The sequence below is a fragment of the Mesocricetus auratus genome, unplaced genomic scaffold (assembly GCF_017639785.1).
Source record: "Mesocricetus auratus isolate SY011 unplaced genomic scaffold, BCM_Maur_2.0 Super-Scaffold_100013, whole genome shotgun sequence".
Lineage (NCBI taxonomy): Eukaryota > Metazoa > Chordata > Mammalia > Rodentia > Cricetidae > Mesocricetus > Mesocricetus auratus.
The window spans coordinates 74,253,826-74,398,004 of NW_024429196.1; the positions used below are offsets into that span (position 1 = coordinate 74,253,826).

General features: G+C 50.1%; 1 protein-coding gene and 2 long non-coding RNA genes across 3 annotated transcripts in view; 1 reads left to right on the plus strand and 2 right to left on the minus strand.

Moving 5' to 3' along the window:
• Positions 1-41,073: 41,073 nt before the first annotated feature.
• On the plus strand, positions 41,074-112,155 carry Cplx2 (complexin 2). Its single transcript, XM_040755993.1, is given in 5 exon segments — positions 41,074-41,571; positions 106,713-106,831; positions 106,953-106,981; positions 106,983-107,129; positions 107,945-112,155. Coding segments are annotated over 4 exon segments (405 nt in total). The 5' UTR covers positions 41,074-41,571; positions 106,713-106,800; the 3' UTR covers positions 108,143-112,155.
• Positions 112,156-131,019: 18,864 nt separating this feature from the next.
• Positions 131,020-131,816, minus strand: LOC121143664. Its single transcript, XR_005880965.1, has 2 exons — positions 131,761-131,816; positions 131,020-131,659 (listed from the first exon to the last, which is right to left on the minus strand). It is a non-coding gene; the product is annotated as an uncharacterized LOC121143664 (long non-coding RNA).
• A 3,980-nt stretch (positions 131,817-135,796) lies between these two features.
• Positions 135,797-144,179, minus strand: part of LOC121143784 — a 10,827-nt gene continuing 2,444 nt past the window's right edge. Inside the window, exon 2 of the long non-coding RNA XR_005881108.1 lies at positions 135,797-136,212. This is a non-coding gene — a long non-coding RNA (uncharacterized LOC121143784). The remainder of the gene's footprint in view (positions 136,213-144,179) is intronic.

The window sequence follows — 144,179 nt, forward strand, 5'->3', positions numbered from 1 at the left end:
AATTGTTTATTTGTTTAGCATATGTACACATGTGCAGATGTTGAGGTCAGAGGACAATGTTCAGGACCTTGTTTTCTCCTTCTACCCTGAGAATCCCAGGGATCTAACATAGCTTGCCAGGTTTAGTGGCAGGACCCTTTACCTGCTGACTGCAGTCAGATTTTTTTTTCTGTCCCACCAGTCAACTCCCAAATTACCACATGGAGACTTCTTGATAATTATGAAAGCTCAGCTGATAGCTGAGGCTTGTTTCCAACTAGCTCTTATAACTTAAATTAACCCATTTTTTATTAATCTATGTGCTGTCCTAAGGCTCATTTATCTCATCTACAGACTGCCCATCCTGTTCACCCTGCATCGTACGGTGTCTCTCCCCTTCTTCTTCCCAGCGTCTTCTGTGCCTGGAAATCCTGCCTAGCAGTTGACCACTCCGATTTTTATTAAACCAAGCACAGTGACACATCTTCACACAGTGTAAAAGGAATATTCCACGACAGCTGAGCCATCTTGCTAGCCCTGAAACAAATTAAATTAATTTTAATAATAATATTGACCTGCAAGACAATTGTGAGAGAAAAAACTCACAGCAATGGTGGGCAAGATGCTGGCATCTGGCAAACCCTGAAAGATGGCGTCCAAGCCCTCCCTTCTGGGACTGCAGCACACAACACTAAGCACGTTTACTGTGAGACGGTGAGATTCTAGTTCTTCCTCTGCCAGTCACTAGCTGTGTGACCCCAGACGAGCTGCTTGTCCTCTCTGGGCCTCAACCCCTTTGCTGTCAAAGGGAGATGGCATTTGAACCCACAGCTACAGTGTGCAATGAGGTCAGGCTGTCACCACTCTCTCTCTCTCTCTCTCTCTCTCTCTCTCTCTCTCTCTCTCTCCCCCCCATCTTCACCGTCCCACTTTTGCTCATGTCTGCCTCTCCACGGGTAGCCACCAGCTTCCCAGGATGCTGAGCTACAAGTTGTTTAGCTGCCCTTGGCTTTTGCCAGTACCTTGTCCAGGAGTGGGGGTGTAGTCTCATACTACCCACAGGCAGGAGAGAACTGGAGAAAATCGGTTAACCCAGGGAAGTAACGTCCTCCTCTCTCTGCCGGGGTACGGGAAGTCTCATACTGGGTCTCTGTGTGGATCCTAAGACCAATCTAACTGTTTACCTCCAGTCTGAGGGTCACACCCTCACTGAGTTGGAGAGACCAGTGGTTGTGCAGCCTGGGCTGGGCGAGGCTATGGAGAAGTTCACTTAGCCAGCCTGACTCACCTTCCTCCAGACACCGAGTCTGCGGTGTTCATGTTTCGGGTTCAGCATCCCTTATCCAGAATGCTCCAAATCATGAACATTTGGATTTTGAAGTTTTGGGGTTTTTTTTTCAAATTTGTGTATATGTTAATTTACATAATGAGAAAACTTGGGGTAAGACCCATGTCTAAGCATGAAATTCACTCCTATTTCATGTGTAAATTTCACCCAACCTGAACCGTCACAGAGAGTTTTTAGCAACTCGTTTATAAAATTTCATGCCGTGGAATTTTCCTCTTGTTGGAGACTCTAGAATTTTGAAACATTTTGTATTTGGGATTTCCAGAGCAAGGGAGCTTGGCCAACACTCACAGCTGAAAGAATCCTGACACAGATTTGTGCAGTGGCTATGTCCCTCCCCCTCCATGTGTTACTGCCCTCTGCCATTCGCTGTGAGATGATACAGCACAAGGCAACCCCACCAAATGTGAATCCCCGACTTTGATACCCCAGAACTGTAAGAAATAAACCTCGGTTCTTTATAAGCTACCCACTCACGAGCATTCTGCTACAGCAGCACCAAGCAGTGTAAGACCGTGTGTGTGACTCACTTCCTTCTTTCTCTGGGTTCTCTGTTTGTCTGTCTTCCATTCCCCTGCCTCTTGCAGGGGAGCTGGGGACCACAAGATATCAGGGTGACTGGCATAACCCCGGAAGGGTGTTTTAAGGTGTGCCCTCTGAGGACCTAAATGGGAGGCCGATTGGAAGTCTCCAGGTGTCCAGTGCTCTTTCCTCTGGAGACGTGGACCACACGTAGAGCTTCATTGGTTTCTGGCACTGGCGTGGAGGCAGCCAACTTCCCTGCAGCTGATGAATTTTAAAAGAGCATAAAATAATTTTTAATAACCTTGAAGCTGAGAGAGTAATAAATGTTTCAAAGCTTGGCTCGTCTGGAACCTCTCTCGGCAGTGGATTAGCTCATTCACTGATGACAGATTTGGTGGCGAGGAAAAGGGGATGAAAAGATTAACAGATTCCAAAAGCCGTGCTGTTGTACGTGAAATTGTCTCTGGTCATTTAATGCTTAGAGACCCCCACAAAACAGGAACTGTTTTCATACTCCCCAAATCAGCCATAGCTAGGGACCCAGCCTCTAGCCCAACTCATCCTTTGGGCATGACCTAGTCCTCCTGGTGCATCCCTGAGACTCAATCCAATCCAACTTACCCTGGCTTAAATTCCCCCATGTGCTTGTCATCAGCCCCCACCTACAGCCTAGACAAGGGCACGGGTCTCCAAGCCAGGCCAGTTCTCAGGGGATTCGAGGAAGAACAAAGCTGTCACACCCCTAGAACACACAAGGGAATATGGCTGTGGGGACCCCAAGACAGAGCAAGAGACTCCAGAGAAGCCACAGGGAGACAAGCTTGAAATCTGTAGAAGACCAGTGTCTTGTACAGCTGCCCACCTAGGCAGGAGTGGGCTTTCTTTCCCTAGGGGTATGTAACCAGAGGCCAAACTGTCACCTCCTGGAATATGGTGTGGGGACTCTTTGCCTTGGTTGATAATAGGATGATGGGATTGAAGTGACCTTAGTTCTTGGAGAGTCTCCCTGAGCCAGCGGGCAGTGTATTACTTTCCAAGCACTCGCTTTGCCCAGCCTGGCCTTTCCCCACCACTCTGAAACATGGAATTATCACCCTGATGTTATAGGTGCTCAAAGAAAGCAAGACGCTTCTGCAAGGTTACAAAGCTTGCTTCTGTGTCTACACGCCCTGTGTCTACATGCCCCCGTGTCTACACACCCCTGTGTCTGCACACCCCTGTGTCTACAGGCCCCTGTGTCTACACGCCCCCCGTGTCTACACGCCCCCGTGTCCACACACCCCTGTGTCTACACACCCCCGTGTCCACACACCCCTGTGTCTACACATCCCCGTGCCTACACACCCCTGTGTCTACACATCCCCGTGTCTACAGACCGCTGTGTCTACACGCCCCCGTGTCTACACACCCCCGTGTCTACACACCCCTGTGTCTACACACCCCTGTGTCTACACGCCCCCATCTCTACACGTCCCCCGTGTCTACACGCCCCTGTGCCAGTGCACTTGTCCTTTGGCATGCTCCTTGCAGTCAGTCCACTTGTGGAAAGCAAGCTGGTGTCGTCTGGTTCAGAATGGTGGTAGTCGCTTCCACGTATAGAGTGTGCACCAGTTCCTCCCAGCATATCACGGTGTTATCTTCTCTAGTCCATCCAAGTCATTTTTCTCACTGATGATGGAACTGATCCCCAAAGCCAATGCAGCTTGTCCAACACCACAGCCAGTCTGGCAGAGCTAGCCTGCCACAGAAAGCCAGCTAGGATATTGCCCCTATTTCTGCAAGGGCAAACTTCACCACAAGGCAATGAGACAATACAAAGACATTGAGTGGAATAGGGGTGCTTGAGACAGTGAAAATGGGGTTCACAGGAATGATGCGAGGCTGAGGAAGACCTCCAGGCCATGACTACAGAAAGCAGGAGGTCAGCCATGACACAGTGGTGTGTGTGGTTTGAGTAAAGGCTCTGCCCTCCCTGAGCTTGGGATAAGCATGGTTTAAAGAAGAATGCAAGCCTCGCAGGACAAGAGGACAATTTGGGAAACTGAGGCAAGCAGAGTCACTAAATACTCACAACTCCATAAACCCAGAGCCCCCCAGGCTGCTCACTAGTTCCTAGCTGGGAACACGGCCATTTACCCTCTCTGTCCCAATGAGGATTGCAGCAGGACACTCCCAACATTTGCCAAAAGTGAGGTCCCAACTCCTCAGAGAAAAACCTGAGGTGGCAGGAAATGAGGGGCCCCTTCCCTTCCTGCGTCCCCATAACTTTTGTCCTGTCTCTCTCTCCTGCCTCAACAGGCAGCTGATGTCCCAGGCCCTCCTGATCCAAGTGCTCGCTGACCCCCACATGTAGTGAGTGTTCTGTGGAGCACGTGTGCCCGACCCTCTCAGATCTTATTTCTGTATTTTGCCTTTTCCCAGACAGATGCTTTGTGGGGCCAAGTTTCCAAACATGAGCAGTGTCAGGAAGAAAGAGCATCCCGCTCCTGCCTGCCCTAACCTGAGGCACCCCCTTAGCTTTTAAGAGCCTCCACTCAGGCAAAGCCAGAGGCTTCTGCATGGGAAAGAACTTCAAGGCAAGCCACTATGAATCAGAGCTGGAGCTCTTTGTTGTATTTTAATTTGACATAGATCTTAAGCACTGGGAGATGCTCAGGGAGTAAGAGGCAAACCCACCTGTGGATATGAACTTCCCAAGGGAGAAGCACGTTGAAGTGTACGGGTGATTAGTGTACATAGGATTTTGGCAGCTCTTGAAACCTCATCATTTAATGGGTTTCTAAAGGTCTCTTCCCCCAGGCTCTGTGTCCCCCTCTTCAGTGACTGAGAATGCAGGGAGACTCCGGAGGTTCCTTAGATAGGATTACAACCACACTTAGCATAAATCCAGGAGCCTCTAAGGTTGTACAGGGGTCAGAACATGTCCTATTACTGCAAAGGAACTTCTGGTGAGACTCCGGGGAAACTTCAGGCTTAGATGAATCAAGTTGGAATTCTTGATTGGCAAGAGGTTTCAACCAGACTCCAAAATGGGGGTTCTCTTTCCTTCCCCTGTCCCCATAACTTTCTCTATCTTGCCTCATGACCACCTTCCAGGAAGTTGGTGCTCCAGTCCCCTAGATCACGTGGTCACTCACCCCACCCATAGTTTTGTGGAACTCCATGTGCCCATCCCCACATAAGGCACTCTCAAGACCATAACTCTGGCTGCTCTGGATCCGAGTCCGTAGGTCCCTCAAACCCAAAGCAAGGAAGCAATTCAGTCACGTTCACGCAGCTCGGAAGAGGCAGGGACAGTCCTCAAGTCCTGTGTCCTTGATGGCGCGCTGTGCTTGAGCCATGTGGGCCTGCACGTCTGCAGGCCCTGCTTTCCAACCGTCCTGGCACCTGTCAAGGTTTAGCAGGTTACCATGGTACCGCTCCCCAGCACCAGGGCAGCAGGGACCACCATCTGTTTACACTGCTGTCAGAGGAATTGATGTCATGGGAAACTGTCAGCTCAGCAGGGAGGGAGGAGGAAGAGTGGGCGGCTACAAAGCTTCCAAGCCATCTAAACTCATCTCCATCAAGAGCCACTGCTCCCCCGAGGGAAACGGAGGCGGGGGGAGCTGTGAGAGCACTCCCCAAGGGGGATGAAGTGAGCGGCCATTGGACTGTTCTTTCTATTGGCTGCAGCCACCATTCACAAGTTCAAGTCACCCTCATAGCCCCCGGGTGGCCATCACTAGCTGCTCCTCTTTGCAGATGTTCTAAGGGATAAAGCAAAGGCTGGAGACAAGAGGAGCCTTTTCAAGGTCAGAGGACGTTGGTTCCAGTAGGGATAACGCCCCAATTCTCCAACAGTAAGGGAAGGGGCTTGCTCTGGGCCAAGAGGCAGGCAGGTAGAAAGAGGGAGAGGAAGGCTGGCTATGAGCCGTGATGCTCAAGTCCATGGTTCAGCCATGACCGGTATTTCAATAGGAAGAGAGCAGTTGCCCAGAACACCGTTTCCAAGGGACATCTAACTGTTCTAGAAGTGTTACCAGAGGCACAGTGTGATTTGTCACTTCCTTGCTCAGCATTCACCCACTCCTCCTCAGTTACAGCCCCTCGTCCTCCTGTGGGAAACTGCTGGTCTCAACCATCGGGCCTTCACAGGGCTGATAACCCAGATCTAACCCAAATGGTCTATCTCAGCCCCCGTCCATGATGGCTGGCTCAGGTAGAGTTGTGGGATCTGAAACAAAGCAATGAAAGTCAGGAAAGGACCCTCTCCTCTGCTGGACAACTAGCATGGGAGCATGCAGGCTAGACGTGTGCAGCCATCTTGACTCTGCACAGGAAAAGCTAGCCCAGGAAGGCAGCCAGCAGTGTCGTGAAAGCAAGGCCAGGAAGCAGAGAACAGCAGGTTTTTCTCTCTGGACCAATCAACTCCGAAGCACGATCTTTTCCTAAAGCAGAAGAATCTGGGTTCTCAGGGGCTTCTTCCTGGGATCGTCGTGGTAGGTTGACACCTTTCCTTTCAGGGTCAGAGCCCTGTGGAATTGGGAAGAATTAGTAAAAAACAAAACTCTGGGTGAGGCCAGGCTGAGATCCCCAATAGCAAGTCCAGCAACAAGAGTGGCTGCTTCCCTCAAAGAGAGTGAAGAGTAAGTGGTTTCAACAAGGGGAGGCCAGAAGTGAGCTGCTGGAGGGGAAGGGGACTCCAGCTGCCCCAGAACCCTCTCTTCGCCTCAGCTCTGCAGCGCCGGCCACACTTCCAGGCTGTCTCAAGTTTGCTTCAGAGTGATATGGAAGGGGAGAGTGGGGAGGGGCAGACACAGAAGCTAAGGAAGCTGTAATAAAGGCCAAGGAGGCTCACTGCTCTTTTTTCTAATAGTGTATCATTTGCAATTCCTAAAATAAAATGTTGAAAAACAAGTAAGTCAAATCGCTGTCTGATACCAGGGAGGGCTGCTCTAATGTATGCCAGTGTAACAGCCAGCACCCAGTATGGCAAAGGGAAACAAAAAGAAGTAACTGGAATAACCACTGGAGAGACCAAACTTTCTGTCATTTCCCTCTTCCTGTCTCAAGCAAGATTTCTAGTTTATGCTTTCTGACTTCCAGGGAGGCTAAGGAGAAGCAGAAACCAGTAGTAACTTGAGTCTTCATTGAAGAGAAGGAAGAATGTCTTAGAAGCTGTCAGGGACAAGTGGAGAAGTTTCCCCACTGGTGGAAGGGATCCCACCTTGAAAAAGTTCTTCAGTTCCCAAGAGCAGCATAGAAGCCACAGCATCCCAGAGATGTTGGATGAGACAGGGAACATCACCATGGAAACCAATGGGTACCAATGTACAGAGACAAGGTGACCCTCAGGGAAGATTCTGCAAGGTCTAAGAATGCAAAATCCCATGCCTTCCTTGAACCAGGCGTGAGATGTTCCCACAAGGACTGACACCGACCGTCTGGTCTATCAGAGGTGATTTAGTTTTAAATTGCTCTAAAGAATGTAAGAACCGTGGGCCGATGAGCACATGGCAGGGTGACATGGCAGAGTTAGCCGTTGTGGGGTCCGAAGAGGAGGCTTCTGATCTTGTAAGACCATGGGTACATCCTTTGTCTCCACTGCTTCTATAAAAATAAGAGCAGCAGGGCCTGGGAGGGAGGGACCTGTTGGAGAAATGCCAGGATCAGGGGCCCTGCCTAGAACAAGGCACAGGGCAATCCTGGCTCTTCCCTCCTTCACACAGGGCAATCCTGGCTTCCTCCTCCTCTCTACTCCCTGCATCTAGGAAGAAGCCGTGGAAATGGAACTGTAATTAATATGCAGTCAGCAAAGGCTAATTAAGAATTTATTTTTGCTCCTTGACTAATGACAGTTTGAAGTCTGTTTTCTCATTTTCTTGGTCGGTGACACAGAATTCCCAAAGCTCTCTGCAGCGAGTCAGGAGGCCCTGGTTAGATCTGCAAACAGGAATTGTCATCACAAGAGCCAACTTGATATCCCCAGGTCATCCGTGTCCACCTGCAGCGAAGACAAGCTTACACGGGCAACTCTCAGCTTCCTCTGAGCTCACTCCTTTCCTGGTCTACTCCACCTCAAGCACTAAAACGCCGTCTTCCAGAATGATCTTAGATCGCCTCCCCTGCCCACGCCTCCCCACCCCACCCTGAGCCAAGGCTTCGGGCTGCATCCCATCCTTGCCATCTGCCCACTTCAAGCCTCATCCCCGTCCTCTCCCAGTTTCAAGCTGCTGTCTCCTCTTAGCCAGGGACACCACACTGATCTCCTTGCTCCATCCTCCCTACACAAGGCAGTGAGTTTTCCCCAAATATAAAGTGGAACACTTAAAATATTAATCAAGACTCTCACATGAGGCTAGGAACAGAGGCCCACTCGATCCAGCAGCAGCTAATCTGGTCCTCCCACCTCCGTCTTCCCTCGTGCGGAGTCACAACTTCTGGAACTTTCTGTTTCTCTGCCAAGCTTTTCCTTACTATTCAAGCCTTTAAATCTTGCCACAGCTCCTATCTCAGGTATGAGCTCTGGTGTGTCTTTCCTCGGGAGACACACACCCTGTAAAGCAAGCTTCTCTGTCCCATAGCTCTTTGATGTACAAATGTGCCAAAGATAGCCCTGTGTGTTGGTCCCAAGGTTATTTCTTCACAGCAGGCTGAGTCTAGTTAACTCAAAAGCCCACAGTGGAAAAATCAGACAGTTACACATCTACTTGTTTTTAGAATAGCTCGACAAAGCCAAGTTGTTGTTTACTCTGGACCTGAAGCTTTGCACATTATGTAAAACTATACCTTCTTCCTCTGCTGGATACTGACAAAAATAACTTGTAAGTCTCCGGGCTCTACTGCCTTTGGGGAAAACCGACTCCAAGTCCCTGATGTCATCCTGAGCAACATCACTTGGCTATGTCAACGCAGCCTCCAGCACTCAGCTCTAGGGTTCCCTGTCCTCCGCCACTCTTGGATGGCTCCGTGAAAAGAACATCTTTAAAAGGCCCCTGGGCCCTCCCACTCCCCATACCCTTTATCAGCCGTGCTGAGCCCTTTTCTTCATACTATTGCTTTCTGAGACTGTGTGCTTAATTTGGTTTTCATCTCTTTTTATCTCTCTCCCTCGTTAAAATATAAAGTCCATATAAGCAGCCAGGAAGTCTATTGAAAATTACATTTGCACACTGTTCCAATTACTTTCCCATTGCTGTAGAAGAGTTCATTTGGGCTTGCAGTTCCAGAGGGAGAGTCCATCCTGGAGAGCAGATGCAGGCACCTATGATCAAGCAGTTGTAGTTTTCAGTCTGTACTCCAGAGAAGCATCCCCACACGCTTCCAAGGAAGAAGGTTTAAAATGTTTTGGGTTTGGTGGCATATGCCTTTAATCCCGGCACTCAGGGGGTAGAGCCAGGTGTGTTTCTGTGAGTTCAAGGTCAGCCTGATCTACAAAGTGAGTGCCAGGACAGCCAGGGCTATATAGAGAGATCTTGTCTCAAAAAGAAAAAAAACAGATGTTTTAAAAATGTAAAATAAGGATTTGAACCACCGGGAAGAGCTGACAGCTTTCCCTATTTGTTGTGTAGGTACAACTGAAAACCCTGGGGCTTATACACACAATAAAGAGCTGGAAGGCAGAAGAAAGAAGGCAGACCGAATAGGGACCTTCGGACACAAGGAACACACCGTTTTAAGGTGTGGCTTTCTTGTCTTCAGTGTCGTGAATTAAAGCTAAAAAGACTGCAGCTGGGAAACCCTACATACACCAACCAAAGCTATAACGCCCCCAAAAGGGCTTCCTTTGGGCTAGTTAAGGCTTTCGTTGCTATGACAAAACATCTGAGAGAAACAGCATTCACTTATTTTGACTGGTGGCTTTAGTGTATGGTCATCTGGCTCCCGCTGCTGGGGCGTGGTGAGCAGAGCGTCGTGGCAGAAGGACAAGAATGAGCAAGGCAGTTCACTGAGGCAGCCGGGGAGAAGAGAGACGGCAGACGGGACGAAAGGGGGTCGGGGAAAGGGTGCCTTGTGAAGGTATGGTAACCCTGCCTCCTGGGTCTCTCTTCAGTAGAGCTGTCAAATCATGAGTCTACCAACAGATTAGTCCATTTAAAAAGCCAAAGCCCTCTCATTCCAATAACTTCCAAAAGCCTTAGGGACACATTTTACATGCAAAGGACCAGTAAATGTACGGCCCAGAAAGACAGAAAGCCTATTTGTCAGCAACTGATAAATTGAGAGAAAGACTATTGACTAACTCCTTGCCACCAATCTGTGGCCAAGCGGGGAGACTTGACCTCCATCTCACCCACCCGCCTGTAAGCCTCCCACACCCAGCCTTAGATACTATCAACAACAGCCAGGAGGGGAGTCCCTCTCTCCTGAGATGGCAGGAAAGTCTACCTGAGGGAAGAGTATCCCTTCCAACCAGGAGATATAAACGGAGGTGTTGTACAGAACTGGAAAAAATGGACCAGTTCCCTGAGAAGTACAACTACTTTCAACTTCCCAAATAAGAAGCAGATCATTTGGGTAGCCCCATTAAGAACATCCAATTCATAATTTTAAACCTTCCAAAAACAATCTCCAGACCCAGATGGCCTCCCTGAAGAATTCTACCAAATGTTTAAAGTCACACCAGTTCTTTACAGTCTCTCCCAGAAAACAGTAAAGGAGAAACACATTTAAGTTCATTCTATGAAGCTAGTACTACACGATACTAAAATCAAAGATAAACACAAAATCCAAAAGAGGGGAGAACCATGACCACAGTCCAGTATCCTTCATGAAAATAGACACAGTTTCCTCAACAAAATATTAGCAAGCAGAATCTGTAACGTTTCACCATGAAATGCATCAATGTCTAAAAACCAATCAACACAACCCTCTATATTAACAAGCCAAAGAAAGAAAAATAATATAATACAGAATTGAAAAAAATTCAACAACCCATTCATGATCAAAACTTAAAAGAAAAAGAGAACTAGGGAAGACTTCTTAAACTTGATCAAAATTGTCTACCCAAAATCTACAACCAACATTATAGTTTATGTGCACACGGGATAGTTTCTCCATAAAATCAGAAAAGTCAAGCATGTCTAATCTTTATACTCTTGTTCCTTGTGGGTACTAGAAGCTATAGCCAGTGTCATAGTACAAAAATAAAATAAGTTTAAGGGTAAAAGAATTGGGCTTGGAGAGATGACTCAGCTGTTAAGAGCTCAGTGTGCTCTTCCAGAGGACCCAGGTTCAATTCCCAGCACCCACATGGCAGCTCACAACCATCTACAACTCCAGTTCCAGGGGATCTTTTGCCCTTTTTGGCCTCCACAGGTACCAGGCACACACATGGCACACAGACATACATGCAGGCAAAGATTCATACACATAAAATAATAAACGCTTAAAAATTAAATACAACAAAGGGAATTAAAAGTATGCAGACTACAGCTGGGGAGACTGCTCAGTGAGCAAGTGTTTCTCGTGCAAGAATGAGGCCCTGTGTGTAGATCCCACCTCTCCCTCGGCACTCGGGTATGGAAACGGGATGTCTTTAGAGCAAGCTGGCTAGCCAACCAAGCCAGAGCTGAGCTTTGGATTCAGCGAGAGCCCCTGCCTCAGTACGTCATGTGGAGAACTCAGTGGCAATCTCAGACCTTCACATGTGTATGCACACACACACGTGCATACGCACATACACACACATGGGCACCTACACACACATAGGAACATACATACATGTATGTACATACACTATACTCCCATCATACACGCATACATATGCCCCTTAGAAGTATGCATACCATACAAGAATAAATGAAAGTATCAATTTTTTCAGGTGTCACAGTTATATATGTATAACAATCTAAGGAACATAAAAATTAGACCAAAATCTGGAACTATAAGTGAACTTGGAAAGACTAGGAAATAAGATAAACATGTAAAAATCAAGCATGCTTCTATATGTTAGTGCCAAGATGCTGCAAGCTCCAATTCAATGCCACTTGCAATCATTCAATAGAGAAGAAGTGACATACCTAAAAGACATGTGCAGGACTTGTGTGCTGAAAATATACAATGTTGATGAAAGAAATCAAACCTAAATAAATTATGTAAAGTCTGGTATGCTCACGGAGCAGACAACTTGACATAGAAAGGTACAATTGTCCCCAAAATTAATGTGCAGGTTAAACACAATATCCAAACAGCTACAGGAAAGACTATTCTAAAATTCACATAGAACAGAAAAGCAGATAGAATCACTAATGTAATTTAAAAATCAATTATAATGTGCGAGAAATCAGTCTGCTTGATTTACAAACTTAGGCTATCCTCACTGTATAGAAGCTCACTGAGATATATGGACTTTGGGTCTGGTTAATATTAGTGCAAAATGTTCTGTGAGTTCGAGGCCGGGCTGGACCGATAGCCTCCAAAACAATACAGAGAAACCCTGTCTCATAAAAAAAAAACCAAAAAAATATATTAGCGCAAAATGTTTATTTTATTGGCATAATGTTTATGAAATTAAAAATTAGTATTTCAAAATCAAAGAGTTACAAGACTCAAGGCAGCGATGTTGATGCAAGGGTAGATGCCAAGATCAACAGAACAGGGTAGAAAGCCTGGAAAGAGACCATCAAAGATGCCCAAGAGATTTCTGGCAGTGGAGCCCAGGCTGAGCTGATTCAGACAATTGGCGCTGAAAGCACTTGGATGTTCACAGCCCCCAAAAAAAAACCCCTTCAAACCAAAGCTCACATCTTATACAAAATTTAAAATGGATCATAGACTTACATAGAAAGTGTTAAGCTATGAAACACTTTTTAAAAATAGAAGATCTTCTGGGTCTAGAGCTAGGCAAAGAATCTCTAGGCTCAACATCAAAACTCTAATTTGCAAAAGGGAGAATTGAAATGGACCTCATTAAAGTTTTAGTCTCTCCTCTGTGAACGATATTGTTATTGGGATGAAAAGGTGATCCACTCACAAGGCTCAGGAAGCACTCACCCAGCAAAGGACCGGTGTAGCAGCCACAAGCAGCAAGTCCAGGTCTGAGCTCCGCTATTTAATTATACTGAATAGTGAGTAGTATGCAGAATTGGTCAAATTCATCATATCAAGTCTGCCTGGTAGCACCTTCCTGTAATCCCAGCTACTCAGGAGGCTGAGGTGGAAGGATGACAAGATCAGGGTCAGCCTGAGCTACAAAGTGAGTTCAAAGCGAGACTCTGTCTCAAAAGTAAAAAGAAGAGAGGTTCCAGGGATCTGGTTCTGTGTCAGGGTACTTTCCCAGTGCGGATGGCTCATGGTTCAGTTCCTAGAACCCCCCTCCCCCAAAGCTGCAAATTGTGTAATTCCAGTTAAATTGCGGCTAGTTTTATGTCGACTTGATGCATGCTAGTCATCTTGCCAGAAGGAACCTCAGCTGAGAAGAGGCCTCCATCAGAGTGGCCTGTGGGCAAGCCTGTGGTACATTTTCTTGATTGATGATGAACGTGGGAGGGCCCCGCCCACTGTGGATGACATCACTCCTGGGCAGGTGGTCCAGAACTATATAAGACAGGCTGAGCAAGCCCATGGGGAACAAGCTAATAATCTCTGTTCCTCCACGGTCTCTGCTTCAGTTCCTTCCCCGACTTCCCTCAGTGATGGACTGCCACCGTGGAGTGTGACCTGAGAGTTGCAGGACAAAATAAACCCTTTCCTGTCTGAGTTGCTTTTAGCCATGGTGTTTTATTGCTGCAATAGAAACCCTAACTAAGACATATTGCTTTCTACGAAAGGCAAAGCTATCAACTCTTAAGGACAGAGAGCATATCTGCACTGCTTGGATGGGGTTGACTATAAAGAGGCATGAGGGAATTTGGGGGAAGTGATAGAAATGTTTTATATATTGTTTGGGGTAATAGCTACATGATTGTATACATTTATCAAACTTAATAGAACTATGTGCCTAAAATATACCCAGCCGTGTATAAACGTCACAGTAACACACCTAATTGCAAAATGACTCTAAGAACTTAGCAATAAAACAACAAACAGCCCACTGGAAAATGAGCAAAAGCTGTGAAGAGACGCTTCGGTTAAGAAGGAACGGAACGATAAGGGAGCACAGCAAACCGTGGTCAGCAACATTAGCCATCAAGACGCAGGAAGCAAGGCCGCAGGGCCACAACCTCTGGGATGGCTACAGCAGAAAACAGCGGCGGCACCGGACACAGAGAGACAGCACCATCCCTCTGCAGCTGCTGCAAGTGTGAAATGGCAGGCACTGCTGTAATCAGTTTGGTGCGTTCTTACAAGAACACGCCACATGCCCACCACACAACCGATCATCAACCCCACTCCTGGAACTTCCCACGGAGGAGTCAAGCCTAAGCTTACACAAACAACGAATGCAGGGCTGTTTAAGATGCTCACTGACAAACTAACCCAACCGTGGCAATGCTTAGGAAAACATCACCAAGGCACGGCAGCCTCGATGACTCTCTGCTTTAGACGGGGGGGGGGCACAGAGCAGCTTAGTGAGTCTAAGGTGAGTGGAGAGTGGGGTAGAAATGGGCACAACTCTGACAGGGCAACCCGAGAGACCCTGGGCTGTGACTTGACTGTACCCATGTCAGCATCCCTGTTCTTGTATTTTCCTACAGCTTTGCAGGGAACTGGGTAAAGAGATGTAAGACTTCTCTGTGTTGTGCGAGTATCTCAAATTAAAAAGTTCAATTAACAACAATAATACTTGGGGCTAGAGAGACACCCCAGTGGCTAAGAGTGCTCACCTCCCTTGCAGAGTTCAGTTTACAGCACCCATGGCAGGCAGCTCACAATCTCCTGTAATTCCTGTTACAGGGACTCCTACGCCCTCTCCTGGCCTCCATGAGCACCTGCACTCATGTGCACATACCCCACATGGGCACACGCTTATATACACAAAATTAAAAATAATAAAATGAATCTTTTAAAAGTAATAATACTATAATTGTTAGCAGCATTGCTTGTATTCAAGAAAGAAAAATGGGGAAGCCATCTAACTGTTCATAAGTAGAGAAATGGTAATCATAATGGAATGTTGAATAGAGTAAGTATCTGAAGTTGTCATATTTCTACACACATGAGTGTGTGTGTGTGCACGCGCGTGTGCAGACCCGAGTTTCAATTCCTTGGTAGCAAATGCCCAGGAGTGTACTTGCTAGATTGTAAGACAGATAAATAGATTAGTAGATAGACAGACAAACAGACAGACAGACAGATAGATAGATACATAGAGAACAGAACTCTTCATACAGCATGGTATCATTTATAAGAAAATGTGCACACACACACACACAGTGCGGCTTCTGTGCGAATACCTATGCCTTGATTCTTGGTAATTTGTTGTCTGCTAAGGTTCAATAATTGATTGTTGGGAGCCTAAAGACTCTTTCCCTCCTTATGTCTAATGCAGAGCTTAGCCAAAGCACTAAATGCTTCATGGGAGGAGGTGGGAAATGACTTGGGGAAATGTCCAGAGGGCCTCTTCGGAGAACAAGATCACAAAGAAAGGTGAACTGCCCCTCGCCCGGATCAGAGTCCTAGCTGCAGCACTGGCGTTTAAAAACCCACCAGGCTGCTGTGTTCTTCACGTCAGCAGCTTCTGCTCACTAAATGCCGGGACATCACATCCCCAGAGGTAAAGGCCAAAATGTCCTCCTGACAGTGTCACGACTCCCCGGCTGGGATGAGAAGGGGGTGACACAGGTAAGGATCAGGAGCCAGAGCAAACCCCAGCCGTGGGGCAGAGCTTGCCTGGGGGTGGGCAAACCCCAAAGGGTGATGGGCACCTGTGCTTTCAGTTTTGACAGGGAAAATGTATGAGGTCTGACTAAGGTCATTAAAAATTAATTTTCAGAAGCAGCTATCACTGGGAAATCTTGTTCTGGAGTGGGGAAGAGGCCTAGCAGCCCTGAGACTGGTAGCTTTGCCAGCCCTTCCCCCGCTGCTAAGGGAAGGGGACATGAACAAGACCCCTGGGCCTGCTCTCCGACTCTTGCGCACAGCCCCATCCTGGCCATCTTCACATGGGCCTGTCTATGAGGAATGCTGTCGGCCCTCCTGAACCATAGCCCATACCTCGACTTCCGTGTGCTACCCCTCAGAAAGTTCCCCGTCACCTTCCAAGGGTTAAACAGTGTGGGGCTGTGATGCCTCAGGATCTCAGTGCCCAGCACAGACCAGGCCACACTTCCACAATGTCCACCAAGCTTGGAGGATGCCATCATCTACTGCCCCTCCTCCAAACCCGCCTTCTGTATCCTGGTCCCTGTTTTCTGGCTCTGAAGATGTTGACACCAGGGAAACGCAGCAGAGAGGCCGGCAATTAGTTTCCACATCCTTCCTGCCAGACCACCCTGCGGTAGCCCCGTGCTCTCTCTGGGGGCTTTCTCCCCTCCCACTGAGCTCCCGGGGTTCAGTAGCCATGCTTCCTTCTTGCCCTTTGAAGCTAGCTTCCCTGTGGACATTATGTTCTGAGTCCTTTAACCTGGTCCACAGCGTGGAAATTAATACTTCCTTCTCGGAACTGTTTGTTTCTCTCCCCTTGGTCAGCTACACACGTCCCCATCAGCAAGTGTGCATTCCAGAGCGGTGTTCTGCCATGTTCTCAGAAACCCCAGGGGCTGGGGCTGGAGAGATGCCTCAGCAGTAAGAGAACCAGGTTTGGTTCCCAGCACTCACATGGGGCAGATCACAGCCATCTCTAACTGTAGTTCCAGAGCATCAGATGCCCTCTGCTGTCCTCCACAGACACCAGGAACACATGTAGAACACATACATGCATGCATGCATACATACATACATACATACATACATGCATGCATGCATACATGCAAAACACTTGTATACATAAGATTAAATATTTTAACAAACAAACAAAAAGAGTCTGGGATAGTGCATGCCTTTAATCCCATCACTCAAGAGGCAGAGGCAGGGGATCTCTCTGAGTTCGAGGCCAAGATCTACATAGAACAGTACAATACCAGTCAGAGCTACATAGTGAGACCCTGTCAAGCAAGAACATAAAGAATGAAAGGAAAGAATGAAGAAACAAGTAAGCAAAATGCCATGAGCTGATCTGGTAGGACTAGGTAATGGGCAGTGACAGCTAGCTCCCTCAATAAATAAGTGAATAAATGACACATGATGGCCAGTCGTATGGATGGACAAAATGGCAGGGGGACATGGTCCTGGATAGACAGATGGGTGGGTGGGTACCCAAACCTCACTTTTACAGGCATTAGGCACACCTGAGATGCCTTAAGTGTTCACCACTCACCAGGGACAGTGTGGAGCCCTGTATTCTTTGCAATGGAAAAGATATCTTTCCATCCACCCACTCATGCCCAGAGCAGTAATACCCACCCCTACCTGTGGTCTTACTTTCCAAAGTCTCTATACCTATGAGCAACTGGAGTCTTTAATATTAAATGGAAAATTCCAGACTTTTACATTGTGCACCATTCTGGCTTGCTCAATCCCTTGATCTTCCAGGGGTGTGAATCATCCTTTGACCAGCATTCCAGACTGCGTATGCTACCAGCTGTGTGGTCACTTAGTCACAGTAGGGCTGTCAGATCTACCATCCCAGAAATTCACTGTTTGTGTTCAAGTAATCCCCATTTTACTTATTTATAGCCCAAAGTGCAAAAGCGGTGATGCTACTAACTCGGATGTGCCCAAGGGAAGCCAAGAAGTGTTTGAAGTGAAAAATGTGTATCATAGATGCATACTGCAAATATAGGAATCTTCCAGTTAGCTTCAGCTGTCAACTTAACAAGCCCAGAGTTATCTGAGGGAATCCCAGTTAAGGGATTGCCTCCATCAGATTGGCCCAGGGGTGTATCTGTGGGCATTTTCTTGTTCTTGATTACTGATTGATATGGGAGGGCCCAGCCTGCTGTGGGCGGTACCACCTGGGCAGGTGGTCCTGGGTTGTATAAGGAAGCTGGCTGGGCAAGAGCCAGGTGAGCAAACCAACGAGCAGTATTTCTCTGTGGCCTCTGCTTCAAGATCCTCTGTGAGTTCCTGCCTTGTCTTCCCAAGACGGTGGACTAAGTCATATGAAGCTGTACGCTAGATAAACCCTTTCCTCCCAGAAGCTTCAAGCTCACCATGGTCACAGGAAAGCAGATAGGACAGTGCACGTGGCCCACGACTGTCTACGCCTTCTGGAATGCTCAGGATATTGGATCACGTTCCCTGAGCACCTGATGAGGTGGACACCTCATCATATGTACCACACCTAGGAGCATGCTATCTCTGGTCACTTGAAATGCATGTGTGTCTCCACACTAACAGGCAGCTCTCCAGCCAACACCAGCCAGGTGTCCTGTGATTTAACTCCATCCTGGCTTGGTCTACCTGGAGTTACAGATCCCATAGGGCAAGGCCTTCCACTCGAAAGACCTCCCAATCCAAGATGTTCATCAAAATCAGAACTTGTCCCCTACTTCTGGCTTACCACCTGTGAATCATGGTCCCCATGTCCCCTCCTTCAGGTCCATTGTCTGCTATAGCAACTCACAGGACTTAGGGGCACCTACCCATTTGTTATTAGAGACATGGTAAAGGTTTCAGACAAAGAGATGCATGGAAAAGCTGCATGGAATGAGGTAGGCAAGAAAAAGAGGAGGCTTCAAGGCTTCCCTGCCACTTATACAGGAAGTAGCAGCTCCCTGAAGCCTGCCCTTTGGGGACCTTTACAGAAGCTTCCTTATATAGGCCCACTGATAAAAAAAAACATCACTGCCCAGTGATGAGCAACCCTCAGTGCTCCTGCCCCCACTGGAGATCAAGCAGCTATGTTAGAAGTTTATCCTCTAATCAATTGACTGGTCTCCCTGGCAACTGGCTCCCACCAGGAGATTGCCGGAGCCCCCTAAGAATGAGAACAAAAGGTATTTCCATCACTTAGGAAATCAGGGAGGTCTTAGGTACTCTGTGCCAGGAACTAGAGCCAAAGACCAAATATCAGAAGCCTCCTAGTACCCTCCCTGCCCCCATCTACAGTGGTCTCAGGAGCACTGTCAGAAATGCAGGGACCCAGAGACCAATGTCTCAGTTTCCCATTACATCACAAGATCATAACCATCCAATGCCCACAGCAGACTAAGACAGGAATATTACAGAGAAGGGACACCCAGGACAGCAGCATTTGCTCAAGGTCACAGGTGTAGCAAGGTAACCACTCAATACACTTTCAGTGTCCTGGACTTGCAATCCTAGTGACATGGAGATGACGCCAGGACCCTAAGGTTGAGGACAGGGACTTACCTGGGCCCTCTCCTGCCTCCCAGAAGCCCCCACCCCCAGCCCCTGCCTGACTCCTAGTCTTTTGGCTCCTGCGTGGCTTCCACACACTTGCATTCAGGTTTCTGAGGATGTCTGGTCCGTGTGAGAGGACCAAGGTATCAGGGAGCCCACCCACGCCTGGCTGAGAACACTGTCTACCTCTCCAGCCTTTGTAAACCTGAAGATTTCTGTTCAAAGAAAAACTGCCCGGCTTGTGAGGAACAGCCTCAGGCAACATCTCTCCCTGGCTTGTCTCCACTGGCTTAGGAGACCTGGAGCGTGGCTGTCCCAGCTCTACAAGCTGCACTGGGCATTATTCCTTGAGCCTCAGAGACAACTGGTATCTTAGGGCTTCCCTGACACGTGACAGTGACAAGTCAATAGACTATCACAGGAGGATAGATACCCAGCTTACCTGGGCCCTCTCCCCCAACCTTCCATGGCTTCTCCTGCTCTGATTTGGCCATGGTTATGAAGACTGATGAGCAGGTTTTCCTCCTGTTTGGCTACCAGGAAACTAAGGTGTGCAAGTTTACGGGGCCTGTGAGAAGCCACGCCCCCACCCCAGGACAGGCAAAGCCAGGTTCCACTGCAAGGGGCAAGTTTTGGGGCAGCTCATTTGGGGCAGCTCAGCTCAGTCGTGCAGCGAGCGTCCTCATGGAAGAGCGGGCATCATTCATTTCCTTCATTATTTATGCGCAACACATTGGAACAGGGCCCTTGGTGATTAAGCGCCTCGGGACAGAAATGCCTGCTAAAACATTAGTGACAATACAAAAACAACAGCATCGACGGGAACAGCTAAGGACATGACCTCATCACTTTGCACTTGGGAGATGACCCTTCATCAGGGACTCTGCCATCTGGATTCCAGCCACCCCAGGACCGGGATGATCACCATTATCATTAACTAGGAGCATCGTCCCTGGCTGGCATCCCAGCTCTGACAGTTCTGGCTGTGTGACCTGGAATCGCTAGTTAACCTCTCTGAGTGTGGGGGACCATTTACTTCTTGGGGAGTATATGGAATAATGCACATGAAACTGTGAGCTGAAGCCCTGGCATGTTACAGACTTCTGTTGTGGGTGGAGGCTCAAGCAGAAGCAGGCTTCTAAAGAAGCCTTGTTGGCACTGCAGCCTGGCTCCAGCTCTGACTCTGCTTGTAGAAAAATGTCTGTGACTCTTAAAGCCCTGTCCTACACACTTCTTGATGAGTCAACAATAACCCACCCTACCCTGCTGTGTAGCAATCCCCTCATTCTGTCCTGAAGGGGAGCTCCTTAAGACTCAGAAGTTCTAAAGGAAGGCTTGTAAAGACTCCAGAAGGAAACAACTCACAAGTCTCAGAAATCCCTGAAACCAACCAGATTCGCAAGGGCCCTCCTTCCAAGGGGTTACATAAGCAGTGATGACTGTTGAGGAGACTCAGTGCAGCCGACCTGCTTAGAGGAGGCTCTCTCACCTACGAGTTGAGCTGCCTACGAGTCATGCAGAGGGCTGTGGGGTCCCAGCTTTTGAGAGTCCTCACCCACACTGGGTTGGGCTTTCAGTTGTCCCTTCTCCTGTAAGTAATCACACATCCAAACCACTCCTGAAAGGAACTACCATAAGCTCATTGGGTCAACCATGTTGAACTTAAATGTTGTGATCACTTTGGACTGTGAATAGTCCCCATCTGGGGTCAGTACATGTGTGTCATATACTCCCAGGGAAGGTGTCATAAAGCACCCCTGCCTCCTACAGTTGTGTGCATCTTGCATGGGCTCCACCCATGTACCCGGCCCAAAACAAGAGCTCCATCAGATGGGTTGAATGTGTCCCTTCTGATGGCCAGGACTTGGTAATGGATCCGAGGTAGACAGGGAACGGGTAGCTTCTTTCCTCAAGAACAGGGCCTGCTGCCCTCAGGAAGGAAGGCCACTGAGGCATTGGGGTGGATAGCTTTGTGGGGCTTACCCTACACACCATGACGGAAGGAGGACACAGCCTCCTCAAACAACCCAATCTGCCAACACGTTAGCCCTCAACCCCTCAGATTCTGAAAGCGTAAGAGATGCAAAGCATTTCTGTTTTTTGTACATCACTCAGTCCTGGATGGGACATCACAGTCCTGCAAAAGGTCTCTGGCAGCCCTTGAGCCTCAAGCCAGGGCTTATTCGGGGACTCCTAAAGTGTCCGTCCAACACAGTAACAGGCTGGGAAAGGTCAGGTCACAGCTTCAGACTGGGCAGGTTCAAAGACTGCTCTTAGCTGTGTGGCATCAGTTGGAACGCTCAACCTCTCTGGTTGATTTCTCATCTCTGATTCATTGGTGGTAACTGGCCTTGCCCCTCCAGGTCAGTGTGAGCAAGAATTGGGATGGGCATTAAATTGCCCGGCTTCCTGTCCCGAACAGCAAAGACTTGGGGAGCATTACCCGTCTTCCCATCTGTCTATCTGTCATCACCTCCCCCGAGGCTTCTGGAAACAGTTACGTTCCCACCCAGGGACTTGAGTGACATATGCAGTTGATAAGGCAGCTTGGCCTCTCTCAGAGACCTGCAGCCTCCCAGGCTCCAGCCCCAGTGCTCCAGTCCTGCATTCTTCTCTGGTCCCCTCTTCTCTACCCCACTCCCCTCTCAACCATGATGCCCCCTCTGTCCTCCCATACCTGCCAATTCCATCTCCAAGGCTTCTTCTAACATAACCCAGACATACTAACATGTCAAAAAGGAACAAGATGACTGATTTCTTCCACAGACTCAGAGCGTCCTGGTCAAGGAGTTCTATGAGGACATGAGAGAACAGAAGGATAGGACATGGACCTACCTCAGGGAACCTCCAGCAGAACAATCATACAGCCACAGGAAGATGCAGACAATAGGGAGCTCACATGAACAATCCTCGGAGCTGCCCACTCGGCAGCACTCCACGAGTACCCCGTTTATGAACACAGTCAAGGTTCAGGGGGTCCTATGCCTTACCCGAGTGTACCCCGTTTATGAGCACAGTCAAGGTTCAGGGGGTCCTATGCCTTACCCGAGTGTACCCCGTTTATGAACACAGTCATGGTTCAGGGGGTCCTATGCCTTACCCGAGTGTACCCCGTTTATGAACACAGTCATGGTTCAGGGGGTCCTATGCCTTACCCAAGTGTACCCCGTTTATGAACACAGAGAAGAGAAGAGAAGAGAGGAGAAGAGAAGAGAAGAGAAGAGAAGAGAAGAGAAGAGAAGAGAAGAGAAGAGAAGAGAAGAGAAGAGAAGAGAAGAGAAGAGAAGAGAAGAGAAGGAAACAACCAATACGCAGCATGGGACAGGAAGAGCTCCGACTGGAGGGACTCACTTTGGAGGCATTCCACGACGACGGCTGTGTCTGGATGCAGCTCCCCAGCACCTGTATTTCTGCGTCTGCTCCTGTGAGTGTGTGTCTGTCCACACCTGCATTTGTGTCTACCTACAACAGATCTCCCACCAGCTAGATGCCCAGAACAGATCACTCTGCACTCTGTGTGGTTCACTTACCCTTCCATCACCCCAGGAACCGCCACACACACAAAGTACACCAAACTCTGCAGATGTCCCAGTCCATTGTATGAGGGGGCATAGAACCTGTGAACACCCTCCCATCTGTTAGGTCATCTTCAGATGACGTGGTTGCTATACACATGTGTGCTATACAAATGGTGGCTTACTGTATCCTAGGAAACCATGAAAAGAGGGTGGTCTGTGGCTTTCCTGGTCCAGCGAAAGTTTTAAAATTATATTTGAGCCATAGTTAGTTGAATCCATGTCTGCAGAGCCCAAGGACACAAAGGGCCAGCAACATGTGTAATTGAGTTCACGGAGTTGGGTCTCCAGTTGACTAGTCAATCAGAGAGACGACAAAACAGGAAATGTTACAAGCAACAAGCTGTACATAAGGATTTCATTCTAACTTAAAGCAAATTTTGGTTGTGTTTTGAGTCAGGACTTCTTGTATAGCCCTGGCTGTCCTAGACTAGCTCTGTAGACCAGGCTAACCTCAAACTCAAAGACCTGTCTGCCTCTGCCTCCCAAGTGCTGGAATCTGAAGAGTGTGCTACTATGCCTGACTTTCTAACCTAAAACATTTAAATGAGCATGCATCGAACAATTTTAAAAGAAACTCAAGGAAGAGATTTGCAGCTGGAGAGATGGTTCAGCAGTTAACAGGTCTGGGTGCCTCCAGAGGACCAGAGTTCAAATCCCAGCAACCACATGGTGGCTCACAAACATCTGTAACTCCAGTTCTAGGCGATCTCATGCCCTCTTCTGACTTCCACTGTGCACACATAGTCCATATATCCATACGTGCAAGCAAAACACTCATATACATAAAATAAAAATAAACACATCTTTCCAAAAGTAGGTCTGTACCTATTGTGGGTATGTATGGAACTCTCTAATGAAACTCATATTCTGTGTGATGAATATATGATAATGATCTTGAAACAGTCCTGTTGAAAGCCTGGATGCTGGTGTGATTCTGCTCCCCCTCTACACTGCGCTCCAGCTGCCCTCAGTGAACAGGAGAAAGCAACCTGCCTGCAGAGTCCTTTGGAACTTTAACTTTTATTTATTTGGGGGGGGGACGGTAATGTCTGCGCACCATGTGTACAGCACCCTTAAGGGCCAGAGGAGGATGTTAGATTCCCTGGTACTGGAGATACAGACATTTGTGGACACCTTGTGGATTCTGCGAATTAAACCCAGGTCCTATGGAAGACCAGCCGGTGCTCTTACGTCTGAGCAATCTCTTCAGACTCATCTTTTAGAATAATTATGGTTTTCCCCTAACATTTTATAGCTCTCTCTCACACTCTCTCCCTCTCTCTATTTTTCTCACATGCACACATGCACGTACACACACACACACACACACATACGTGCATGCGCGCACGCTTTGATGCAACTGACTTTTGTGAAGTCTTCCCAAAGCATTGGACTTGGTTTGCACCGAATTTCCATTCCTGTGTTTCACCATTGTAGTTGTAGTTTTTAGTTTAGACTGTTGCAAACCAATGGAACACAACACAGAAAGAGCTGCTGCCCTCACAAAATCCAAACTGAAGTCTTTGGAAGAGTTGCACAGAAATGAATAGTTGCACCATGACAATACTACAGACGCCTGCTGGGCTGCCACCGCTAGTGACGTCATGAAGCTGAGAGAGTCGCCTATGGCCTTGGAGTGCAGCCTGCCATCAGCATCAGGCAATATCTCTGCAGATGACAAGTTTCTGAAGTAGAGAGGCGAGAACACACAAGCCACATACCTGCTCTTCTGTGCTCATTTTGACACCTGAGCTCCCCCAACAGCATCTGTATACAGTTCAAACACTGGCCCACTGTATCCCTCTTCTTGTTCTCCCAAGAGACGGGAATGCAGTTGTAACTGCGAGAGCCTACAACTGTGAGATGACTTTTGCCGGAGGGCACTGTCACAGTCACGTCTCTCTTCTGCTTTTCAGGAAGTTTAGGTCTTCTCTTCTACCCCATACTGGTGACTTCAAGTTGTGAAGGCATTATATTTTGAGATGACAAAAGAGGGGGTATGTTAGAGATGAGGTTGGGGAAGCAGACAAGCATCCATGATGAGGACCCTGGATGCCTCCCAGGGCATTTGAATTTAATCTTACAACGTGGTCTAATGGATATTGACTCTCTGCTAAAGAAATGGTACCAACAAAACAGAAATGGGAAATAGAATAAAGGATACTGAAGGCAGGGAGCTGTGAAGGAGGATACTAAAATAACCAGAAAGAGATGATGAATATTAAAATCATATAGGGAGCTGAAGCAGTGTTAGGGTACCATACAAGACTTCCCTAATTCATTTTCTGTTGCTGTGATAAAATACAATACTAACCAAAAGCGTCTTGGAGAAGAAAGGGTTTCTTTGGCTTCCATGTCCCAAAAATCCATCATGAGAGTAGCCAAAGACGGAGTTAACAGGAAGCAGGGGGACTGGAAAGGGTACGTTATTATCATTATTATTATTATTATTATTATTATTATTATTAAATTCAGAATCACCTGCCCAAGGGTAGCATCATCCACATTGGGCTGGGCCCTCCCACATCAATCATTCTTCAAGAAAATGCTCGCAGACATGCCCACGGGACAATATGATACTACCTCAATTGATTTTCTGTCTTCACAGATGACTCTACTTTATGTCACGCTGACAAAATAACTGTCTACCCATAGACTAGGCATGAGAAAAGGGAAGAAAAGGCCTCTGCTAATGCCCACACTTCTGTCTTGTTCAGTGGGCCACACTCAGTGAGATAGAGAAGAAAAAGTAGGAACTTTGGGATGAAGGAGTTAAGGCTTCATACTGACCACATACCCACATACCTTTGAAGCGCCTAGCAAGGACACACCATGGACACAAATACACTCATGCCTCCTGAGAAAGTGCTATCTTAGTAACAGGACAGTTGTGGCTCCTTTAATTGGGTAAGAACTCTTTCTCTGAGATTTCTGATTACTCCTCTTCAATAATGAGCATCAGAATAAATAGAGTAGAGAAGCCATGGCCTTTAGGCCGTCTCATCTGATTGGAAATGCCCGGCTATGCTGGCATGCATTCTGTGCGGCTTTGGGTGTATGAGCCAATTAATTCTCCTGCACCTCTTTTTCTTCATCTACAAGGCATAAATGGGTAGTAACACATTCTTCATGGACCAAATGAGCATCCAGGAGTGCACAGACAGAAAGCACCAAGCTACTACCTGGCACATACTAGATATTCCATGTATGATGCCAACAAAGTCTATAAAAGCGATCTACTGTTTTATTATTGCAACATCAAAGATATAAATATGGAAAATCTAGTGACTTGAAGAGATTTGAGAAGCAGATATCTGTTCATCCCAACTTAATAAGCCTTTACTCTGATCTCCTGACTATACTAAAGTTCTGGAAATGGAGGAAGTGACTCCATGTTTATTTACCCAGGCTCTTCCATCCCCCTTCAACACACACATCCAAGCAACAGTCATAGTCACTAGAGTGGAGTAGGGTTCCCCTCATCTGTGTATGAACTCTCAAGAGCTCCTTGCTGGACACCAGAACATAAAGAGACGTCACACCAAACCTGGACCCCAGGGGCTCAGAATCCAGTGCCCTAAGGAATCGGCAAATCCTGAATGAGCCTTTTCAGGAGAACCAGTGTCCACCCCCGCCTCAGGCTCCCTGCCCATGCCCAAGACTGCCAACCCATCTGTGTCCTTGAGAGCATGCTGGGCTCCTGACCCAGGCAGCAGCTGGTCCACTACCTGCTGCTCCCAATCTGGCACTCATCCAATGCTGAGACAGCAAGGACAGTGAGAGAGAACCTGAGGACTGGGAAAGAATGGGCAGGCATCCAGAATGCAGGGAGTGCATTTCACTCCTTGAACCTGGAGTGAAAGCCGGCTTGATTTTTAACAAGCTTGCACCTATACCAGTTGGGGCAGCCATTCTTTAATCTGAGCCTCAGTTTCCTTATCTGTGAAACAGGAATAGTGTCTACAATAGAAATATTCCATGGATTGATACGCCACCAGGACTCCTGATTGAGATGAGAGGCATCAACAAAAGTCAGCAATGAAGGTGGTTAATGTTTCAAAGTGTTACTCAAAAGTTAAACAGAAGGTCTAACTTTAGACACAGCTGAAGGTAGGTATGTGAATGTCACCAAAAATCCCCCCTCTCCCTTCTGTCCTAATGTCCTCCACATGGCTGTGTTTTCGAACGCAGCTTCCCTTCTTGGTGACAAGCCACCGGCGGTTCTAGGTTCACTTCTCCCAACAGAGAGAGGGCTTCTTCCCCAGCAGTCTTAAGGCTGGCCCTTCTCACCTCTGACTATGCCACTTCAGGTTCCTCTTTCACTCCTTCAATCAGCCACTGCATGGGGGGGGGGATGTCATATTTCCATTGGCCAACCCTGGGCCACGCGTCTTTGCCTGGACCCCTGGATTCCAGACTGGCTCAACTGTATCCAGATAACAGTGGAGAAGGAAACGTGGCAAGGGGTTTCAGGATGCTGTACAGATGAAGGGAGGATGGACCCTGGAAGGCTGAAATAAGAGATGTTAATGAACATGTGTAGGAGCCATTTCAGAAGATGCTGGTATCTTCTCCATCAGCATCCACACACGTCGCACTGTGTGTTCCCGTGATCTAGTGCTCCTTCTACATACCACCATCCTGTTCATACAAGTCTTTCAATGCTCAGGTGGAGGTTTCTAAGCACCTAGGCTCTCCTGCTTGCCGACCCCCTAAAATTGTCCATCCTTGAAGTAATTGTTCTTTCATTCTAAGGTAACCTCTTAGTGCAGGGTCTCTCTCCAGGATGGTCTCTCTCTCCAGCTTGGTCAATATCCAGCATGGTCTCTCTTTCCAGCATGGTCTCTCTCTCCAGCATGGTCTCTCTCCAGCATGGTCAATCTCCAGCATGGACTCTCTCCAGCATGGTCTCTTTCCAGCATGGTCTCTCTCCAGCATCAGGACTGTGTTAGTTACTTTTCTATTGCTCTGATAAAATATCAAGACCAAATGTAACTTAATGAACAGAGAGTTTATTTTAGCTTATGGTTTTAGCGGGTTGGATTTTTACAGTTGGACAGCAGGCATGGCAGCAGAGCAAAAAGCTGAGGGTTCACATCCTCAACCATGAGCACAGAGAATGAACTCGAAGTGGCTTGCCAGGCTTCCAGTCTCAAAGCCCATCCCCAGTGAAGTGCTTCCTCCGTCAAGAGTGTGTCCACTACTCTTCTCCAAATAGCGTCTCTGACTGGGAACCAAGTTTTCAAATGCTGATGCCTACAGGGGACACGGTCATTCAAAGCAGCACAGGCCAGTGTTTGTTTATATTGCTCCTCTCACCAATGGGGCCTCCTGGGTACTGCTCTGTACAAACCCAGCTTTGTGCCTGTTTTGAACAGAATCAGAAAGTTTCCAAGAATGCAAGCTGTGTTCTCTAAGTCTCACTGCACAGGGTACCATTCTTCTGGCCTCAGCTCTGGGATGAGATCTTTTCCGTCAGTGAACCCAAACAACTACCATCATGGAGGAATTATATTAGCAAACTTGCATTTGCCCAAACTGACTTCTGAAAAACAAAAAGAATTTGTTGGTGGACATAAAAAGTCCCAAAGTGGTCTAGGCTTCACAGCACTGGACCAGAAGCTCCCACACAGAACTCTGTGTTCTTCAGTGTTGACTCCTCCTCAGGGTGTGTCCCTGAGATCCCTAAAATAGTTTCAAGTAGATCGACAAGTACATGCTTCCATTTGTCCCTCAGAAAAGGACAAATCATGTCACCAGAATTCCTAGCATATTTCTGACAACATTGATGCTGGTTAAACCCACTTAGTCCCCATCTTGATGGGTTTAAGAGAACCATGGTATGGTGAGTCCCAAGCAACTTACTCGTCAAAGGAGAGAGATGATTTCCCAAGGGAAATGTGGGATTCTATTACCATTAAGGGAGAAACCCCTGACATGCAGGCAAAAGATATCCATTATCTGTAATTTTTAAATGTGCCTGCAGGCAAGCCTGAGGTTGGTCTGTTTTCTCCGGGGTACTCTGTCCTCTTTTTCTTTTTCTTTTCACTTAAGCTCTATTTTGGAAATAGGAGGCAATTTATTAAGGCTCTCTCCCTCTTGGATAAGGAATGCATTAGAGTTTTTTTGCACTGGTCTTTTTTTTTTTTCTGTGAACCTGAAACTATTTCCAAACAAGCATTTTAAAGTAACCATTGCAAATGATGCCCATCTGCTGGTCCCATTAGCAGGAGTCCTGCACTCTGGTACTTTTTCTTTTATTCTTGCACAGAGATGGTGGAAAGGATAAAACGCTGGCTGGGACATTGAGAATGTTGGTCTGGAAAAAATATTTTTGAAGTTTGGTTGGTTAGACGTACATAAAGAAACACATATACCAAACCTTCCAAACACATTAAAGGGATGGAGCCTCTACAACTAATACCCAAACTAGGGACAAGTCATGTTGCCAAGTCGTACCTCCTATCTTACTGACTCTATCACTCAATACAGGCTTCAAAGTTCAAGGGCTGACTCAGATGTGTTTGCAGCAGTTACATTGAAACATGGAAGTATTTACTTAGGACATTGGTCTTCAGAGCCCAAGAAAGAGCCCTCAAAGGATGGTATCCACAGCAGTGCACCCAAGAATCCTTGTTGTTAGAAAAACTGGATTAGAAGCCAAGATCCCAGATCATGAGCCTCTACACAGGTAACAGATATGAGATCTGGACAAGTGTTGCAAACAGTGTGCTTTGCACATGAGATAAACATAAATGCTTCCATGCATTCCTCAATCCAGAGGTTAGACTGCAGTGGTTTTAGAAGATGGCCTGAAAACCCAGGCACTCACTCCACGTCGTGTTAACTATGATTATCTCCTGTGCTGGTCAGCTTTTGTCAACTTGAGCCCAACTAGAGTCATCTGGCGAGAGGGAGCCTCAACTGAGGAATTAGCTCCATCAGACTCTCCTATACATTCTCTTGATTAATGGAGGGTATGTTATGCATATGGTAAGGATACCCCACATTGGGCTGGACTACCCTAGGCAGGTGGTCCTGGGTTGTATAAAAAGGCAGCTGTGAGAGGAAGCCAGATAACAGCACTCCTCCATGGTCTCTTTCAGTTCCTTCCTTGACTTCCCTTCATGATGGACTACATGCTGTAAACTGAAAGAAACCGTTCCCTCCCCAGGTGGCTTTTGGTCATGATGTTTATCACAGCAATAGAAAGCAACCTGGGGGGGGATGGGGGAGGGCACGGGAGGAGGGGAGGGAAAAGGAGAGGGACCTGGAACTGACTTGTGAAGCAACCTTGTTTCTTATCTAAATTTAAAAAAAAGAATAAAAAAATCATTATTAAAAAAAATTAAAAAAAAAAAAAAAGAAAGCAACCTGGAACATCCCTCTTCGAGTACAAATGTAGTGATTAGTCAACCCACATGGCAAGAGTTAGTTTGGACTCAAGGCTGAAATCTAAAAGGTCTATAGCATCTGTCTGTCTCTGAAGATGCTCACTCTTAGGATGCAGATAAAAGAAGGAAGCTGTGGAGAGCTTTATGAGGAGAAGCCCGGGTAGACAGAGTGAGGCGCCCTCAGTCCTCAGCCCCAAATGAACTCCCACGACCAGCCAGCAGCAGCATGCCAATATGAGAGAGCAGCCTTGCGGTGGGTCCTCTAGTCAGAGCTTGTGGTTGTACAACAGACCAGCTTCCCTAACGGCCACACCCAGACCACAGGTTTGTGGGCTAAGGGGTGATTTTTTTTTGAGGCCAAACTTTTTGGAGAGGCTGGTATGGAAACTGACTGATACACACACTTTCCGGTGGAAAAGCAATGCATGAATTGCATGAGATCTCTCCAATCGCGCAGTACTAAGGAGATTGTTTCCACCAGGGAAAATGTTTGAGTCGGGGAATATTCTGTGTGGGGGAAAAATGGTCTTCTGGCTAAACATACTACAAAAGTTCAATGAAATTTAATGGAGTTAATAGTGAGTCATCCAAAGATTTTATTGGGAAAAATATATCTTCAAAAGAATCCTCTTTTAAAAAGATTTATTCTATCTTATGTATGGGTATTTTTTCTACATGTGTGTAAAGGTGCACCATAAGTGTGTCTGGTGTTAAGACAAGAAGAGGGTATCAGATCCAGTTGTGTGCTACCATGTGGGGGCTGGGAATTGAACCCAAGTCATCTGCAAGAGCAGCCAGTGCTCTTAACCACTGAGACATCTCCCCAGCTCCCACCCTAATAATTCTTATTTGTCTTTAAAATCAGACATTATTTCATTTTATGCCTGTGTCCTATTTTTGCTAAATATAAGACATTTAACTTTATCTCATTTTAGACTCTTGACAGTTCAAGTCAAATCTTCTACCTTGCCTTTATGTCAAATTTTTAATTCCTATTTGAGGTAATTCACATTGAGTAGAATTTTTTTCCTAGTCCCCAGATATTTATAGAAAATTCTATTAAGCTTCTGCAGGAAAAACTCTGTGTGTGCATTTGTGTGTATGTGTATGCATGTATTTATGTGCACGCCTGTGTGAATATTTACATATGCATGTGTATATGTGTATTTATATGTGTGCTTGTGTATGTACATATGTATGGGTGTGTTATATATATGAAAGTGTGTACATATATAGGCCCTGTTTCTCAGGAATGCATATATATATATGTATGTATATATATATATCCATCTATTTATGAAAAGATTTATTATAAGGAATTGGCTCACACCACTCTGGAGGCTGAGAAACCCCACAGTCTGCTGCTGTCTGCAAGCTGGAAACCTAGGAAAACCAATGGTGTAGTTTGAAGGCCGAGAGTCTGAGAGAGCTGATGATAAACATCCAGTCTGCATCTAAAAGACTGAGAACCAAAAGGCTAGTAAGAGATGCCATGCCTTGGCTGGGCATAGTGAATGTGAATGTGCTCTTCTTACATCCCCCTTGCTCTGCTCAGGCCCTAGGTAAACTGTGTGATGCCCGTACACATTGGATGGGCCATGTACACTGCAGGCTCCACAGTTCAAACACTAAGTTCTTCCAGAGACCCCCTCTACAGACACACTCAAATGTTCAAACATCTCCTGGGCATCCCAAGGACCAACATAACAGATATAAACTAAGAAGCCAGCTACCTCTGCTGTGTGCCTGGACCATATTGCTGAATCCTTTGGCTCCAGGGCTCTGCCTGTCATTCCTCCTTTTCCTTAGCATCAGGGGAAGAGGATTACCTGAGTCCCAACCTCTCAGGGTCATCTTCACCCCAGCTTCCCTACAGAGCAAACATGCGTATCCCTTCTTTGCACCCATTTGGAAAGATCCTCAGATTCCAAAGTCTCATCCTTACCTGCCCCACCACTTTCCTGCCTGTCTCCATCTCCTTGGCATGGTGTCATTGCTCACCCTGGTTCCATGTGCTGACTCTGGCATGCCTCTGCCCTCCTTGTGGATGCTTGCATATGTGTCTCTGAGAGCATCCAAGTATGGAGTCTTGGTTATGCATGAGCATTCCAGGCAGACAGATGCTTGGGTGTGAATCTTCATTGCATATGCATGCTTTCTTCCATATGCACCAATCTCCTTCTGAGAGGAGCCCAAGCCCAATCCCAGATACCAGATAACAATGCACACACTTATGCATAGTGGTCCCCAGCAAGTATATATGCCATACTTGAGAAAAACCTTTGGAATGGGTTTTGGGGCAGGAAGTCAAAATCTAACCTGTTTTCTCCGACCAAGCTTTGGAAGCTTGTAATCCACTCCATATCAGCTGGAACTCTTCATGTTGAAAATATTAGGAAGCTCAATTTAAATTGGTTTGAACAACAAGAGGAATGTGCCGCCTGACAGAACAGAAAAGGATGGTAGCATGCTAACTTCAGGTCAGGCTTGATCCAGACACTTAGATGATGTGTGGGAGAATTCTGTTTCCTTCCTTTGTTAGTCTCTTCCTTCTGCAAAAGTATTCTTATCTCAAGGCCTCATCCCAAAGCTGGCCCTTTTCTTGACAAGAAGACATTTTTTAGTCTCTCCAAAGGTTAGCCATTTACAACCCTCTCAGCCCAAATCGAGATCCAGCACTGAAGCTATTTGATTCCAGTTGGGTGACTTTGAGTCTGTGACATTAACTGATCTTCACACAACATCTGTGGTCCAGAGGATGTGGCAGGCTGGTTAGTCTAAACCAATCAAGTCCACCTTCTGAAGATTTATTCATACAGATGAGATACAAGGTACACTTAGGAAAAGGGAAATAGACGCTTAAAAGCTAAAGATTCACTCCAGCACATAAATTCCACTTACTTCCTGGATGGAGGCTATGTTCAATGCTTACCCATCCCAAAGATGGTTTGCTGACATGTGTCTGCCACCTTTTTGAAAACAGACTTTCTTTCTGGAGCAACTTTGTATTCACAACAGAACTAAGCTGGAGAAATCGGGTTTCATTTACCTCCCTTCCCACACAGTACAAGTATACCCCTCCCCCACCCCCAGCAGGCATGGCAAGTTTGTTACATCTGATGGACTGCATTGACACATAATAACCGTATAAAGTGCATGGTTTACTTTGGGTTCCCTCCTGGAGTCAGCTCCCGATCTCCCCCTCCCTCTCTTGACACCTTTCTTCATCCAGGGTTTGTTGAGCACCTGCCAGCCCGGAGTCCCCTCATCGCTAGTTTTGTATCCTCACCTCAGCCATCTTCTCCTCATTCACACCACTCCAGCCAACTTCCTCACCACAGACTCTCAGACATGCTGGCTGCCCCATGACTATTGCAGTCTCTGTTCTCTGCCTTAAGTTTCTGTATAAATGCCATGCCATACGTGAGGTCTTCTCTGACCCTGGAGGAAAGCAAGTGCACACCCTCAGTTCAGACAGACCACCTCAGCTTCCTCAGTTTCTCCACAACAGTTACCATAAGAAATACCTCACACAAGCCAGGCGGTGGTGGCACGCGCCTTTAATCCCAGCACTCGGGAGGCAGAGGCAGGTGGATCTCTGTGGGTTCGAGGCCAGGCTGGACCGACAGCCTCCAAAACAATACAGAGAAACCCTGTCTCGTAAAAAAAAAAAAGAAAGAAAGAAAGAAAGAAATACCTCACACAGTTGCGTCTCTACTGTCTCTGCTCCCTTCCAGGGGACAGCGAGTATCACAAATGTGGGTTCATTGTTCTGTTTTGTTAAATGATCGAATTTTAGGTATCTGGAATTATACATTGCACATGGTGAGTACTGAATACGTGTTTGTTAAACACGGCAGTGGTAGCTCATGCTTGTAGTCCAAGTGCTCAGGAAGCTGGGGCATGAAGATTGCTATCAGTTCAGGGCAAGGCTGGATCTAATCTCCCATCAGTGAAACCCTTTCTCAAAAAAAAAAAAAACCACATGATACATATGTGCATGTTATGGAAGTGAGTGTGGCCAGCCAGCCACCTCTTTCTGTTTAGTTTGATTTGATTTGGTTTGAGATAAGACCTTACTACTTGTATAGTTCTTTCTAGCCTGTAACTTGCTTTGTAGATCAGGCTGGTCTTGAACTCACAGAGATCCACCAGTTTCTGCCTCCCAGGTGCTGGAATTAAAGACGTGCACTACCACATCCAGCACCAACCATTTCTATTTTATATCTATTACAAGACTCTTATTTCTAGAGTTTTCCAAGCATGATGAGACCAGTAAGTGCCCTCAATGCCAGCAGATGGGCATGAACTCCTGGAGACCTTCCCAAAGCCCTTCTCACTCAGGAGCTGCACTGCTCTGTCCTTTATAACAGGGGTGGAGTGGAGTGTCACCTGTAGGGAAACTCCTTTGTTCTCTCTCTTTAACATCAAGGTTTTATCCCTCCAATCTGGGCACACTTGTCTTAGAATCCACTAGTGTGCCTGTCATGAGTGAGCCGACGCCTCACTTTGTCTGAGAGTGCTCAGTGTCTACACTTCACACGGGCCACTGTGAATTCAGATGACACTAACACATCTCTGCATACAGCAGCTCACTCAGTGTTGCAAGGGCTCTGCAGCACACAGGCCCTTATCTCTGTTTTACATATGGGGAAACTGAGGCATGGAGAGCTCTTCCCCTCAGGAAGTGTCTGCTCCCCAGAGGGCAATGAGGAATACTGTTCCGAGCTCTGGACAATGGGTCGGGGTGGGTGACTACTGTTTTCACTGTGAGTTCAGCCTCCCAACAGTCATTAGAAAGACAAATATAGTCTGTACTCACTTATAAGTGGATACCACACATAAAACAAAAGACAAATTAGTATGTACTCACTTATAAGTGGATACCACACATAAAACAAAAGACACCCACCCTACAATACACAACTCCAGAGAAACTTGAACCCTCTTCCAGAAAGAGATGGAAGCAGGTGCAGAAATTCACAACTAACCAATGGACCAAGCTCCTGGAATACAATCAAAGTGAGGGAGGAGCCATAATACGAATAAAGGAGCCAAGACCATGATGGGGAAACCCACAGAATCAGCTGATCTGAGCTAGTGAGATATCACTGACTCTGGTCTGACAAATGGGGAACCTGCATAAGACTGAACTAGACTTCCTTAATATAGGTGACAATGGTGCAGCTGGGACAATATATGAGGCCACTGGCAGTGGGTCCAAGATCTAACACTAATGCACAAACTGACTTAGTGGAGCCCATTCTATATGGAGAGATACCTTGCTCAGCCTAGACATGGGGGTTTTGGGGGGTAGGATGGTGCCTTGGTCCTGCCTCAATGAGATGATGGGACAGACTTAGACTTCCTAGGGGAGGCCTTACCCTCTCAGAGGAGCAGATGGGAGGAGGGGGGAGTGGGAGGAGAGGGGGAACTGGGATTTGTGTAAAAAATAAATTAATAAAAAAAGAAACGAACGAGAGAGAGAGAGAGAGAAAGAGAGAGAGAGAGAGAGAGAGAGGAACAAAGAAAGAAACAAAGAAAGTGAGGCCGTTTGCAGGCAGCCAGAGCCAGGAGAAGCAACAGGCCCAGCGGCAGGGCCTCCTGTCCACCTTATACTAAGCAGCTTTCTGGGGAGATAAATGGGTGTGATTATTGGCTCAAGTGAGGGTTAGAGATTATCTATGGCTTTTTGTCTCCCCTTGTGGCAGACACAATGGAGAGGGGATTAGCTGTAATTTCAGAGCCCAGAGGAGGGGCCAAGCACCTTGACAACCCACATTCTTCTAAAGCTTGGGAGTTAGAGAGCTGAGGCTTGAAGTGAGGCTCTTTGTCCTTGACGGAGGAGTTCCTTCCTCTATACCAGGAAATGGAGATGGACGGTTCCAGTCAGGGTCTGCTAGAGGAACAGAACTGAGAGGATGGATAGAAAGGGCGGCATCCTGTACTGCCTTACGGAATGTGGTCCAGGCGGTCCAACAATGGCTGTCTCATGGCGGAAAGACCAAGAATCCGGTGGCTGTGCAGTCCTGGAAAGCGGCTGTTATCAGCAGTCCCGGTCTAGTGCTGGAGCCCCAGGGAAGTGCTGGAGAGCCACTTGTCTTCAGTCTAAGATGGGGATCCTGAGGAGGTTGGGTTTAACACTGGTTGCAGCAACAGGATGGGTGAACTACCAGCTAGAGAGACGACAAGCGGGTAAACAGCTCAGCCTCTGTCTTCCACGCCCTTTCATGTGGGCTGCCATCAGAAGGTGTCTTTTCTTAGGTGCTCCTTCTTTCCCATCAGAGGAGACTCACCGTCCAAAGTCCTGCTCTGAAGAACTTCACATACAACCATGAAGTGCTACATTAACCCTGAGCATCTCAACTCTCAGCAAATCTTCAAAAGCATCTTGAAGCAGCAAAGTGGATTGCCATAAACAGCAGCTTCATGGGGTTTACCTAACATCAGAAGTCAGTGAAGGGTAAAACTAGCCTGGAACACAAGTCATGGTTCCCTGGAGGCGATATATCGTCTTTCCCTAAATGTCAGAATTGCACACGGCATGGTCTCTGAAGTGTACTTTGATGTGGGTTTGGACTGGTAAACTGGTCCCTGAGCCCATTTCTTCACCTGTGAACTAAGGTTAAGAGTTTTGCCTTCAAATGCCCATTTTAACATTTGGATGAGATATGATGTACGTGTTAAAGAATTACATCTCCCTCTCAAAAATGAATATAAGTTGACTGGCTAAAACAATGACAACTGGGATTTAAGAACATCAGTAAAGGCCTGGAGAGATGGCTCAGTGGTTGAAAGCACTTGCTGCTCTTCCTAAAGGACCTGAGTTCGGTTCCCAGGACCCACGTGGGACAGCTCGCATCTGAATTTAACTCCAGCTCCAGGAAATCCGATGGTTGCTTCTGACCTCCATGGACATCCATAGAACACAGCAAAGCACACACACAGGAATAAAATATAAAATACATTTGTATAAAAACCATGTCGGGGCGGATAATGGTAAAAATTCTGTAGCTAAGCGCTACAGCATGTCCGGCGCTGGGATTTTCTGAGGTGTGGTACATTGCTCTGGTGGAGAACCTAACAGGAAGGTGCAGAGGGCACAGCCTGCCTGACCCAGCACTGTAGCGGCCGCCATCTACAATAACCCAAAACCCTAGTGTAGCACTGTGGAGAGTGGCAGCTTGAGATCAGTATCCACGACGGATTCACGCTGGGTAGGAAAGGGCTCATGGATGCCTTTGTTCCTCCTATGGGGACATCCTGTTTGTCCCCTCTGGTGCCAGCTCACTGCTTTTGGAGCTCCCAGTCTCCAGAACTCAGGAAATCAATTTCTCCAGTTTTGTGAATTCCCTGGTCTCAGGTACCATAGCAACATAAAGCAGACTGGAAGAACAGGTTCTGGGGGTAGCAGAGCAGACTCTGGAGCTGGGGTTCGGTGCAGGCGAGAAGTGAGGACTAACTGAAAAGCTGTTTCCCCGAGCAGAGAGTGTCATCAAAACTAAAATGAGAGGTAATGGTGCTGTGTGCTGAGGTGAGAAGAAAACACTAGAGAATGCAGGAAGGTCTTCTTTCTCCCAAGGGACACCCATTCCAGTCTGCATCTTCCTCTGTGACTCCACACGGAGAATGAGAGCCTGCAAGGACACTGAATGGCAGGCGTGCAGCAAAGTGAGCAGGACTGACCGGGCCCTGCAAGCCAGCCGATCCCAGAGCACTCAGTGCTTCCAGGAGAGGTGGAGCCAGAGCAGGCAGATCTTTCCCACCTGAGCCAAGAGTGACATTAGCACAGCGACCACCCTTTTAAGCCATAAACCCAGATGATGGCATATGATGTGATTGTCACATAACAGAGAACATCGGGACTAAAATCCAGGAGCCAAAAGATATAAACACAGCAGAGAAGCCCAGGCCCGGCTGGGTACTGGGAGCCTGGTGCCAACATGCCTTTCTGTAGATGGTGGGGGGATTGGCAGACATTTTGGAAAACTCAATCCCAACCTCCCCAAGGAGCTCAGAGGCAGGAAGCAGTAGCTTGGAGCTTTCCAGACCAGGTATTCTGAAGACTGTGCCCTCCTTCTCATGCTTGAAGTAGTTGCCTCTAGATGAGACTCCCTGTGCGCAGCTCTTCTCCGATGGATGCTTACTGAGCACCTGCAGAGGCCCAGGTTTGCTGCCAGATGTTATCAACAATAAGAACCATGGGCATGGTTCCCTCCCGGATCTTCTGAGTGAGACATGTACAGCATCTGTAGGAAGCACTTTGCAAATCGCAGAGGACAACGCTGATGCTGAGAGATGACCAAGGACATGACAACAGACAGCTGTGGCGTCTTTGCCCATCAGTGGGTCTCCCCTGCCTCAGAGATGAAACTGTCCCAGCCTGATTTCCCCTCTTTATAGCTGCTCTGTGGGCACGCAACACACAACCTGTAGCTCCACGCACATATAACAACCCCTTCATTTCTACATCCGAAGGTCCTTGGATATACGGTCTCCATCTGAAACACTCTCCCTTTATGCCTGCTTGTAAACACCCCCTACTTAGTCCTCAAGAGTTCAATTTTAGCCTCTGTAGCATCCCCGAAGGTAGAAGGCAGTGTTTACCCTCTCCTCCACTGCCTGGCAGCACTCCCTACACAAAGGTTTCTCAGTAGGAGTGAAGATGTTCTGTGCACAGGCTTTCTACGTCTATCATCATATTCAAATTCCTGCTCACCAGAAATTCAAACTCGGTGGCTCCTAATGGTTAAGCTCTCCAGCTTTGAGTCAGATACACTCGGGTTAGGCCCCATCCCGCTGCTCACCGGTTCCTTTGTAAAATGGGGAAGGATACGCAGGAATGACTAAGTCACAGCATGAGAAATCCTTACCAAAGTTTGTCATATCTGGATAGTGCTCAACAAGCGGGAGCTGCTTTTCAGGTTTCATTTTCTCCTGATTTGGGTGTCTGTCGGTTCATGCTGCCCCGCCCCTCTGCTGGTTGAGAATCATCCTTGAGCTACCATCTACTGCTTAGCCTGTGTCTCCTAGTGATATAACCTCCTAGATACAAAAGTTTTTCATGCATCATGGTACCAGGAATAGTATCATCATTTATAAGCTACTTGACTTTGGTCAAGTTAGTCTGCCTCTGTTGCCCTGGATGGTTTGGGGTATAAAGCGGACAGGATAATGGACTGTGGACAAAGTTGTCATGTACATCAAGTAAGAGTACTGATGTGAATTGCCCAGGGCAGTAAGAAGGAATTGTTTTGTTTTTTTTTCTGGTTTTGTTGCCCAGGATGGGAAAGGCCATTGCTCAGGTCTATGACTCCACCCACAGCTACGTGTCTATGATTTCCCTGTTGTGACTGACCATGTCTCTCAGACTCGTGTATTAGAAACATAATTCTCTTACAGGAGGCGTTAGTTCACAGTGGCTCTGTCCTCACAGATGAACAAATGGCATTTGTAACAGAGCTTGAAGTGAGAAGTTTCTCCTTCTCCCCCTCTCCTTCCTCCCATTTCCCTATTCCTTTCTCATTCCTTCCCTCATGGGATAACATAAGACTCTTGCCAACCCCTCTGCTTCGGACCCCCAGCTACTTGAACAATGAGCCAGTACATTTCTGCTCATGACAAATTGCCCGGTCTGTGGTGTATCTCATTAAAGCGTGACAAAATGGCCTACGGCTCTTTCCCAGTCACTTCTCCCCTCTGTGTGGATATCTGCGTCCCCTCTTCTCAAGCCCTCTCTGGTGACTTCCAGTCCAGAGATGATTTCACAGTCACCCACACAGCAAGAAAGGGGCTCTGACACGCAGACTCCGGCAAAGCCTGCTCGGATGCTAACAACTGATGACACAGCAAACGCCTGTGTCGTCTGAAGACCGCTGGAGGTAGGGGGAAACCCAAGCATGAGGGCACATGCCTGCAATCCCACCATGTAGCAGGGGGAGGCAGGAGAAGAGGCCAGCTGTGTTACAGGAGACCCTGTCCCCAAAGCAAGAGCATATGGAAAGACTATGTAGGTTGTATGCAAATTCAATGCCATTTTATATAAGAAATCTAAGCATCTTCAGAGTTTTGTAACAAATTCCTGGGACCAAAACCCCATAAATAACAAGGGATGGCTGTAAAACTATTTCAGAGAAGTAACTACTGAATAATTGAAACTTGACCCTAGAGTAAATGGGGGAAAGCATTTCATCGGGGCTGCTCAACCTTTTGATACTGTGATGGGATGCTCTCATCTACGGATGTGCTGGACACACTCGGATTAAATACATGGCCAGAGATAGATTCTTCCAGGGAGTGGCGTTTGAACATTTGAACTACAATCCAAATGACTAGAAGGATGCAGCCCTGTGAGTCAAGATGAGGAGCGTTGCAGGCAAAGAAAATAGCAACTTATATGTTCTAACGCAGCTCAAGGTGGAAATCGAGGTCACTGGAAGGGAAGTTGGTGACTCAGAAGTGTTGGCGATGAGACTGCCAGTGGGGGCCTTGCAGGCTGCGATGAAAATACAGGAACAAATGAGCAGCCACACGGAGAGACGGGAGCTCCTTCGAGCCTTGCTTCACATTTGTTCCCTGGTTCAGCAGTCATAGTTGAACACCTACTGTGTGCTAGGTGGTGGAGATCCCAAGTAAAGCATGGCTCCAGCTTTTACAAGACTAGCAGCTTGGGGTGGAGAAAAGCAATTATAGTATGGTGTGATCAGACATCTAGTAGAGGGACGTACAGGCTGACTCTACAGCACAGGAGACTTCACTGACAGTGGGTTCAACTTTACCCCCTTGTGGACTGAACCTAAGTAGTGAGGTTGCAGTTCCAAGGTAAAAGGCGCAGGTGCAAAGGCCCTGGGGTGAGTCCGCTCAGAACGAGTTAGTCCTCTGTCATGGTGAGAACTGTTTTGCTGTTGAATGACCTTATATATCCTGCCTTCAGAAAGAGCTCCCTAGGGGACAGTTAACGACATCCCAGAATGAGATGTCGGAGAGAGAGCTGAGTGGAGTCTGCATCTGAACTGGTAAGTGTGAGGCATATGTTGCAGTTACTGGCCTTAGAAAAGAAGAGAGGTGGAAAGAGATTTCCAAGACGGGATATCCTAGCAACACCCCCCCTCTCTTGCATCCCCAAACTTCAAAGCAGAGCTGTGAGTCTGGGGAACTCCCCTGTCTCTTGCCTCCCAGCCGTTTTCTTCTGCTACTCGCTGTTGTCCCAGCAGCCAGCCCCCGCCTCTCTTCTCAGGAAGCTCGGGTCTCCCTGGGAGCCCGGCTGCCCTTGGGGGAGGCCTCTGAGCTGTGTGCCCTAGAGCTCCGCCAGCTTTCGGGCGGACAGAAGAGGGGCTCTGCGCCCCCCGCGTGGCGCGCGCTAAGCTCAGCAGGAGGGAGCGTCTCGGCGGAGGAGTGAGGAGGACGTGAGGGAGAGGCACGCCAGAACCTCGGTCCCGGGCGCCCTGGTCGGCCGCGGAGGAACTGCTGCCTCCAACAGGTTCGTAGACTGCGCTCGCTCCCTGTCGCCAGCGAGCGATCGGTCCGGAAGACCCTGGCCGAGGGCCGTGCTACCCTAGCCCTGCACGCCGCTGCCCCGGCCGCTCCCTCCGCATCGCTTTCCCCGCTCCCTTCAGCACCGCCCTGGGGACAGCTCCCAGCCTCTTCTGGGCTCGGTGGGGACCCAGCGGCCCCGGGGCTCTGCACGCTCGCATCCCAGCTCGCCCCGCCGCCCTCGCCAGTCGCTGCATCGCAGCTGCGGCGACCCAGAGCGCGGCGCCCAGGCCCGGGCCGAAAGCTGCCCTATCGGGGACTCCCGGTCCTCCCCGAGCGGCGGAGGGGGCACGCTGGACCCGGGCCTAGTCACCGCCGCGGCCCCGGCCTGGGTCTGCAGTCACTGAGGCCTGGCGGGAGCAATGGCGGGGCTCAGCTAGAGCTCGGAAAAGGGGTGGAGGGGGTCGGCACAGGGGGGTACCCAGCTCCAGCGGGGCGTGCTAGGCCTAGTCTGCCCTGGGAGGAAGGAGTGGGTCGCCCCCGTTTCCTGCAAACGCCTACCCCACCTCCGGGAGGCGGACTTGGAAGAGATCAACCCAGAAGCCCGGGGCTGCCCGTTGCAACCACTGGCTCCGGCTGTGCCCGGAACATCCCTAGAAAGTGTGAAGCTGAGTTTCCGTCGGGGAGAGGGGAGGTAGGGGGAGGGGGAGGAAGGGGCTGAGAAACAACAGGGAAGTCTCAGGAAGGAGCCGGGCAGCTGCAGGCTCCACCCCCACCTAAAGAGAAATCCCAGCTTGGTAGGGAGGGAGGGAGGCAGAGGTGACCCAGGCAGCAGGTTGCAAACGCGGTTTTGCTCTGAGAGACTACAATTAGCAAGAAGAGGTTGAGGATGAGAAGCTGGGAGGTTCCCAGACAGGGAAGCCAGCTCCTGGGAAGCTGGGAGGGCTCTCGTATCACGTGATTCTCTAGTTCTCTCAAAGACTATCCCTGGTAGACAAGGCCTAGGGGGCAGAGGTGCCCCCAAAAGTCACTCACCAATTTAAAAGCAGAATTGAGCCTAAAACCCAGGCTCTTCAACTCCTGGAACCTTAAGGACCCAAAGGAGGAAGGACAGGTGGCTTTTATTCTGAACCCAGCCTCAGCTGTCACCTTGCAGCACACAGTTGCCAGTTGCTGGTAAAATAACCTCCCTAAAGTATCTTATCTATTCAGGAAAGGGTGATAGCATCCACAGCACACTCTATGTTAAGGTTTAATGTCATCGCTATGCAATGAGTTGAGGTGCCTGGCACATTAATACCGGAAAAAATAAACCTCGTAGCTGTCATCACTACTGAAAGCATGATCTGAGGATACATTTTTGGGAGGATGGAAAAGTGCCCCAAGGATGCCACAGGCCAGCAGAGGAAGCGAAAAGTAAAATTACAACACGGTGTGAGAACTACCCAGGCTAATAAACAAGGCTGTGGGACTTGTGAGGCAGGACTGTTGGATTGTGGGAGAAAAGGGACTGCAGACAGATGGAGCTGTGTATAAAGGCCTAGAGGTGTGAAATCACAGCCACCAGGGTAATGTCACCATGCCAGAAGGTCCTCAGGATGGGGACTGTGAAATGAGAGTAGAAAGGCTGAGGCCAGTCCCCAAAGTGCCTTCCAGACTGGGATGCTTCAATACTGTTTTTAATGGAGGGTGGGGAGGAGGGGTTGGGGGTGTGACTCTGTCGTTAGGGCACCAGCCTGGCACGCACCGAGCCCTGAATTTGATACCCAGCACCACATAGGCCTGACAGAATGGCACACAACTGTGATCCCAGATGGAGACAGGACGATCAGAAGTTCAAGGTTATCCTTGACCACAAAGTGAGTTCAAGGCCAGTCAGCACTACAGGAGACCCTGGAGAGGGAGGAAGCAGAGCAGGGAGATGATGCCATCCACCTTCAGTGACTGGACAGTTTGATTTTCTCTGTACCTGCACCCTCACTTTCATCACACGCACGCACGGACACACACACACACACATACACACACACTGGTTTATTTTGAAAAAAGACCCCAAGACATCATATAAAACTTTGTATCATTTTGTGCAGATATTTTCAACCTTGATAACAACTTCTGTCGCTCAGATGCTACACCAGCCACCTCAGATGTCATTAGATCTTGGCTTCCCTGCCTCTGCCAGTTCTGAGCATTCCTGTCCTCAGCGGGAAGTTTTGAGGAAAAAGCCATACTGTGGTAGCACTACATTACAGGAGTTTCGAGATGACAATTTTTACCAAGCCAACTGTAGGGTGATGGTACCCTAATGGCTACCAAGATGGAGGCCACTAGCCAGAATCCAGGAAGAAAATCATAAGACAAATTGAGTCCAGTAAAGGAACAGTGAGTTTCCTTCCCAAGTGACCGTCATTGTGAATTCATACGGTTGGCAGGTGTGGCAATCAGTAAGCCACATTCTACAGAAATATGGGCTTCCCTGGCACTGAGACTGGAGACAGGATCCTTGAACGTTTCATCCAGAGAGCTTTTCGGTTCACGGTTTTACCGAGAAGATTTGGCCTTGGGGTTTCCTGGAACACACACAACAGTATGCTGTTTCCTTTCTAGCTCCTAAAAGTAGGGCAGAGACTGTTTCCCTGGTTCCCAAGATGAAGGTCACATGTGGTGGGTGGCCTTTGAGACCAGACAGCCTGCATTTTCATGGCTTTAGATGTGATTTTTAAGGTGAGTGGCACCAGTCCCCTGGCCACCATGCTCATCCCCCAGGTGGCTCTCTGCTTCTAGTTAGAAAAGGGCTCTGAAGTTAGACATCCAGACTTCAGTTTCTTTCAGTCCTGGTAGGATTACCCAGATGAACACGAAGCCGTTCCCCGTTTGCCCTGAGTGTGGCCGCACATCCCTCTGGGCTGCAGACTGCAGCTCCTTTGATGTGTTCCGTGTAGGGTTTGACCCAGGCCCTGGCAGAACTCAGCTCTCTTGTGTCTCTTTAGAGTATGAAGTCTCTCCCGTGACTGATGAAATGTAACAGCTGTGCTGAGTGGGTGTGCCCTGATTGGGCTCCGGTGTTCTGACTTAAAAGTTAGCATTTTCCCTTTTCAGGGAAGCCCCTGGCCCGTGACATACTGTGAAAGATAATGCATCATAAGTTACTCAAAGTTAAAGGAAGACAAACACAGAAGCAGGCAAGGAGCTCTTGGCATCCCTGGTGAAGGGAGTCAGCAGAAAGCAGCCAATGAGTTTGCCTCCTGCCTGGGCACAGGATTGCAGGCAGGCAAAGCTAGTGATGACAGTGACCGCACACCTGTGAAGTTAGCCTGAACTAACTGGTCCAGGTCATGACCACCTCAGGGCATCCGGAATGCCATGTAGAGAATCTCAAAGGGACTCCACTCTCTCCTCAAGGCACTTAGTCACTGACTGTCCTTTCCATAGCAGAACCGACACATCTGACACCTGCTTTCCTGGGGCTCACACCCTCAGAGCAGACGCCATCATTAATAACAATCCAAAGGCAAACTCTTGGGCATATACCCAAAGGGTGCACACTCACACCATAAGGACACCTGCTCAACTATGTTCATAGCAGCATTATTCGTAATAGCCAGAACCTGAAAACAACCTAGATGCCCCCCTCAACTGAAGAGTGGATAGAGAAAATGTGGAACATTTACACAATGGAGTACTCAGAGGTTAAAAAAAACTTGAAAATTGCCGGAAAATGAACAAAACTAGAAAAAAGGTCATCCTGAGTGAGGTCACCCATACTCAGAAAGACAAATATAGTATGTACTCACTCATAAGTGGGTATCAGACATAAAGAAAATGACAAACAGCCTACAAGTCACAACCCCAGAGAACCTAGGTAACAAGGACGACCCTAAGAGAGACATAAGTGGATCCATCTAGGAAGGGGAAAAAGACAAGATCTCCTGAGTAAATTAAGAGTGGGGGGGCATAGGAGGGGGAGGAGGGAAAGGGCGTGAGGAAAAATGTATACCTCAATAAAAAAATAATAAAGAGAACAAATAAATAAAAACAAACAATTCAAAGGTAAATAAGGAAACACCTAAACAGATAGACATGGAAATGGTGACGTGGAACTGAGGTCAAATAACAGAGTCCTGTCCTATTGTGGGGACGAGCCCTCTGGAAAGAGCAAACCGTTAAATGTGAGCCTGGGTGGAGTTTTATTCAAAATACCAAAAAAAAAACCTGATTTTGTTTTTGAAGTAAGTCTCTGGTGTCTGTGTGGAGGGTGGATGACCCAGGATGCTGGGTTAGGGGCAGAGGAGGCAGTAGAGATGAGATTGCTCAGCATCGAGACAGACAGACAAGGACAGCATCAGCCCATGGCAAGGGCGGGCATGGGCAGGATCACCGGAGCAGAGGCTAAGGAGGAGTCCCTGGAGAGGGACTCTGGGAGAGGCCCTGAGGCAGGCAGTCGAGGAGTGGAGCTGGAGAGCAGGCAGAGGGGACAGTGGCACAGAGCGGGGCATGGCCTGGGGTCTAGGCTGCCTAACTCAAAGCCCAGCCCTCCACCCAGAAGCTTTGTGAATTCCTCCCTCCAGGGGGTCTGTAGGGATTACACTGTGGGACATTCAGAGAGCAAATGTGAGGCTGGAGGATGACTCAGCCATAAGGTGCTTGCTGTGCAAGCAGGAGGACTGGAGTTCAGATCCCCAGCGCTCACCTAAAAACGCTACGTATGAGCCGGGCGGTGGTGGCGCACGCCTTTAATCCCAGTACTCTCAGGAGGCAGAGGCAGGAGGATCTCTGTGAGTTCAAGACCAGCCTGGTCTACAGAGCAAGTGGCAGGATAGGATCCAAAGCTACACAGAGAAACCCTGTCTCAAAAAACAAAAAACAGCAAAATCAAAGAACCTAGGTGTCGTTTGTGTACATCCTGGGGTTTACTGACCAACTACTCTAACTGAATCGGTGAGAGCCCCCATCTCAGAAAAAAAGATAGAAAAGCAGGAGACAGGAACCTGGCATTGACCTCTGGTACACACACACACACACACACACACACACACATACACACACACACACACACACACACACACACACACACACACACATACACACACACACACACACACACACACACACACACACACACATACAGACTCACACACACACATACACACACATACACACACCACACACATACACACACAGACACACACCACACACACACAAACACACACACACACACACAGAGGCATGTGAGTACATACAAGCACATATACATGTACCACAGGTGCAAAATAAATAAAAACAAAAAAGAGCAGTGTGGGCACTGAGAAATAAAAGGGGCAAAAGAGAGTGGGTGAGCAAGATGCTCTGAGGGGCCACAGTCACAGCTGGAGATGGCCGCCCTGCTCTGCACTCAGTGAGGGCCATCAGAACATTCTAGGTGAGCAAGATGCTCTGAGGGGCCACGGTCACAGCTGGAGATGGCCGCCATGCTCTGTACTCAGTGAGGGCCATCAGAACATTCTATGAGGGAGCCTAGAAGTGGGGTGCACCAAAACCCCAAGGCCCAGAGAGGGAAGGAAATTAGCCACAATCACACAGTCAGTTACTAACAGAACTCTGCCATCTGTCTCTCCCGGGTTGGTAGGATAGCAACCAACGTCGGGTTATATTTTGTCCCTTCGTGACATCCTCAGAGCCTGTAACAATGCCTAGTATATTCTCAGTAAATAGTTACCGAATACATCACTGAGCCGGTGACCAAATGGGACAAGGCACATCAGAAACCTCACATCCTTGAGAAGATTAATGCGTTTAAGGCAACAAAGAAACCACTTCTGAAAATAGATCAAACAGCAGAGAGGTTTTTCTTGGGGGAGGGGCAGGTTCTCTTGTGATAAAAGACACTAATATGTGCACTTCCCCAGCTGCCCCCTCAAGCCCCGACAAGCAACCCTTCACAGAGGTCAGAAGTTAATCTTGGTAAGGTGCCTACAAGATGAACACTGTTGCCTAGACTTCGGTGTGGTAATTGCTGATGCAGAGGAAATGCATTTCTCCATTTTCGAGAGGCAGGTCTTTGTGTTCCACAAAAACCCAGCCGTTAGGATTCCTGCGGCTGGCTCGCTGGGAAGTTGTGACAGCCAGGCAAGCAAGTAGGGTCTTTCAGTTCAAGCAGCAGATGGCTGGAGGAGCCCAGCGCCAGCTCTCACTGCTGAACGCCTACTCAGAGCAGGGTACAGGGCCAGGCACTTCTCCAGCCTCAGAGAAGCCCATCCCAGCACCTCTTCCCTAGGCCACGTAGCCACTCCCATGCTCCTCTGGGCTTCAGTTTCACGATCCATGAAGTGGGTTCCCTCGGGTCGTTCCCGCTTTGGCAGGCCACGTGTCTGCAAGGCTGTCAATAATCCCAGGTAGTAAGCATTACCCTCCCGCTTCCCAAATGTGCAGACCCAGAGCCAGAAGTGTCTCCCTGAGCCATCCTTCTTGGGTCAGGACAAGGACCCAGGCTTCACCGAGCTCAAATCTAATGGGGAGGAGAGAGAAAACAAACACCTAAAATCATTTTGCCAGGTTCTGTAAATTCTAAGAGGTAAATTAAAGAGGGGGTGTAACAGAGAGTGGGGCTGTTTAATAAAGCATCCAGGGAAGAATCCAGGAAGAGAAAAAAGAAGCTGGCAGGAGAAAGAGAAAGGGCAGATGCCCTGGGTCTGGGGGGGAGGGGAAGGTGGAGGGGAGAAAGCCACCAATGTTGCAGGAGGGAAATGGGGAGAACAGGAGGGAAAGTGGTAGGCAGTAGGAGCAGAGGTGGCAGGAGCCACCAGAGGCTGGTTGTCAAGGTAAGCATGGGGTGATTGCTAGGATGCCTTTTGGGAGCAATCGAGGAACTGCCAGGGCTCAAGCAAGAGCCGGAGCAAGGACAAGAGCCTGCCACAGAGAGTTTCTTGAGGTCTATCAAAGAATCTCCCAGGATAGGTTTTCTGCAGCCTCTCCATGTCACGACGCCACCCAGAGTGTGAGGCCGGGTCCCTTCTCCCTCAACCCGACACTCCTCAAGCATAAATCCTGCTTCCTGCTTCTCCCATCTCCATACCCGGAATCTCTAGTCCATGCCCCTCACTGTCCACAGCCTGGCAAGACGATCCCAAGTTCCCACCTTCCCCCACTCAAATCCAATGCTTCCTCTACCCCAGAGGCACAAACCTGGGGTCCATCAAGGGTTCTCTAACACCCCTGGCTGCTCTGAGGCCCCACACTAGAAGGACCTCCTGACCCTGCCCCGAGCCAAGCCACGCGCTTCCAAATTTCCTGACGGACCACACTGCCTCTGTGATTTGCAGATGGTGTTCCTTCTATCCAAGTCCTTCCGGTTCCACTGCCTTCTTGGTCTCTCTGAGTTTCAGGCCCAGCCCATCTTCTGGGGAAGTCCCTACTGTTCCTTGACAAGCCTGCAGTAGAGTGGGACTCACACCGTATTTATTTCAGTTGACTGCTCTCTTGGCAGCTGTCTCCTTTCACTTCTAGAGTAGGACAGGAGACCTGGATTTCAACTATGGGTCAGGTCCTTATTGAGCCTCCTTGTCATCCTCTGTAGATGGATGCCATGACAATGAGCTGGTCAGATAGTGAGATGTTCAAGGCAGGGTTGCTGAAACTGTGACCCTCCCTGTGCAGTCGGGACAGCTAGCTTCGGAAGGGCCTGCGGCCAAGCTGAGAGAGAGTTTACACTTTTGACTCCCACAAGCCCTGAGACAGAAGTTATCCTGACCTGCTCTCTTCCATTCACTCCACAGTTGACTAACCACCTACTATGTGCCAACACCTGAAGTACTAGCTTTAGGGCTCAGCAGGAGGTTAACACCAAGCAGTTAACCGTACCACCCATGTTTCCTTGTGGACTTCTTAGAGGTCAGATACTTGACCCTACATCCAGGTGACCCCACTCAAAGACATACAAGTTGACATTTGCATTCTAGATGCTGTTCCTGGGCAGAATGTAGTCCTTCCACCCCTCTGTTCCCTGAAACACACACACACACACACACACACACACACACACACACACACACACACACACACACACACACGGCCGTCAGAAAACAGTAGTTTTTTTCATGGTTCCAATCCAGTTGCTGATTTTCCCTGGTAGGCGGAATCGTATCTGTCCCTTTCACTGCGGTACCACAGCATGTGAACATGGCGCGTCCCTCTCTGTCAGCCACAAAGTGACTGATCCACTCATTCATCAGACACTGCCAAGGTCCTGCTCAGTCCTGGGCTCCGGGGAGTAGCCTGAAGGAGCCCCTATCCCGACAGTGGGCTTAAGGGCTGGAACTGTGTGTGCTGAAAGTTAAGCCTCACAAGATGGGGGTCAGATGGATGCGTTGTCCACAGTGGGCCTGAAGATTGCTGGTGACAAAGGCCTAGAGTCATCTCTGTGGGACTCCCTGCTTCTCCACATAGTGCCTCTGTGAGCCAGGCAGCCCTTCACCCTTCGTGGTAAATGACAAATACAGTGTCCTGGAAGAAGGACTGTCATTGGAAAGAAGACGGGGAGAGTTCAGGAGGAAGTAACAGGTTGTGCTGGGAAGAAGTGGGAAAGCAGGCATGGGAGGCCTCCACAGCTTACATCTGGTGCTCAGTCGAGAAGACACGCCCCCCCGCAGGCCCTGGGATCAGCAGTCGGGGTGGACAGTGCAAGTACTGTGGGTTGGGGTCCCAGCTCTATGGCTATGGCTATGCACACTTGACCACCTCGTCGCCTGCCTTCCTGCCTCTGTTCTCCATTAAATTGACCTTTCTAATCCTCGGTGTGTAAAGACAGCTCCACCAGACCATGAGAGCAGGCTCAGTCAACAAACACTGGCGGGCCACTGACTTTGACAGACCTTGTGCAAGGTCTGGAAACAGACAGAGGTGAGCCAGCTCCTGCCTCTTGTGGAGAGATTGCATCCCCAAGACTAAAGTGAGGGAAGAAACTGGGGCTTGAGGGGCTCGTGCTCCATGTGTCTTCACAGCCAAGGATCCAGTTTCCAAGCAGGAAGTGGCAAAGTTAAGGTCCCACTACACAGCAGGGGGAGCAGAATGTCAGGGAGATGCAGCAGGTATCTCCCAGGCCGGAACTGGAAAGCAGACGTGACTGACAATAAAGTGTGTCTACTGACACCAATCAGATGCCCTGTGGGCACCATCCAAGTGCTTTGTGAATAAACAAGATGGGCAGCGCCAACAGAGTAAGTGGAGAAGGAGCCAGAAGTTGGGTCTGATGCCAGACAGAGCCCCAGCCCACCCAGCCCTTGGCTAGAACCGAGAGAAGCAGTGAGGGCCTGGACTGGGGATGGTAGTGGCTGAGGGCACTGGGGAAGCCCAGCCCCTGGATATACTGTTCCAGCTCCAAATCCTCTCTCCTTCCCTAGGAAGTTTAGCATCTGTGACATGCTATCGATCCTGCCTGGTGCCTGAGGCTCCTGCATCCTATCTCATCCAGGAAGCACAGGTAAGGGCGCTGCCCAAGGTCATAGCCATGGGTGGCAGTGGGGGTGGGGTATCTCTTGCCTGGGAGACTAAGATGAAGGGGGTCATTCTTCCATTTCCAAGTTGGAGTGAGATGGGTCAGCTGGGGGACCGCGCAACGGTTTAGGCTGCGTCTTTGATGCATTGTCTCATCCAGTGCTCCCTCTCTCTCTCTCTCTCTCTCTCTCTCTCTCTCTCTCTCTCTCTCTCTCTCTCTCTCTCTCTCTCTCTCTCTCTCTCTCTCTCTCTCTCTCTCTCTCAAAGCCCAAGGTGATCATTCTCATCCCTGCTTCCAGATGAGAAAGCTGAAGCTCAGAGGCTAGCCCAGTGACCAGGACAGGGTTAGCCCAGTGACCAGGATAGGACTAGCCCAGTGACCAAGATATGGCTAGCCCAGTGTACAGGACAGGGCTAGCCCAATGTGCAGGACAGAGCTAGCATGGTGTCCAGGACAGGGCTAGCAGTGTACAGGACAGGGCTAGCCCAATGTACAGGACAGGCAGGGGGCTAAGGCTGAATTCCCATTCATTCTCCTTGTCTGTGGTTCAGGGCCTATGTTAAACACTCAGTTAGTGTTTAACAAACGAATCAGAGAGCAACCGTCTGTGATGAGATGAAGGGAAGGGCTGGGAGGACCTGTCTCTCCTGTCACCCTCAGCTTCCTGCTCTTCCTACTGAATCACAGCCCCCCCCTCGCCCTCTCCTACCCATCCCCATATCTCAGTAGTGGTGTCCACTGCCCCCTTCTGCAAAGACAGAAGGACCACGGATGGAGCAATCTGTCTCGGCTCCCTTGCAGGTTAGCAGGCCAAGCCTAGTCGGCCTCACCCCCAGCATCCTTCCATCCACATCGGCTCCTCCCCACCATAATGTGCATAGTTGTAAACTTGTTTCTTTAAATAAACAGCCTTGAGTTTCGTAGCAAATAGTCTTCTACGAAGAGGAATGTCTCCAGGCCACCTCATATTTAGCATACAGTGATCCACATATTTGCACAGAGAGAGAGTGTGTGGATACAGAGATCGCTTGAACGCTATAGATACCAAGGCTCATCCAGATGGGAGCTATTTATGATGCTGAGTCATTCACAGACAACACCACTGAGGAATCCCAGGCTGGGCTCTGAGCCCCAGCACCGCAGACCTCATGGCTCTCTGCCTCATAGTCATGGGGGGTGGGGGTGGGGGGAGAAATCCCATCACAGGACAGACACATAGCTGGTCGTTTTGATTATGAGAAATGGAAACTTTCTCGTTAGTAGATCCTGTTTCAAGCTGGTGTCCTCCACCCAGGGCGTTGCACCTTCCCAGGCCATCAGGGACACAAGAGGATAAGGGACGCGCCCAATATTCCACAGAGTCCAAGACAGAACTAATGCCACCTCCAGCCTTCTGGTCACAGTGTGGAGGTCTTTCTGCAGCTCCCAGAGGAGTGTTCTGTAAGACTTCTCACACTGTCTTCCTTGGGTCCTCTAATTGATGAACGGAATCCTGCCTACTTGAGTTGCCCTGTGTTTGGACCAGGGCTCGCACATACTGTGTGCCCAATGCCTGTAGCCTAAGCTTCAGTCAATTCCTGAACTCAGTAGCAATTCCTGGAGAACCCTAGCTCTCTGGGGGAAAAAGCGCCTGTTACCTCCACCCTCCTTCCTGTCTCTAAGCCAGCTCTCTACCCATACAAAAATAGGCTCCCTCCCACATGCCACCCACTTCTGCCCAATTCTATAATGAATCAATTTTATTAATAGGCTTTGGGATAGAAACTCAACAAAGGCTTTTGTGAAAGTCACCATTTGTCTCCCTGTATAGTTCATTTCTCAAAGAATTCTAATAAACTAGTCAGGTGGGATTTGGCTCTTCTATAAAATATCCACTAACCCTCCCTTCCCCTCCATATAGAACGTGTTTCTTCCGGCATTGGTTGTTGTAACAGGCAGCAGAGAGAGAGATGTGAAGATCATGGTTTTGGCGGCAGGGATGGGTTACAGGCTAGCTGGCCACTTAGATGGCTCTAGATTTATACTGATTACACAAAGACCCGGACAATTTAATTGTCACAGGGAATTAAATGAGGTGATGTCTGTATAGCACTGAGCACATCTGTACTCCAGGAGGTGGTTTGAGAAGGACGATAGTAACTGTGACAGAGCGGCTGCCCTCTACCTGAGAGAAGACAGAGAGTTCTGGTCCATGGTTATAGAGCTTCAGTGCCCTGTGGTGGTGGGCGCTGTGCTGTCTGCTGCAGCAGGTGTGGGGATGGGGGTGGGGGGAGTGTTCACATGGTAAAGATGGGGAGTTAGATAGGGACCTAGGACACACACAGGGACCTTCTGCCAGGCAGGTTCCACCTCCTAAAGGCTCTACAGCTGGGGAGCATCATTCAAACCACTAAAGCAAGCCTTAGGAAGAAGGCCAGAGGCATAGGGTCCTCTCTCCAGCCTTTCATGCATGGGGAATGTTTTGCTCAGGGAAATTTTGAGATTGGAATCTTGATTCAAAATGGAAGTATTCCTGGAGAGTTGGGAGTACACCTTGTTCACTGCTGGACTCTCTCCCCCTGGTGACAGCCTGGTTTAGTATGAATAAGCAGGGGTACACAGCAAGTAACTCTGGCTGGCGTTGACTGACTTGGCTCGACTTGAGCAGAGTTATCTAATTGGCTTGACAAAAGTTGACTTGTGAACTTTTGAATTTATTAGCATGCGTGGTCCACCGAGACAAACCCTCCAGAACTTGGCCTTAGCATTAGCCGAGAGCTGCTTTACAGAACAAGGGAGACCCCCAAAGATGATGCTCTGAGGGCATCCCAAGGCATCTCAGAGAGGACCAGAGCCATATTCAAGACTTGGTGTCAGTACGGCCCAAGGGTACAGTGAGGTAGAATTTCATTTAGAAGTATTTAAAATTTATTGGAATTCTGCCTGTATCTGCCCATAGTTTTAAGGTCATAGGCTCCTCTTCTCTTTCTGGGCAAGGAGGATCCCTCTAGGAGATCCCACTTCGTAGGGATTATGACCTCTAAGTTAGGGATCAAACAAACTCTGCAGTGAGAAGAGAAAGCAGGCTGAGGTCTGGAGCCAGGGGATTGCTGGGATACTTACAAATGGCCCTCATTGGGAAGAGCATGTGGGATCTGAGTGAGGAGCGACTAACTCCAGAGTTAGTCTGCTGAAAGGAAGAGCATCTAGGATCAGGGCGGGGATGGGCATCAACGGACCTCCAACATCACCGGGATGGGCGTCCACCTCCAGCATCGCTGTGGAAGGCAGGCAGCATCCCTGGGGCACTTTGGCTGGCTCTATTTCAGTCACTACCCAGAATGCAACCTGAGGAAGACAGGAACCTGGGGAACAAATGAGCTTTGGGGTGAGCCGGGGGTGCTCACCACTGTACTGGGGATGCTCACCACTGTACTCGGGACATGCCTGCGTCAGTCCCCAACACCGGTGAAAACCCATGACGGGAAAGAGCTCCTAGTTCTCCTGCGCACTTTGTGCCCTCTGAAACATGGGATCCAGTTACACCAGTGGGTGATGGGTGAACAGTGAGGTCAGAACAAGGCGTGGAAAGCCAGCGGAATAGTTCCAGATGGCAAAGTGGAAAATGTCAAAATATGAAGGTGGCCAAAGTCTAAAAGCAGAGAGGCCCAACCAGGAAGGACAGGACCGACCCACAACTCAACCCTCAGGAGTCTACAGAGAAAGCTGGACTAAATAGAACCAAGGGACGGTAACAGACTGTGGGTTTGAAACGATGTCCCTGTGAGACACAGGCTTCTGAGAAAGGGTCTCACGAGACATTAATAGGATGATGTTGGTGGCAGGGAAACCCTCCAACACACATACAAAAGGAACCCTGAATTCCCAGCCACGTTTTAATCACAAAAATCTCTGCTTTTATTTGTTTTATGTACTGGGCTCCCATGTAAAGTTTTGTATTTAAAGGTGCCTTTGGATTTTAAAATACATATATTTGAAAAGTACTGGAGGTGAAAAGGCCTAAACACCCAGAGGTAAGCATTGGGTTCAAATCCAGCCCCCACCCCTCCACAGCGCTGGGACTCAGGAAGGACTGTTCTTGTCTGTGAAGCCCCTCCCCTCCATAGCGCTGGGACTGTTCTTGTCTGTGAAGTATCCTCCTAGGAGTGTGTGCCTCGGTGACTGAGATGCTGCTGGCTTTCCCAAAGGCTGGCCCACACAAGATTAATGCTGTGTGATATGACTTAAGGTAATACACAGAGGCATGTGTGTTATTTTAATAGCTCACAATCAATGCACATTAGAAATAAGGAAGCTGTATATCAAACTCTGATTTATGGAAATAATATAACATTTTCTTTTAATATAAAATTGTGCGTTTTTAAAAAAGGCAAATCAGCGTAAAGAGAGCTGCCAGGTAGATGAATAGCACTTGTAGGACAGAAACCACGGAGGTGGGGCATGAATGAAACTGGGGGAAATGTGAAACACCAGTCACGGTGTCTGTCACTTAGGAAGGACACAACTCCGAGTTCCTATTTCTTTCTCTCCACTCTAACTCTCTTATGTATGTGGGACTAGTGCCAAGCTCATTCACTAAGGCAAAGCAGGTGCCTGATTCTAGGCTAAAGAAAGAACTATATTAAAAAAAACCCTTCTGGTGTCCATAGTGTCACGGACCGTGATAAAGAAGCAGGGACAGAAGGATCATGAGTTTGGGGTTAGCCCAGGCTGCACCATTAGAGCCAGTGAGATGTCTCGGTGAGGGAAGACGCCTGCGCCCATGCTTAACACCCTGAGTTCAGCCTCCAAAGCCTGCATGGTGGAGAGAGAGAGAACCAACCCACGGCTGTCCCTCTGACCTCTATAGAAGCACACAAGCCAATAAGTAAGTAAATAAATGCATTTCTTTAAAGTATGGGCAGTGCCTAAGGAGCAATACAAAAGTTGTCCTCTGGCACACACATGCATGCAGGCACATGCACGCGTGCATACACACACACATACACATTCGTACACACACTCACCCCACATACACACACATTTGTACACACACACACTTACACACACATTCGTACATACACACTCACCCCCACACACACACAAATAATGCTCGGAATCTTGAATTGTGATCTTTTCCCGGGCTGCCAATGCTGCATGAACCTGTCTCCAGCAATGCCTGATAGTGACAGGGAGTCCAGCTCCTGGTCAGCCGCCCAGTTACAAAGGGAAACCCAACACCCCACCATGTATTATGGTGCTAAGTCAGGCATACCATAAAGAGGTTTAAATGTGTTTCTGCTTACGATATTTTCAACTTACAATTAGTTTATCAGTATGAAACCCCATCATAAATCAAGTTATACTGGATTCTTGCTTATAATGGATCTCACTTCCCTTCATATATATCAAAGATGAGACAATGAAACATTTCCTCTTATTTTGTACAAACTGTGAAACACAATAAGCAAAATGTACAGGAGTCAAAAGGATCAAGATATCCCTTAGCCCAGAGTCCACGCAAGCCCATATGCAGGGATGCCTCTCACTACCACACCCCCAACTTTGGGGGACATCTCCTGGGGGGAATGCAGGTTCCTGAGAAGGAAGAAGGTTGCTAGGGAAGTGTCTGAGGATTTCCTGGTTGAGACCAAGGGCTAAGAACCAGGACAGCAGCTTGGCCAAAAGTCACATGGACCGTGGCTAGAAGTTAGGTCTGGAACAGATCTCAGGCCTCTGGTATCTAGCAAGTCTGATCTTAGAAGGAATGATTGGGTGACTCCACCAGGAGGGAGCTGAGGGCCAGCTTAGCATTCTGAAAAACCAGGTATGAACTCACACTGTTTGCACCGTCCCTTTGAGGGGTCATGTGTGAGTTCAGTTATGCTGATAATACCATCTAATGCGAGGTCGACTGTTCTCCGTAAAGGGGGTTCCCGGGTGTCATCAGCTACCCAGGGACTCAGAGGCGCTGGAAGAGGAGCTGAGATGGCAATTTTGAGGCCTCCTATGGGATGCGTCAGTCACATCTGAGCTGGAGATTCACAGTCCCAGTGGGCCTGACTCTGTGTACCCTGAGCCAAGAGAAAGCATGAAAGCTAGAAGGCACAACATACAGGACTATAGCTGAGAACAGAAGAAGGGAAGAGGCATCCCAGGAAGCCTAAACCAGGAGGGTCCCTTCTGAAGAGACGAGGGATGCCCAGCAATGTGATTCCCTCAGCCTGACTCTCGGGGACAGTCCCTGAGGTCTCCTTTCTCTCACTGTCGCTGGACCAGGGTCACCACCATCTCAATCAGCAGCCAGTGCATAGGCTCCCAATCCGACCCCCGCCCAGGTTTCTAGAATCTTCTAGATTAGAACTCAAGGGAGCATAAAGAGGCTAAAACCAGTGGCCTTAGCCTGATCGCTGAAGTCTGAGATGCACAGGGGTAAGGAAATCTAAATGCAATGCCCAACCTTTCGACGTTGCAAAAATGGCACTGTCATATACAAAGATGACCCTTGAAAACCAGGAAATCGAGTTACAAAGAAACGAGAGACTCATGGTGATTTGAGTAAATTTGTGATTTTGTATTGAGCTACAGTCACAGGTAGGACACGCCTGGAAGAGAACCAGCTGGCTGAGGTGTTGTGAACCTCAGTTGTGGCACTGTCTGTGGGGCAGTCAGGGGACAAGGGGCCCCCAGGGAGCTGTAGCAGCCTGGTTATGTGTGTCTACCTACATGACAGTCACTGCTGGCTCGAGGCAATTAATTGTCACCATACAGGCAAATGGCCCTAGCATTGCTTGTTGTTTTGTCTCTAGTCATTTTATTATATTTATTTTAAAGTGAAATGTCAGACCCATACCTCTACAGGAAACTCATTCTTAAATAATCATCAGTTAACAAAAGGTGCCAATATTGTGCTGACTGGACAATATATACCAGTTGGTCGATGCTGAATTCACGTCTGTTTGTCCACTATAACTCAGATGAGATGTCACTTCCTTGGAGAAACTCTCCTGAGATTTCCCCCTCCCTCTGCCTCGTCGCCCTTCTTTGGTCATCCACAGGCCCCCTTCCCTTCTGGCCACAATACTGACACTCTTCATTCTAAACACTTAGTGGTTCTTGTCTGCCGCTCTTGGGCTGCAAGCTCTGTGGAGTCCCTGTGCTGGGCTGTGACGGGAGCTGGGCCCCGCGCCTCCCGCACAGCACGCGGCAGTGGCAGAGGAGAGGGTGCTTGTGGAAGATGGTGAGATCACACTGTGGTAACCAATGAAGGCCAAGCCGTGGCCATTTCTCTCTTACCTGACATCAGCTGTAAAACAAGGGGTTTCCTTCCACATGGTGACTCTGGGAGACAGCAGGGGAGGAAAGGAGGGGAGGAACCCCCTGTTCTTAAACACCTCAGCCTGGACATCGTGGTCACTGATTCTCTTCTCGCCATGGCCCTGAGTAGTCTTAGTAACTGCCTCACTGGAGGTGGAGAAATTAGTAGAAGCATATAGCCCCTGAGCCTGTGTCCCCTACAACAAGGATCATGACCCGCAGCCAGTGTGTGAGAACCTGGGTGTCCAGAGGTGACCTCAGACTCGCAGAGTCTCGGGCATCAGGACCCAGTGTCCTCACATATGGTGTGGGGGGGCATCTCTTCCTTTGTGCCTCCAGTGCAGGCTGTCCTAAAGAAAAGGCAGGATGTACACGGAAAACAATGAGAATAAAGTCCACGAGACTGCGCCATCTAACAGACCCGGGTGCCGTGAGAACGCCACTCACGCCGCGCCTCTTCCCTTCCTCCACTGAATCTGGAGACAGTTAGCCTACAACTCCCAACTGCTCCCAGCCACTTCTCATTCGCTGTCTCTGTTGACAAGAATTTCATAACTTCCCACCCCACCCCCATATCCTGCTCTGTGTCGAACCGCTCTCAACTGTTCGTAATGAGAGGCTCTGGTGTCCCTGGCGAATGCGGTTTAAGGAAAGGGATCTGCCTCGTCCCCTGACCGATCACCACTTTGGCATCTAGAACCAAATGAGGTGAGGGTGGAGGTGGAAGGACCAGGAGAAGGGCTGTGTGCCCGATGTGCTTTCGTCAACAGAGGAAAAGGGGAAAGAAATGATTCTGTGGGACACAGGGTGCAAATATGTAAGTTAGGGGCATTTATCCTAGAGAGTAGAAATCTCTAGGACAATGGTTCTCAACCTGTGGGTCACCATCCCTCTGGGGATTGAATGACCCCTTCACAAGATTCACCTTAAACCACCAGAAAACAGCTATTTACATTATGATTCATAACAGTAACAAAATTACAGTTATGAGGTAGCAACGAAAATAATCTTATGGCTGGGGTCACTGCAACACGAGGGACTGTGTTAAAAGGTGGCAGCATTAGGAAGATTGAGAATCACAGGTCTGGACAGCATGTCACAAGAACAAAGAAAAGTGTATCTTCATCAAATCATGAGCTCCCTAGTAAAACAAGTAAGAGACTAAAATAAGAACTGTTTCCTACGCTGTGTCTAGTGGCACACACCCTGAATCCAACACTCGGGAGGCAGATGCAAACAAATCCCTGGACGTTCAAGGCTGTCCTGGCCCGCATAGCAAGTGCTAGGGCATCAGGGCTGCATAGCAAAACCCCGTCTCAAAAAATTTAGAGGATAATTTCCTTCAGTCATCCCACAGCATGCCGTCGGACCACCATGCCAAGGATCTATGCTCAGCATGGCGACATAGAAACGGATCAGCCACTGGTCCTGATGCTGGAGAACTGGCAGGATAAGATAGCAATATTAAGCCACATGAGAACCGTAGAGCTAAATGAGGGCGTGTGATGGGGCTGTGAGAGCCTGGAGGGAGGCAAGTGACCCACCAGGGGGGAGTGTTCAGGAGAGGACAGACAAAAGCAGAGGTGTCAGACAGACAGACAGACGGATGAATGCATAGAAGACCTACCTGTTGTCCCTTGCTGCTTAAGATAGGGAGATATGACCACAAAACTGAGACCTGGTTCTAAGCTAAGACAAAAACGTAGATGGAGTTATTATTTAATCCTTGTTTTTAGATTATTTGTTTGGAATTTTTTTTCTTGAAATATAGCTGTGTTCGTTACCTCCCTATTGGTGTGACAAAACGCTGAGGCAATCTACTCAAAAAGGAGGAACAGCTGCAGAGACAGCTCAGAGGTTAAGGGCTCAATGGCTGCTCTTGCAGAGGACCCAGGTACAATTCCCAGCACCCACATGGGGGCTCACAACTGCCTGTGACTCCAGTTCCAGGGATCCAACGCCCTTTTACGACCTCTCTGGGTACTGCGCATGTGTGTAGACCAAACACTCATACACATAAAATAAGAATAATTCTATCTTTAAAAAAACAGGAAAGATTTTTGAATCAAGGTTTCACTCCATGGGTGGTTGGCTCTGTTGATTTTAGACCGGTGCAGGAGAAACTCCACAGCAGAGACGGGCAGAGGAAGAGCAGCTCACCACAGGGCAGCCAGGAAGCTGGGGAAGGGTGGAATGGATAGGCTATTCCAGGACACACCTCAGGAGGGAGACATCCTCCAGCTCGGAATTCATCAGTGTCCTCATTAGCTCATTACCTCCCAGGACCCCATTTGTAAGCCCTGCCTCATTGGGAACCAAGCCTTCAACACAGGAAGCTATTTCAACCACATACCTGCATTCACAAAGTTTCCCATATTGTTCCCCAAGAGACAGTACCTACATTCCCCACCTCAAAGTAGGAATGGAAGCTGACAGAATCACAGACAGCCCCATTTTCTCCTCTTCACAATTCCCACCTCCCCCACAAAAGGAACCCCCACCCCAACTTTCAAGTTTCCTCATAAGGGCACTTGGTTTGGTTTTGAACTTCATATAAATGAAGTCACACCAAGATTAAAGTCTTAAATCTTCATTCCCTGACCTTTATAGCTAAGATTCTTCAGTGCTTTTGTACTTGGTTATAATTCTTTTTCATTGCTAGATTATATCCCACTGACCTCTTTCATGACGTGTCTCTTCAAGCCTTTGGAGAGACTTGGACAAGACACGCATTTTGCTTTGTGTGGAGTGGCTTGCGGGAAGGGCCTGGGGTCTGTGGCTAATCCTTGTAGCGTCACTTAGGTTGTTAGTGGGCCTCACCCACTTCCTCTACATCCTTGAATCCTTAAGAGTTCGGAATGTTATCAGCATCTCACAGGGAAGGGAGATTCGCCCAGGATCCCACAGTTGGAGGTAGGGATGGAGCCTATGCGTGGGGGCTCTGTGTCCATTTTAATACCTCAGGTACTCTCAGATAAGAACAGGCAGTCCCAGGAAGGCCTAGAACAGAAAGGAAAAGAACAGTTCTGAAAACTCACCCCTGTTTTGTTGGACAGTAACCCCCCTGTTTGTTCTTCCTCGTTGGCTCTCCTCGCATACCAAGCATCCTGGCAGAGATGAGCAGCCACCCTGGCGCCATGATGGATGTCCGTTCATTCAGGCCAGGCTGATCAAGCCCCACAATTGTAGGATGAACCCGGGCTGATCCCTTTGGCGCCCTGGGCTTCAGGCTCTCTATCTGTTTTAGTCCCCCCTCTGAGCCCGTGGTGACAAGGAGATGGGGTGGGGGAGACAACACAACGTGACACACAAGCAAGAAAAAAAAGCAAAGGAAATGTCCAGCATCCCCCTCCTGGTTTACTCGGCACACACTCATTTATTCATGATGGGTCCTTCCCCCGCCCGGTGCTGAGTCTCCCTCATATCTAAGTAGAGACATTAGCGTCCCTTTGCCTTTACAGAGACAGCCAGTGGGTTTCCTCACTGCCTGAGAGCAGGTGTCCCAGGGGTTGGGTCCGCATCCCTCCCTCAGGACCTCCCTGTCTGCGGTCTCCCAGCAGCTGCTGCGCTCCAGCTCAGCACGCAATTAGCCCAAAAGGAAGGGTCTTTCTCTTCTCAAGGACTCTCATCGCACAGCATAGATGCCTTTATTTTAGAGCCTTGCTTGGTTAGATGCTTCATCAACACCACATCCAAGCACACCCCATCCCCACCTCAGCCATCCACCTGTCCTCCCATTCATTAATCTGCCCGGCATTCTGTGGGCATCTCCAGGTGCTGGGCGAGACTGGGAGACCCACGGAGTCCTTGCCATAGAGTCTCCCACAGTGGGAGAGACAGACGGTAAACAAGCAGATGGGCAGAATAAATGGGATTACTTTAGACGGTCCTCGGGACCATAGCGGATAAAGACAAGCGCTATAATCGACAGGGACTGTTGTTGGCCAGCCATCTGGTTCCGGAACAGAGGGGAAATATTCGTAGCGCGGCAGCCTGTGAAGCTGCTGGGTCCTCTCCCGGGTTAGAATCCAAAGGCAGCTACCGAAGGGAAGGGTCACACCACAGTCTCTCTGGGAAAGGCCCATGATGCAGTGGCACCCAGGTGCCTGGCTGCTTCCTGATGTGAGCTTTCCCACCTTTGGCGGCTGCCCCGTCCTTTCACCGCGGTCTCGCATGCCATGCCCCCAGCGGCAGGGATAGGAACTGCAAGAACTCTTTGCACCCACCCATCCTGTGGGATTACTCCTCCCAATTCTACGGGAACAAACTGGGTCCCCCCCCCACAAAACATGGTGAAGCACTTTCCAAGGCCAGGTGAACCCCAGAAGTCCAGTGGCCTCTGAGCTTCACCCTAGGCTGCACTCTGACCTCCATCTTCGCTGTCTACATTCCACACCGGCTTGGTCTCTGTTTCACTTGCTTTCCCCGATTCTGTCCTTCCGACACACTCACATCCTGACTTTAAGCCTTACGTGGCATCCATTTCCTTCAAACAAGCCCTTCTTAAAAATATGCATTCAGCCCCGACTGGGTGCCAGGCATGAGGTTAGGAGCTTGGGTCTAATCACAGTCGAGAAAGGCGTAGACTTCCCCAGAGGAAGGTGAGTCACACTCGGTAAAACGGAGAGACCAGTGTGAGCAGCAGTACAGAGGAGACCTGGGAGGACTCGGGAGTCCCCAGAAAGGAGTCTAGGGGAGGGGTCCTTCCTAGAGGACGTCAGATGTTGACATACGGTCAAGCAACAACATACGGGCCAACTGAGGAGCCAGGTCCTCTCTGGTGCACCAGTTGCCCAGATGTCAGCTCTTTTGGCCTCAGCGTAGCAAACTTGGGTGTGGTAACCTCTCTTCCACGTTTACAATTCTCCCATTCTGCTTCACTACCTTTCGAACCCATCTCTTTTACTCACAACGGTCCTATCACAGACCAGTGCTGCCGACCTGTCTCCAGATCCATCCTACCCATCCTCTCCTCTAAATCTAAGTCTTTCTCTAGTATCCTTCCTTCTTCACCTCGGCAGTCACAGAGTAAGGGCTGACTTGGCTGTCTTAAGGACCAGAGTGTCTGTCTGCTGACTGGACTGTCTGGGCCTTCATTTCACCACTTGTAAACAGCCTCCTGGGGCTGTGGTGAAATCAAATAAGACAAAGGATGCGGAAATGTGTCCTGCTGTTACGGAGGATCTTTGCTGTTAATGAGAGCTCTTTTAACTGCAAGTGACAGAACCCAACTCCAAATGGCTAAAAGGAAAAGCCTGGTCTTGCTGGGAGCAGACAGATCTGGATGGAGAGGTTCTGGAGATCTTTAGGACTGCCTTCCTGTCTCTATCTGGTATCTACTTGTGGTCCTCACTCTTCAAAGCTCGCCCTTCAAGTGGCAAACTAACAGACCACCTTTCTACCAGCAAGGTGCCAGCAGTGTTCTGGGATTGAACATCGGCAGACTAAGCCCTAACCCCTTCCCACAGCCAGGCTCAGGACACGCTCTGTCACCTGAAATTGGTGGCAATGCCATCCTCCCACCCAGGCCAAGAAAGACCATGAGGAAGAAGGACAGGAAGGGGAGCTCTTCCCAGGGGGTATCATCTTGGGAGGCAAAGACAAGGAACCACGAGGAGAGAAACAGGCACCCTCCTTAGCTCTCAGGGGTCTGCTTAGGTGTTAACACTTTAAAATCGGTGTTCAGTGTCCACCAGGGTCGCAGAGAGCCTTTCCCCCTGCTCCTGCAGCACCTCGCCCTCTCCTATGCTCCCGTGTTTATTACGGTACTCTAGTCACCTGCATGCTTTCATCAGGAGACTTTGTTTTGAGAGGACAAACCCAGTGTCTGTGTCACCTGTCACTGTACTCTCAATATTGTCAAATGCTAGACTCTTAGTAAGCAGTGAGTGGATAGATGGACAGATGGAAGTGGCTAGATGGATGGATGGACGGATGGATGGATGGACAAAGAGGCGGATAAATGAATGGTAGTAAAAATGCCGGATGGGTGGATGTGTAAGTGGTGAGTGAATGTATGGGTGACGGTTGGGTGAGTGAAGGCTGCATGGAAAGACAGAGCTAGGACAGATGGAAGGGGTGGACGGTTGGGAGAAAGCCGGGAAGGTCAATTTGGGGTTGGCTAAGCTTGCATTGCCTATGAGCCAACCCACAGCTGCCCACGAGCAGGTCGTAGATGGACCTGGAGATAGGGACTCCGGTTCTGGGTTGTAGATGGAGGTGGGGAGCCATTAACAAGGACACTAGGATGGGAGCCATGAACTAAGTCAAAACCACAGGAGAAGGGGCAGAGTGGTGACCCAAGGCCTCCTGGTGCCTAGGGAACTCTAGAGCCTGTGTGGTACCCAGGTCTGCTGTCACCCTCACCACAAGGCACCCTGGCTGAGACGGCAGCATAGAGTTAATATCTCCTCTCTCTCTTCCCTCCCCTCCTCAAACCACTCAGCCAGAAGGGAGCAGCTGCCTGGGAGGACAGAGAGACAGATTATGTAAACTGTGATTGCCACCCACAGGAGGAGGGGAGAGAATAGGTATTGAAATGTGCTTTCAATAATGCATGTCCTCCTCCACACAGGCTTGGGGCTCTGGATAGGGAGAGCAGTCTTAAAGGGACCAAGCCTCCTGTCCAAGCAGCAGCACCCCGGCTGTCTGCTGGTGCATGGGTCCTTTGTCCACAGTCAGAGACTCCATGGCTATCCACACCAGTTCCCACCCTCTGACCCCAAAGGACACCGTGATTCCCCTCACACTGGCCCTAGTGGGTTTGGCTTTTTAAAGAGTGTGTTTCCCAAACACGCTGAATTGAACTCATGATTAATTCATTTCCCCCATTTTTTATTAATCAAAGGCACTTAACTGCCAGTCAGAGCTTTGATCAGCAAGAAGTAAAGCCACAAGGTGAAATTACTCTAACTCAGAGCGAAGAAATGAGACAACATTGGTAGTCAGTTTGCCTAGCTGCCAGATACCCTCCATCACTATCCTACTTTGGGAAGAACTCTGGAAATAGTCAAGCCATAGCTTGGGGAAGAGGGACATTGCCCAGCACGCTCCTACCCAGGCTATCAAACTGAGACCCAGAGACAAGAACAGGCTTGCCTCTGTAGCAGGTCAAGGAGATTTGAAGGCAAAGGCCTGGCCCCTCCCAGTTTGCATGACCTAGAACTTGGCAATGAGATCAGTCGCCCAGGAGACCTCAACAGTAGGGTGGGGAATGGGAACCAGCACCTTCACTGTGTCTTCACGGCACACCAGACTCAGCAGAGAGTCCTTGGAGACAAGTTCACTCACTCCTGGTACCCACAGGAAACTGAGCATTCAAGGGGCTAACATAAGCCACCCAGCTGGGAAGTGAGGGGCTGGGATTCCCTCAAGCTCGCCCAACTGCTTGTGTAATTCTCTCCTCCTGGGATAGCAGCTGGTTCCCAAATGCCAGGGATCATCCATCCCAAAGAGATGGTTGGCTGGTGCCCACACGCACCGTATCACACTGTTTGGGACTGATGCCCTCTTCTTCTACCCTTCCCTCACCAAGCTGGCATATGCAGAATGTGCCATCTTGATTGTTTCTATCTTTGAAGATCTCCTGGGCTGTGGGACAAGAGACCGTTGCTTTTCTCTGTTGTCAATTAGCTGGGCTGTTTCCTCTGGCTTGATGACTCTAAGACAAGGGTTGAAGATGAGCTCCCTTGTTCTCCCAAGTATGACTAGCTGATTCTACGTCTGTCTTGTTGCTGTTGGGTTGGGGAAGACTTGAAAATTTCCACACATCCCTGGAAAATCTGAATGCTTCCGGAGGCTGCCTAAGGAAGCAGGAATGAAATGTTGGCTCCTTAAAACTAAAGGAGGTGACCCTGCCCCTTTCTTTCTCTTTCTTCGACAAGGTAGAGGTTGAGTGATTGGCTGATCTCTCCCTGGAAGCCGTTCTAAGTGAACAAATTTAATACACCCATGTACACACACACGTACACACACAAACTTAGTGATAACTTAGTGACTGAGCTAGAGCAATGAGCAATTCCTCAGGCAGAGGAAACTCAATGTACAGCCATCCCTTGTATTTGTAGGGGATATTTCCCAAAGCCCAAACTCACTCTATTCTTGTGATGCTGGGTGACAAAGTACCTACAGAGAGGAAGTAAAGTGGATGTGGTACTCAATGCTCTAATAACCAAAATGGTTGCTAAGTGACAAAAAAGTGGGCATCATGTATGTAGCTCGGATGCTCTGAGCAAAAGGATGATTGACATCTATGGAGGGAAGATGTGGCATGACTCAAGATTTCATCCCATTACTCAGAAGGGTATGCAATTTAAAACTTGTGGATTTTCTGGAATCTTCTGTTTAACGTTTCGAATTATGGGTGATGAAATAAATTGAAACTATTAAAAGTGAAGCCTGAATAAAGAGGATCACTGCACAAGAGGCTTTCAAAGCCCCTCCCTGCGCCAGCGTGGATAGAGAAGGAAGAAGCCTGGCTTTGTCCTCATTGAGCAATCAGCCTTGAGAGAGAAGCCGCATGGAGCCAGATGAGAGTCAAGGGCCACATGGGGCTTCAGTGTAGCTATGTGAAGATGAATTAGACTGGTCAATGTCCTTCCAGTGGAGTCCCAGATTGACCTTAGTACCTCCAAAGCATTCAGAAAGAAACTAGGGACAACAGCTCTCCAAGAGGAAATGGTGGCACCCTTGCTGACAAAAAGAGACAGTGAGAGAGAGAGAGAGAGAGAGAGAGAGAGAGAGAGAGAGAGAGAGAGAAGACAAACAACCCACTCAGTACCCCCACAGCAGCCTGAACTGCCAAGGATGGCTCAGAATTTGCAGTAGTTGACACCCATGTGTGGTATTACACAAGGTTCCCTCAAGACACACACAGCATCCAAAGGCAGAAAGAACAGAGGATGCATTTGACCTTTTGAGCACTGATGTCAACCAGCCAGAGCAAGCCAGGTGTCTTTGGTCCAGTGTGTGCCAGCCAGCTCTGGCAGACATGGGGTTAGAAAGACCCTAGCTCTGACCTGCAGGAGTTCACAGTGAGGAAAGGCCATTTAGGTTAAATAATCTGGCCGTTTGGCACAGAGAGGGTCACCTTCCAAGCCTGATTGCAGTGCACACTTCCCCTGGCCCTGGAGGCTTTCATCTACTTGCCAACTTAACCGACTTCCACAAAAGCCGGGAATTGAAAACGCCTTTAAAATCCTCCTTTTACTTCTGAGTCAATTTTGTTTTCACTGATAAAAATACCTAATTGTTATTACATTTATTGAACGGTCTCACGGAGACAGCCTCTGGGGGATTCGTGGTTTATCCTCTTTAAAGTCTGGCCCTGCATTCTGAGAAAGTATGGTCTTCAGTGGCTGGTGGAGGGGGGTCTGGAAGCTTCTAGATTAAGAGGGACTACACAACTACAGTCCAGACAAAGACTGGGAGCTCACTGTAGAGGGTCAGCATGAGGAGCTATGCTTGTGAATCTCGTGGGTGGCAGGTCTAGTGACTGGGTGCTCCATGGTTTTCAATAGCCAGGGAACCCAGATGTTGTCAAACGCACAGACTGCCATGGTAGGTAGGGGACTCCTTATTCCTGGAAGTGTGAAAGGACTCCAGCTTTTTGCAGCAAGTAGGTCTCTGAGCCATGGATGATAGATTTAGCTTAGTTACTGTTCCTGCTGGGTGGCTTTGGATGAAATGCCCCCCTCCCTCTGAATCTTAGTGACCCCTACGGCCCCTTCCTCTTCAGAGTGATCTGCCTTCTCTCGGTGCCACACCTGAGCATTTCAAAGCTCCCAGTGTCTGGCGTCTGTGTCACAGCCCAGCAGATGCAAAGCAGCTTCTGTCCCAGCCTTCTGTCTAGAGAGGCCAGGATGCAACACTGCAGGGAGCATGTGACAGGCAGAGAGTGAAGTCTGGGGCAGGGGACTAGTCACTAGAGCAGCACCTCCCACCCCAACAGAGATGCTCACCTGGACCTGTCCTTGCCAGGCCCCATGACGGTCTAGTCAGCCAAGGTCATGCATCCGCCAACTCTAGAGGCGGGAGCAGACCTACCCCAGAGCTGAGAGTGTGTCCCTCACTGACCCTTCTTTAAGCTGCCCAAGGTTCCTCTCTCACCTCAGCCTTACTGTAACAGCCCTAGAAAGGAGGCCTTGCCTTCTCCAACTTGTGGGGAGGAATCTAAGGCTCAGAGATGCCAGCCGGTGGTTGTGACCAGTTAGCAAGCAAGTGGTAGGGAGACCTCTGGAGTCGCAGTCCCCATTGAGGATAGGTGGGAGCTTGCTTTTGAGAGGTGGGGCCACCCCTCCTCGGAAACTCCCCTGAGCCAGGACTGTAGGCCAGAGTCAGACCTGAACTCCAAGTCTCTGTTCCAAAGGCTGGGGTGGGAATTAGGAGAGTCCAGACCCCCGCCTGCCCTCTGAACTCACTGAGCCTTTGGAAGCCACTCATTTGCTCTCTCTGAGCCTCCATTTCCCTATCGTTTCAAGGGACTTGGTGTCCCCAACACTGCTCCTGGGAACCCATCCTAGGAATAGTCTCATCACCCCGGATCCCCATCCGGCCACACCCATAGTGTCTTCCGCCACTGGTTTTCTCTGATATAGCCCTGTAATATGCAGCCTGGTATACAAAGGAATAACCCAAGAGGGTACCTCTCATGGCTAAGACCATGGGAAGCAGAAGTCAGGGCCAGGACCCAACCCTTTGTGTCATACAGGGCTTACCCAGGATCCTCCCAGAAACAAGCCCAGACCCTCTCCACCAATGACAGTGTCTGCCCAGGCTCTCCCAGAAACAAGCCCAGACCCTCTCCACCATGACCGTGTCTGCTCAGGGCTCTCACAGAGATAGGCTTGGACCCTTACCACCGTGACAATGTCTCCTCAGGATTTTTGAAGAGACTTAGTCTGTGCTCACAAGATGCACACTGATGTGAAGAAAAGCCAGCAACACAGTGGCTAGGCCTGGGCCACCAGCTGCCAGCTCCCGTTTGCCAGGGCCTCACCGAAGCCCAGTTTCTGCCCCACCAAAATTTCAGTGTTCTTTGTCTTTGATGGGATCTGGTTGCTTCCTGGTGGTCCCTCTCACTCACCCCCCTTGCCTGACATCTCTCTTAGCTCTCTGAGATTCCGAAGATGAGAGGAAGTGATGTCCTGCTATTCGGTAGAAAGACACGGTTATCTGGAAGGGCAAACGATGGACAGGGCACATAAAGGAGGCTAGAAAGGATGATAGGTCGGAAAGTGAGCACTGTAGCAGTCCCAGGGACTCCACGTGACTCTGCGGGTAGGTAAGGCCCATCCAAACAGAAGGGGGGGCATCTCCTATTTTCACTCTCACAGTCGTGATGAAGGGAGACATGACTTGCTCCACTCGCTAACACCGGTGCTCACAAACATGACGTGTAGCCAGCCAGGTATAAACCGTCACAGTGTGGGGTCGTCCCCCTGGATGTGTATTAGGATATGTGGGAGGCAGCCTTCCTCCAGGAAGGCAGGCTCTATGTGCAAGTAGCCCAGCCCTCACCCCTACCCCAAGCCACCCTTCATCTCTTCTGCGAGGGCTCCAGGGCAGCAACAGGGACTCTAGGAGTCTCCCAAGGGGCCCCTTGCACAGGGCTCTACCAGCAAGCATGGGATCAGGCAAATGTAGCCTTTGGAGCCCTCATTCCCCAGAGCTTTCCTGGAAGCAGCAGGAAGTTATTTTTAAAAAGGCAGCATCCCTCGGCAGTAACCTGGGAGACAAGCTTATCCCCATCTTCACCCCTGTGGGCCAGAGCTCAGAGCTCAGCAGCTGCATCTCCCCCTCTTGCCCAAAGGTTATGGGAGAGGCCGGGGCAAACACCTGCAGGAGGAGAGGGTGTGTGTCTGCTTTAATGGCCTCATTTCCACTAGTGGGATGGGCCTTGGGTTCCCAAGGGGAACGATCTATGCGTGCGTGCCTGGTGTCCATATCTGCGGCTTCAATGAGACTATGCTGAGCTCAGTCTTCCAAGTCTCACCTGAGACTCTAGGGTATATGTGTGTGTTTCTGTGGTAGCCTGGGTGTGTCTACATCCTGTGCAGGTGTGTAGTGCAGGCACATGTGTATGCCTCTGCATGTCTGGAAGCCAGTACACACTGACGTGACTCCACTTGTGCATTTATGTGTTATATTCCCCTGTATATGTTTGCTCCTGTGCGCATATGTGTAGGTGTGTGTATACGTAAGTATTTTTATGTGTGTCTATCAGTCTCCAAGAATCCCAGGAAATAAACATATTGAATCCTAGAAGTAGGAGGAACATTGGCTTTCTCTGCGCCTCAATTCCTTCCCTCCCACTGAAAAGAAATGGAAGCTTGGAGAGGCATAGGGAGTTTAGCTGCAGAGAGCACTGGGACCCCCAAAGCCTAGACACATGGTCCCCATCAAAGCTCCAGGTTCACGTGCTCCTCCCTGCTTCCACGGATGAGACCAACTGGACCACCCACCCACTGAGCGCCAACCGGGTAGGGGAGAAACCGGTACACCCCATGCACGTGTCATAGACTGAGTGAGTACCAGCTAGCCCAACAAGCCCTGCCGTGAAGAAAGAAAATGAACTCAACCTGCTAGCCATCCAGCTCTGGGGCCATGGAGGTCCTGGGAGGCGGGACATGGCCTCTGCCTACAAGAACTCAGGTGTAAGAGGCAAACCAAACACTGATGAAGCTAAAAGGACCTAGTGATGATGTGGGTGTGGAGGCCCAAAAAGCCACAGAAGAAGCAATGATTCTGTCCAGAGGGCTAAACAGAGCTCATCGGGAGATGACGTTTGCGTCAGAACTTAACAAGTAGACAACTCTGAGGTAAAAGGAGAAAGGGTGAGGCAAGGTGAAGACGTCTGTCATGCACGGCACCTTCCACTCCTCCTGATCCTTGTTCCAGAGATTCAGCCCTTCCCCCACTGCTGCTCTAATTGGTCTGCCCTCCATGTCGCCTGTGAAAACTCTAGTTGGGCCCACCATCTGGAATCCATTCACTCATTCAGCAAATGTGTCCCGAGCACCAAAAGCTTGTGGATTTTGAGCACCATCTGTCTGTGTCCGAAGGCAGCAGAGGGTGGGCACGATTGGAGGTGTGTGGAGAACTAAGGGGACCTGACGAGCTCCTGGGGCATCTGTCCAGCCGGGAAAGTTTCTCTCCCCAAACCTGCTCGTGGCCCAAAGTCAAAGGGGAAGCATGCACTAGGAGACCTCAGCAAGTGACAAGCAGGAAGTGGCTGACACCCACTCTTCAACTTCAGCCCAGAAAACTCGCTTCCTCCAGCTGTAGAGTTTGGGAGCCCATTGGAACCTCCCACATTGCTGAGTCTCCGGTGTGTAGCCTCTGATGAAGAACCACCACCCTCACTTTGCAGAGGAAAACCACTGGCTGTCACCGTGGAGAGGCTGAAGAAGCCCAATCCTTAGCAGACAAGGACCTGTAGTCAATAATCACACCTTTAATCTCGGTGCCTTTAATCTCAGCACTGAGTCAGAAGCAGGTGGGTCTCTGTAGTTCAAGGCCAGCCTGGTCTACATAGTGAATTCCAGAACAGTCAGTACTATGTAAAGAGACCCTGTCTCAAAGAGAAATGGAAGAGGGAGGGAAGAGAAGAAGAAGAGGGAGAGAGGAAGGAGGAGGAGGAGGAGGAGGAGGAGGAGGAGGAGGAGAACAACGACGATGACAACGACAACAAGGAACCTCCAGAGCAGCACATCTGGATTAAAAGATGAGCAGGAGGGGTACACAGGAACTCCCTTCCCAACATGGGGAATCAGAGAGGCTTCATAGAGGTGAGATATCTAAACTGAGCCCTGAAGATGATCTAGACAGAGATGAAAAAGAACAGTCTGTGATAGATCAAAGGCCCGGGCAATGCCAGATGCCAGCCTGTGTGCCTTGGATATGTGCTGTGGAAGTGGGCACAAGCCTGTGTGTGCATTTTGCAAGAGCCCTGTTTCTCTGTGTATGTTAGACAGCTGCGGTCTGCATGTGGGGTGGACCTCAGAGCCTAGACAGAGATTAGTGGTCCTAGCCCCAAAGTCAGCAAGCTCCCAGACTGGAGGGGACTCTCCACTGACAGTCAGTCCCTTAGGAAACAGGGTTGCTGCTGCCTGCCCCATGCTGTCTCAGATCTCTTCCCTGCAGCCAGGGAGGCCATCTCACTCTGAAGTGAAGCTTCTTCAGTACATGGCTTCATCCCTCAGATGGAGAAAGGACAGTCCCCCCCCCCCAGCACCCTCTCTGGTGGTATTCTGTAAAATTCCACTTGCAAGTGAGCCGTAAGACACCTCCAGCCCACCCTCACCTTGGCATGGCACTGAGGCTCAGAGGAATTCCTGGATTTGGAACCAAGAGGAGCAGCCTTGACATTAGCCCTGCCATTTGTGGAGCTTGGTGAATCAGTGTGTCTCTCTGTAGCCGTGTCCACAAACACAAAATGGGGTGCTGTCCCCAAATACAGGAGACGCGGTATGAACCAGGTGCCAGTGCTGGTGTGATGGCCGTGGTTGTGAATACTGGTAAACATTCTTTCCCTCAGCAATGATTAACCAGGGTCCCCGCGCCAAGCTCTGTGCCGCCCTCTGTGCTAATCCATCTCAGGAATCCCACATCTTTAGGTCAATCGACTGACAGTTTCTGCAAGTGCTCTGTGACAGTCACACAATGGCTTGTTTCTTGGACTGTGTCTCCATTGTTAAGTGTAATAGGGCTGGTGCCAAATCAGATCGGGCACGGGGGACAGATTGCTGAGAGGGTCACCCAGACCAGCAGAAAAGTCTTACAGAAGTGTCATCCCAATGAAGCAAACCAAGCCAGGCTCTAGGGAAGGTGTTTGCTAGAAAGATGTCAGTGCAGGCATAGGCCTGGAGGCAGGAGCAGGGGCCAGTCTGGGACACCAGAGTAAAAGAAGAAGCTGAATCCACGGGAGCATAGGATCAAGGTTAACTGCATTCCTTTCGTTTCTTTTAAACAGATTGCAAGCAATTTGTTGTGTCTTTTGAAAAGTAAAAACTGAAAAACCACAACATATAAATTTAGATCATATTACAGTCATTGGAGCCCGGTAGAACCCAAAACAAGAAGCCAGGGGAAATGTTGGGAAACAAAATGTTGGGAAATAGTTCACTCAACACATAAGACAGAATTAGTGGGCAAACAGCTCCTTTTTTTTTCTAAAAGTAATTTATAGCATCAGAAATCTGAATCGTGATTCACCGGTAAATTCTGTCAAACATCTGAAGAAAAAATACCATGAATTCTACTCAAAGTCTTTTAGAAAGCAGAAGAGAACCTTCCCAACTCATTTTAGGAGGCCAGCATGATCTTGGTCCTCAAGCCAGACAAGGGCATCGTAAGAAAACCACAGCTGATACCACACGGGAACACAGACACAGAAAGTGTACAAACCACCAGCACATTTAACCCAACCGTCCACACCATCTTCACGGCAGCTCACATCTGAGTTACCAAGACTGTCGAAATCTAAGGTCTTGTTAGCATCGAGACATTTACTGTAGGTAACTAAGTCAGAGCAGCTCCACTTGCAAGTGATCTTTTAGAAAGACTGGGAGTAAAATATATCACGTGAAGGTTCTGCCGTAACCTGAACCCACTGCTAGTGTTCAGGGAGCCGGCTCTCTCCATCCCTCACCTGCCCTCGTCCCGATTGCCCCAGTGTCTCAGGCAAGCTCTGCCCCAGAGGTGGCAAGAAGGTACCTTTAACACCAGGCCTTTGTCCTCCTAACTGCAAGACATCCTGGGAGGAAACCTGGCTGGGTTATCTGTGCTGTTGTTTGTCTGCGCTCCGCTTTCAACCGCCTTCTCTGCACAGCCCGACAGGCAGAGGCGTTTGCTAAGAACAGGAAGGAGACAGGAGTCATTGTCCCCACAGCATTGGCCTTTACATGTAACACAGCCATTGCCTCTCCTGGTCTCCTTCCCTGGGCCATGCAAGCAGAGTAAGTTCTCCTGTCACAGTCAGTTTACAGGTAACAAGCACAAGGTCCAAAGTGGGGGTGTCAGTGGGTTCAGATGTGTCTCCAAGATTCCGTATCGAAAGTGTTCTCTAGTCTTAGGAAACCTCTGCAGGGGAAACCCTACCCTCACTCCCACGGGTACCTCCCCAACTCCTACCCCCCATCTCCTGCCCCCATCCCCCCACTTCCCACCTCCCCAACCCCCGTACCCCCGCTTGGATCTCCTAAGGAGAAAGAACTAAGGCTCCCTGTGCCTCTTACTGCTTTCATTTGCTCCCCCCTTTAAGGCAATGTCACCAGCCTGAGACTTGAGAGGTAAGGGCCCTGCTCAAGGTCATGTGGCCCTGCAGCTTTCCGGAGATCCAGGCTAGGCTGCCTCTGAGCCCTCCCACCACCGACAGCTCAATGAAACCCCAGCCTTGCTAACTCCTCACTTGGTCCCTCCCTCCTTCTCCCCACCTGAAGCCAGGGCCATCTGTTCTCTCTTGTGAGGATGCAGGGAGGATGAAACTAAATTTAAATACTGATAATACTTAACATTTGTCTGGAAAGGGTTCTGCACACTAATTGCTGATTAATCCTCCGGCCCCAGAGAGCTGTCTCTGCCTTTCTGCCCCATTCTGTAGACAGGCTGGTGGCTTTTCGACTGAAAGAAGCCAAACCTGACATCAGAAGGGGAAATTAGGACCTAATAAATACAATTATTCAGGCCATTGTTACCCCACCACTAACAAAGTTGGGAGCTGGGTCCAAATGAGGCCTGGGCTCTGCAGCAATGACTTGTCCGTAGGAGCTCTCAAATTCCCCAGCCTTTGGTTCTCTTACCTGTAAAAAAAAAAAAAAAAAAAAAAGGAAGAAAATGTTCCCCGTTGGCCTGCCTGGTCCTAAGCCAGTGTTTAAAGTTTATTTATTAACTTCTGAGACAGGGTTTCACTATATTGCCTGAGCTGACCCTGGACTCCAGATCGCCCTGCCTCAACCTCCCAAGTGCTTGGATTATATACGGTCCTGCAGACATCTTAAGTGCTCACCATGGACTAGCCACTGAGCCAGAGCCTGAGGTGCCGCAATGAACAGGCGAGGCCCTTCTCCCAAGCTGTTCACAGTCTACTTAGAGAGGTGGATAAAAACAAGAAAATAAGTAATTAAGCAAGATTACAACTCACCATCACGAGGTTGTTAAAAAACAATCTTGTATATGTATTTTTAAAACTTTATATACCTCAAAAATCCTTCCAGATGGTGAAGTCCTATTTTTCTTGCCACATTTATCAAGAAATCCCAGATGTGTTCCCTAAGAAATGGGAACAGCAGACATAGTCGCAGACCTGTGAAATTTGTTGCAACAGCCAGGAGTCAATCCCCTGTCCTAAGGGTTACAGGGAACCAGCAGCGTGGTGTCTTTATGCTCCTTTGAAAGGCGTAGCCATATCTACCATTCTTATTTTCATATCTCTCCTCTTTTGTCACTTACCTGGACAATTTGCCCACCAGGCCTCAGATCTAGGCTTCCAGCTGTGTTCTTCAAAGTCCCAACATCCCACAACAGGTCTCTCTGGCCACCTCAGCGAATGAGAGCAGAGTCAGGGGTCCCTAGAGCCCGCCACTGTCTCATCCAGCATGAACCACCCATTTGGTTTCCATACCAATTCACCTGAGCCGTGGGTACCATTTCCTCAAACGCTTCAGTTTGGAGTCGGAAGGCCAGATTTAAACCGTGGCTCTAACTCCTAAAGGCACACAGGCCTGAGCAAGCTGAGCACCCGTCCTGTGAAAATTAGATTGCTGTCTGACAGCAGAAAACTCAAGTCTCATGAGCAACAAACCCACTGCAACCCTAGCTTGGAGGGAGCGTTTGGTAAACATTTCTCCTTGGGTATTTAACCAGGCAGAATAAAACAAGGATGAAATAACCATCTTGTCCACCAGGTGGACCCTGCTTGAGAAAGCCTTAAGTCTGTGAAGCCAATTCATACCTGGGTTCACAGAGCCGACAATAGCTTCAAAGATTCTGTATATCCCATTAAGCAGAAAATGTCCCTCTAGTCTGAGAGCTGAATGGCTAGCCCTCAATGAAGGTGAAGTATCAGGGCAGAGGCAAAGTAATGAAAGCCTACCTATGCCACATTTTCCCATGCCAAAGCATGCCGTTATTCTGAGATCCAGAGCAGGTTTAGGAAGGTCTCACGTGTTCTGTACAAGTTGATGCCATAGAAAAGGGTGAGCATGGCTAGGATGTACAGAGATTGCCCTGTAGGAATGCTGAGGCACCACCCCTGCTCACACATGCATGGGGAAGCAAGCTTGACAAGGTTTCTTTCTACAGCACACTTGGCCCGGAGATTTTCCTCAGGCCCATGGGTGCCACCTCCCAGACACACACAATCTGACTGTCCCCATCTCACAGGACATCAGCACCTAGGAACATGGGTAACTCACTAGCCTCCAGCACAGAAAACGCTGATGAAGACATTCAAACCGAGAACTCTCTGGGGAGCCATGCCAGGACTGTTCAGAGGTGCACACAGGGAGCACTGGCTTTCTGTGCTCCCTTCATGAAGCAAAGACCTTGAGGTGAGGGTAAGCCCAAGGCCATGGCTGCCCGAGGCTCCAATCTCCTTGTGCCTCCTCAGGTGGCTCGTTAGCCTGCTCCATCCCAACTCCCACACAGGTGCACACATGCCCCAAACATGCAGGCTCAGACACACATGCCCCAAAGACACAGGCTCAGACACACATGCCCCAAACACGCAGGCTCAGACACACATGCCCCAAAGACACAGGCTCAGACACACATGCCCCAAACACGCAGGCTCAGACACACATGCCCCAAACATGCAGGCTCAGACACACATGCCCCAAACACGCAGGCTCAGACACACATGCCCCAAACATGCAGGCTCAGACACACATGCCCCAAACACGCAGGCTCAGACACACATGCCCCAAACATGCAGGCTCAGACACACACGCCCCAAAGACACAGGCTCAGACACACATGCCCCAAAGACACAGGCTCAGACACACATGTCCCAAACACGCAGGCTGAGACACACATGCCCCAAACACGCAGGCTCAGACACACATGCCCCAAACATGCAGGCTCAGACACACATGCCCCAAACATGCAGGCTCAGACACACACGCCCCAAACATGCAGGCTCAGACACAGGTACAGACGCTGAGACACATGATCCTAACACTCAGCCACACAGAAGGCGCCCTGATGTCTCCAGCAGGCCCACACCTGGCTTACATGCGTTCTCACAGGACAGCATTCAACTGGGGGCAAAGAAGCAGCACGTCTGGAAGAGAACATAGGAGAGTCCACTCCAGGAAGCTGCTGATGCAGTTTACAGAGGTAACTGCAACTCTGAGCTGGTCCCTACTGCGAACACCCAGCACTCACTCTTTCTTTCTACAAGAATTCTGTCTCCCATCAATAGACTCTAGAAACCCGAGGCTTCCTCCACACAGCAGGCTCAGGAGGATCAAACCCCCTCCCCTCAGCAGCAGGTACACAAAACACCTATACTGTCCAAGGCTTCGGGAGCCCTCCGATACATAGGGGTCACAGGGCTCCAGGCATGGGGGCTGGGACAGGAGGTGTCTTCTGTGCCCTAGACCAAACTGTCATAGCAGTTAAAGCACAGACTGATGAGACCCCACGTCCCTCTCCTGCCTGGCTGTGAGAGACCTCAGACACACCCCTTTTGTCTTGGAACCCCTCACTGTGCTCTCCTCCTCATGTTCAGTGCTGTTATGGTTTGGATATAGAGTCTTCTCCAAACTGCAAATTTGTATGGTCACCAGGGTATTTCCCCAGCAGGATCTGGCGGGACCCTTAGGAAGGGTAGCCTACCCTAAAAGGATCCAACCTTGCAAAAGGTCCCCCTCCTGGGGGTGGCCCACCTAGAATGACAGCTCTCCCCTTCCCTTCCCCCTAGTGTCTCACTGTGGAATATTCTCTTCAGAGCATCTATGTTTGGCCAAAATGATCTCGCCTTTTGTCTGCGTATGCATTATCTGTCGTTGGTGCTGGTCCCAGAGCTGGCACTCTGCCAGGCACAGAGGAAGAGAGAGGGATTGCAAGTTAACTGGATGAATACTGCGCCTGTGCTGGCATAGCTGTCAGCTAACAGCAGCTGAGGCCAGAGTCTCCTCCCGGGGCTTCCAGCCCCTCCCCTCCCCCGATCCGGCGTCATCTCTGTCAGTCTACGTAAAAGGAGTGGTCATCTACCCTGCTCAGTGAGTCCCTCCTGGAATCCGTGGGGGCCAGAACTTAGGGAGTGGCGAGTCCCTTGCCACACAGCTCCAATGGACTTTTCCTCCCCTCGTGTTATGACTTGTCCTCAAACTGCCCACTTCTGGGTAGACACACAGCCCTCACCCCGATGCCGGACCACATCCTCTCCAGAGGAGGTGAGGACCAGGCACTAGCCATTCCGTATGCAGTCTGTAGCCCCACAGGACAAGCATGGCACATCAGCCCTGCACACACCATGCTTCCTGGAGGCTCTGGGACAAACATGATCAAGCCCCATGGCGGACAGGGTGCAGGAGGGCTGGGTGGAGTCAAGAGGAACCGTCCATCTCAAGTGAGCCTCGGCCTCCTCTGAGGTTTGAGCTCTTCGCTCGCAAAATGAAAACAGGCGGAATTAATGTTCTCAAGGGGAGTTTTCAGTTCCAACGAGAAAGGGAGATTTTCTTAAGATTGGGTGCATTTATTAAACAACTATTGCATTCTCACAACACACCCAACACCACACTCCCAGACACGGAAAACAAAAACCCGCCCAAGTCCTCACAGCTAGGGGTGGCAGAGCTGAGGTTTGGCCCAGGCCTGCCTCACTCCCTTACCCCACCTGCCGGGAGACCCAGCAGTGCTCAGCCCCGCCCCCAATGCCCGTGCTGGTAGGATGGCCCTCCTGTACTAGCCTTGTGTGGGTTTGGCTCTGCATCTGGTATCTAGAGGTCCTCTTAGCAGAAGGCCTGGGCAACCAACCAGAAGCCTCACAGATCTGCTGGGGACCCCCACAGATCCCCGACTAGTGTCTAGTTGGGTAGCCTAGGTGTCAAGCAACCTCCTCTTCCTCACACACAATTGGGCTGCCTCTTGTTCTTGAGGATGCTGCTAAGGCAGAGACTCCTGTTTGGAGCCTTAGGATGCAAAGGAAGAGTGAGGGACCGCAGTGGGCTCCTGGTGATGCGAGGTCAGAGATGATGCGAGGTCATTGCAGAAAGTCTGAGCAGGGAGTTGACAATGCAGTGTGATGCACGCGGTATTTCAGGAAGGTTCTTCTGGCAACAGAATGCAGGTTGAGTTGAGGAGCTGTGTGGGGGAGTATGAGCGGTATTCATGCCTGGAAAATACTTGCAAACGCCCCCCCTCTAAGCCCTGTGGTGTCTGAGGCAATGTGAGAAATGGGCCCCCATCCCAGATTGCACTCAAAACTCCATGGCTGTCAGCATCCCCGAGGGAATGGAACAGAACCTCTTCTGGGCTGCACCAACCTTTACCATGAAGCACTTTTGCTCCAGCCATCAAGGTCAGAGCAGAAGGCCTGGGGCTGGAAGCCAGGGGTGCAGGATGCATGTAGGACTGCTCTATGCCGGCATGACCGATGTACCGAAGGAACAAAGCTGTCCGCACGGAACCTGAGTAAGCACCTGACAGGGTTCCTGACCCAACTGGATTCCAGCGGACAGGAAGCCCTGTGCAGCCCATAGCCCCACCACCCAGGGAGGGCTGTGAGGCCACAGACAACAAAAACGACCCCATTTCTTGGAACCAGTACTTTAGGGCTTCCCCCGACCCCACCTGTGGAACAACAGACACAGAAGGGAAAGCCTCAGATGCTCGCCTGAGCCCCAGCCCTCTCCTCCTACTCCTGCTTAAGGCTGCTGGCACCACAGGTCCTTATACATAGCTCACACACAGCAAGCATTCGTTTAGTAAACCCTTGCAGTGTTTGCTCTGTGATCGGCCCTGAGCATGGTTCTGGGGCTAGCCGAACGTTCAGACAGTCCTGTCCTCAAACAACCCTGAGGCTGGCAGTGGACATCAGGGTGATAAAGGGTGATGGGGAAAAAAAAACAGATGGCCCCAGGAAACAGGCCTCATCCGCAGGGTTCCAGAAAGATCCCCTAAGGTGGGACAGGGTACCCAAGGTCAGGGACGGAGAAGGGGGAAGGAGAGCTGGGTGGGGGAAGGAGGCATCCGTGAAGGGACACAATAAGATGGCTACTAGCAGGACCAGTGTACAAACAGGGTCAGGAGGTGCCCTGAACCAGGCAGTGCTGGGCTATTGTGAGAGCACACACGTGCAAACCAAGTGACAGGAAGGGGCAGAACGGGAAGCAGGAGCAACACGGAGGCCAGAGAGCAGGAGGTGTCGGCGGGGGCAGCCAGTATGCCACCGTGACAGAAGCTCGTGGTGACGGAAGGAGTGGGCAAAGGGGAGTGAGGGTAAGCCGCCACAGGGCAGTGCCAGCAGTGGGTGCCTCAGGGGGCAGAGGAATGGGTGGAGTCTGGGTCTCCTCTCCTTGAGGAGACGCACTCATAGCAGCATAGATGCAGGCAAGCATTCTCAAACAGAGACAAACAGTGCCACAAAGACAGCATTGTGGTAGGAAGTGATGCCATGCTTCCGAATGGAGCAAGCAGTGGAGGAAGAACATTGATTTAAAAAGATCCCTGAAGCCAGAATGCAGACACCAAAGGGCCAGCCAAGTGAAGGTGTAGGGAAGGAGGGCTTCGTGCAAAGGTCCTGGGGCAGGAGCAAGCCTGGCAATTCAAAGCAGGCAAGGAGCCAAGAGGCTGGATTGGAGCACATGAGGGCAGAGAACAGGTCACAGGGAGGGGCGGTGCTCACATCCTAAAGGTGGTTTTATGATGATGGAGGCCTTCGAGCAGAGGTCTACCACAAAGAGAAGACTGCAGGGGCATGTGACAAGGACACCCGCATCTCAGCATGTATAAACAGAAGTCCATTGTTTGCTTGTTGGGTGTTCCTGACCGTCCACTGCCATCAGGTGTCTCCTGTGTTTGGGTTCAAAATAGTGTCCTTTGTGTGTCGAATAGCAAGCTAGCTACCCTCCAGCCATGAGAGGGAGTGGGCTCATCAGGCAGGAAGGTGAGTTTTGGGACACCTCAGGGTGGGTCTTTCTGGGACTGTCACCCAAAGGTTCTTGCTTTAGACCAAGAAATATTGGTCTCTTGCTGCATGCACACAGGGAGGCCGCACTCTGCAGAGCCTGCTGAACTTGCAGGGCATCTGCCTGGAGAAGACAGATGTGCATGGATCAGGCGCCCATCCTGAGCCTGGGGGACCTCTTGGCATGGTTCCTTTCTACCATGGCATCTTGGACAGGCGCTTTCCCCTTTGCGGTTCTCCTTTGGCAATAACCACTGCGGTGGGCTCTGTCATCAGTCCCTCCTAGGCACTCTGTGGTCTCCGCAGGGGGTGACCACATGACTGAAAGCGCCTGAAGCCCGTGCTGTCCTGTGCCATCTTTCTTCAGGCCATCTGTTTACTGCTGAATGGATTGGGGTGGGCCGCATGCAAATGTTCAGCCCTAGCACGGGGTCCTGCCACTCATCAGGACACAGCAACCATGCAATATGGCAGGCTCCTGCTGGCAGCGCTCACTAACATACTGAGGTTCACAAATGAAATTTTTTTCCAAATTAGAGCAAAATTAGAGCATATTCAAAGATTCATCAGACTTAGTGTGACCTAACACCAGGCAAATTTAGGGTCCTGGGCAAGAAGAGAGCAGAGGCCCCCTCCTCGTTTTCCTCCCTCCTTTACTCTGCCACTGCTGGGGGGTCAGCAGCAGGGGCGGGCATGCTGGCATTTGCACTGTGCGGCTTAGGGCGCGGGAGATGAGTGGGCAGCAGGCAGGTAGGAATGGGCGGAGGCCCAGGGGGCATCCAGAAGTGTGCTGCTGTGGTTTGTTTCAGCTGCATCCTCCTTTTTCCTTTTTTATTTTCCTTTCCTTTTTCCTCCCCTGAACTTTTTTGGATATCAGAGGATCGGCCAGAGCAGCTGTTGGATAAGTAGCTGAGAGTCACCCTGAGAAGGGCCTTAGCCATCAAAGCCAGGAGTTTCAGCTCCAACCAACATACCAGCATTGCCTAAGAGCGTTCTCCTGCCTCCATGCTCTGCATCGGAAAAACTACGAGCAAGCAAGCTCTGGAAATACCACATTGTGTGCCCTGTCTGAAAAATCACAGCCCACCACAGTGTGACAATGGCCCAGGATTGTCCCCAGCAATCCACATCCCCTCGACCGCAGGCCGTTAGCCGCACAGACTCCCCCATCCTCACTCAATGCCCTGCACAGGCCACTTTGGAAAATGCCATCTAGGAGGAGGCAAGTGGCTTGCTGACTTTTTCAGACAGGATCAGAGTTGAGCTTGCAGAGGCAGCTTGAGCGGCAGACAAAAATGAGGCAGGAATGCAGGAGAGCGGGGAGCTGGGGAGAGGCTGGGGGACACGCCCAGGAGGCTCCAGGGTGGTGCATGGAGCGTGAAGGGTGCAGAGGGTGGGGTGGGTGAGAAGTGGGGGCAAGAGGGATGAGGCCTCACACATTCAGGAACCCAAAGGTGACGTCCCGGTGATGTCCCCGGGAGCTGGGTGAGTCCCCTCTGAGCACCTTCCTTGCAGGGAGCCTGTGACAGGTAACCGTCCCACTCTTCTCTCTCCCGCTGGAGTGAGAAGCTTCCTCCACCACGGGTTTGAGTGGCGAGACGCCCTCACCGAAGCACACCAGCACCACTTCTCATGACTTGTCAACATCCATTCCGCCCTGCATCTCAGAACTAGGGGACAAGCTGAGACAGGAGAGTAAGGGTCCTGATGAGTTTGCACTAGGGAACAGTCCTGCCCAGGGCAAGTGCATGGGCCCTGGGCTGTGAGCAGTCGAGAGAGAGAGAGAGAGAGAGAGAGAGAGAGAGAGAGAGAGAGAGAGAGAGAGAGAGAGAGAGGCTTGCAGTGAGAGGGCTAATGTGGCTTCAGGATGCATAGGGACTTGACTGGAAAAAAGCACTAGGCTGGGGGAGACTCCATTACAGCTCATCAGTCCTTCTGGGCCCTACTTACCCTCCCATGGAACACGTGTCTGCTGCTCCACTGTGTCCCTCTCGTGGGGCCACAGAAGAGCAGCTTGGACACCGTGGCCTCGGGGTCACACAAGTGAATATACCTCCATACCAAGATGGGCTCCTTCATGCCCCCGAGCTCAGGAGGTGGCTGCCACTGCAACCAAAGCTGGCTGTCCTCAGCTCCCAGGAGTCAGGTTCCAGATGTGGCTCCTGGCAGCCGCACTGTGGTCCTGGCTGTGTCTCAGGACCCGTGGGCAGCGTAAGAAGAAACAGATGTATTTTGACAAGGCTGCCACAGCTTCAGCAGCATCCTAAGTCAAAATAAGCCCTTGTCTTGGGCAGCCCCTGGGACGGGCTATTTCTGCACCACATTCTTTCCACAGGGGGATGAGCGGTGGCTCCAGCTAAAAACAGAAGTTGCCATGACTGGAAACTGCATGCCCCCTCGGTGGCAGTCCCTTCCACTGTCAGGATCCCAGACCTTTCCTTTGGGGCTTATGTTTCCTGGGAGGCAGGCTGGACGAGCCAGGGAGTTGTGGAGGGTAGAGTAGAGATGAGCCTTCATGTGTGTAAAGTTTCACCTGCGAGACAAGGCTGGCTCTACAGAAACCTGGAGAGGTAGCTGCAACTGCTCCATTTTACAGAATGAACAAACTGAGACACAGAGAGGAGACCTGACCCTGGAGGACTATAAGGGAAAGGATCTGTACCCGTGGCAGCCAGGCCCTCTGATTGGGAAGACAGAGCCTGCAAAGGGTTTTCTCAGTTTGATCAGGATCAAGGGTTAGAACCAGTGTTTCCATTCTCGGTGTCAGGGACCTGGCTGCCACTTCCACACCCACAGGGGGCCTGATTGTGACCCCCTTAGAAATGGGAATCACACCTGCAACTTCCCAGTTGGGGAAACTGAGGGTTGGAGCAGCAAGTATATCCTCCTCTTTGGGCTACAAGGTAACCCACGGTGGAAGGCTTTCTGACTTTTCGGCTCTGTGGTGCACATAGTTCGTTTGTATGTGAGGACCCATTTACCCCCACATGTCACTGAGCATAGGGCGAGCCTCAGACGCCAGGCCCATCCTGAGACTCGGGGCCTCGACAGCCTGAAGCTCGCTGTTCCCACAGCATCTTTCTCACTGCTTTTATAGACTGTTCATCCTGCGCGCAGAAGGAACACAGGCTCGCTGGTTTAAAGTGGCCCTCTGAGGGTTCTTTGTGAAATAAATGCAATGAAGGGTTTTGTTTTTGTAAGTGAGTGCATTAGAGAGAAATGTTAAGTCAACAGCACAGGTGCCATGCCGACACGGCCAAACCCATGGAGGTGCTACTCCAGTGAGTGACGACAGTGACACAGCGCTCCTCACCCCGGGGCCGCTCTGGCACCTGGCCCCATTCCCTGGGGTTGTCATGATGGCCACATGAGTACATGCAGGTGGGAAATCTCCAGCATCCCTGGTCTTCAGGCTGCACTCACACGGTGGCCGAGACGTGCTGTAGATAGTCTGTTGTTATTCCAGTCTTGGAATCAGCTCTGTGGTATACTCAGAGAGGTAGAGTGCCTAACCACAGGGCACATAGCCAGGATGTGCCGGGACCCAGTAGGAGCACTTCAGGCTGCTCTCTTTCTCCAGCATTCCTGAGCTCTTGCCCCCCCCGCAGCCCTTGTTCCTTTGATTGCTCCCAGGAAGGCCTTTTTCTCGGAGGACACCCAGGCCTCCTTCAACGGAGTCCATCATGCATTTCCACCACAAATTCACCAGAAAACAAGGACTCTTGACCCCACGAGAAAGAGTCCAACTCAAACAAAAGCAGGCAGGGTGTCCTCTCCCAGCCTCGGGCTTTCCAGTGCAGAGGTCACAGAAGAGCGTAGGACGGTGGCCGTAGGGCTGCGTGAGGTGGTGGTGGCCGTAGGGCTGCGTGAGGTGGTGGTGGCCGTAGGGCTGCGTGAGGTGGTGGTGAGTGAGTCCCAGAACTGAGCCTGCCACGCAGTATGGAACATTACTGATGTAATCTTTTGTGCTGATGCGATTATCAGGATCACCAAGGAAAGACAACATTGATCACTCTCTGCGGTAGCCAACCCACACAGAGAGGCAAAGAAAAGAGCTATTGTGGCCAAGGAGTCACAGTCTAATTATATATACATGGAAATAAATGTATATTTATGTACTTACTTATTTAGTGTGTGTGTGGTGTGTGTGGTGTGTGTGAGTGTGTGAGTATGTGTGTGGTGTGTGTGTGGTGTGTGTGTGGTGTGTGTGTGTTCATGTGTGTGTTCGTGTGCATGTGCACATGTGTGCATGATGGGAGGGCACATGTGCCAAGGTATGCATGTAGAAGTCAGAGGGCAACTTGCTGGAGTTGGTTCTCTCTTTCCACTTTTACATGTACCCTGGGGATTGTTCGCAGGCTGTCAGGCTTTTTGGCAAGTGCCTTTACCTGCTGTGCCAACGGCAACCGGGCAGGAAGGAATTCTGCTGAGTCAAATAATTCAGCTCACTTTCAGACAGGTGTGTGGGATATTGCTGGGGGGGAGGAGGTGCAAACACCACTGGAGGCTCACCACAGGCCAAGCACTAGGCCAGAGCCTCAAGGCTGCCACAAGGGCCAGACCAAGGTCATCGGAGTCCCACCGTAACGCCCACACAGTGCAAGCGCTAAACCTAGACCGAATGATTATTGAGATTCAGTCAAGCTAAGAAAACCATTGGGCTGTAACAACGCCTTCCAGGAGACAGTTTAGTTTGAAAATGTGGCCAGCAAAGATTTCTTCCCTAGGGAAGCAGGAACAGAAGAGGAGAGAGAGGGTCTGGATGGGAGCTAGAGACTAGGCAGCACATGGCTAGACTGAATTTTATCCCCAGTACTAAGCAGGGGTGAGTATCCAGCCTGCTGCCATAGTATTAAATAGGAGGTCATTCTCAGTACTGAATGGGGGAGTCAGTGGGCCTGCTGCCATCAGACAGAGTAGCAGAAGTGCAGTCTAGAGTCAGAATGCCTGTATCTACCCTTAGCCCTCCCGTGTTCCCTCAGCTACAGTGACCCATGCCTCTTAGTCCTGTTCCTGTTTCTGCATAACAGATACATGCACTGCCTCATTGGCTTAAGCCAAACAAACCCTCTGAGCACAACACCACCAATTCTAGTTTAGATGCATTTGGGAGCTAAAATGGCTTCTAAGGAGTGATGTTGTTTCAGGTGATGGATAGACTTGAGGAGTGAACTGGATCTCAGGAAAGGCTTGATGCAGCAGCTTGTCCTTGTCCCCGGTCCCCAGATTCGCTCCCTGACAGTTCTGCTTACCCCTAGCCTGACCCCTCTAGAGCGAGCATTTCCCTCACATTTCCCCATGACTCTGCATTTCCACACTTCACTCTCTCTGACTCAGCAATTCCAAGACGGAGAATTTTCAATGACCCCTGAGCGAGACCCGGGATTGGGTCTCACTAGCCGCTCGGTCACATGCCCAATCCTAAATCACAGTGAAACCAAATGCCCGACTTCCACGGCAATATCTAGAACTTAAGAGAAGGGGGATTCGATCCTATCTAGATCCCAAAGGAATGTTAAAACACCCAAAGGAAGAAACTCCCCAGGGCCAGACGAGACAGCCAGAGCCCACCGCAGCAGCTTGCCTTAGCCCAGTTTTCCTGGTGCTATAGCTGAGCACCTGAGTGGGTGGCTTGTAAACAGCAGAGGTTTGCTGTGGTGGAGACTCGCTAGGGTCGGTGAGCCCTGCCCTGCTGTAGTGGCCGCCGTTTGCCACTTCTGCACGAAGCTGAAGGTGTAAGGGCGAGTGAGCCCATGACAAGGACACAAACACCCTGGAACGGTTCTCTGGCAGTGACTAATCAGGCCTGACAGAGAGAGGACTCACATCCAGGAGGAAGGAAGGCACTCACCCAGCGTGAGGGCTCCTCCCACGACTTGAGCACCTCCCAAACAAGGCTGCCGTGGGATTAAATTTCCTTTTCAGGAACGTTGGCAAAACGCTCTCAAACCGTAGCTCAACCACAGAGACTAGGCAGGATAGGCAGTCTCCTGGGACATCTTGCATACAACCATGGAGTGAACCCATCCCCTCCATTCAGACGGACAGAAGGCCCCGGATGCAAATCCTTCCGGCACCTTCCAACAGTGTGACCTCGGCCTGAGTCCTGCACTCTCTCCACCCTTTTCTTCATCTGAAAAACGAGCCTGTAGCAGCATTTATCTCACAAGGCTGTTGCACGTCTTTAATGGCACAGTGTGTGTGAGACTCGTTTCCAGTGATCCCCTACATATGCCTCCCACTCGGCAAGCGCTGAGTAGGACAGTCTCTACTTAGTCTTCACCATAGACAAGAGCTATCACACCCCTGCATTTCAATCTAGGAAACTGAGTCTCAGAGAGGTCAACCAGCTGGCAGATGCCCGAGCTAGTCTCCAGCTCGAAGCTGGCACAGCAGCCAGAGCGCCTGCCTCCTGCCATGCCCTGCACAGAACTACTGAGCAGGGAAATCTGACAACCCAAGTCCAAAGACAGAACAGGTTTCCAAGGAGAAGAGGGAGAGGTGTTGGGAACATGCAGTTATTTACAGGATGCTGTGTGGGCTGCTGCGTGCAGGAGGGGGATGTCCTGAGGTGAGCAGGGATGGGGCGGTGCCAGGTCCTCAGTTTCCTTACTTATAAAGGAAGTGACAGGGCCAGAGAAAGGAGATGGGGAATATGTGAGACCTGCTCTGCCCAGAGTCCAGCCAAGGTGAGAGGAGGGGGTTGGTACTCTTCATCAATGAGACCAGGATACGATCCCAACAACTACCGGCCTTGGTTTCCCCAGAAGTGATACAGTAGCCTATGTAGGATGTTTGGAGCCTTTGGGTCTCCAAAGCCAGTCATTTTCTAAAGAAACTGACCAGATCCAAAGAAATCCGTGAATGTCCATGGAACTGAGGAGAAGCTAATTCAGCCATGTATTTGTGCTGGACTTGTTTGTACAAAGAACAGCCACTCAGCAGGAACTGTGAGTTTCAGCCAAGGGACATCCAACCACTCCTAATCCCTGCAGATACTTTGTTGATAGAACCCAGCTGAACCCACAGACCAGGGAGCCTGTTGGCTGGGCCGTGTAGGGCAGCCCCTTTGGCACGGAGCAGGGTAAGGACAAGAAGAACTGGAAGTGCCCTGAGAGGTCATTGCCTGGCATGGAAACCTTAGTGACATCCTGACTCCCTCCCCCACCACTGTGCCTCTGAAAGCCACATACTAAGGCACGGCTTCATGTGCTGCTGGAACCACCATGAGACACACACACACACACATACAACACACACACATGAATACACACACACACACACGCCCACACACGCACACAACCTCCTTCTTCCTACTTATTGCCTTGCATGCCTGACCATGATGGTAGGAATTAAACAAAACAAAAGAAGCTAAGGAGAACTGGCAGAGAGGCTACTGGAAAATGAGTAGCACCTTTGGGAAAAGGTTTAAAAAAAAAAAAAACACAGATGCCTTGGAACCAAGAGACTCACTCCAGGCAGAGAGGCCTCAAAATTACAGTCCAAAAATACTCCAAAAGTCACCTTGAAAAAGACTATACAGGCAAGAATAAGAGATCTTTCAAACATATCAAACACAAAAGAGGTCAAAGCCCTGGCAAGATGCTTGAAGGGACAGCTCTCTAGAATAGAGCTGGGAGCTGAAGAGATCCCAGATCGGAGAAAGCCCCACTGCCACCAGGGAGGACCTTAGGGAAAACTCTTGTCCCCCCCCAAACTATCTTTCCTGGGCAGGGTCTCCCCAAACACTGCTATCATGTGGGGGGAAATTCTAGCTGCAACTGACAGACTAAGCTCAGACAAATCTCCAGAGACAATGGCACCTACTCAACAGAGCTGACACACTCAGGGGTTGAGGGGAGGCGGGTGGACTGGAGGCAAAACCTGTGTTTTCACTGACACAGCCATAGGAGATGGGATCCATGAATAAAAGCTGGGACCGGACCCAGACACAGCTCCGAGTTGAGATTTACATTACAAGCTCCTTCTTGACCCTGAGTTCTGTAAGTGTAGAAGCCATGCCACGGTATGCCACGTGGCAGCTTGGAGGCCAGCACTGCCTGGCTCCTCCTGTAAATATAAAAGTATTAAATAGCAGCTCTTTCTGAAGGAAAGAATGTACAACCCCAGAGGCAGGGTTCAGAAGGTCTCCAGTGGGCAGAAACTGCCACGGGGTGTGGCATACATAGAAAGGTAGCATTTAGTGGCTGTCATCCCTGGCTCCACAAGCAGAGGAGGTGGAAAGGAGCCCTGGTCCTCACAGAGACATCAGGGACTCACCTTTTGCCCTTCTCAAAACTCTGGGCATCTCTGTGCTGGCATTGCCTCCAAGTGGGCTTTTCTGGAAGTTGGGAAACATACCCAGAGCCTCATCCCTACAAACCCCACAGCTGACACCCAACGCTAATTCTTATTGACGTAGTGTCGCTTGCCACTTAGGGACAGTCCCTGAGGCCAGGCAGCCACCTCCTGCTCTAAGTAAGCTACTTCTGAGTTGGATGTCCACCCACAGATGTGAAACATGACATCAGTTCCACCCAGATCATGCTGACAGAGGTACTCCAAATAGGCTCCTGATGGACAGGTCAAAACAGTGTTGTCCCTACAGAAAATGACATCTAAAACCTTCCAAGGACAGAGCACCATTGTGGGCCCAAGCATGGAAGAAGTCCAAAGAGGTTATGTGCATCTTTGAGATGGACAGGTGCAGGATTACAACAAGGGTCCCAGACTATCTATTCACCCAAGGCCTGGGTCTACAAGTCCCATCCCTAAGGTGGAAATGCCAGGTGCCACAGGCCACCTCAAGCCATTGCCAGTGACACGATGCCACACACGTGCTCCGTGCATTCTGGAAACGGTCTCTGAGCATCAGACAAAAGAGAGGCTTGGGTTTGACACTGAAGGCTTACGGATGAAGGAGACACATTCCGTGTCCTCCGGCTTCTTACATCCAACGGGAGCAAACAAGAGGGTGAGCGAGTCAAGAAGGGAAAGAGCCAGCACAGGGAGTGGTGTTTAGGAGCGGAGTCACAGTGTGCCGGCTGGGGAGGGGAAGCAGCCCAGCAAGGGCTCACAGATTCGAACTCCGTGCTGCAGGCAACAGTGAGTCGGGGAGGGCTCTGAGCATGGCAGTGACGGGAGCCAGAGGAAGCTTCACCATCCTAATGGAGCCAGATGAGGCACAGTGGGAAGTCACAGAACCGATCAAAGGGGCCACCAGGCCTATGGAGGGAGCGGGAGAGTACAGACTGGAAAACCAAGAGCCTTGATCAAAGTCATCCGGGACAGCGGGCTGTCCTGCCGCTGGGCTGAGGCAGGAATGAGTGGCACTGGGGAGTCAGATAGAGCTTGGCTTTGTTCAGCTCCCATCAGAAGAGGTGAGTACCACACACACAAAAGATGCTACTTACGTAACTGTGACCCCACCCCCACCCCAAGAGATCTAGCCTGCAAATGAAGAATAAGGCACCTGCATAGAGTTCTGGGAGAGTCCTGGTGACATCACAGAGGAAGGCTGAGGGCTATTGCTGGGTGTCTGGGGATGGTCCCTATGCATTTACTAAGCAAATTCTTCCAGGGGCTCTGCTCTGACATGAGGACTCTGGACCCAAAGACACAAAGCAGCCAGCTGTCCCTGGTCTCACTCTGCCGTAGTCCCATCTCCTTCAGGAATCACCTTGACTCTGTGCCAAATCCACAACTAAAGAGGCAGAAATTGTATATGTTTTCTCCAGTGTTCCCCATACAAGAAAAGACTCTGGTGTCTAGCACAGGTTCATAGAGTCACCCCTTGGTATTCACAGGAACTTGGCTTCAAGATGCCCCCAAAGACATGGAGGCCCACAGATGTGATCGTCTGTAAGTCAGGGGTACACAGGGATAACACCAGCACGCCAGCTGTGGAGGCAGGATGAGGAGGAGTTCAAGGTCATCTTTGGCTGTATAGTGAGTTCCAGGGCCACATGAGACTCTGTCTTTAAAAACAAACAAACAAAACTCCAGAAAACATCTATAGATTATTTGCAATGCCTAATGTGGTGTGAATGCTGTGTGCAATCCACTGTCCTGAATCACTTGAGGTACAAAAGTCCATACATCATCAGTACAGAGGCAATATTTTTCCAAATATTTTGGACTGTAGCTCAGTTGAGCCCAAGGAGATCTGAGTCTCGTCAGGGTCACACAGCCTGAGCCAAGAAAATCAACATACATGGTCATGCTGACTGCAAAAACACACACCCAGGTTATATAAATACTACTCTGCTCTACACAAGAGGCTTGGGCATCCAAGAATGTTGGTATCCACGGGGGTCCTGGAACTGGTTCGCCCATGGATACCGCTACACAGATGGCTCCTCCAAAGCTGGCGGCACATGAGGGAGGAGTGGGTGCTGGCTGGTAAAAAGAAGCTGTGGCCGCCATGGGCCTTAAGGAGAGGGGTGCAGTCAGATGCATAGTCTGCAAGCACCTTTCTCCCACAGATCTGGAGGCAGTTAGGAAGAAAACCGGTGGGCAAGAGCAGAGGCAGGAGGTTGAGGCTGGGTGGAGATGAGCCTGCTAGAAAGGGGAGCTTCTCACGGAAGTCCTCGGGGTAGCGTTTTGGAGTCTTGACCTACAGCTCCCATCCCATGGCCAACTTCCCACCTGAAATGTCCAGCCCTGTTAAGGAATAGCCCATGACAAGGTCCCCAGGATGCCCCATCAGAGTCACCCAAACCCTAGGTCCCGTTGTCCTGCAGCTACATACTCATCCTGGTCTTCCAGAAAACTACCCAGGTCCTCTCCAGTACTACGACCAACTAAACACGCACTGCGGATGCTGGTGTTGGTGTTAGAGAACCAGGTGTTTAACCTCCCTGCTCCTAACTGCAGCTAACTGATAATGAAGGGGGGTCAGGGGGTTAAAAACAGCCATGCAGCAGTAGGGATCAAGGCAGTTGGAGACAGTGAATCTACCCCCAATGAGAGACTTGGTAACGGTATCCCCTCTGCTGTGGTGTCCTTAAGCTTCTTTCTGGTTATGACTTCCTGAGACTTCTCGCTTGCCAAATAAAAGGGGTTTTTTGTTTTACTTTGTTTTCTTACCAGAAAGAAACAGCTGGAGGTTGAGGAGAAACAGAAACAGCCACTTCTAAATTTGTGTGTGGAAAATTGCTCCTGTTCTTGAGCCTGGTGTCTGAGCCCCACCGGACTTCCTTCAGGTGGCTGCCACCGGGGAGTGCCACATCCCAGTCTCCTGCATTTGGAGAGGAAGACAGTGAAGGGGGAGGGGCATTCCGTTCTTTCCTTCCTCCTCCCCTCTTAAACTCTAGGGGATCTAAAGGCAGAATTCCTGGCCAAGAAGGCCGTGTCTAACAGCTGCTCCGTCCTGGGCTCCATAAGAGAGCCCCATGTGTGGGGGTGGGCTGGTGCTCCAGGGGTGAGCTGTCACTCAAAGCAGAGCTCCAAAGCCTTCCAACTACCCACTGTACTGATGAGGAAACCAGGTCTCGCACTCAGCACACACAGTCAGGAAGGCCAGAGGGGCAGTCTTGCTGTCTCCTGTGGGGAGTGTGGGAGATGATTCAGAGGCGCTCCGGCCTTTGAAGTCAGGAGCACTGCGTCTCTTCCCTGCTTGGAGCTTTTGGGTCCATCTGGCTGGCAAGCTGTGTGTGTCTCCTCCTCCCTCCAGCTCCCTCTCCGCTAGGACAGCACTTCGCATGTTGTAATAGCGTGGACAGTTTGTGAGTGCCTCTCCCCCGCTCTCGTCCAAGAGTCTGGGAGCCCAAAGAACCTTAAAAGTGTGAATAAGAGCGCCTAGTGTGCCTCTTGGTGTGAAGCAGAGCAGGGAGGGGGGAGGAAGCACTTGGCATGCCATGGGCTCTCAGTCCACTTTTGACAAACAAACACACACGAAAATCACCTACCACAAAGGGTAGCTGTGTGGCTTAAACAACTGAAATGGCACCTGGTACGAAGGGACTCTCTAAAAGAGGTGTGGCCGGGTGCTGACTCACACCTGCCGAGGAATAGTCACCTAGGAATTAGAAGGCTCATGAACTTGCTGTGTGACTTTAAGAACGGCTCTTCCCTTGCCTGGCCCCATTTTCCCAAGGGTGTAAGTACAGGAAATTATTAGTTTCATCACTGACTGTTTGCCCTTTCTGTGTGGTTCTCCAGATTGAACCTAGGACCATGTGTGTGGCAGGCAAGTGTTCCACCACTGAGTGTTATTAACCTCTGATGCATGTTTACTGCTTCCTGTCTCCCTGCCTCCCAAACACATGTACTCCACCCCACCATCAGTCTCAGAAAATACCATTCTGGGGCCCTTCAGCACATCCATTTCCTGACCAGAGGTGCAGGAGCTCGTTATCATCTGTCCATGATCTTCGATATGTCTTGCTTTAATAAAACAGCAATAATGTCCTTGCCAATTCATTTTATCAACCAGCAAGATCTTCCTGTGGGCTAGCATATGCTGGTCCTAACTAGACACAGACAACATTTTCTGCTCACCCACTCTGGGCTCAAGGCCCTGCCAGTCACCTTTGCACCAATGGGGAGAATATAAGTGCCCATAAATGCAAGTGACATGTGACACAACAGTCCTTCAAAAGACGGGGGGGGGGGCTTCCCACAGCAAAGGGAGCAAGGAGCCTAGACAGTAAAAGTCCTTCCCAGATGGAGAACCCCAACTCCAAGCTCTAGACACAGACTTGTAGAACTGAAAACCGTGATGCTAAGTGTGTGGCCCCTCTGTTAGTCCTAAGACTCTGTGACTCGTGGATTCATTCTTTGCATAAGACTGGGTAGTGAATCACAGCATCCCGGGTTCTCCAGGCTCACAGCCAGGGCTTTCCAGGTCAGCACACGGAAACTCCCAGGGAGTTAAGAAAAGAGGGAAAGTCCCCAGGCCCAGAGACAGCTTTGCTGTGTGTGGAGAAGGCCTGGGGATCTGCAGCGTTTAAAAGCATATCCCTGCTGCATCCCCTCTGAGTAGGACATACCGTGTCCAGCAGAGCAGAGCAAGATTCCGGTGTGAACCTGTCCTCCCACTGCTGTTTGCTCGAACTGAGAGGCTTCTGTGGTGTGACGACCATCTTGGAGCGGGTTGTTCACAGGGAGGGGAGAGGCCAAGAGTCTAGGAGGTGAAGAGTCACCAGGAAAGGGATTCTCAGAGGCCCGGCTAGCAGAATTTAATACCCCACCTACCGTAAAAGAGCCAGGCGAGACTGAAGTCTTGACAATTAGGGAGCTGACAGAGCATGCACCTGAGGTCGTCAGAGGACAGGGACGTCGGACCATGTCCAGAAGGGGTGGAAGGACTGGGGGCGGAGAAAGAACCCGACACACGAGAAGGGAGAATCACCACCCAAACACCCTGCTTTTGGGTCGGTGACGGCTGCAGACTGGTACACAGACAGGAAAATGCGAGGTTTCGGGAAAGCTCCAGAGGAGAGGGAGCTGCTGTGTAGGGATGCCCCAGGGTACACTGTGTGGGCTGGAACAGGGCTGCTTTGACATGCTAATGGGTGCCTGGATGGGGAGATGAGCATGGATATGGGCATGCAGGACCCAGGAGGAACCAGCAGGCAGATGCAGGGAGGGGGGTGCTGAACTGGAGACAGGGCTCCAGGGACAAGAGAGGATCCCTAGAGAATTTCCACACACACACCCATGCGTTACCAGCGGGTCAGGGTGCAGATGTGAAACCTGGGAACTTTGCTAAGAACCAAAGTGAAAAATGTGGGGTTCCAGGGTCCTTTCCGAGAGGGCAGGATCTGCCATGTTGGCTTACTTTTGGCCTTTAGGCAGGGAAGACACAGAAAGGAAGGCTCGTCACCCCAGTAACGTATTTTGCGTGTTTGCACAATGGTCAGGGCAAACTTCTGGCTGCGCATGTACACATCTACACACTTCTACTGCCCCACAGGATGACAGTAACCCGTGTGCCCACCCATTGTGGCTCATAGCCACATCTGCTAGTAATGACACAAAACCCACCATCCAAATATCTAGGTCATCTCTAGTTGGTAGCAACATTAGTATCCAGAAATAGTGTCATACTCCTAGAACCTTGAATCCAGCGCAGCCTTTGTAAATCGGGCCCCGTGGTTCACAGCCTACACAATTGCATCTATGCCCTTACCTCACACCAGAACCTTCCATAGCACCATTGACATATTCTGCTGTAAAAATGGAGTTAGCCATGTACCATCACAGTGGTTCTTAACAGAACAGGAGGGACCACACCACCAAATTATGAGAGTCACATGGCTGCAGACCCATGCGTGTCATATCATGGCACCCGCATCTTCCATGGATGCTGTACGGTCCCACACGGCCACATATACAGGTACATCACTGAACAATGATGACTTTGGAGTTCGCCTTCACGCTGTGTCATATTGACAGAGGTAGCCTGGGAGACTCACGTCACACCCTAGCCACTGTCGGTGACAAGAAGGAAGGTACTCACTCACCAGAGGAGCAAAATGACTTGGTTTCTCTCTCTCTCTCTCTCTCTCTCTCTCTCTCTCTCTCTCTCTCTCTCTCTCTCTCTCTCTCTCTCTCTCTCTCTCTGTGCTCCAACCCCCACAGTTCTCTTTCTCCTTCTGGCACCAGGCCACTCTCCCAAAGCAAGGCCAATGCTGCCCCCCAAGGCACAAGCTAGAACCACAGGACATGGGGCAGCCCAGGCCTCCCTGAAGTGACAAGCAACCAGCAAAGCTCCAGTGCCGAGCAGCTCTGTCACAGAGAGCTGCCAGAGTGAGGTGACTGCAGGGGAGACGTGAGCTGACCTTTGGACAGACACCCTCTGGACGCCGTTCTCACTGATGGGCACATTTGCAGTCTATGACAGCTGTCGCTCCTCACACACTGTTCCTCGGCCCTTGTGGAAATCCTAGCATTGGCTTTCCTAATTGGCTTCCTAGTGAACATCCGAGGCGTATCCGCACCATTTCATGAATCTGTCCAAACCTGCCTCCCTCTCCCTGCTCTCGGCTCTCTGTGAGGACCAGAGGCTGCCTGCTTGTGCTGTACACGCTCACGCTCACTCACATTGAGCTGGAATTAGAGAGGCAGGAGGGGGAGAAAATACTGCAGTCGGCATGACATGAGCACCCTGATATGAGTGTAAATGTATGGGGTGTGTGTGTTTGTGTGTGTGTGTGTGTGTGTGTGTGTTAGAAACTAGACAACAGAAATGACTATAAATGTCAGTGCTATATATACATATATATGCATGCATGTGTACGTGCTGCAAAAGTCCCACTTGTATAGGCTGTGGAATGTTGGAATGTCAGGAGAGAGCAGCCCATAGTGACATAAGGCCCACAGAACCCAGTGCCGGATCAGCAGGAACCCAGGCTCTGCTGAGGACTCACTTTCTCCCCCTGGGCATTAAGTCTGCGTCTTGAAAATAGGGGTTGGTGGAAATTAAATGAGAGCACATGATATGTAAAAGCCCCAAAGTCAGCACCTCGGACCCTTTGGGTGCTTAGATCATGGCTGAGGTTAGTGGCATTCTTGCCATTAGATTCTTGCAACAGCTGGCCACTTTTCTTAAGTAACCACTGAGGATCTGGGGACCATGTCAGGGTTGTTTACACAGAGCAGGGAGAAAGGACTCCTCTCCATCTCTTTTTGTTCTTGGGAGAGACCCGTGGCTCTGTTGTGAGTTACCCCTAATGGATCAACTGCGTGAAGCCACCAAAACTTGACCGAGCCGTCATCAGAGGATTTCCACACCAGGCTCAGTTCCTGCCAAATAATGAGGGACCATAATAGACTCACAAAAAGCTTGGGTTCAAATGTAACTGCTGCCTGGGTGGTCTTCTTTATCCAGCTACTGCTAATGCCTCAAGCCGGAAGCACAGGCATGGATGACAGTGCCAATTGAGAACTGTGTCTTCCTCTTCAAGCTTCATTCTACCTCTCTTTACCTTCCCCATTGCCCTGAGGTCATCTCCAGCAATAGTAAAAGCTATTATTTTATTTTTATTATTTTTATTATTAATAAGTAACTAAAAAACAGTAGTTCTGGTCTTCCCTTGCAATGGTTATTTATCTACTCAGTGGGCATACCCTTAGCATCCACTTTGCTGTTAAACCGAGTCAATTGCAATTAAGCAAGACTCATCAGCCCTTCCAGAACTAATGCCCTCCGTTCTGCCCTGACAGTAAGCTAACCTCAAATCCTTCTACTCTCCATCCCCAGACCAGCCTCTTCACAAGAGGAATATCCCAGAGCTTACCAAATTCTCTCTTAAAGTGCAGTGCCCAGGACCAAAGTCCCTCTTAAAGTGCAGTGCCCAGGACTGAGCTGGGTCTTTTTCTGAAGCCTAAGTTGGATTTTAACCCTAGCTTGATCAATGTCCATGTCAAAGGCAAAGCTCCATCTGTAGCCACAGCCGTAGCTCATGCACAGGACATGTTGAAGAATGTGCAGAAAGGAGGGAGAAGGGGGATGGGAGAGACTGCCACTCTCGAAATGACAGAATGTCAGATTTCTCGGCTTAGAACTCCCTTCAGGCATTAGTGGCAAGTCTAAGTCACTCTAATCAAACTGGAGCGTGTGCACGTGCATGCGTATGCCCGTGTCCACACACACACACACACACACACACACACACACACACACTTCAGGTCACCTTAGGAAATGAGAGGGAAACAATGAACAAGCTATGCTGATGCCCCAACAGTGCTAAATAGAGAGCTCTGCCGTTGCACAAAGTCCCCAGTCTGAAAGGGGAGGACAGAGATGAACTTCTTCACAAGGGTGCTTCTCCAGAAGAGCAGGGTGTATACACCAATGTCTTCCGACTTACAAGGCCCACTTTGGGAAGTTGGGGAGCTGGGAAGAAACAGCTGAGTCCTGTCCTCCCACAGCTCTCCCTCCTGGGAGAGAAGCCATTCCTTTCAGAAGCAAAAGCCATCTCCGCTCTCACTTAACCAACGGGTGCATGAACTCCTGCACAGCTTTCAAAGGCCAGCTGCAAGCCCTCCTCCCTGGAGCCGCTGTCCTGCACCCCAGGCTGGATGAAAGGAAGAGGTTGAGAGATGATAGGCAGAATGGAAGGCTCATTAGGAGAGAATAAGAGAAGGAAAGCCAGTGTGAGGGGGGAACAGACAGGCTGAGGGTGGAGCTGATGCTGCCGCCATTGCTGCAGGCCCTTCTCTTCCCTGGGCTGAGGAGGGAGAGGAAGGCCTTCTAGAACACCACCACCAGAGGACTGTGTGTCCTCTTCCAAGGATAACAGACCTAGAGAGGACTCAGGAGCAGCTCACCCAATGTTCCCCCTGCAATTCTGCATGATTCTTTGCTTCTGGGTCCAGAGCGGAGAGTCCCTCACCCCCTAACAGGACCTTCCTTCTCCTGCACACCAATGGCTCTGGAGCGAGCCTGTAGCCGGACACTGTGGTCATACACTGCACTGCACAAAGGATCAGACAGTGGATTGCCCAGTCCAGAAGCTGCTCACAGGCAAGATACAAGCAGAGAGAGGAGATGGTTGAAACTGGGGTTCCTTTAGGGATGTGGGCACGCCAAAGGGAAGAGTGCCTTAGAGAGTCAAAAAGAGCTTCCAAGCAGAGAGAGGCAACTCCTTCGGTTTCTGCCTTATAAACCCCTTTTCCACGGCTGCCCGCATCACCCTTCCAAAGCTGTAATCTTGTGGTTCTTGGACACGCAGGAGTTGGGAAGAAAGAAGCCTAGCAGATTGGCAGGGCTGTCTGCGACAAGAATCAGTAGTCAAGAAGGGGAGAAAAAAAAGGAGAAAGGGAAAGCGGGGAGAATAAAAGAGGGAAAGGAAGAAGGGAGGAGGGGGAGGAGGCAGCGAGAGGAAGAGGAGGAGGGAAAGAAGGGGAGGGAGGAGAGAGAGAGAGAGAGAGAGAGAGAGAGAGAGAGAGAGAGAGAGAGAGAGAGAGAGAGAGAGAGAGAGAGAGAGAGAGAGAGAGAGAGAGAGAGAGAGAGAGAGAGAGAGAGAGGAGAGATTTTGAATTTCCCTTCTGGAAGAGGAGCTGTAAGGCGTCAGGGACCGGCTGAGGGGTGTGATTGGAGGGCGCCTTCAGCATCCGCCTGCCCGCCCGCCCGCCCGCGGCAGCCGCGGCCCCAGCTCGCCTGGCGGAGTTACACCAGGCGGCGGCGCGAGCTGGCTGAGCACACGGCACCGCCTGCTGGAGTCAGCCGGAGCCCTGCAGTGGCTTTAGACGGTTGCTGGGACCACCAGGTCGGTGTTGGCCTCGGGCCGGGGAGGCGGAGCCGGGCTGGGGGCAGTAGGGGACCGTTCTGGCCTTAGAACTGCGGGGGAGCCGGGCAGTGCGGCTTTGAGGGGCTCCCCAAACCGCGGGCGCACGCTGGAAGCTGCGGCCCCTGCCCGCCCTGCATGGTGCTGAAGGGACAGCTCCCCGCGGAAGCCCGGCTGAGGGCTGGTGCTGGGAGCGTAGGGCGGGCAGAGGTGGGCAGGCGCGCATCCAGAGCCGGGGACAGTGGGGCTCGGGGAGCCCGGGCCGCCCCGAGTGCGGAGACTCCACAGTGAACCTGGAGAACAACTTCGAGCCCACAAGACTAGGGTGGGGGACGTGGTGCTCAGCTACTTCGGGGTGTGGCTACCCCCGAAGCCCTCCGGCCCCTCTGCTCCAGGAGCAGAGAGCCGCCCCAGGGGTAGAGTTCGGCTCCCAAGGGAGGAAGTCTCCGGGTGGCAGAGGCCAACGGAGAGAGAAGTGCCCACGTCGGTGGGGGGCAGGGGGCTATTTGTCATCTTCCCGCAGGAGCACAGTTGGGCAGCTCGAGCCCATGTGGGAGTCGCAGGGTGCTCCCCAGTCTCAGACTGCCCCCTCTACATCAAAGTTTAATATCAGCCTGGGGCTCAGGGTCCAGAGGCGTGTGTTGGGGGAAGGGGACAACTGAAAGCCCCTGGACAGCGCTGTCGCGGGTGCTTATTTCCATGAGGGCCCAGGGAGCAGCACCTGGGAGCCTACCACTCTTCTGAAGGGGGAAGCCCCCGCCACTTTCATGACCCAGCCATTCCTTACTCTCTCCCATCCTTGGCCGCCTCTTCTCCTCCCCACAGGATGTCTTGCTTCTAGGGGCGTGGGATGGGGAAGTGAGGGTGATGTCCTCTGTCTCGGCCACCACCATTAGCGTGGGGTCCCTTGCAAAAAGCAACTGAGTGCTGAATTGAGTTGTGATTGTAGCCCGTACTCGAATCAGAAAAACAACGGCAAAGACAAACAGTGCATGTTCTCGAGTGTGCTTGTCGGAAGGAGGGAGCGGGTCCCTGGGACTCGACGGAACTGGAGCAGGTGCCTTGGCTGTCTTTGGGCAGGGACTGACTGTAGGGGTGTTGGGGAGTTGGGCCCAGAGGGAAGGTGAGGGCCTGTCCTGGGTCTTCCGTGGCTGACATCATGACTCTGCATCAGCCTGCCTCCCCATCTCCTTTCCCGAATCCAACACCCCACCAGCAGCAGCAGCCTCCACCCCCACCAGCACCCTTCCCGCTCGGAGACAGACGGCAGCTTTCCGAAGCCGCTGAGGAGCGCCTCCTGGTGGTGAGGCCCTAATCCTCAACTGTACACAATCCATAGGACCTCTTCCAGTTCACCCGTGTGTGTGTGTGTGTGTGTGTGTGTGTGTGTGTGTGTGTGTGTTAGCTGCAGGCACACATGCGCGCACACACATGCACACAACCCAGTGTCTAAGAAGCTCGGAATCAGATGTGCAGGCTCATGCTTTGAGCCTATGCACACAACATTAAATTCCACTGAGCAAACATGCAAAGAATGCCCTGTGGGGATTCTTTGAGTAGGTGAAATGAATAAGACACAGGCAACAGAAAAGCTTCTGTGATAACAAAGGAAGGAGACAGAGACAGGCAGAAGACGAGTAAGAGGCAGCAAAACTGTCCTAGAAAGTACTTTAGGTAATCAACAAGCAAGCATCCGTCCCATCTTGTCAAGGGGAACTGGGGAATTGCGTGGAGGGAGCAGCGCTGGCAAAGGATCTCCGGAAGTTCGTGCTGCCGCTGTTGTGGACGGTCATGGTGACAATGGGGATGCTTACCACATGCCGGACACTGGCTTAGACCCTTGATTTGCATAATCTCAGTGCTCACGGCAGGCCTTGCACTGTCTCCATTTTCCACATGAGAAAACATTAAATCAAGTGCTCAGGACCGTTTAGTAGGTGGCAGTGCCGAGATCCGAACCAGCAGAGATGAGGTTAAGGGGCTCTAAGGCTGTGGGAGTAGTACGCCCAAGTCACCCTGCCTCGGGTGGAGGCAGAAGTGATGTGTTGGGGGTCTTAGCCGTGTACAAGAGGTGAGAGGCTGGGAACTCTGGCAGGTGCTCCACTGTGGGGTTTGCAGGTGAGAGCACAGGCTGTGGCGAGTTTAACAGGGCCGTGGGGAGTCAGTGCAGGGCGGGGGTTTACATGCGCCTTTTAGGAAGATTAACCCAAGGGTCACGTGGGAGACAGGTGAGAGCCGGAGGACAGACAGAGCCATGAACCAAGACATTGAAGCAGTGGGAGGGAGGAGGTCAGGCGAGCAGTGTCCAGAATTCTCCCCTGTGCCTGTGTCTTACAGTCACCAAATCTTTGTGTTTTGCGAGGCAGTTTCTACCTCCCCAGTTAACTGAAGGCTGTGAGAAGCAGCGTTGGAGGATGCCTCATTCTCTTCCACGCTGCCTGGTAGACAGCAGGCACTCAAGGAGCACAGGATGAGTGAGTGAGCAAGCGTGCACGGATGAGAAATACTGGCTGGAGTTTTTGGTCGAAGCAGTTTAAACGAGGCATCCTGTAGGGTGAGATGGGGGCCGGGCAAGGATGGGATTCATCTTCCAGAGAGTGGATTGGAAACGGCATGTGGGATGCTATACAGCAAAGGGTTAAAACTCTGCAGGCTTTAGAGAGAAAGACGTGCATGTGTGCACGCCCCGTGTGTGAGTGTGTGTGTGTGTGTGTGTGTGTGTGTGTGTGTGTGTGTGTGTGTGTGTGGCTAACTAAGGGTCCTAAATCGGTAGGCACAGATGGGAGGTTTCCATGGGAGGAGAAGACGGGAGGAGAAGGGAGAGTTTGCCTGGGAAGGGAACCAAAGGAGAGAGAGGAGACCTGTTGGGGGAGAATGAAACCCACAAGAGTGCTGTGTCATGGAATTCAGCTCTGAGAAGGCTGAAATTAGGGGAAGGGCGTAGTGATCGGCGTCAAATGCTACATACAAAGGAGAGGAGGCAGAGGGCTGTGAACACTCCTGTCAAGCATAGGTCTCCCAGCCACGCTGATTAAGGCAGCTTCTGGGCTGTGCTGAGACAGCTGGCCTCAGGAGCGGTAGCACTTCACCAGAAGGAAGCTGCACGGAGTGCGGACTCTAGGACAGTAGAGGGCAGAGAGTCAAAGAAGTGGAGTGCATCGTTCGATGAGAGGGTTGGAAAGGGGAGGAGACCCAAGACACTAGGAAAAGAACACTAGGGATTTAGGAAGGTGTGGTGATTCGTGGGTAAAGGAAGAGGCGCAAGGAGAAAAATCTAGATTGGCTTCATCTAGGAGGAGGGAGTCCCCTGGAGCTAGAAGAGGGGAGATTGCAGGTGTGTGCGATTGCCATCATTAATCACTTTAATAATAGCTTTTGTTTACTGAGCACCTGTCACGTGGCAAACGCATGCCACAGATGATTTCTAACCTTCAAACTGGCCCTGTAGCCCTCTGTTTATAAAGAAGACCCAAAAAGCTGTCTCCCTGGAAGAAAGGGCCTGACCTGGAGGGAGGTGTCCTGTTAAGAGGCTGTGGTGAGGAGCAGACTGGGCCTCTGAAGTCACTAGATTATCTCAACCATATGAGCAAAGAGACTGCCTAACAGCTAAGAGGGCCACACTAAGATTGGGCAACAGGCCTTTGGAGTAGACTCAAAATGCCCAGCAAGTAATCCTGAGAATTACTTAGGACCCACCTGGAGCAATAAAGATATAAGCATTGAGAAGATTCGGGCTTTGAATAGATGTATTTTGAAGATGGGGGGTAGCTAGCAGCGATGACCGTGACTGAATGAATGCATGAATGTTAAAGTGTCCAGATAAGGAGGTAACTGTTGCTGGATGGAGTATTGCACTTGAGTAGTGTTCACAGAACACCCAGGAGAACACAAATGCATCTCTTCCTTTTGCGCGTTTCCCCATATGCAGGCACTCACAAACACCTCGGAATGTGATCTGCTTATGGGCACAGGTTTCCCTCTCTCACTCGCTGTTACACCTTCAGTGTCTAAGGTACTGATTAACACGTAGTAGGTCCTCGATTAATGCTTGCTACGTGAATAAATACAGGCATCTGAAGCCCAGATAAGAGGTCTAGGTGTCATCTATGTCAGTGATCAATAAGGCCTCTAGTCTGAATAAACCCCACCAAGAGGAAGTTGGCAGAAGAAACAGAGGCAGGGGCTGGGGTCAGAGTCTGAGAAGCAGGCAGAGCATGAGCCAGTAAGAAAAAGGGAGTGATGAGGAGACGGGAGAGAAGTGGGAGGAGAACGGAGGAGGGTAGAGGAAAGAGGGGAGCTACAGAGCCAAGTGGGGAAGGGGCTGGGGGTGCGGTGCAGAGGTCAGCATTTAAACATGGGGACAGTGCCTCTGGGGCCCTGGGGAAGGCTGTGGGAGAGCCTCCGGTCCCCAGAGAGACGCGTGTGTGGCGAGTCGGGCGCAGAGCTGAGCTACAGCCCAGGTGTCCTGCCTCCCAATTTGAATCATCTCAAATTAGAGTCCGGCGTCTTCCACTACCACCTGGCAAGTCTTTGAGCTCTGTGTAAACACTGCGTAGAAACTCAAGAGTTCCTGAAATCACTCAATTTGTTCACTGTTGGTTCCCTGTTCTTAGAAATTAAATCCTTTCCCCAGGTCTGAAATCAGTGGGAAACATCTTAACAGAGCTGAGCAACCTTCAGACTCAGATTTCAGGGTCAGGGTGGGTTCTCTCACCTTTCCTGGAAAGCCTGTGATCCCCTTAGACTTAGTGTTGTCCCATAAATACATAGCCAGCATTGACTACCATCTGTATAAGCTCCGGCTACATCTCTGGCACTTGACCTGAATTTTTTCTCCTTTAAATATGAGTGCAAAGATCACCGTAACACATCCCCGTCTGGAACAAGCTAACGCTTTTCCAGAGACTTGACCCCAGTCTAGAATCTTTAACCAGTTATGACTGATGCCAAAACCCTGGGAACTTTTTCATCTAATACATTATGATTTTTCTCCACCAAAAACAACCCATTAAATGATCTAATCCTATAGATACATTCTTTGATCCCTTATTATGAAAACTCACAGACTGCTAATGACTTCTCATTTTGAAAGAAATGAGGGGAAACCATCAATGAATAGCCTGTGGCCTTGAATTCAACTTCGTTGCAATAACCAGCCTAGTAAAATTCTCTGCCATCATTTCCCTGAACCCTTTTTTTCTTCCTAGAAAGTAACAGAGGCTTAATGAAGTCTATAAGAGATGAAAGGCCCTGGGGGTGAGGGAGGCCTAGTCCCAGTTAACCTCCAACCCACATCGAATTTAGGGTAGTTCATAGATGCAGCCACACAGAACAGAGATTGGCAGTGCCTTGTCTGTTAAAGCATCCGTATAACTCAGGGCCTGGAGAGACACACAGGGGTTAAGAGCATTTGCTGTTCTTGCAGAGGACCCAAGTTCAATTCCCAACACTCACATGATAGCTCACAACCATCTGTAACTACAGTGCCAGGGACTTTGATACCCTCTTTTGTTTGTTTGTTTGTTTGGTTGGTTGGTTGGTTGGTTGGTTTTGTTTTGTTTTGTTTTTTGAGACAGGGTTTCTCTGTAGCTTTGGAGGCTGTCATGGAACTTGCTCAGTTGACCAGGCTGGCCTCGAACTCACAGAGATCCACCTCTCTCTGCCTCCCAAGCGCTGGGATTAAAGGCATGTGCCGCTGCCACCACCGCCCCATTTATGTTACCCTCTTGTGGAAGGCACACATGTGGTATGCAGGCAAAAACCCATATATACCAGCTGAAGTAAACATTTAAAGAACATTTTGTAAAGAATAAGTACAACTCAACAATTGAAATAGGAGGCCTCTAGGTCGGAGCACTAAGGTCAGTTCTCGGCGGTGTGGGGTTCCGGAAGGGAGATCCCCATGCTCAGATCGGCAGGCCCCTTTCCCTCATTGGGATAGCCCCACTTTCACACATTCTGCATACTGCATTTCCAATTATGACTTCATTTGGAGAAAATCTTCTGAGACAACAAAACAACAATAAAAATATAATAAGAAATGAAAATCAGTAATTTAGGGAGGAGGGAAGAGGAACTAAGATTAGCAGCGTGCCTACAAGGACCTCACTCTGTAAAGGCCAGAAATGCCAAGATGATAATGTCCTCAATGCCCTCATATATAACTCAAAATAAAAACCAACACTAAGCTATAAAACACAAGACTTACGTATATGCCAAAATAGCAAATAATTTATTTCTCTAATTTCCAGTGTCTGGATAAGTTCCTATTCATGCTAGCTATACCTTTTTCCCCCGTGTATCTCTGATTTCCTGGGGCCACTAACACATGCCCATTTTCTTGGTGAGTCTCCTCTCTGCTCTCTGTAGCAGCCCAGACCCGGCCACTTCCTTTTCAGGAAAGAGGGAACTGAAAGTGTGAGCACAGGGTGTCACTTGTTGAAGGTCACATGGCAAATAATGAATGGGGATGCCATCAAAACACAGCTCTTCCAAGCCCAAATTCCAGTCCCACTCAAGTACCCTGGCTTCGATCAGATCAGAAACAACATGTCCAAAAGAAAGGCTTTAGAATAGGAACCAGGCTACCGGAGAGACGGCTCAGAGGTTAAGAGTGCATAACTGCTTTGGCAGAGGACCCAGGTTCTATTCCCAGCACCCACCTGGTGGCTCGCAACCATCTGTAACTCCAGTTCTAGGAGATATAACTCCTCCTTCTGGCCTCCACAGGTATCTACATGCCAGCAAAATATATTCATAAAATAAAAATAAATAAATCTTCTTTTCAAATGATATAAAATAGGATCCAGAAGCTACTTCCTTGCACATCCATGCCTGGCCCATAACACATGCGCAGTAAATACATCCCTTCCATCTCCTCTTTCTTCCTAGCAGGGCATTGAGCCCTATCCTCAGTTGGCCATGCCCCGTGAATAAGGCTACCTTGCCGTGGAAGAGAACTTTCCGACTGACCCCCTCCCCATCCTCTTTTGCAGGTGGGCTCATTTCCCGGAGGCAGACCAGCCTGAAGTATCGAATGCAAATTCAGCCGCGGGCTAGGAAGCACTAACCAAAGCCTGCAGGATGGACTTCGTCATGAAGCAAGCCCTCGGAGGTGAGCCCCACCACCTTCCCCCCCGCCACCTTCCCCCATCACCCCTGACCCAGGAGAAAGGGGACCTCGAACCACTGCCTTCTCTCCCCCAACTGACCACAACCTCTCCACATCCCCGCAGGGGCCACCAAGGACATGGGGAAGATGCTGGGGGGGAGAGGAGGAGAAGGACCCTGACGCGCAGAAGAAGGAGGAGGAGCGGCAGGAGGCCCTCCGGCAGCAGGAGGAGGAGCGCAAGGCCAAGCATGCGCGCATGGAAGCCGAGCGCGAGAAGGTCCGGCAGCAGATCCGAGACAAGGTCAGCATCCCCTGAGAGCCCCGCCTCCTCTGACTCCCCTGAACCCCAGCTCTCATCTCAGACCCAGGTCTCTCTGAGCCTCACTCTCATCAGGAAAATGGGTGTCTTTGGAGCATGCCCTCGAGGATTGTGCAGTAACTATGTGAGTTTACAGGAGATGCAGCAGGCCCAACATGCCTGCCAGAGCCCCTGGGACCAAATATAAGAGGAATTCAGAACCTGTACATAGTAGAGAAACTTTGCAAGGTGCACTGACCACCAGGTATGGAGCTGTCTACCTACGTTATACATTTAGTGCTTGTCTGATAGCACCATGCTGCAAGATAACACAGCAAGGAGCCTGGGGTCAGCCAGCTGTGTCGCAAAATAGAAAGTGTCAGAACATAGAAAGACAACTCGGGGGACTCCAAAGGGACAAAGGGGCATTAACAATAAGTGTTAATTTTAAAAGAAACTGAGGCATGGTCTTTTTTATGTTTTGATTTGGTTTTGGAAGCAGAGTTTCTCTGTGTAACGGTCCTGGCTGTCCTGGAACCCACTTTGTAGGCCAGGCTGGCCTTGAACTCACAGAGATCTGCCTGCCTCTGCCTCCCAAGTGCTGGAATTAAAGGCGTGAGCTGCCACCACCATCAGGCTTAAGGCATGGTCTTTTATGTTAGTCATCTACTAAGAACCGGGCTCAGGTCTCCAGGGAAGGCAGCTTTCCTGGAGAGTTAAAAAGTGCTGCTGAGACCCGTCCCCCAAGTCTGAACGAGTGAGAAAGTCAACCTTCTCCTTCCTGTGACTCAAGTCTGCCCTGTCTCTCTCTTCCCCAGTATGGGCTGAAGAAGAAGGAAGAGAAGGAGGCGGAGGAAAAGGCAGCGTTGGAACAGCCTTGTGAGGGAAGCCTGACCCGACCCAAAAAAGCCATCCCTGCCGGGTGTGGGGATGAGGAGGAGGAGGAAGAGGAGAGCATCCTGGACACAGTGCTCAAATACCTGCCCGGGCCGCTGCAGGACATGTTCAAGAAGTAACCCATCCTCCTGCCCCATCCACCTTATGACTTTTTTGTTGGTGGTGGTCTTTCTTTTCTTTTTATTCAGTTAAGTATCAGTTCCAAAGGGGAAAACCTCAGTTGGCCTCTGCCCCCTTTCCCTAGCCAGGGGTACCTCCCCTCTGTTCTCCTTTACCCTCCCTTCCTCCCATGGTTCCTAGTCCTGTTTCACTCCCAAATAGCTTGAAAAAGGAAGACAGCTTTACTCCAGAAGGGGGCTTTGAACCCAGAACCAAAGGCACTGGGTGCCCCTCCAGAAGCCCAAGATCTATGTTAGTGTGGCATTTCCCCCCATACATTCCTTCATGCTCCCCACTGCCAGGAGGACCACTGTCCCCAGCCAGCCAAAGTAATGACACATTCCAGCCCTGCCCAGCATGCTGACCCTTGGCCTCTAAATGCCCAGTGGGAGTCCAGGGCAGGGCAGGGGCACTGAGTGGCCTGGCTCTGAGGAAGGCTGTTCACAGTGAGCCTGCCCCAAGAGAGCCTAGCCCTGAGAGGCTCTAGCTGGGTCTGCCCAGGTTAGAGTCTGGGCAAGAGACTTGGGCTGTCCTCTCCCCCTCTTCCTGGTGATACCAACCCAGGAGCACACCTCTCTCCCCAACCCCTACCTAAAACAGCAGGGCCCCTGCCAAGCTGCTCCCTCCAAATGAACCCTCTTTGGACTTTAGCACACCTGTGGAGAGCCCAGGGCAAGGCAACCCCTTATTCCCCCTCATCTGACTTAGGCCCTGGGACCCCACTGCCAGGCTAGGCCCCAGTTTGCCCAGCCAAGGGGCTGCCCAGGCCCCCAGAAAATACTTGGAGCCATCGGGCAGTGATGGTCTGTGCCATAGGACCCGTCATTGGTACAGCCAAACTGCCCCCATTCCTATCCACCTTTCTCCCCTTCCATGTCCTGTCCATGTGCTTCCAAGCCCCTGTTGTCCCCAGGAGGACCCTTCTTGGTCAAAGCCCCAAGCAGCTGGGGAAAGGCCAATTCCCACCTGACAAGAGACTGTCCATTCATCCCACTGGCCAAGAATCAGCTCTCCTTTGAGATGTATAGGGTTGCCATCTGCCCTCACAGCCTGCGTTGTTGAGGCTGCCTGCTCTGTGACTTGTGTAGAAATGGAGCAGGGATGGAGGAGGAGGGGCAAAAGAGGGATGAATGTGTGAGTTCACACACACACACACACACACACATCAGATAACATGTGGCAAACCCCATCATGCATCTATGTACGGTTAGAGTGTGGTGTCTTGAGATTGCATGTGTGTGTTAGTCATCATACCTCTGTGCTAGAGATTGTTCATATGATGTACAATGTGTATATGTGTTTGTGGGCCGTGGTGTGCCTGAGTTTCAATTATGTTCTCAGTGTGTGCCTGCCATCTCCCGTGTTTAAAGATTGCATGTGTTAGCTTGTATATGCATGTATTTTCAAAATGGCATGTGTGTCAAGAGTGATGGTTACATGTAAGATGCAGAAATGTGTGTTTGAGAGAACTGTCAGGTGGGCCAAGACTGGTGGTGATCATGTGTGTGGGTCTATAACAGGCAGTTGTATGCATGTCTGTGCTTGGACAGCAAGAACCGGAGTAAGATGCCCCCTCCCATTAGTTACAGGTGGCCACATCTGACAGGAGACCTTACCCTTGGCCTAGAGTCCTCCTACCCTTGGGGGTTTCCTACCTGAGGTCCTCAGAATTCTGCTGGGACAGACCCAGGCAGTGCCCCAGGAAGCCATGCTGGGCCCCCACCAGGGCCTATCCCAAAAGCAGGGGCCCAGGAGAGGGCGACTTGCCCCCTCCAAAAGCCTCTGTCCCACTGGCCCTGTTGCATTCTGCAGGTTTTCCATTTTAGTGGACTTTCGCTTTTATTTCAGAGAAGACATGTGTCTTCCTGTCCGTTTCCAATAGTTAAAGCCATATCAGTTAGACCGCAATACTTTCAAGAGGAGACTAAACAATCCATATGTTTAGGGAACCAGAAAAGTCCCCTGGTCTGTCCCTTCTCTAAGGAGCAGGGCCTTGGCAGCTCCGGCTCCTGGGACTTACCCTTCTCCCCCACCCTCTTGTACCCCTGTGTCTTTCCACAGGGGCCAGTGTTTGTGTCTATGTCTGTGATGGGGAGCCATCTTGCACCCCTATTGTCTGCTTGTTTCTGTCTTCTATCCTGGGCAGGATGGTCATTCTCAAGAGCCTTGGGGTCCTGGGCCAGAGACAGGCAGGGACCAGGCCAGGGACCCCAGACCTCCCTAAACCCTGAGTAAGACTCCCACCAGAACACAAGGATGGATACCAGTGTTAAGAAAGGCTGTCCCCTTGACAGGGACCCTTAGACCTCAAGGAGGACAGCAGGGCACAGAGCACCACATGGCAGTAGAGACCAAGACCCAAGGACCTGCAGATAAGCAAGAAAACCCAGCCATGCCAGACAGCCCACATGGGCCTGCGGGAACCCGGACCCTTCAGCTGGTGTCCTTGGTGGTTTCCATGGCCCCTCTGGGTACCCAGAGTGGGCTTGGAGCTTTTCATCCCCACCCACAGTCCTCAGGCTGAGCTGGCTTAGTCGAGGTCTAAGTCTCCTCTTTTCCATGCCCAGACGGCAGATTCTGAGGTCTTTGGGGGGTGTTTTTGGGCATGGTCAGCGCTGCAGGTGTGGGTGGGGTGGATCTCTCACTACCTGGGGGTGTAAGCAAGAGAGAGAATTTCTGCTTGGTGTATATCTGGTTCCACCCACACAAAGCCCAGGGGATATAAAGATTGACATGTCTGACACAGACCTGACTATGGGGAGAAAGCAATGGGTGACCCTTAAAGAATCCTATGTACGACATTCTCGGGAGGACAAAACTTGGGCACTTGATCAGGATAAAGAGTGTCTGTTCACCTGATGTGCCTAGAGCAGGAGCTGTGTGTGTATCCCCCGCAGAATAAACAGATGCGCACATCCAACAGGAATCATAACATGCAAGTGAAAAGAGGCTCCAGAGTCCACACATGGACACACATGCACACACGTGCACACACGTGCACACACGTGCACACACGTGCACACACATGCACACACATACACACACGTGCGCACGCGTGTGCACACACACACACAGTACATGGCTGGAGACAGAATGAGGTGCACTGCTGACACAGGCATGCGCACTCTCGGGGAAAGAAAGCTGCCAACCAGGCTCCTGCGCCTGGGAGTCAGCATCAGAGAGAAGGAGGCAGAGGACTCTCTGGAGATGACACAGGGTTTCCAAAGTGCATATCCTCCACATCGGCCCCAAAGCACTGAAAAAGGGAGTCCTTGCAGTGGAGCTTCAATGAGTGCCTCCTTCAGTGGAGCTGAGAGGTCCGTAGGCCATCCCAGGCATGGAAGAGAGAGAAAATGAGGGAGCAGGAAGAGACAATGCTGCAGCCCAGGGCCCCGTCACACGTGGGGTGGCTGTGGGCAAAGCAGCCGTCCTAAAGACCTGTGACTGGAATAAGGATGGCGTGGGATCTCCAGCCTCAAGGGCTAGCGCCAGCTAGCAAATGCCCACCCACATCATCCTGTTCCATCTTTCTAGGGTTTAGCCAGCCTTCGGCTGTGCTGGGAGGCCTGGGGGTCAGACTGGCTCCCATTGGGGGTACATCCCAGGTCTAAGGGTATACCGCCCAGCAAATGTCCCTGCTCTATTCCCCATTCCTGTTGCCCTCCCCTTTTCACCAAGGAGAGAACAGAGGTGCTCCTCCTGGCCCCAGGATGGGGGTGGGGAGTTCTACCGAGACCCAGGTGAGATGGACCATCCTGCTCATGTGAGGGAACCCCTTTCCCACAACTGTGCTCTGTCCTCGTTGCTCTGCTTCCTTTCAATGTGTCGGTATCTGGGGGAAGGGAGGGCCACCCCCTCCCTGCACTCCCTTGAGTCTGACCAAAAGCCATGGCTGTGCTCCCCACTTTGTACGATGCAAATGGTAAGATGTACAAAACCAACCATGACAACAAAGAAAAAGCCTTGTACAGCAGTTTCCATCTGTCTACCCTCTTCTGTTCATTAGCACCACCAGTAACAGGAGACAGCCAGCACAGACGGCTCAAGATGCCCCAAAACGCCCTGTGTCTTACGCCCAGCTTCCGGCCAGGACGCCGGGAAAATGACCTCCGAAATCAGTGGAGGCCAAAGTTAGGGCTGGCCCAAGTTCCAGGATCACTCTGCCTCTGGAAGCCAACTCTATGACCCCAGAGGAGGGGCTGTGCAGGCTAACCCTGGAGTCCTAGTGTGGGCTTCCCTTCTCCACCAGCTCCTTGAGGTGTGGCATCCTGAGAGCACCATGAACACAATAGATGGGCAAATGTCTGTCAGTAGTTCATTCCACAACACAGATGGGGCGTCTACTCCCTTCTGAGCCTGGGAGGCTTGTGGGAGGCTGGGAACACAGAGAGAACAGCACTCAGCATTCCTCTTGGATGCAGACACAGCTTGTCAAGGCTCAGGATAGGACCCCCTTGGCTTCCATGCCCCCACTTCAGACGGGACTGCGGTGAGGCCCATTTCTCTCTGGCTTCTCAGCACTTCCTACTGTCATGCATGGGTCTTTCTCCCCACACACTGTCCTACCTCCTCCCTTCTCTGCATCCTTCCCCCAGCCCCAGCTCCCGAGAGTCTATCTAAAATGCAAACGTCATCATGTCACTCCATGCCCAGCGCCTTCCACCTGCCTGTAGGATGGTATCTACTTGGTGAACACCATCACGATGATCAAAATGGCCCTGTGTGGTATGACTCCAGTGACTCCAAACTGCTAAGACAGAGCCACAAGCACCTCGGTGTTCCAAGAGCCCCTATTCAATGCTACATCACATTTGCATAAATTACCCCTCGCCCATTCTTGTACCCTTGGCAATCCTCACACTTCTCAGGATGTAGCTCATGTCACTCCCCTCTGCACTACCCACTGATAGAGTTGCCTGTCTCTTGACTGGAGCAGAGTCTGTTACACAAAGCGTCACGGCTTTGTGTTGCAATAAAAGCCTTGAGCATTCAGACAGGCACTGCCACCGAGCAGAGTGATTTTGAGCAAGATACTTAACCCCTGTGAGCATCTTCTCACAAGGGAAATGGAATGATAATAATTATTCTAACCTCCACCGCTGTAAGGAGCATGTAGCGTTTTGCACACATGCCCTTATCATTGACTACCAAGCACTCCTAGACTAGCACTGTAAACTCTGTTTAAGGTATGTGAATACCCATATCTCCTCTACAACTGCAATCTCGATAAAAGCAACAAATTTGTTAACCCCCAGTGTCTGTGACAGGTCAGGAGTCGGGGCACAAGGTTAGCTGGATTCTCTGCTCTCAAGTCTTCAGGAGGATGCTAGCAAAGTGCGTGCCAGGGCTGGGGTCCTCATCAGAAGGCTCAGCTGAGCAAGGCTCGCTCCCAAGCTCACACAGCTGCTGGAAGGATGCAATTGGTGGATGTTGGCTGGAGAATGCCCTCTGTTCCTTGCCATGTGGGCCCCTCCATTGAGGCAGCTCACAACATGAAGCTTATTCTACCCCAGTGTGCAAGCCAAGGTAACTCTAGATGAGTCTGCTAGCAAAATGGAAGCCACGGTTTTATATCGCCTAATTGCAGAAGGATGTGTCATGTGCTGTTGGCTAGAAGCAATTACAAGTTCTTCCTACACTGACAAGCCCACAACCTTCCTTCCTCAGACCTTTGCAGACGGAGTCTCAGGAGATAAAGATGTCTCACAGAGGAGCAGCGGCTACTGGTGAGGTCCTGGTGTAGTTCAGCCCAGACCATGGGAAAGACAGAGAATGAGGACTTCAGAATTCCCTGGGAGTCCACCAAGAGGTGGATTCTGCCAGTCACACAAGACACTGCACCCTAACCCAGCTTCATGACAGCTTAGTCACAACAAGACAGTCAATGCCCCTCTCCTCCCTTTTCCTTACAGCGGGCCCCAGCGCACCTGAGCCCTGGTAGGCAAACACTACCACCCTCCTGTGAACCCTAAAGTTTTTCTCCTAAGCAGCTCAATCCTCTTAGTTAAATCAACATCTGCTATGTGATTGGCACTGTACTAGGCACCAAGGCCACCAGCCACACAGCCCGACCTAGCTAGAAAACTACTTGCAAAGGAAGAGACAATTTCCCACCACAGCATACCCAAGTATTCTTAGGCCTTTGGTGGAGGCAACAACTGAAATGGGTCTAAAATGAGGAGGAAACAGCTTAGTGGAGAAAGTGCACTCCAGATCCCAAGAGCAAAGGCAAGGGGGGTGTGGGGACTAAAGCTGTTCCATACAGGAGAGAGCAAGAGAGGGTGAGAGACGTCTGTCAGAGGTGACTGAGCTGTTGGTAAAAACCGAGTCTGGCCATAGCACATGTGGTGCCGAGCAATAGAATTTGGGCTCTACCCGCTGGCCACCAGGGGCCACTGAAAGGCACTGAACTGAGATACAGACAGAGGAATGTCTTCTCAGCTTGGAAGCAAGAGGCTGGAAAGCCAGAGCCCAGGGACGAGATAGTGCAGTGTTGAGGTAGGAGGGGGTGCGGCCTGACCTTCACCATCGAGGAAAGCGTGTGATGAAGCAGCAGAATGAAGGGATACACCGGAAAGCGAATGGACAGGACCGCACTGCAGAGCGTGGAGGAGGAGGCGGCATCTAGACCAGGACCTGTGTCTCTGCCTTGGATGGCGGAGCTCCCCAGGATATGGAACACTGTGGGTGTGGTCAAGTTTGGAGGAAGGTCGAGTTTGGGTGTCCTGGGTTTGGGTACCTGGGTAGGGTCCACTGGGTAGTCCCTGCTCCATGCTGGGCTGACTTACTCATGGTAAGCACAAATAGTATTTTGCATGGCCTAGTACCCCAGATGGAAAGGACATTGACCGCTGACTTCACAGCAGGTCCAAAAGTCCTTGAGGTCAAGAAGACAGAGGGATTAAATTCAAACGCATTCGCCATGTATTCAGGACTCCCTCTGGGCCACTCTTGGTTGGGATACTCTTGTGTTGGTACGCCCCATGGTGTCCTGGAACTCACTCTAGTTCAAAAATCTGCCTTCTTTCTATAAACTAAAAACTGCCGGGAGGTAGAGGGTTAATGAAACCTCCTTCAATCTCTCACTAATTGACTGCAAAGCCCAGCTTCTACACCATTCACTTAGCACTTGTAATTAATTGGGGTTTCTTGCCTGATCTGAGAGATGATTTGATACTGCCTGAAGACAGTGTTTTCTCAGTTAGGCTCCTCCAGCTGGAGACAGCTCTCACATCCAGCCTCTGCATGCATGCTGGCCCGGGTATGAATGCAGACTCCAGTCCTTCCTCTTTGTGTGAGCTCAGGGAGGGCTTCCCCCAGCTCCAAGCATAGAGATAACAAAAGTGTAAACTCAGTAGGTTGCATGAGATCTGGTATCACCATCCTAGTCTCCAAACTCAAAGGATTCAATCATCCATCCATCCATCCATCATCCATCATCCATCCATCATCCATCATCCATCCATCATCCATCCATCCATCTTGAGGCAGGCCCAGGGCTTTTCAGCTCTTAGTTACATCAATTCCTGACGCACTCACTGTGAGACAAACTTGGAATGACTCTGTCTGTGCAATGGCCATGTTAATATAATAAGCTAGGGAGGAAAAGGGAGGCTCCCTCCTCTACCCAGTAAACCCTTGCTATATGCCATCCACAAGAGCTGATGGCTTTAAATGCATGGCCTGTCTTGAAAGGTCAGCATTATCCCCACGTTATACATGAGAAAAAGACGCTCCAAAGTTGTGTGACTCCCTGGAGACACAAAACAAGCCAAGGGGATGATGGAGAATAACTTTCCCCTTCAGCAGTTCCTCTTGTAACTTAAAATTGCAGCCATGTGTTATAGTTATTTATCTATAGCCGTGTAACAAATGATATCCCAAACTTCAAACATTCGTTTTTTTTTCTTTGAGCCATGAACTCTGGAATGGGTGCCCTGGCAATCCACATGGGGATCTATCATTAAATGGCCATCAAGACAGCAGCCTGAATCACTGGGAGTAGTGGTGAATATCTTTAATCCCAATACTCAGGAGGCAGAGGCAAGAGGAGCTCTAAATTTGAGTCCAGCCTGTGTTACATGTTGAGTTCAGGGCCCAGGGCCAGACAGGGCCACATAGACCTTGTCTCAAAAACAAAACAAAACAAAACAAAACAAAACAACCCGCCGGGCGTTGGTGGTGCACGCCTTTAATCCCAGCACTCGGGAGGCAGAGGCAGGCGGATCTCTGTGAGTTCGAGGCCAGCCTGGTCTACAAAGTGAGTTCCAGGACAGCCTCCAAAGCCACAGAGAAACCCTGTCTCAAAAAACAAAAAACAAAAACAAAAACAACCCACAGCAACAAAGATGGCAGCCTGGGCTACAGTCTTATCTGAAGACTCGACTGTCCAGGTGATGCACCTCTGAGATGGCTAAGTCACGGCTGTGACAGGTCTGGCTGTGACAGGTCTGGCTGTGACAGGTCTGGCTGTGACAGGTCTGGCTGTGACAGGTCTGGCTGTTGGCAGGTCTGGCTGTTGGCAGGTCTGGCTGTTGGCAGGTCTGGCTGTTGGCAGGTCTGGCTGTGGCAGGTCTGGCTGTGACAGGTCTGGCTGTTGGCAGGTCTGGCTGTGACAGGTCTGGCTGTGGCAGGTCTGGCTGTTGGCAGGTCTGGCTGTTGACAGGTCTGGCTGTTGGCAGGTCTGGCTGTGACAGGTCTGGCTGTGACAGGTCTGGCTGTGACAGGTCTGGCTGTTGGCAGGTCTAGCTGTTGGCAGGTCTGGCTGTGGCAGGTCTGGCTGTTGGCAGGTCTAGCTGTTGGCAGGTCTGGCTGTTGACAGGTCTGGCTGTTGGCAGGTCTGGCTGTTGGCAGGTCTGGCTGTTGGCAGGTCTCCTTGCCAGCCTCTTTATAGAGCCCCTTGAATGCCCTCCCAACATGGCATCCCCAAGACAGAGTCATCCAAGAGAAGCGAGGAGAAGCTGCAGTATTTAGGACTTAGCTTCAGAACCTCACCTCACACCGATGCTCCTGTAGTATTTTGTGGTCTCCAACACCAGCTCTGACTCGGTGTGGGAGACTCCGCACAGCATGCATCCCACAAAGGAAGACGGTTGAAGACTGGGACATGTCTGGGGCCACCTACTTCACAACGTGTATATCAGCCTACCTTACAGAACTTTCTTCAAGGCTTAGTCGGTAAACATTCTTTCATTGATCCATTCATACAGTTAAAGTTTCCTCATTCCCTCCTCTCTTCAGCAAACCCTCCCCTGGAGGCCCATAATCTAAGTTAGGCCTACCGTTAGACTTGCATCTGCCACTCATGGGAGCTCAGAGTCTGTGTGTGCAAAACAACACACAGCTAACGTACCAGGAGAAAACATTTGGATTTTTTCCCAGGAAGCCTTGTTTGGAACTTGGGAGCCATTCAATACTGGATATTGCATTTCACCTCTTAGGAGTTGCATTACAAAAGGATAAGGCCACAAAATGTAACAAAAGGCCTAACCCAGGCATATCAACTTCTCAGTATGTGATACCTAAGACTATGAATATAATTGATCTTCATCAGGCATGGCAGCTCATGTTTGTAATCCCAGCATTCAGGAACCTGAAGCAGGAAAATTGTGAGTTCGAGGTCAGCTAAGACCACATAAGGAGTTCCCAGGCCAGTGGGGGCTACATAGCAAAACCCTACCCCAAACAAATAAACAAAAATAAAGACTATTAATGTTGCAATTATAAATAAATTGAGATTATAACAACCCCCCCCCCAAGCCTTGGACAAGATCACTGGGTTCTTGGGCCCAACACTGGTCTTCAGTTCATGCTTGCTACCTTCTCCCATAGACTAGCTGAGCCCTGACTTGGCTCAGACAGCCCCAGGCTCCCTGGCTGCCAGCCCTAATCAGCAGCTCTAGCCAAGACCTCAAATTGATTTGCCATCATTTAGCTGGGAAACAAGAGCTCTTCTTGACTCACAGCCAAAATCCATTCCGTGATAGCAAAGCAATCACCTCCATAGTGGGTGTCCAGAAAAAGCGATAGAGATCTGAGACAATGGGTCTCCATCCAACCACCCAGAAGCTGAGGCCAACCGCAGCTCCATCTCCAGCCCCAGTCCTTCCTTCGTGTGGGTGTGTGGGCAGCCTGCCATGCATGCCCTCCCGTGGGAGCGTATACCCGCCCGCATTTTACATGGCCAGATACAGTGGCTCTCAGACTTCATAGGACAGTGGAATGAACCCGGGAAGATCTTCTAAAAAGTATAGTGATGCCTGGCTCCAGACCCCACCATTCAGGCTCCATTGGTGTGGTGTGCAGCCTGAGCACTGGGATTTTTTTAAGAGCCCCACAGACTGCTCAGCTAGCAGCAAGGCTGCCGAATTGCTATTCCAGTGTACGCAGTCCTTGCTACCCCTGGCTGCACGCACCTCTGCATTATTCAGTCACTCCAACAGGACCATAGGGAACAAGGTCATTGAATAACATGGAATTGATATTCTGATCCACAGGGGCTGATGAGGGACAATGAAATGCAGGGCATGTCGGATGACAGTAAATGTCTGAGGTGTCCTTAGGCCAGAGCCCTTTTCAGAGGACACCTGGAATGCTCGAGGGACTGCCCCGTGTACTGCTGATCAATATGTGACCCATGCCCACCCCAAGTCCAGACCGAGCTCTCCACTCAGCCACACCACAACCACTCCCTCACCCATTTAGATACACCCCCAGCCCTGACCACACTAAGTCTTGACATCAAGCACAGGGTAGGCTGAAGCCCACGGCATCCGTGCTTGTTCCTGACTGCTCGTTTGATCAGCCTGCAGATTCTCCAAGAACCCAGCTCTTACTTCCCTACCAGACTCCGCTGGCCTCTTTCACCTGTATGAATGCCTACACACCACATGTTGCAGTGCCCACAAAGGCCAAAAATGGCATCAGGTTTCCCGGAACTGGGGTTACAGACAGTCGTTAGCCATGATGTGAGTGCTGGGAACTAAACCCAAGTCCTCTGCCAGAGCAACAGGGGCTCTTAACCACCGAGCCATCTCTTCAGCCCTCCCCCCCCCTCTAACTTCTCGTGGAACAGGAAGCCTCTCTGGAGCCCAGGCAGCCCTGCTTCAGATTCTAAGCATCACTCTTCCCCACAACCTTCAAAGACAGAAAACACACTATGTTTTCTGAGGACAGTTACTACTAACGGCTGCAAGCATAAGAAAGCAGATAGGCCAGACAGATGGGGAAAGCCTCCAAGTGAAAAGGTTGTGGGAGCTGGAAGGTCCCTTAAAGAGCATCCAATCCCACCCTTCCTTCCGCAGAAAGGCCTAGAGACACCAACAAGTCGCTCAATATCACACGGCAAAGGACAGCAGAGCCAGAAACACCGTCCATGCTCCGGAGGACAGAGTGGGGACTGTCACTCGTCTGGTGCATAGCAACCAGAATTTCCTTCCAGGATCCACGTCTCCCTGTGTCTGCTCATGATTTGAATTAAACACAGACTAGTCAGCCTGTGGCTTGGGTGGGGTGGGGTAGGGTGCGGCGGGGTGAGGGCTTGGGGCAGGTGAGGGAGCAAGGCACAGTGAGGTTTGTAAGGTGTGGCTTGCACAGGTATGGCTGCTGTGATGTGAAAACCTCAGGCGGCCTGAAGATGAAGCCAGTTTGAGACAGGAACACCTGTGAGACAGGGAAGTGGAGTTACAGGAACATCGCCTGCACCTCAGCCAAGCCACAACGGGAGAAATGCCTATTGGTGACATTTTTCTGTGCATCAATCAATTCCTCTTGAACCAGCTCTGCCCTTGTCTCCAGGGAATATATTCCAAGACCCCAGTGAGGGCTAGAAACTGTAGATGTAACAATCCTGTATAGAAAGTTTTTCTTATACATAGATACCTATGATAAAGTTCTACATATAAATTAGGCACAATAGGGGATTAACAACCCTCATTAACAATAAAATGGAATGTTGTAGTACTATACTGTATCACAGTTTCCAGTACTACTACTGCTACTGTGCTTTGGGGACATTGCCAAGTCAACCAAAGATAACTTGAACACAAGCCCTGTGATACTGGCATCTGGTGAGATGGCTACTAAGCACCTAGTAGGTGGGCAGTAGGTACAGCATGGGCACAGAGAGCAAAGAGATGGTTCACACCCAGAAGAGTGTGCAACTTAAAAGCTTCACATCGCGTCTTTCTGTTCAGTGTTTTCAGACTTCAGTTAACACCAATAGCTGAGAACCCAGAATGCTAAATGGCAGACAATTTGGAAATCTCTCCCTCAAGCTGGTTTGGGATGTCCTCCTCTCTGTTTCAAGCTTCCGACTCAGTGGGAAGTCCCTTCTAGTTCTCCCTATGCCAAACACTCCTACCTATATCAAACCTGCTTTACTGGACTTGAGAGATGGCTCAGCAGTTAAGAGCACTTGTTGCTCTTACAGAGGACCAGGGTTCGGTTCCCAGCACCCATTAGTGGGTCACAACCATCTTCAACATCTATAGCTCCAGTTCCAGGAGCTCCATGGTGCTGGGTACACATGATGCACATACATGCATGCAGGTAAAACACTCACACACATGAAATAAATCTAAAAACTAAAACAAAACAAGAATCCAAAACCGCCTTTCTCACTCCACTGTCTGTTGACCCTGATTGCCCTAATTTTTGGAATTTCAGAGAGCATCCTTCTTTCCCTCATGGTCACTAGCTTCCATACCAACACTGTGGTGGGCAAAACAATGTCTCCTTCCTCAAAGTAGCTCCATCTCAATCCCGAGGCTGTGTGAATTCGGTGTTGCCATACACACCAAGTAGGAATTAAGATGAAATGAAAGTCACTAAGGATCCAACCTTAAAAGTGGCAGGTTACCCGGGTTCGGTGTAAACACCAGTGATGTTGAGAGAGGAAGAGGAGGGAGGAGAGACAGTGTGAGTATTCAGTGCAGCATCTTTGAAGCAGGACCCTCCATCCGTGTCCAGAAGGGAGACAGACAGCCTGTCCACACTTTGATTTCCACCCAGTGAGACCGAGCCTGCCTGGTTGCCCATCACAGCTGTCAGACAGTGGGTTTGTGTCGTTTCAGCCACTAAGTTTGTGGTCACTTGTGACAATCGCAATAGCAAACCATTGAGTGCATCAAAAGTTCCTGATGTGGGCCTTGGAGAGGTTGATGGGTTGGCACGCATCCCCTTCCTTCCTGCAGTCGTGGCTAAGCAATAGGCGCATGCCTGGCCCCAAGCTTGGTGTTGGACCCTCATGATGAACACCACACCCAGCTTGGGCCCTCTCAGGCTCTCACAGTCAGCTGGAGGACAAAGACTGCAAATCTGGAAGTATGGAGGACGGTACCAAAGCCCTTTACATGGGCACGAAGGGGACACACTCAGGGAATGTTTCATAGGGGTGTCTGAAGCTTCACTCACTCCATGGTGAGCTGAGACCTAAAACCAAAGCAGGTGGTGACGCAGTGCCTCAGTGGTGGAGCGCATCTCCAGCACGCAGTACCTCAATGGCGGAGCGCATCCCCAGCACGCAGTGCCTCAGTGGCGGAGCGCATCTCCGGCATGCAGTAAGTACCTCAGTGGCAGAGCGCATCCCCAGCACACAGTGCCTCAGTGGTGGAGCACATCTCCGGCATGCAGTAAGTACCTCAGTGGTGGAGCGCATCTCCAGCACGCAGTACCTCAGTGGCAGAACGCATCTCCAGCAGGCAGTAAGTACCTCAGTGACGAAGTGTATCTCTAGCACGCAGAGGCCTGGCTTCAGTACCCAGCCCCCAAAAGGAATGATGGAAAGGGAGAGGAAGGCATCCCAGGCAGAGAGCCCTGCACAGGCAATGGCTCTGAAGTGTGTGGGGATCTGGCACACTGCAGGCATTGGAGCGTGCAAAAGGTTGAAGTCGGGTACAGAAGTGGCGGTGGCAAGCCACAGTCCCTGCGTGCCAGGGAAACGGAGTGTGAACTTGAGCCAAAGATGCTGAGCAGCCACTGGGAATTTTAGGCAGAAGAGGGGGGGGCAAGCAGCGTGACCAAGGCTGAAGCTACGGGAGGTGTGTGAACTAGAGCCTGGCTCTGCAGGCTCCAAAGTAGCTTCCAGTCTCCTAAGTGAACCCCAAGGCTGAGAAAATCCGGCAACGCACACAACCAAAAGGTAATCTAGAACCAAACATGCAATGAAATCAGGGTGGCTTATGCCACGGTGTTGTATTTATCAACCAATAAGAGAAACATATATACAGGACGTCCCCATCAGTGCTCACCAGTGAGGTGCTGTGCTGTGCTGTGTTGTGTGTCTTCACAGCAGCCTTAGTTCTGAATACACATAACTGTGTATACCATGGCTCCAAGAAACACCCACAACTACTGCCTGAAACATCAGCTCGGACTCTAGACTACTACTGTGTGTTATGGACTACCGTGTCTTTACTGTGTGCACAAAGTTTCCTACTCTTATAGAAACTTGTTGAACTATGGAAAACAACGTTTTTAATATTTTCCACCACCATTCCCCCACATGGAAGTATCAAGTTGATCTATATCTGGATCTGTTTGATTTCTAAATACTGCTATTTGAGCTGCTGACTTGAGGTCCACAAAATAAATTAATCATGAAATGAGTTTTGGCTTGGGATTAGGACAGAATTTCCAACAACTTCTGAAGTGGGTCCTAAACAAACTTCTGCCATGTTGTAATGTGTATCTACTATTTATTATCAGTACATGTTTGATTTGTATCCCTATTTTATGAATCTACATACTTGGGCCATACAGAAGTTTCACTGGTATAAACGGGTGGTAAATGGAGAAGGATGTGAGAGCCTGTAGTTAGAGCATGGCAATGAGGAAGAGAATGAAGCAATGGATCGCCAAGGAGAAAGCTCCAGGGCTGAGTGGGACCTGCCTAGGGTGCATCACAGAAGGAGCAGAATGGGATTTTCTTTCATGAAGCAGTGGAGCCGCTCATGGAGATGAGGTATCACAGAGCGTGAGCCGGTTGGAAGGAATGTCCAGATGCCTGGAAGCAGCCAGTCTCCACCCTGGGAGACGTCCAGTGGACAGCTATTACTAAGAGCTTTGGGTTGGAAGCAGGAAGTCCAGTGCACTGATAACCCGCGGGACAGGCAGTGAGGGAGAAGAGGTCTGGGAACCAGGTCACTTCATGGAGAACAGCATGATCTTATGATAGGGAGCAAGAAGATGCCCCAAAACTGCACCCTAGTTTGGAGGTTCCCAAAGGTAAGCCAGACAGGGATGCAATGAGTACCACAACTCTCAGCACAGCTACCATAGAAACCAAGGACCCTCCCACCCCGTGTTTGTGATATAGCCTGGAAGCACCACAGGAAACAGCTTTGAGGCTAATTCAGCTCCCTACCTTCCTCCAGAGATGGCCATGAGGACTCCTGCTCAGAAGGAGTGGCAACCACCTTGTGACAGCATGAGACCCTGAAGAACCCAGCTTCGGCCCTGACTCTATGAAATAACAAGGTAATTCCCAGTCCAGGCACCGCCAACGTCCACCCCACCCGAGAGTTATATTCCCTTCCCTCAGCCACCAAGTTCACCATGTTAGGGAGCGTTTAACAACGGGCTGCCAGGTCCCCCGGGAACAGGATAATGAAGCTGCCTCACGGCTCCTATCTCCTCTGAGGCCTTGGCTTTGGCCCCCATGCCCTATATGCCTGTTCCAGTTCTCCTGAACCCCTCACCATTCTCACTGAGATGACTGGACATCGGGGAGCCCCCACCTGGGCTCCAAATGAGAAAGAAAGGACAAAGCTGGGGGGGGGGCTTTAAGAATTCTGATAAGGCAGCTTGTGATGGAGTCCCTGTCTGGCCTTCCCAGTGTCACCAGAACCCATCAAGTGGCTGTGGACACAAGCAGCACACACAAGCACATATATGTGCACACACATAAACATACCGTTTTTTGCAGGGACGCATGGGGCTTCCTCTGGGTCTGTGACCTATCAATATCAAAAGGGCCCTAGCTGGGAAAAGTCCCTGCCTGGAACTCAGGCCTCGCCTTCTCTGCTTCCCAGTGTCCTGGTGTTGGAGGCATTCCCAGTTCTCCGTAAAATGGAGACCCCTTTTGTGATGGTTAATTTCCCCTTTCATCACCTAGGAAATCTCTGTGTCTATATTGGCTTTTCCAGAGGTTTAGCTGAGGAAGGCGGCTCTACCCTGGGTGTGAGCAGCTGGGGAGGGCGGCTCTACCCTGAGTGTGAGCAGCTGGGGGGGCGGCTCTACCCTGAGTGTGAGCAGCTGGGGGGGGCGGCTCTACCCTGAGTGTGAGCAGCTGGGGGGCGGCTCTACCCTGAGTGTGAGCAGCTGGGGAGGGCGGCTCTACCCTGAGTGTGAGCAGCTGGGGGGCGGCTCTACCCTGAGTGTGAGCAGCTGGGGAGGGCGGCTCTACCCTGAGTGTGAGCAGCTGGGGGGGGCGGCTCTACCCTGAGTGTGAGCAGCTGGGGAGGGCGGCTCTACCCTGAGTGTGAGCAGCTGGGGAGGGCGGCTCTACCCTGAGTGTGAGCAGCTGGGGGGCGGCTCTACCCTGAGTGTGAGCAGCTGGGGGGCGGCTCTACCCTGAGTGTGAGCAGCTGGGGAGGGCGGCTCTACCCTGAGTGTGAGCAGCTGGGGAGGGCGGCTCTACCCTGAGTGTGAGCAGCTGGGGAGGCGCGGCTCTACCCTGAGTGTGAGCAGCTGGGGGGGGCGGCTCTACCCTGAGTGTGAGCAGCTGGGGAGGGCGGCTCTACCCTGAGTGTGAGCAGCTGGGGGGCGGCTCTACCCTGAGTGTGAGCAGCTGGGGGGCGGCTCTACCCTGAGTGTGAGCAGCTGGGGGGCGGCTCTACCCTGAGTGTGAGCAGCTGGGGGGCGGCTCTACCCTGAGTGTGAGCAGCTGGGGGGCGGCTCTACCCTGAGTGTGAGCAGCTGGGGGGCGGCTCTACCCTGAGTGTGAGCAGCTGGGGGGCGGCTCTACCCTGAGTGTGAGCAGCTGGGGGGCGGCTCTACCCTGAGTGTGAGCAGCTGGGGGGGCGGCTCTACCCTGAGTGTGAGCAGCTGGGGGGGGCGGCTCTACCCTGAGTGTGAGCAGCTGGGGGGCGGCTCTACCCTGAGTGTGAGCAGCTGGGGGGCGGCTCTACCCTGAGTGTGAGCAGCTGGGGGGCGGCTCTACCCTGAGTGTGAGCAGCTGGGGGGCGGCTCTACCCTGAGTGTGAGCAGCTGGGGGCGGCTCTACCCTGAGTGTGAGCAGCTGGGGGGGGCGGCTCTACCCTGAGTGTGAGCAGCTGGGGAGGGCGGCTCTACCCTGAGTGTGAGCAGCTGGGGGGGGCGGCTCTACCCTGAGTGTGAGCAGCTGGGGGGCGGCTCTACCCTGAGTGTGAGCAGCATCACAGTGCGAGCCAAGGTCCAAGGATGGGTGAAAAGAAGGCAAGCAAACAGAAACATTTCCCTCTTTCTGTTTCATGAATGTAGACATAACAGGGTTGGTTAGTCGCCCTACACCCCTGCTGCCCTACACCCTGCCACCAAGCACTCCCCGTGAGGATGGGCAGGACCCTCAAACCGTGAGCCACAAATACAGCCTTCCTTCCTCCGGGTTGTTTTTGCGGCTATTTTGTCGCAGCAGTGAGGGAAGCATCGGACACACCCCTCGTGCAGAAGGGATAAAAAGGAGATCCTGTCTGGAAGGCGCCGACACAGTGCTTCATGCACAGAACGTTCAAAATAAATTATACACCACAAGGTTTCAAGTTGCACTCCCTGGCAAGGTGAGGTGTCCAATCAGGATGCAGCAGTTGCCCTGGAAACACAGGAGTCTCTGCACAAAGGGGCAGTGGATGCCATGGGGATTGGGCTCACCTCTCTGCCTTCCCTTAGGCTGGTTTTGTCTCTTCAAGCGTTGGAACTAATTCATAAAATCCTCCTCCTGCTTAGTTACTGCTAAGCCCTGAGAGCCTCTACGGATGGAGTCCATGACTTGGGCCCACCAATCAGGGGGTCTTGACTCTTCTGTTCACATCCTCCCTCCAAATCGCAGTCCTGATAAAGTGGGAGAAGGTGGGGATGTGCCCCACACCCAAGGCGCTGGCCACGGCCTGCTCACAGCTCCACTCTCCCACTGCCAAGGCTGTTATACCCCATGTGAGCTGGTTCCTTGGGCTAGATGTCCTCTGGTACCGCCTCCATAGGGATTTCCCTAACCACTGGGTTCTGTCCCCCTGTGCCTCCCTTATCCCAGGGACAAAGCAGACTGTTGATCACAGTCCAGGCTAGGGCATGCTCTGGGCTTTTATGAAGAACAGCCACTGACTTTACCGGCTACTTTCCCTCCTAGGTCCAGGACTCCAATATTATAGGGTGAAGGGCTACCTCTCCTGTACACCTAACCCGTGTAGTTTTGACTCCCTCTGGCTCCGGGATGATTTTGTGAGCCACGACCAACTCAAAGAAAATCCTATTTCCTTACCACATTGACTGGCTCAGGCAGGGTCACGTGATCCTGTGTGGCAATGAAAACTCTCCCTGGGACTTTAGAGGAAACTGCAGGGGGGGAAGAGGCATTTTCTTCCTGTTGGCTGAGGTAACCAAGGGCATGTCTGGAGATGCTGGTGGCAATCATGGTGAGAACCTTTATCGGGAGGAAGCTTACACAGAAGCAGAGCCGAGCAATTATGCAAGATGCCTGTCTGGGCCTTGGGCATCACAAAATCTGCCCTGTGATCTCCAGCTACCAAGTTCAGAAATATCAAGTCACAGCAGGAGTGAGTGCTGAGAGCAACAGCAGTCTCTTGGAGCGTTGACCTCTGGACTCACAGTCAGGCAGAGTGGAGCACTGCATTACACGCATGTGTGCACGCTCACAAACACAGAGAGAGAGAGAGAGAGAGAGAGAGAGAGAGAGAGAGAGAGAGAGAGAGAGAGAGAGAGAGAGAGAGAGCTCTGCCTCCCAGCATGCTTGACCTTGAGTAGACCACATCCGAATGGAATCCCTCCTCCTTTAAAACAGGGTGAAGAGTGCTGGGGGATGGCTCCACAGGCTAAGGCGCTTGCGGCCAAGCCTGACAACCTGAGTTCAGTCCCCAGAATTCATAGCATAGAAGGAGAGGAACGACTCCTGCAAGTTAGCCACGGCCCTCCACATGTGTTCCACGGTATACATGCACATGCAAACATGAATGCGCACACAAGATAAATAAAGTAATAAAACAGGATTACTACCTTCAGGGGAGGGAGGAGGCCCTGTGCCTTCCTTATTGGACTGTGCTATTCCCTCTTCTCCACCCTGTGAGCTTCAAACTCACCTTGGTACTCCCTCCAAGCAATCTTCCTCTCTCCCTCTGTCCCCTGCCCCCACAGTGATAAAATAAATTCTTCTCCACTTATAATGATATCCTAAAAAAAAACTATGGTATGTTGAAGAGGTTTGGGTCCAGCAAGATAATAGCTCAGCAAATAAAGACGCTTGCCACCAAACCTGATGACCAGAGTTTGATCCTGAATCCCACAGGCTGTTCTCTGACTTCCACACACAGAGACATGCACTAAACAAACAAATGCATTTTATAAAGACTTCTAAAGAAAATAGCAAAGGTCAAGAGTGCATTAATGCGCTCTGCTTCCTATGTGGGTGAAAACGTAAAAAATAAAGATAAAAGGCTGTACCAGTGCACTTAACCTAGTTGGTTTCAGAGCTCAGAATCACTTCAGCTACAGAGTGCGAGGCTTTATTTACTGTGACCATTCAGAAACTGGCTGCTGCTGCAGGTCACTGCTGCTGCCCGGTATCGTCAGGGAGTTTCATACTGCATAGCATCAGCCTGGGAAGATCACCCCATGTGTGGTTCCTACTCGGCAGGTGATGCTCTTACAGTATCATAGAATTTAAAAAGGCAAGGGAGTGTTGTGTACCCCTGAGGCTTTGTGGTAAAGTTGTTGCTCTCTTGTACACAAAGCACAGGAAGCATAAACGCTTGACGAATTTACCCAGCGCCGCCCTCCATCCTTACAAACGTCCATCTCGCTTCATTTTCCTCTCTTCCCCTGTGTCGGTTACTTTCCTTACTTCTGTGACAAGCTATCTGACATAAAGCAACTTACAGAAAGAAGGCTCCCTTTTGGCTGATGGTTTGAGAGTGAGGTCCATCGTGGCAGGGAGTCACGTGACAAAAATGTGAGGCAACTGGTCACGTTGAACTCACTATCGGGAAGCAGCGAGAGATGTGCCTTGCTGGCTGCCTCCTTTTCGCCTTTAGAAGGTGTCTGCTTATCTTATATGGATGAGTGCAAACACTCATACAGTGTGTACCTGGGGCCCACAGAGGCCAAAAGAAAGCATCAGATCACCTGGGCCTGGAGTTACAGTTGTGAGCTGCTGTGTGGCTTCTAGGAACTGAACCAGGATCCTCTGGAAGAGCAGCCGGTGCTCTTAACCACTGAGCCATCTCTCTAGTGCCCTCCCTCCTTGTTTTATTCAGTTTCACGTCCCAACCCATGGGATGGAGCTTCCTTCCTCATCTGAACCTCTCTGCAAACTCCCTCAGACACATCCCTAACAATACATGCATATGCCTCCTAGGTAACTAACTCCCTCCTGTCAGGTTGGCATCAAGATTACCCACCATGCCCCTCACACACAGGATTACCCATCATGCCCCTCACACACAGGATTACCCATCATGCCCCTCACACACAGGATTACCCATCATGCCCCTCACACACAGGATTACCCATCATGCCCCTCACATACAGGATTACCCACCATGCCCCTCACACACAGGACTGTGAACTCGAGGCTGGATAAACGGTTCAGCAGTTAGTAGTTCTTGATGCTCTTGCAGAGAACACAAGTTCAGCTACCAGCACTTAGGTCAGGCGGCTCACAAGTCACCTGTAACTCCGCTCCAGGAGATCCAGAAGTATCTTCTGGCCTCCATGGTAACCACACTGTATACATACTTACCCACACCAACACATAAATAAAAACAAGCCTCTTTAAAGGATTATGAAGTGCCTTAGGTAGGGTTTCATTGCTGTGAATAGACACCATGACCACGGCCACTCTTAAGGAATACATTTTATTCACAGGACTCACAGTTTCTGAGGTCCAGTCCATTATCATCATGGTGGGGAGCATGGCGGCGTGCAGGCAGACGTGGTGCTGGAGGAGGAGCTGAGAGCCCTACACCTTGCAGGCCACAGGAAGTCAACTAACTCACTGAGTGGAAACCTCAAAGCCCACCCCCACAGTGACACACTTCCTCCAACAAGGCCACACCCACTCCAACAAAGCCACACCTCCTAACAGTGTCACTCCCTATGAGAGTATGCGGCCAATTACACTCAAACGACCACACGAAGTCTCCCATTTTGTTCATCTTGGCGTCCTGATCCACTCAGTCACCAATCTTTAAAAACACAGTGAAGTGTCCACATACATTCTGAATCCCAGGGATGCCCCAAAATACATCACTCTGTTGGTCCTACCCCCTCTGTCAAGATGCTTATGCGTGCCTGTGGATCCTGGCAGAGCCTGTCTGGCTGAATTCTAATCTCCCCAGATCCCAGCAGTGTGTGAAAGAGACCGTGCTGTGGCAACTGGGCTTCCACAGAGGAGAATGTGGCCCCGTGAAGGACTAGCTTCTGTCTGCAGCTTTAGAAGTAGCTGCCACACATATCATTAAGTGATCCAAGCAGAGACAAAACCTGTCATAAATGAAAGAGAAGCCAGTCACATTTGTTTCCATCTGCATAAAACCCATGGGAAGACACGGAAGAAGCTGACAGAAGGATTGTTTGGGGTGAGAACAGAGTTGATGGCAGCAGGTGCAGGGGTCAGATTTTTATTCTATACTATTCTGTATTGTTTTGATTGTTTTGATTGACCCTGAAAAGTGTTATTATTTACTTACAATCAGCAAAATCAAATGCTTAAATAACTGAAGAGGAAACCCCACTGCTCTCCTGCAGTGGCCACACAAAGATATAGATCCTGAGTTGCTGGGATTTGCAATTACGGAGAAGCCAGGATATGAGGATTTAATGTGGAGTACTGAACTAGTTTCGTGCCCTTAGAACACACACAGCATAAGGCCACGCGGCATCTAATGCATGTAGAGTTCCGGCAGTCACATGGTCAGGGTGTCTTTCCACAGCCATCCTCCTCCCCAGCCCTTGGCCAAACTGCTTCCTTGTCTCTGTAAGTGTGACTCTAACCACTTCCTACCCAGGGCTTATGTCACCAAGCATGTTGTTCTCAAGTTTTGTCCGTGTGGCAGATTAAGTCTTTTTTTTTAAAGACTGAATAGTACTTTACGCATCTGTCAGTAGGCACTTGAAAGAATCCCACGTTTGAACTATCATTTAATAAAGCTATCATGAACATTGTACAAGCGTCTCTTTCATGTCTCTGTTTTTAATTTTGGGGGACATATGCCCCCAAAAGTAGAATTGCTCCATCATGTGGTGATTCTTTTGTTAATGTTTTTAGGGAGGCTCCACCCTGTGTTCACAACTAGATGTTGGTGACCATTGAATTACACCAGCACTAAACAAGCAGTAAGCGTTTTCAAGTGATGCCGCTGAAGATGGAGGCTGGGCTACAGCCATGGCGTGTTAGAGTTTTTCAGTGTTTTTCTTAGTGTTACATAAAGTAATGCTTTGCTATTAGTCTCATAGTAGATATGATCAAATAAGACCATAAGACAATATAAAGAAGTGTTTTTAAATCCTGGCAGGCCAAGAGAGATACCTGAAGGCCAGACAGGCTCACAGGCAAATAGTTGCTGGCCCAACCTGGGCCCAGATCTTTCTGTTAATACTTCCCCCACTGTTATAATGAAATGCCTGAAGCTAGGCATTTATAAAGAGACTTTATTGAGTTCCAAGTTTGGAGGTGGAAAATCCAAAATTGGGCAGCTTCGTGAGTTCAGCCTCCCGTGAGGGCCTTCCTGGCCAAGCAAGCATCATAGCTGTAGGAACACATGCATAGCAGAGTCACGTGGTTAAGACAAGAAGCCAGAGTGAGGGAAGGAGTCAGTAATGCAATCCACTTGACCACGCCCCCTGAAGATTCCAGCTCCTCCCAGCATCATCACCGAGGTCCTAGTGAACAAGATCCTGGGGGGGAGGGGTGGATGGGTTGCATTGACTCCGTCACGGCATTCACTGCTGCTGAACACTCAGTGTGGCCCAGACCTCAGCCTCTCTGTCCTCTTACTGCAAATTAACTCACCATGAAGAAAACCAAAGCGACTTGGTCACCAGAGCCAATCCCGAGGCTGGCAAAAGTAGATGCTAATAATGATGCACTAAGTGGATACGAGACCAGTAGAGGGAACGAATGATTTAAACACGAAGTAGGGTCTGTGGCGGCCTCCTGGCTCACTTGGTCTCCAGCTCAGAACCAGGACAGGATCATCTCTGGGGGCCGCCTGAGACAAGATCCTTCTGCCAAGAGTTTTTCAAGAAACTGGGCGTCCAGAATTCATAGGCTAAAAGGAGGAGGGGTCTTAGTCAGAGTTTCTATTGCTGAGAAGAGACACCATGACCACAGCAACTCTTATAAGGAAAACATGTAATTGGGGTGGCTTACGGTTTCAGAGGTTCAGTCCATTACCGTCATGGCAGGGAGCATGATGGCGTGCAGGCAGACATGGTGCTGGCTACATCTTAATAAGAAGGCAACAGGAAGTGAACTGTGACACTAGACAGTATTCTGACCATAGGAAACCTCAAATCCCACCCCCACAGTGACACACTTCCTCCAACAAGGCCATGCCCACTCCAACAAATCCACATCTCCTAATGGGACCACTCCCTGTGAGCTTATAGGGGCCAATTATATTCAGATCACCACAGAGGGCTTTCCGGAAATCAGTGGCTGATGTCAGAACAGGAAGGGCTTGTTCTCAGATCAAAACCCTTGGGTCTGCCCCAGGGAAGGCAGAAGACAATCCCAGTCCCCAGGAGATCCTGACCTTTTGGGTAGAGAAACCTGTGTTTCCAGGGCAACCACCACCTCCTAAACAGAGTCTCTGATTGTCCAAGAAGCGTAGCTTAAAATATTCTCGTGTTTAATGTCCTAACAAACCCTGTTCTGGGCTTCCGGCCAGATGCTTTTTACATGTGCTCTCACACAAGTCTCCTGGCCAGAATCCGCTCTGCAGTTCAGGTAAACACGCTGCTGCCAGCCAGTGCTCAGCCACAGCAGAGGTCTAAGCCGCAGGTCACACAAAATCCAGACAAATCTGCCCGCCACCCCCCAATACATTTTTCTTCCATTCACCCAGAAGCTGGGGCCCTGCGAATGAATCCCAGAAACATGACCGGGATCCTGCAGTGTGTCCACTAGCAGCCCCACGACCCTGCTACACATGTGGACATATGAGCTGCATGCAGTCTTGAGCTTGGCACTGGCCCCACTCAGTAGACCAGGGCTGTGGCGAGACCCACCTCAACAGAAGCAGACTGTCAATGAAGAGTAGCAGCGGAGTTTGTGAGCCGAGGTGCAGGGGGGCTGAGGGTTTATAGAGCCCAAAATGGAACTTCTGGGGTGGAAAATTCCATCTGCAAATCTATTTTCTGCATTCCCAAGGTCGTAAATTCTGATGGAGGTTCTTATCGATGTTGATTTCCAAGCCCCTAACTACCAGCAGATGCTACCAGCCAACTTTCCTGTCTGGCTTTCTCTGCCGGCCTGGGACCCTGTGGTCATTAGTGGTTCGCAGGCAGACCAGCTGGTGCCCTTCCGCCCTTTGGAAGGGTGGCAGAGGTATCCCACTGATGAAGGACACGCTGTCTTTGATTAGATTTTCTCTCCCTGGCTTCGTTTTGGTTGCTTGTTTGTTTGTGGAAATGTCGTTTGAGCTGCCTGTCAAGAGTGACTGGGCTCGTCCCCCGGTCTAGAGAAGGCCGCTGACCCAGGTCTGGCTCAGTCTCCCCTCGTGAGGAGCCTGGCACTGTGAGCCAGTTTGGGCTGGTCAGATTGTCACTGTTTCAGTCTTGTTTTTCCCCTGTTATAGTAGTGTTACTCTTCTCATGGGATACGGCCCCGTTCACAAAGGAAGGCTTCCTGAAGTGAGGCCAACTCAGAAGACTTAGAGACAAGAGACAGAGGCATGTGGAGGGAGATCTTCATGATCCTTTGACTTCCTGGGTCCACCCATGCCTGGAGCCATTTTCCTGAGCATGTGAATGAATGGCTTCCTCTCGTTGCTTAGATTATTTTGAGTTAAAGTTTTTGAAATATCTCTATTACTCCGTTGAGAATTTCATATGCCTTTTGATCATATTCACCCTACCACTCCTCTCCCAACTCCTTCCAGATCCACCCCACCTCCTGTTTGTGCTTTCAATTACCCACTAACTCCAATTTGCGCTGCCCATACACTCCTGAATGTGGGGTCATTCACTGGAGTGTGGTCATCCTACCAGAGCAACAGTCTTCAAGAAGTTGTATCATTTGTGAATACCCACAAGCAACTGTCCACTTGATATGTGACAGCTCCTCCTGTGGAATCCTCCACACTTAGCCAAAAACTATCTAAGACTCCTTTTACCTAGTTTTAGAGATAGTCTGATGGAGGACATCCTTCTGTATATATGCTTCTCTTATTGGTTGATAAATAAAACACTGATTGGCTAAAAGCCAGGCAGGAAGTATGTGCCATGTAGAGAACAGGAAGATAGGACGTGCCAAACATTCCCTGGTAAGATAAGACCATGTAGATACATAGATTAGTAGTTATGGGTTAATAATTAAGACAGAGCTAGACAATAAGAAGCCCTAGCCATCGGCCATCAGTTTTATAAATAATATAGCATCCCTGTGTTTATTTGGGGCTGAAGCAGCCGTGGGACCAGGCAGGAAAGAAACTCCAGCGACAACAGGCAATTTCACAGGTGGGGCAATGAATACTGTGTCACACCAAAGGTGTCCTCCTCTGGGATTTCACCTGTTTCCCTGAGTATGGGAAGTGCCACCATCAGACAGCACCTAGCTGCCAGCACTTTCAGAGCCTCAGCAGAAAGAGGCCACCTTAACTAAGGTCACATGCTGCTCCGGGGCTGCTCAACTCTAGTAACTAACTGATCAGAACCAGGGTCCAAAGGCTGGGAGACCTTTCACCCTAACTGGGAACAGCTCCAAAGGGTTGGGACATTTTCAGAACTCCCACACGTCAGCTGAGGCTGCCCCTGCACGTCCCAGCTTGACTTCTCTCTGCCCCACCTTGCTTCTGTCCCTTCCCTTCCACAAGCGCTGATCTAAGACTAGCTCTTAATTAATGCCCCACTCACTGAGCTGTCAGAATCCTTTCCAGGAACCTGGCTCGCACCAGGTGTAAGTCAGGAGGGCAGATCCGGGGATGAGCAAGGAGTTGAGCTGCCTGCTGCTGGTTGGCACTGAGAAGCCCTTCACGGATAGGCCCCGGCACTGGTGATGAGGAGACAGACCTGTGAGGGGGACTCATTAACTGGTGTGCTACCCTTGAATAGTGTGAGCTGAGGGGTGACTCTAAGGACCGTCCAACTGACTGGCTATTGTTGAACACGGCTGGTTTAGGAAATGACTTGAAAAACAAAAGCCAAGCATGATTAATGAGCAACAACAGACCAAACAGAGAAGCAGGAGCCCCCTGCTGACCCCATCATCTCAGAAGCACAAGGCATCACCGCCAACACCTGGAATGAAGATTTGGCAAATATTTCCTCTCCAGATCCCTCTAACCTTAGGAGCCTTCAGAAGTAGGGCCTCCCTCCCCTGCTGAAGGCTAACACCCCTGTCATGTCTCCTGCCGAATCTTCAGTTCTCCTCCTGCCCACCAGGCCGGTGCTGGGGTTCAAATATGGCTGATTTCTTCCAAGCATGGGTTGAATTGGATTTCCACTGTTGCGGTGTTAGGAGGTGGGCATCACCCTCTGGATGGATAGCTGCTGTCTCCCAGAAGAGACCGCTCATACTCATGGGACTGAATGTTTCCTCCAAAGCACATGGACAGAAGGCAAACACGATTCCTCCTTTCACCTCCCCTCTGCTTCCCCAAGACACAGTCACCTCATGGCAGGCTAAGGGCATGCTCTTGGACCTTCTAGCACCTAGAACTGTGGTGGAATACTTGTTTAAGATATGTTACATTCATTTATGTTGTGGGACGTTTGTTTGATGATGCAGAGATGTGTTGATTCTTTTATGCTGCATTTGCTTAACTCTGTGAAGCTGCGATTCTTTGCCTGTCTAAAACATCTGATTGGTCTAATAAAGAGCTGAGTGGCCAATAGCAAGACAGGAGAGAACAATGGGTGGGGCTATCAGGTAGAAAGAATAAATAGGAGGAGAAATCTAAGTTAGAGAAGCGGAGTGAAAGAGGAGAGGAAACCCAACCACAGAGTGACACAGTCAACTGCAGAGTAAGAAATAAAGGAAGTCATATAGAATAAAGAAAGGCAAAAAGCCTTTCTCTTCTAGAGAAATAGGATAATTTAAGTTAGAAAAGCTCGCTAGAAACAAGCCAACCTAAGGTGAGCCATTCATAAGTAAGAATAAATCTCTCCATATATTTATATTTGGGAGCTGGGTGATGGGATCCCAAACAGGAAAAAAAACATCTACATAGAATCATAACCCAAAATAAAACTCACGTCTTTATAAGTTCCAAGCTCGGGTAGAAACAGAAAATAGACTAAGCCAATGACAAGGAATAAATCACAATAAGTTATAGGCATATTGGTCATGACAGGAAAGAGGGGGGATGCATCTCCAAAGAGCTTCAAATGCAGGCAACACATGCCAGGAAGAATATGGGGCTGGATTTCAAGGATATGGCCCAGGAGATGTCAGAAATGTACTGTACAAGACCAGAACCCCTTGCTCCACACACACACCAGCAGCCAGCATTGCATACAGGATCCACACAGCATCCACTGCCCAAGGCTTTCCATCGAGCACACTTGGAAGTTCGGTGAGGGCTCTTCTCTTCAGGCCAGAGCTGGCAGCAGGCAATGCTGTTACGGAGCTGTCTCACAGCGGCAGGGCAGGAAGGAAGACCTGGAAGTACAGATGTCTGTCTTGATACATTCAGAAGTCTGTAATAAAATGCAGCCATCCCTCCATTTGCCAGCGTGGGAGGGTCCAGAACCCCCACGGACACTAATGTGAGCATGGCCGGGACTCACATACACAATGGCATGGGCCTGTGTGTGTAACCTACGCACCTCTCCCTGAGTACTGGAAATTGTTTCTAGATGGCATAACCCCTGGCATCATGAAATGATCTGCAACAATTATACTCTGTTATTAGGGGATAATGACAAGAAAAGTGTGCATGTTCAGTGCAGACAAAAACTTTCTATTTTCTATCCAAAACTTTTTCTATTTTCAATCCAAGACTGGTAAAACCCATGCATGTAGAACCCACAGATACGGAGGGCCAACGGTATGTAGTAATCTAGAGACTGTTGGGTGGGACCATGGGGCCAGGGCACCCCGATGAGCTGGGCCAAGGTGCAACTTCATTTTTCACTCCCTTAGCAGATCCACAACAGGGCTTTGAGTTGCCCATCCCTGGTTACCTGAGTCACTGTGGAGAAGGATGGGGGGACGGGGGTGGCTTGGATGGAATCCCCATCAACCAGATTTGATCTCAGTGTGAAGAATGGCACCCTCTTACCACCAAGCTGCTCGGCGGCAGTGTTACTGAGTGTCTCAGGACAGGAGAAGGGAGGGATTTGAGAAGCACAAAGAACCCCTCAGCAGTCCCAGGCTTTGGGATACTCCAGATCCAAGAATCCTAGAACCATAAAGAGCTCACTGTCCCTCCATTAGCCTCAGCTTCTCCAGCTCTAAAATGGCAGCAAAAAGACTTTTGCTTCTGGAAGAAGGTATTGCACACAGGAACCTGAGCAGACACGAGCGTTATTACTCAGGAGCCACGGTGCTAATTATCCTCACTGCGGATGCAACAGAAATTCACAGTGCGGCAACTGGCCTGCTGAAGGGGACAAGGATGGAACATCTCATTTTGACAAATGGCATTTGTTTACCCACGGCTGTCAAACGCTCCACGACGTGTGGCTAATCACCTAAAAATATCAGCACATATGCTCCCTCCGAGGAGTGTTCCTTGCTAACATCGGCCATGGATGCTGGGGGATAGCGTGAGAACAGTTTGTACCCTCCAAGACAAACATGAGGACCCTCTTCTTGCACCCCACAGCCCTGTGGGAGCTTTCCAGGGCTCTAATACCCACCTTCCTGCCCCCCACGTCCATGCTGCCACCCGTCCCCATCAGTACCACACACAAACATACACCCTCCCTTTTGTCTTTCTGTCCCCGAACCCCAGCCACCATCCTGGACCACCCCTCCTCACGTGGTACCAGGGCTGCTGCCAAAGCCAAGTCCCCGTGCAGTCCTTCAACCCCTCCCCCCTACAGAGGATCTTTATAACACATCTATCATGACAGTCCCCACCGCAGAAGCCCCGTGGCTCCCTGTTCTTTTTTTTTTTTTAAGATTTATTTATTTATTACATATACAGTGTTCTGTCTACATGCCAGAAGAGGGCACCAGATTGAATTGTAGATGGTTGTGAGCCAACATGTGGTTGCTGGGAATTGAACTCAGGACCTCTAGAAGAGCAGTCAGTGCTCTTAACCTCTGAGCCATCTCTCCAGCCCCCGGCTCCCTGTTCTTAAGTCTATGCCAATCTCACTTTCCAAAGCACGTTGGAAGAACCAACCATCCTCAGTGTCCCACAGCAGCTCAGTACGCCAGACTCTCAAAGTCTATGCATCTCCGTGGTGTCATCAGCCAGGTGCCCCTCTCTTGATGACATTTGTCCTGATGACCAACTCCAGCCAGGACCAGGACCAAGCAACCCTTAACAGTGACATGTCCAGGAGCTTCTCCTTGTGATCTTTCCCACTGCTCAAGTCAAGAGCCCTGGAGTGCTCCTTGAACCCCGCTTTTCTTCTCCCAATCCCCAACTGACCCGTTAACACCTGGGCTCAGCTCTGTCTCCAACATGCCCAGACTCTTCAGCGTTTCCTTAATGCTTCCCACCATTTCTCACCTCCAGTGTAAGAAACAGTTTCTGTCTCTGCCCAGTGATCTGTCCCTGACAGAGTTCCCAGAGGATGGCCATGAAGCTGCTCATCCCCACCCCCACCCCAGACCTTCCAGTGGCTTCCATCTCAGAGCAAAGCCGAAGTCTCAGAATTAGAAAGGAAATCAAAAGCAGGATGTCCGATTAAATGTGAACTCTGAAGAGACTATCTATGTTAAGAGAGATAAGCCAAACACAGAAAGACAAATATTATATAATATCGCATTTATATGAGGAATCTGAAAATGTCAAAAAGAAAAAAGCAGAGTAAAATCTTAGAATGTATCAGGGGCAAGCCCAGTGTGGTGGTGCATGCCTTTAATCCCAGCACACAGGAGGCAGAGGCAGGAGGATCTCAAGGCCAGCCTGGTCCACAGAGAAAGTTCCAGGACAGCCAGGGCTACAAAGAGTAACCCTGTCTTGAAAAGCCAAAACATTTTTTTAAACCAGGGCTAGGGTAGGTAGAAGGGTCTGAGGAGACGCTGGCCAACAATGGTGACTACAGTTACTAACAATATGTTGTATACTTCAAAATTGATGAGTCTATTTTGAAACACTCCCCCACAGAAGGATGATGGTGGATGGCATCCCTCGTGGACCACCAGAGCCTCTGGAGAGTAACGGGGGCTGGCTGGAGAGCCACTGCTCTTTGGGTTACAGGAAACAAAGGAAGGAAGGAAGGAAGGAAGGAAGGAAAGAAGGAAGGAAGGAAGGAAGGAAGGAAGGAAGGAAGGAAGGAAGGCAACTTTAGAATGCAATGCAGAATAAAAAGAGGCCAGAGGCCATCCCCAGGGCTCAGCTCTGCTCTCCCCAGGGGCTCAGCCTCAATCAGGAAGTCTCTGCTCCTAAAAGGGAGTGAGGGCAACAGTAGATACTGGAACCTCCTCTTAGGACAAAGATAGAACTCAGAAAAACCACGCTGTGCCTTTATTAACAGGAACAGAGACCACTCTGGGGCTTTTCTAATCACAAAATTGCACACTCTTCCATGTTCCTGCCATGAACCAGTCCCAAAGGCCTATGAGTCACATGGTCATGTTTGTCACAACAATAGTCCCAATCTCCTGTTAGTGCCATGTTCTCGTGACGAAATGCCTGATGGAAACGACTTAACGAAGGAAGGGTTAGTTTGGATGCACAATCCATCATGGCTATGGGAGCATGAGGTAACATGTAAACATCAATCCTAATAGTATATAGTGTGCCTATATACGAACAGCAAACTTGCTGAAAAAGAATTTAGCCAAAACCTCGTTCACAATAGCTTCAAAAATACCTAGGAATAGCTGAGCGGTGGTGGCACACACCTTTAACCCAAGCACTCAGGAGGCAGAGGCAGATGGATCTCTGTAAATACAAGGCCAGCCTGGTCTACAAAACTACACAGAGAAACCCTGTCTCAAAAAAACATAAAAAAAAACAAGGAATAAAAATAACCAAAGAGCCAGGTGTGGGGATGCATGCCTCTAATCGCAGCACTCAAGTGGATCGCTGTAGGTTTCAGGCCAACCTATTTTACCTAGTGAGTTCCAGAACAGCCAGAGCTGAATAATGAAACCCTGTATCAAACAAACAAAAAGAAGTAAAAGAAATCAACAGTAAAAAATTTAAATACTGAATAATGATGACACCAGACTATAGAAAGAACATCCATGCTCATGGGTGGCCAGGATTAATGTCAGGAAAATGGCTGTGTTACCTAAAGTGATCTAAAGAATAAATACAATCCCCATCAAAATTCCAGTGCCATTCTTCACAAAAGTAAAAAATACAGTCTAAAATCCATACAAGCAGCACAAAACATCCCAGATAGACAAAGCAATCCTGATTTAAAAAAAAGAACAATGCCATAAAAATCACCATGCCTGAAGTTACACCACAAATCCACAATAGCAAAAGCAGACGTGCAGATCACAGAATAGAGTGGTGCCCCCAGAATTAAACACACACAGCTACAGTCACCTGAGTTCTTCTTTAAAAAGACACAAAGACTGTGCTTTGAGGAAAAGACAGCATCTTTAGTAAGTGACTCTGCAACTGCTGGACACCAAGGGCAGAAGAATGAAGCCAGGTCTCTATCGTTATTTATAGAAACCAATTCAACACGGAACAAAGACATTAATCTAAGGCCGGAAACCCGGAGAACTGTTAGCGGGAAATGCAGGGGGAACACCTCAAGACGCAAGCATGGCAAGGACCTCCTGAAGAGGATGGCAGTAACCCAGGATGAGCTGAAAAATGGGATCGCATGAGATTAAAGGGCTTTACGCAGCAATGAAACAGTTAATGGCATTAAGAGACAGCCTAAGGGCGGATGCCTCAGGGGGCAAAGGGCTTGCTTCAGAAGCCTGGAAACCTGAGTCTGATACCTGGAATCCACATAAAGAGGGTAGAAGAAACCAACTCCACAGGTTGTTTCCCAGTCACCACCTGCATCCTGTGGCACACAGACCCATACACAGATCATGCGCAACACAATAAAAGAGAGAAGGAGATGCCTACAAAATGGGAGGGGAATGCCTTGCTAGCTATGTATCTGACAGATTATTAATATCTGGAATATAAAATAGACCTTTAAAAACCTAAATACCAAAAAGATAGCTCAATCAATAAATGAGCCAATGAAGTGAACAGACAGTTCTCCAAGCATGAAGTACAATTGCCGATGGAGCATATGGGACAAGCGTTCAGCATCCTTAGTCATCAGAGAAATGCAAATGAACACATTGTGAATACTCAGGAGTCAGAATGGCCATCATAGAAAAAGCAAATTACAGCAAATGCTGGTGAGGGCGCAGAGACAAAGGGAGCCCCACACACGGCCGGTGCAAATTTGGGATTCAGTGTGGAAGTTCCTCAAAGAACCGAAACAGAATTACTATGTGATCCAGCTGCACCATTGCGAGGAGCACATGGCAAAACAAAGCTTCCCTCCTGGAAACAAAGACAGAAGATAGGCTCACCGGGATCCAATGTGCCCTGCAAAGGTATTCCCTCCCCCCCCCATGACCTCCAACTAGGCTCTGCCTCCTGCAGATTCCATGACCACCTTCCAATAGCATTATGAGCTGGGGGCCAACTGTTCAGCACATGAGTCTTAGGAGGGAAACTGTGACACTCACTTGTCCTGGGTGGCACCTCTCCACAGTGTCTAAGACAAGAGGTGCATCAGTCACATTCCCTGAAGGAAAAAATGAAGGTGGCAGCAGGTGTCCATCAGGGCCAGGAGACAACGCATTTGAAACAGTATCTTGAGAAAACCCAACAGCCCCCTGTATTCCACACTCTCTCGGTTTTCTTCTCCCATGCTAACTTCCTCACAGAAGCACGTGTCACATCCTCCTCCTCCTTAGCCTCGGAGTCTGGTCTAGCTGTCACATGGCAGGCTCTCAGTGTGCGCTCGTGAACGTATGAGTGAGTGAAGAAGACAGTAGCATAGAGGCAAACAAATCAATTCTTAGTCTTCTCCTGGGGGGGGTCTGAGTCCATTGTCTCTGAGGGTAAAGGCACTTGCTGCACAAGTTGGGCAGCCTGAGTCCATCTCCGGAACCCTTGTAAAGGCGGAGGGAGAGAACCAGCTCCACAAGGTTGTCCTCTCACCACCAGACCTTCGCTATGGCAGGCACGCCCACACACAGCATGCAAGCATACACAATTATAATAATCTCTCAAACCCAAGAGCTGGCTAGCTCTACTGGGTAAAGAATGACAAACAAAAAGAAGGAAAGCAGGCCAGTCCCCATCCTCTGGTACACGCTCTGCAAAGGATGTCACCCCATGGTCCTCAAAAGTCCCGAGAGGCAGCTGTTATCACCGTATTACACATTCCCAGCCCAGAAGAGCAAGCAGAAGCCCAAGGTGACCAGGGTGGCCTTCTGAAGGACAATGAGAGAAGGCAGAAGGGCAGAAGGTAGACCCTGTCCCAAACCATCCAGACCCAAAGGACATCACACAGCACTGCTGCCCTAACCTGCCTGCTCCAAGGGATTCCATGGGGGAGTTTCGTTTTCTGAATTCACCTCCATAATGCTATTCTGCATGGCCTCCCGAGGAACCAGCCAGTCAGCAATGTGAGTCCCTGTCACATGTTGGAGAGGTTCTTAGTCCATTGAGAGACTGGCACAAGGAGACTTTCTAAAATACAGAATAAGGAGAGATGCTGGGTTTCCACCAAAGGTTCAGAGGAACAAACCAGTCCACACCAGTCAGCACAGGAGAGCAGAGTTCAGAACCTCTCCATCTAGCCATCTTGGAGGCTAGGCCTGCTGGTCCTCCTCCCGAAGTCCCATGGTTTCCTCTCTGCCTCTTACACCAGTTCTGCAGGCAACCCTCCTCAGGCACCTACTCTGAACACAACATTTGTCTCCAAAAAAAGTTATATGAATGTCATTCTGCACTAATGAGTCTACCCCACTTGGTCCCAGCTGGAACAGCTAATGTCTGCTGATTAATTAGTGCAGCGCTCTCTGGGAGGCAGGAAGGGGAATGGGAGGGGTGTGGACAGAAAGGAAGAGAGGAGCCTTCTGAGACTAGAACGGGCCCCTCTGCCACCAGCAATCCACACCCCCACCCCACCCGGCCTCAAGCCTGCGGCTGGTTATGGGAAGGACCCTTGAAAAGCCACCCCCCCTTCATTCGCTTCCCATGCACAGTCCAGAAGAAGTGAGACACTTGGCTGTTGTCCCAGAGTGCAGAGGGATGGGCCAGAGGAAAGCACAGGACAGACATTGACAGATCTGGGTCCGAGCTCTTCCCAGTTCCAAAGCAAATCTCTGGTCTCCCCAAGCCTCATTTTCCCTACCTATAAAACAGGAACAGGCCAAGGTATGGCAGCACACACCTGTAATTCCAGCCCTCTGGAGTTCCAGGACAGTCTGAGCTACAAAGTGAGACCTGTCTAAACCAGTAAATTAATTCAAATCTTTTTTTTTTAAAGAACAAAATCATTCCCCAGCACAAACAGTTGGAAGCTCCCGGGAATGACATTATGGCTTCCAATCCCAGACCTTCCACTGCTGAGTTATGTGACATCATTCGTAAAGCAACACACAGTGGGACTGCAAAGGAGCCTGAACGCAGTAGGACAGCTACAACTCAGGGCTTAGCCAAGCTGTCAGTGTGATCAGTACCCAGGAACTATTACTGTATCCAGAAATGATCAGCTGGTTAAAGCAAAGACATGACTCAACTTACCCAGGTCTCTAAAAGGATACGGAGCAAATGGTGTCGTCCAGGAAACGGCCCTATTGAAATGATTTCTATACTGTCCCTGTCCAAGGGTTATCCAAGGCTCGCAGTGGGGGCTTCAGGTCACACAGTAGACAGCTGAGCTGGGAGTTGAGAACGGAAAATACCTGCCTCAAAACACATACTTTCCTCCCTGCTGCAATCGCTGCACATCAAATTTTAAAACTTGATTTTGCTGCAGTATTGAGCCTGCAGGCATCTCATCCTAGTTCTGTGTGGCTGTGACACGCCTGTGCCATCACAGGTCACTTTTTAAGGCTTGTCATAATCCCCTTCCTACTGTCATGCAGAGCAAAGGGAGCTAAGCAAAGGGTCTGCAATCAAGGCCATCATGGGCACATGGGTGAGCAGCAGTTGCAGCAGTCAGATCATTCTAGAACTAACCAATATTCCCTCATTCATTCAGCAGGCATTCAATGAGTCTAAAGCTTTTACGACTGGGATTACAGACAGGCGTGGCACTCTTACTTTCCTGTCCCCAGGGCAAAACAGATGAGCAGATAAGCAGGTTCAACTGTTAGAAAGGCAAATGAGCAGGATGGGCGTCCTGTACAATGAGGCTCCTTTGTAGTGTAGGGAAGGGCCCTCTGGTCAGGTGACACTGGAGGCTGAAATGTAAACAAGTAAGGAGAGACACCAAGGTGTCCAAGGGAAAGTGTTA